We start from the raw sequence: 118,683 nt of genomic DNA, 5'->3' as shown, positions 1-118,683 counted from the left end.
AGGTGTCAAGGGTTACAGCACTTTTAATGCTGCCCTGTGTGTTCCTTACCTTAGGCTTGTCTTACACTTAGGGTTGTTAACTTTGTGACCTTTCTTGCCTTGCTGTACAGTGACTTTATAATAAAAGGCCCCATGTTTCTTCCTGAAGAGACCTTAAGCTTTACATTTCTATCAAGGATTAATCATGGATACACTACCTTAATGGCTTCTCACATAGCTGAAGATAAGGCCAGGGGGAACCATAATCCCACAGTGTTCTGGCTTATGCTGGCCTTAATCCATATTGTTTTGATTAAAATACTCATAGTTTATTAGTGTGGCCTTTTGACCCAGTTTTGCTTGATGGTATATGAAAGTGGCTAACCATAATGGGAATTGTTAATGTAGGAGCTGACATGAAGAAATATGAAGAAGCTGTATAATTTTTAGAGCAGCACAAGCATTTTCTTTCACCAGGCAAGAAATAAAATGCGCTGCTGGGTAATGTAGAAGTGCCAGGAAGGATTTAGTGCTTCCACAGGTCTGCACTTACCATGGAATCCTCTCTAGGTTTTGGTATTCTCACAGGTATGAAGAGGGATTTCTGTTTCTGAAACAAAAAAGGGGCTTTCTGTCTATCATTTGGGAAACTTAATTCTTCACCAGGAAGAATGGAATTTACCAAAGGTATTAATCTACATATTAGTCTTTCAAATTAGTGATCTTTCCTAAGGACTTCTATAAGAAATTTCTGATTATGAGCAATAGTGGTAAAGAACTGGGAATAAAGGATAACTCTAGTTAATCAAGCAAACTACTAGCGGCTTAAGAGGAAAAGTAACTTTAGGGGGAAAGCACAGTAATTTTTTTGTAAAACTGTTTTGTGCTCAGAATGGTTATTTTATGAGTAGGGATTTGATTATTTGGTCTTTAGTTTAAATCTTTCTGGAAATAAAGTCTAGGTTTTTAATAGTACTGCACCAAACTATTCCCACTACAGTATTCTTAATTTTCTGGCTTTTGCAAAGACGACACAATATTGAACAAAACATTCAGCTGCATTTATTAAGAAGAAAAATAAATGGAAATTATTGTTTGTTTTAGTTAGTAGATTCAATGAAGACCTACATGAAGATAATCTCTTTTGGTATTAGTCATTTTACTGCCTATCAGATCAGTTTCTGGGATGGCATGCTGTTTATTTTTCACAAAAGTTGCATTTCAACCTAGCTTTTATAGATGTACAAAGTGAGGGTATGTTTTAAGTGCAGAGGGAAGCAACAAGGGGAGGTAAGCAGGAAAGTTTTAAAGAATTGTTTAGGTAAGAAATTTAGATAGAAAGGTTACCACTGCCCTGCTGCCTTCCATAAGTCTTGGTGTTCATCTGCACACAGGGGCCAGCTGGTGCTCTTACATTCTTACAGTTAGATTCGCTATCAGGTGATGTACCTGACAATCTATAAATGAAACAGTTTTCACACTGTGACTTACAAACAGTTCTTTTCTCTGCGTCTAGAGATAACTTATTTTCATTGAATTACATTAATTTCACTTTCATCGTGCTGCTTGTGTTTAAGGCCCTTGGGCTGCCTCTTACCAAATCATAAATAATAGAAGAGCATCAACCTGCTCTTACTGCCTGGGATTGTGTGGCAGAACCCTGTGATGTCCGTTTCTCTCTACTTACATGATTCTTCAATTCATCTGCAAGTTTCTTAAGGGGAAAAGAAAAAGGGAACAAAGGGAAGTGCAGAGTCTTGTGCTGAGGCAGAAACAACGCCAGGTACCTGTACAGCCTGGAAAGAGCTTTGCAGTAAAGGACCCGGGAGTCCTGGTGGACAGCAAGTTGAACATGAATCAGCAATGTTCCCCTGTGGCAAAGGTGGCTGCCACCCTTCTGTACTCAGGAAAAACATACTCAGCAGGTCAAGGAAGGTGATTCTTCTCACTAGCACTGATGAAGCCACACCTGAAGCAATGCATCCTGGAGCACCCCACATATATTGAAAGGCTGGGACTTTTCAGCCTGAAGAAGGCTTGGGAGTAGCGCTTACCAAAGTGTAGAAAAGGATGTAAAGAGGACAGAGCCAAGCTCTTAGTGGTGCCCAGTGGTAGGTCTAGAAACATTAGGCACAAACTGAAATGCGAGAGGTTCTGGCTGAATATCAGGAAGCATTTTTTTTACTGTGAAAGTGACCGAGCACTGGCCCAGGTTGGTCAGAGAGGTGGTGGAGACATTAAAAAGCTGCCTGGGCATAGTCCTGGGCAATTGGCTCTAGATGGCCCTGCTTGAGCATGGCATTGGAGCAGGTGGTTTCCAGAGATCCCTTCACATCATCTGCAGAGGAGCTAAGTGAAAAGGGGCAGTGAAAACTTCCACATCCTGCAGCTTTCCCAAAGAGCCCAATTACAGCTCAAACCCCCAGACATCCATTGGTCTGTGATATTGTCCTGCATGTATACCATGTCCAACTGGATGCTTCCACAGTATCCAAGATTGAGATTGTGTTGATAATGAAAGACGGGTGCTTTTCTCTCTATTCAGGAAGAATCCTGGATTTTACTATAAATGTTCTGTGAGATGGGTTTGTGTCCCCAAGGCTCCAGAATGCTCATCATAGAATCACAGAATCATTAAAGCTGGAAAAGACCTGCAAGATCATCAAGTTCAACCTTTGACCTAATACCACCCTGCCCACTAAACCATATTGTGAAGTGCCAAGTCCAGTCATTTGTTCTGAACACTTCCAGGGATGGTGACTCCACCACTTGCTGGAGAGCCTGATTCTCTTCTTAACCTGGTCAGATCCCAACTAGGCCCCTTCCTCCTCACAGATAATTTGAGTTCACATCCCATTAAATATCATTCAGAATTACAGGGCAATGAAGTTTCTATTTTATGTCAATAAACAAGAAGCCTGATCACCCAAATTTGTCATGGAACAATTCAGCTGAGGGATGAGTCATCTGATCAGCCTTTTAGCATTGTGAGCTGACTTCTTCCATATGAACATGGAAACACAATCTGATTAATAATGTCATTTATTTCCACTAGTAATGTTTCTTAGGATTTCAAATATAAGGTTCCCAAGCAATGGTTGGCTAGTAAAACCAATTGCAAACCCATTTCCCTTTGCAGTTTCATGTTGATGATTCTGGTCACATCTCAGACAGCTTTCTGTGCTTTGGTTTTGTCTTTTCCCCTCCCAATGGCCATTACCTTCCTGAGCTGTTGTGTAACAAACTGGACTCCATCGTCTTGGTTTGAAGGACATTGTGGGTCCACAGAAAATTACAGTCTGTTTTAGTGATGCTGATTTTGGTGAATAGGGAGAATGTGTGATATTTACATTGTTTTAGGAATGCAGAATTCTTAACAAATTGCCTGTAATCAAGCCCATTTATGTTTATGGAGTTTCTCAGTTCTTGAAACTTGGCTTTCAGCTTCTGGCTAATAAAGTATTTTATTTCCTTGGTGCTGGGAGTCTCAAAAGGAAATAATATGAATAATTTTGCCAGATACTGTGTCATATTGGTGCATCTGAAAGATTTCAAAGGTAGTTTCTAAGTGAGTTGAATGTAAGCATCTATGCTTTGTATTTAGTTACAAGATAATAATTTTGTGGGTTATGTGTCCAGTGAAGAGACTGTTCATTGACTATCTCAACCTGCTTTATTTCACATATAAGATACACTAGTTAGATCTCTGTCTTTTAATGGGAGTGTAATTGTAGATGCTCCTAACTAGCTTAGATACAGTACGAAGAAAGATGTAACAGCACTGACTTCAAAAATTTTCAGCATCTTTCAAATCCTTTAGAAATTTGAACTAGGTTACTGATGTAGTTATAGTGAACAGAAATAGATTGAGCTGCACCTTGCCTGGGCAATCTGGACAGAAATCGGCAGGTGTCCTTACACAACCTGCCATTTCACCTGAGACTGGAGAGCATCCTACCATTGGTTTTAGGGAATGGTCAGGAGTGAGGTGAGAGTGGAAAAGGTTTGTTTTCCAGAACAGAGCAGGAGTGTTAGCTTATCTGTAGGATGGCCTAATGTTTGCAAGGAGCCCAAGATAAAAATTTGGCCTAAAAGAGGATATAAACGTTAACTGCTACTTTTTTATTGCATGCAACTATTTATTGTTGTCCTACCTGAGTAGCAGATAATAAAGCAAGAGTATGGCCTGTAACTGAAACTCAGCCTTGTAAAACTGTTGGCAATGAATTATCCATGTGTCTGTTTGCTTTCTGTTAATGGCAGCATAAAATGCAGCCATAAAGTTTGCAGTGCAGCACCTGGGGTACTGGCAGAAGTGACTGTATCATGGCTCAGTAAACTGTTGACAAAGAGTAAATGGGAAGAAGCCTTTCAATGCAGTCAGCAGGGCTTGATCTAGCAGAAAATAGCACAGAAAATATGGTGATGCTGTGATATAAGTGACTTGTCTCTAAGAGTCTGAGCTGGGAAAAAAATGTGTCTTTGAAAAACGGAATGATTTTTATATAATTTCTCACTGGTACCACAGCTTATGATGGCCACAGGTGATTTGTGAGGAACATTTGCTCTTTGAGATGATAATCTTCATTGATTTCTGTATCTTCTTTTTATTTTCATGACAGCTGTCAATCTGGCTCTCTACCTTAGAGGTAAGTCAGTCCTTTTTCTGGTCAGTTTGAGAAAACTGTGTGGCTGAGGAAAGGTGTTTGAGGAACTTGTAAGTATGGGTCTTGAGGGCAGCGGTTTCCTCCTGGATTGGCCAGAGTTGATACAACGTGAGAAGAAAGACAGAAGAACTGCTCCTACAAGCTTCCATAAGGAAGTTTTAGTTATGATTTTATGTAAAGCAGAAATAGCCCATATTTTTTCAGCATCTAACCCCTGTAATCTCATCAGCTCTCTCCTTTCCCTCCTGCGGTTTTCTTTTCCCTCTGTGTTGTGGTTTAACTCCAGTCAGTAATTAAGTACCATGCAGCCACTTGGTAATACTGCTCACTCCCCTGCTGGGATTGGGAGGAGAATGGGAAAGAAGGTAAAACCCATGAGTTAAGAACAGTTAAATAACAAAAAATAGTTCTGTTTTCTTCCCAAAAACTATTTTCTTAAAAACTTCTACTGCTATGTTGCCCCACATGATGGTATTACCGATATATTGTAGGTGTTCCAGAACTTCACCCTGTTCAGTGCAGTCTGGATCAGTCCATGGCAGATGGGAGGGCTGTGTTTCCACTGGGGCAGTCAATTCCAGATGTACTGGACATCCCTCTAAGTGAAAGCAAATTGTGGCCTTCCCAAGGGATTGAGAGAAATGCACTGGCAATCTCTCTTGTGGCAAACCATTTGGAGCCTTTGACTCCAGGTCGTATTGGAGTTCTAGCATGTCCAGTATGGCAGCACTCAGCCAAGGTGTGACTGGATCTGTAGGTGACTGTGCATTGTTTGGGCCAAACTAAATCATATCTAGCACAGCTAATTCCCCTCAGGTACTGGATACCTGTCTCTGTGGTAGCTCACTTCCCTGGGTGACATAAAATATCATTCCTGAAGGGATGCCTTTCCTTCATGCTCCACAGGAGTCACCTCTAGAGGCTGAGGACTTGTAGCCCTTTTCCAACTGCCTTGTCAATGCCTCCTTCTCTAGAAGATGATCCCAGCTGCTTGGTTTCCATACCCTTTAATTCCAGGCTACTAGCCCCTTACCCCAGAGTCAGAGCAGCCAGGTGGTAATGTGCTCACCTGGTCAACAGCTGAAATGTTTTTGCATATCCCACAGCTCACTCCGGGATAGGGATTAAGTGGTTCCCTCTTGTTCTGCCTCTTCTTCCTGTTCTTGTGATGGCCCTGCTTTGCCCTCCTTTACTAAACGAGCTCTTTTGTGTCCATTTCTTCTTGTGCAAAGGGGCCACTGATACCAGCACAGGCTGGTCCTCTGGTTCAGCTGCAGGGCCTTTCACCGGGGTTGGAAGAGCCACAGTGCCTACCACTGTCATCAGATCCAGGGAGATTCTTTTCCCTTTGAGGATACTGAACAGTGTTGAACAGGGCTCAGTAGGCATGGGCCAGGGCCCAACACATTGCAGTGATTTATGTCTATCTGGAATTACCAGGCTGATAACATCCTTTTCCCAAATATTTTACTAGTTTTATACTTCTTCAGGGGGGAAGTTCCAAAACACTGGGGGTGCCTCCTCTGGTAGGCACTTGCCCATACTATCGAACATACCCAGCCACTCAAAGCTGTCCAACCGCGGGGCAGATCTCTGGGTGCAAGAGCTATGGTAACTAGCCTGGAAGAGAAGAGGAAGGGAGGTGTCTCCCCCATGGAGTGGGTCTCTGAGGAGAAAAGGTAAAAGGTTTAGTTATTAATAGTTTCCAATAGATGGCTCACAAAGTACGCAGATGATGCCAATGCTAAGTACAAATACCAGGGTAGTTTCATGAGCAGCAATTCTCTCATATCATAAGCCAGCATTTAAGTACATGATACAACTCCAAAAACAAGTGCAACAGCTCTGAGAGCAAATAAAATCAACATTGTGACTAGTGACTACTAATAATGAATGTTTATAACAAATTTGTTCTAACTCATTCTAATCAGATTTGTCATTATTTAACCCTTCATTGCCCTACAGTGAACACCAAAAAAAAGAGAAGTGTCGCAGTTTAACACCAGCCAGCAACTCGGTACCACAGGTACCACACAGCTGCTCACTCACACCTCCTCCCTCCCTGGTGGGAAGGGGAGGAGAATCAGAAAGAAGGCAAAACCCATGGGTTGATGTAAAAAGAGTTTAATAATTTATAAATACACTAACGATAACAATGATATAATTGTAATGAAAAGGGAGAAAAAAAGAGAGAAATAACCCACTTCCCAAAAAAGCTCCACCCAAACTCCCAAGTGATGTCCAATGCAGTTGCTCACCACCTACTGATTGACACCCAGCCTGTCCCTGAACAGCGATCCCCCCCTCCTGGCCAATTACAGTTTTATTGTTCAGCATGATGCCATACAGGCTAGAATATCCCTTTGGCCAGTTTGGGTCAGCTGTCCTGGCTGACCAGGAGAAGCTGAAAAGTCCTTGACTTTGTATAAGCAATACTTGGCAACAACTAGAACACCAGTGAGTTAGCATTATTCTCACACTAAATCCAAAACACAATACTGTACCAGCTACTAAGAAGAAAATTAACTCTACCTCAGCCAAAACGAGGACTTTGAAACATTCTGCAAACTTCCTTTCTCTTCTAGAAGAGATGTTAAGGCACTTTTCTCTGCTGGGATAGACTGGATAGATTTCAGCAGGAAGGTTAACACCATGATCTGACTGTTCAGAACTCTGTACAGTCAAGAAAAGTCAAACTTTGTCTGCTATCTCTTGTTGGGGCATTCGTTACATGGCCATAGAGAGACAAAGAAGGCTGAAGCATGCTCTCTAAACTGTGCAGTTACAGGTATGATAACCATCATTTCTGGAAAGTGATTGAGAGAGGATCAACTACAAATCTCTCTACACAGAGGACAAACTCAGTTGTTAAAAAAATAATCACAGAAATCTTAAGATAACTGAGGCTATGTCTAAAGATAGCTGTGCAGGGTATGTTAAAGGTTTGATGATGGATGCAGGAAACGGTGCATAGCAAGACCAAGTCCTATGGTAGGTGCATACGACAGTGCTGTGTTGTCACAAGCCAAATGCAGGAGACTTGAACAAAGCCAAAGACTGATTTATGGGCAACAATCTTGTTCAGACTGCAAAGAACTTGTTTTTATAGTGGGGGTCTGTTTGCTCCCGCTGAGAAATGCCCAGGAGGACTGGCACATGGAACTTGTGCACCAGCTCTCAGTGGAATAGTTTTGACTCGTTAACTAGGAAGTCCTGCTTCCACATGCTTTCTGGTTGTAAAGCCCCAGCATAATCTGGTGGATTGTCTGGAGATTAGTGTGGAGAGAGAAAGATACCACATCATATATAATAAGTGGATTTATAATGGCATGATAAGAGAGAGGAAAATGACCAGTGGAATTAATTTGGAAAGCAAAAATCAATGTTTTCTGTCTGAAATCAGTACATGAGTGAGTCAGTGTCTGTAAAGTGCCAGTGAACATAAAGCATGTGCTTTTATCACTTGTTCAGCATAATCCTTCCAGAGTGCTATACTGAGTTGTTTTTGAAGGCCTTGTGCCAGGGCTTTATCAGATCAATCAAGATCAAAGGTTAGGCTTGATTATTATTTTTGTGTGTCTTTCTGCCTTTTTTTCTGCCCAATTCTACTAAGCACTCCAGAGGCTTTAAGTAATGAAAAGCATTTGTTGGAAATGGAGCAATGAAAACTGTTTCAGCCTGGCCTTCTCTCAACCAGCGTGTAAAGGGGTGCAGAACACGGAGGTACAACACCAGGGCCTGAGCTCACTCCGTGTATTGTTGTAAGACCCCAGGTTTTGAGCTACGAGCTCATCGAAGGGGTTTTACTTTAAAAATATACAAGGCACCAAAAATATCTGCCCTCCAGATTCATTAAAAGGGCCTTCAGTTCTTTAAATACCTTGAGAGAGCACACGGGAAAAGACACTATATGTTTTCTCAGGAGGTTAAATAACACACTTTTACTGGCAAACTTTACAAAATAAGGGAACGTGGCAAAAGTCTAAAGGGCATTATTTAACCAGAATAAAGCATTCCACAAGGCAATGACTTAGCACATGCTAGCCCATACCACTTAGCAAAATCCAACAGCTTTAGGTTACTGAAATATGAAGAAAGGAGACTGGGAGAAGAAGTAAAGAGAGAGAGAGAAAAAGAGATAATTAGCTACCACCCCAGGTCGAGTGTAGATCCAGCTACCAGGAGTCCAGGAGATGGCAGGACCACACCCACAGAACAGCCACACAATGCTTGTTTTATCTGCTCCGGCCCCCTGTGGCCACTCCCTCCTCCCCAGGTGGTACTTCGGTGTTCCAGCCAATCTGGGGCTGGATTGGGGCTCCAGGGGGTGGGGTGTGGGCAGTGATCCCGGTGTCCAGTGACTGATGGCTGCGCCAGGGCTGCCCAAAGAGGCTCCAAGGGGCTGACATTTGACCTGTCCCTTCACCCCCTCCACACGCACTTGAGTTGGTCCGAGCCAATAATTAATACAATGATCCAGTGTCTCACAACTGTACACTAATTTTTGATGTAGTGGAAGTCCTAAATTGTAATTTGTGCAAATGGCTGCACAGAGAATCATCTATAGAAACCTGGAGTCAAGAAGCCTTGATCCAGTCACAAAGCACCCACTGGTGAGGCTGGCTACTGCGCCATATCCAACACTGGGTTTTGTGTTTCCTAGGTCACAGCAACTGGACAATGGAGCAGATTGGAAAGTCTCTAAGCAAAGTCAAGAAATCCACCTAGTTGCCCTGGATACTGTGCATCCAAATCTGCTGGACACACTGATAGAATGTTAAGCCTACAGCCTGGACTCTATCCCTCTGAATCATTTGATTTGTGCCAGAAACTCCAAAACATTAGTTGTATTAGGCGGATTGGGCAAGATACAGACTTTATCTCAGGCTAATAGTTCAGTGTGTCAGGCTCCCTGACATGGTTTGGGCTCATGCAACATCTGTCCCAGTTTTATTCGGTGAATTAATGTAGATCAGACACTGTTCCCAAGATGTTTTATGGACAAGATAATTCTATTTTGAGGGAAAGAGGGATTGGAGGGAGTGTAAGTGTGCAGACTTGGATAATGCTTTGAGGGCGGACAATATCCCCAGATAGTTTAGTTCACAGTACAGAAGTAGCCACTGTGTCTAGAGGCATGTAGCAGGTTGTATGCTGGTACTCTAGAACCAGAGGAGCTCATAGAAACAAGCGCACTGACAGAATCCTCCTGGCTTTTTGCTGGACGGAACTGGGATCCTTGAAGTCCTGAGTGCCCAGAGTGTTGGAAGATGTCTTTTCCTGGAGGCAGCTGCTGGCCCGAGTGCTCTTCCAGCTGAAACCCTCCAGTACAGCTCACATCTCTTTTCCTTCAGTTCCCCTGAGCTAGCATGAAATGTCAAACTTCTCAGGACTGTAGTGATTAAAGAACAAGTATATAAACAGTTATGCAGGGTGAAAGAGGGGAAGCTTTCCTAATAAAATGATTATTTTTCCATATGGCTTATAGAAACTGTGGTGGTGATGATGGCAATGAAGATTCCAATTTGACTGAGCAGCCAAATGTATGAAGATTGTGGTACTTTCTAGGACATTTCTGCTTTTGAAGTGTGTATAAGACTCTTGTCATAAATACCTGCTGTAATTTGCCCACCTGCACGCTTGCTGGGCTGCAAATATTTAGGTTGTGCACATGGGTTCTTAAAGTGGGTTGCAGTATTGACCATTTTCTTGGCTTCTCCAACACACTTCCTATGTCCCACCTGCCTTAAGATTCTGGAATCGGGAACTGTAACAGTTAAACAGATTCAGGACGTCCCTCTCCCATCTCCAGCCTTCCAAATGCTCTGGATTTAAAGCCTATCTTTTTAGATAGCTGAAGCATACAGGAACATATTTGTTTTGTAGAATACCAAATGCATAGATATGAATAATAGTAACTGCCAATACACTTAGTTTCTTTGATTTCCTGACCATTCTTTTGTATGGACATGGGAGTCCTCTGTACATGTTTTCCTAGTCACTGTTTCCCCAGATCTTGCTTGTTTGGGGTCTGCTTTCTGTGCCTTTGGCTTTCCTGACATAATTTTCCTCATGTGGCTGATGAGATCCTTTTCTCTTATAATGCTGGAGCCCTTTGATCAGTTTCTCAGTTAATCTTTTCTTCAGTTGTTGCCCTTCTGCATATAAAAGGTTTTGCTGTGAGTGGCAACCATCTTGCTGATCAAGGATGCTGTGTTTCAGATGGAAAACCACTGAAGACTAAGGGCTCCCATTACCAGCCTTGAGTCCATCTCCACTACCACCAAGGTGGGAGAGGCTGCGAGCATACATTCTGCCAGAATTCCCCAAATTTGCACATGGAGTTCCCTCAAAGTGTCCTTCTGAGCCTTTCAGAAGGAGGACTTCTGGATGCATTCATAACTCCATTGCTACAAGGACTCACTGAACCAGAAACTGAAAAGGGAAGTGTTTCTCAGCAGCAGTGAGGCACACTTGGGCACATGATGCCACCAGGTGACTGGCAAAACAAGGCTGACTCTCCCTCTGGCCCTGACAGCTTGTGACCCCAAAGTTGCATCCCTGATGGAAGAGGCAAAAGGCTGAGTATTGCAGGGCAAGACAAAGTAAGAAATCTCAGTTTCCAAAAGGATGTCTGGGAATACTCTCTTAGCGTGTGTCTTCCTCTGTCTGTCATCTGCTGTATGAATTCTGCTTCTGGTCATATTACACCCTCAAATCCCTTGGGATAAGCTTTTCCTGGAGTGTCTTCTCATGTCTCCCTTGCAAATAAAACCAGGGCACATTTCTGCTATCTTATTAAAAGATCTGTGACATAGTTATTGCAAATCTTACTCATATTAAAAAAAATACTATTTTTAAAAAGTGAGGGCTTAGTCTGGGTCCTTCTTCTGAATCTTTTAATGGCTGGTTAATGTCACATTGGCAGCCTGAACTTCTGAGCCCCAAAACGCGAAACTTTAAAATTTTTTCCTTATAATGGAGGTATTTGGGGTAGAAAATCTGAGTGACACGAAAGGAGAAATTTGCCAGGGAGCTCTAAAGGGGAAATAGAGCTGAACAATCTTTTTCTAATTATCATAATAGAGTGCCATTATCAGAAATGCTCTGTGCTCTATTGGGATAGAAAGTTATGTTAAGAGAAAACAAAGATATTCGATCCTTCATAGATCAAAGCACTTTTATGATGCTGCTGTCATTATGAAAGGCTCTTGGTGTAAGAATGGTACTTGGTAGATAATGGCTCTAGTGTTTGTTACTTATTTAAAAAAAAATTAAAATCAGACCTAGTGTATCATTTATGATGAGAAATGCTTCACTCTACCAGAAAGCAACAGTTTTTAGGACTATGCTGTAGTTCACTGTCTCCATTGTGCTAACAGGAATATTTAGTACGGGAATAAACACTTGGTCAAATCCACTGGAGTGAAGGAGATCCTTGCAAAGCTTCTGAATTCTACATTGCAAAGGCCTGTGGGCTTTCTTATACCTTTTTCTCCTTTCTCCTAAAGTCTATTTGTGGTCAGAATAGAGCTCTGAGAGCTTCCAAGCAGCTTTTTTCCTTTTCTGTTTTTGTAGTGGTTAGAGCAGTCAGATGTTGGTCTGTGACCAAAGCTCCAAAGTGCTCTCCTAACACAGATAATAATAAAAATAGAGAGAAATTGATATTGAGAACAGTTCACCTCTGCCTCACAAAATGGATTTCTTACTGCTGTAAAACCCTCTGAGGGGTTGCTTAAAGACCTGGAAAGACCAACATACACCCATAGTGTTGTGTAAAGAATAGTTAAGAGAAGGGGAAAAGGACAGAATGTTATTTGAGGGAAAACCTACTCATTTTTGTAGGTAGAAAAGCAGTATTCAGGGATAGAACAAATTATAAATACTGATATTTTACTTATACCTGTATTTCAGTACAAGCCAGTATTGCCTATTCCTATTTAAGTCGAGTGAATAGAAGAAAAAAGCTATTTGAACTTTGAATAGTTTGTCAGTTTGCCAAACTTAGCAATGAACCCAATAAAACAAAATGATTTATTGTTTTGTTTGTTTCCTACTGACCCTTGTATACAGGTGGGTTTTAAAATGATTTTTCATGGAAATGCTTTGTTTTAGCCTATCTTTATTTGTGGACCATCAGTCAAAGGAAGAGGATAGTGTCATACTGGGGATGCACATTCATGTTCTTATTTAAGACTGGAGATATTCCTTTCCCCTTTTGCAATACCAATAAAGGGTATTGTACAATCCTCCCCTGTGCCCAGCACAGGGGGCCATACACAGTTTGCCCACTGCTATTTTGGTTTCTCTTTGCTGCTTTTTAAAATGAGGCACTTGGTGATCATAAGATTTTAAAAATGATTTTGCTCCAGCACCTCCAAAGGTTTTCTTGTGTTTCTTCCACAAGAAGAAACTCAAACTCTCTACAACCTCTCTCTGTTTCCTCTCTTAGAGATGAGTAAATTTCTGTTAAATGCTCTGCTTGTGGTACTTTTAAGCCCAGAGCAAGGAGGGCTCATGACTTTCTGTTGCAAAGTGGCTGGTTCAGGAAGCCATGAAGGCTGCCTTCAGTCCCAGGGCTGACATTTCCTGAGGCAGACATTCTGGCACCACTCACAGCATGGACAAAAGCCTCCAACTCAAGGGCTCAGGATGGAGAGCTGGAGCATGTTCTTTAAAGAAGTCAAGTCCAAAGGAATATTTTTCTGACACGTAGTCTTTTTTTTTTCCTAAGGTAATTGCACAACCTTTCCGGCCCATGGCTATCCTACAGTTTCCAGTCTGTCCTGACTTTACCTCCCCGACAAGAACTACAGTGAAATTGTATTTTTCCCTCACAGAGCACATTGACTCCTTGCCTTTGTGATATGGAACACTTGCCAAACTCTGCTGTCAGTGTTTCTAGCTTCCATCCTGTGTGCTTTATTGCCTTATTTCAGCTCGGTAAGAATGTCACTGTCCCTTAGAGACATACTGTCCCAACGTCTCAGGACTTGGTGTCTTTAGCTCTCTGCGTCCTTCCAAAATAGGATGGAGAAGCCCACCTGAGTGGCCAGGTTGATGACGACTGGGTATCCAGGGGAGCAGAACCTTTTCCAGAATATCTCCAGTTTCCTAAACCTACCAAAACCCCCACAAAAGACACAAATGCCAACAAAACCTCCCTAACAAAGAAACCCATGGAAAATTCCAACAATATGGAGGATTATCTGTATACTGGGACAACTATGTATCAAATAAAGCAAAACTGCTCATTCTTTGCATTCATAGTTGGGCATTCAATTACGTCAGGAAACTATTTTCCCACATCACACATTAAGATGCCAATGGCTGGCTCTTCACTTGGCTAGCGTGCCATGGTTTAGACACATTCTCATCAATCATCTCTTCTAAGTACTTCCCTGGAACAACATTTTTGTCTTCTCTTTCATTTGCTGACTGATGACAATGTTCAGGGAGAGAGGTGCTGAGGCATTTGTTAATGCTGCAGATTTAAGACCGATTTCATATTCTAGAATTCATTCTCTGGCCACACAAATCTCTCTGGAGTTCATTTTCAGAGTTAAACACAAAAGAGGCGTAGAAGGACTTCACAGAAGGCTGTGGTACTTCCTATGGGAAACAAGCCCCCTGCTTCGAGTAGAGCAATTTCCCCAATTACTTTTTTCTTAGAAGGCTGGGAGAGCTCCTTCCTCCAGGAAAAGGTTAGTTCATAAATGGGAAATGCTGATAATAACTGCAGTGACCTCTACAGATAGTCCTGAGAAGCTGTTGTTGTGCATGGAACCAAATTAATAACTGCAGACACCTGTCAAAACAGTGACTGCATATCAAGAATGACACCACATGAAAAAGGAGATGTTTGAAACTTCCTTCAAGAATTAGTTTTGGAGTCCTGAGACTTTCAAGGCCGGCTGCAGAAGACTCTTGGTATGTGCATGCATAATACTTAGTGGAAGTCTTTAGATTCACAGATGGACAGTTTTTCCCTTGTTAAGGAAGCGCATTTTTTGCTTGACAAGTGGAAAATGTTGCCACCTGTGAAAAGATTAGATAGGGATTTTGAGCGGACTCTTTGTCTGTGACTGAGGTTTTTAGAAATCCTGGCTGTAGGCCAGCTCTCAAGAGGAATATTCTTAATGTTTGTTTTTTCCTATGACTGAGATTGGATCTTCAGATAATTTTGACAATGCCACAACAAATTGTTTTATGGAGAGAACATACTCATGTTTCCTAAGTCTCTAGAGTCAATGGAGCACAAATCTGTGATTCTCATTATATGAACAAGATGTTCTTAATGTTGATACTGCCTTTTCTTTCCAGTATGCTTATAAGGGTTAGGTATAACACATGGAATCCCTTCTGCTTTATTTACTAGCATGGGTAAATTTGCATTTTTCTTTAAAATTTCTAATGACATGTAGGTGAGATTCTGTTCAAGCAAAGACAGATAGAGCGCTGAATCAATTTTCTAGGCTTAACTTTGAGAATATACAATAATATACACATTATTTTTTACAATACCACTGTTGAAGGACAGATTTGTCCCTTGGTTGGCACATGTTTATGAAAGAGAACATGAGGTGCTTATTGTGGCTGGTGGAGATACTGGTCCATCCCTCACTGGTGGAAGCAGTGCAGCTCTGCTGGAGTTTGAGAGCTGTGTTATCCCGCAGTACCTGAGAATCTGCACAATTACTGTTCTTCATGGATCTGGAAAGGATTTTCTAACACTGTTGTTGCTACTGTTGTGATCCTAATTCCATTTTTTGTTAGCTTTCCCATATCCATATCCTTATTCTTCTGTCTCCACTTCCTTGTCTTCCAGTGCTTTCCTGAAGGAAAACATTAATTCTGCTACATTTTTAATGATCTGAGCCTTTCTTAAGTGGTTGATCAATGAAACTTTCAGCATCTTAACTTTCATATAGCAACCTAAACTGATGACAGAGAAATTCTGATTATGATATTGTTGTTCCAGTGTTCCATGTAACAATCAGAGGAAATAAGTGGTGCCCCAGTTAAGCTGAAATTCCTATTACAGACAATATGGATGGGAGGTAGCTTGACACTTTGTATTGCAGCAGCTTTCTTGCTGTCTAGTGTATGTAGGTCACTAAGGCAGGAAGCAAACCTGGAGCAGCAGGAACAGCAAGGACTGTGCAAGTGGTTGGTCTCCATTTCAGATCAAGTATGACCACCAGATTAATCAGGGATGTTCTCCCCTCTTCTGGGAGTGGAGTCTGAAGCTGCACGCCTACCTGACACAGCACTGCTTTTGCAGCATCATTCTCTGTGCTTCTCTGCTAGTGTCTGCTTAGGCTTGGCCTTCAGCCCCATCCATTATTCTTACAGGTCGTCCCACCCTCTTTATGGCTTTCACTGTATCTCTGACTAGCTCTTTTTGCTTTTTCAGGCAACCTGAAACTTCTCTGAGGGCTGAGTTCCCAAATAAAACTCAGTAACGTATCTAGTGAGCTAGAGCAGCGAGCAGATGGCACGACCTGTCTGCTCTTCCTAAATAACCTGTCACACAAGCCTGCAATAAACTCTCTTTCGGTTGTTATTGCAGAGAACACTACATGTCTGCAGCACAAGTGCTTTAAGGGAGAAGTCACCTGTACACAAGTGTGATAGGACACTGGTCAGAACACTGAAGTTGTGACTTCAGGCAGTACTGCTCCCTATCTGGTACGTAAGTCTTTTCTCCACATATCAAGATGTTGATTGCTGCCTCTTTTTCCCTTCTGCACTTAGGCTTTAACTTCCCTTCTTCTTATTCCAGTTGTAGTATTTTCCTCCTAAAGTAACACATTTTCATTCTTCTTCCTTATGGCCTCTGGCTCTAATATCGCTTACACCGTCTGGTGCAAATTAGGTGCATGTGCAATCATCTTTTCTGCCTTTTTCCATCTTTTTACATCCATTCTGAGCTCTTCATCCTTCACAAAACTTCTTAATATCCCCATAAAACTCCACCCACGCTGTCTCTTGAAGCCCCCTCTCCTCCTTGAGTTATGCACTCCCCTATGAAATCTTTGTCATGCTTCTGTTTTTATCTCCTAAAGATAATTAATGACTTTCCTATTCCTGTTCACTGCTGCTCCTGTCCCACCTCAATAAGACTATTCTGAAACTCACCCACCAAAATTACTTCTTCTCCACTGGTCCTTCTGGCTGAAATGACCTTCCTCAACCTAGCCTCCTTATCTATTCTGAGAACCTGCACATTCCTTGCTAGAATCCATTTACATCTAGGATAATTTTACTTTCTTTTTTTAATCTTTGTAATTTGCTACTTGCCATATGGAATGAATTCCTGACTAAAAAATTGCTTTCTCAGAGTTTTTGCTTCATTGGTATTTTACCTCTTTCTTTCAAGTACTTCATAGAAATGATCTACAATCACCATCTCTGAAAAACCAAGCACATGTAACTGTCCCATGCTGCAGTCTCTCCTAACAGGAATGCATCCATTATCTCACCTGCCCTTGATGCCTAGATAATGATATGACTGCTTAGCTACTGCCTGCCTTTAATTCAACTGAGCTGGAAGTTCTAGTGCAGCCTGAGCAACCTGCGTCTTGCTAAGTCCCATGTTTCTGGCCCCACTTTTCATTTGCCCTTAGCACCTCCATTCACTTCATACCTCATAGTGCTACTGCCTCTCTGTCCTGTGTCAGATGAACTTTGCTAGCTGTTTGGTGATCCCCTGACCCACTTGACCTGCCACATAATGGGGCGGAGAGAAAATAAGGAAGCGTATGGGAGAATTTGCTGTCTCATCAGAAGCAGCAGCCCAGTGCAGCTCAACTTCACCTCTCATGTGGTCCAGTGTGGTCTGAAGCTTGGGGGTAACTTGTGCTCATTCATTGCCTGACCTCGTGCATATCCTTGTCCCACAGTTGGAGGTACCAGTCTTAGCTGTGGCAGTTGTGAGAGGTCATCACCGAGATACAAGAGCAAGCAAAGAGAGCAGGATCTGTTCATAAGGGTCTGTGAGTGAAGTTTTGATGAAAGATTCAGTCTGTGTTGAAACAAAACACTGTTACTTTTTTTTTTCTCCATGGGCAACTAATGAGAGCACACAACCCATAATTTCTACTTTGTCAAGAATTTCAGACATCTAGGGAGGTTTAGTGTAAATATTACAATAACATGGGAAGGATTAATTGAGCATGCACACCATTTTGTGCACACCATCATAGGTCATGATTAAATGCTCTTTACTGTGTAGTCACATTTTATTACAACTTACATATGTTTGAAACACTGATAGAAAAGAAAGCATGTCATCTATTTACAATCACTACACATTTACATTATATTATTTACAGATAATGAATTTAGTAATATATATGAGCAGAAAATATAGCAAATATCAATATGAAACTGTACAGGGCTTAATCTCATGTCCTTTACTGTTGTTGCATTTCACTGTAATAATAAATACAGTTCTATATTTACACATTTTACTTTAAAAATCTATTAAATGAATTTTAACAATTTCAAGTTTAAAACATCTGATCAAAATATTTCAAACACGCTTATAAAAATAAGACACAAAGCCTTTATGACTTTCTGCAAGCTAAAAAAGTTCTGATAAAAGAAGCTTTCTTTATCTAGTCTTTAGAATTATAACATTATTTTGCTTCTCAAATCTCTTTACAAACTTCTTAAATACAGCAAGCTGAAAGGAACTTCATTGACATTAAGCAGTGCAGCACAGATGGACCCCAGTTAAATTAAAGCTAAGTAAACATGGTAATACGTATTGTGCAATGGTTGACTGATTCTCTGTTTAATCCAAAGGGGTTTCAGGCATCGTTCTGCAGCTGTATGCTGCACTGCTTCAAAAGCCACAAAAGATAAAGGATTAAGATAAGTACTCAGCTGACTTTATCATATATAATTTTGAAATTGATTCATTTTTTTTCCTGAAGGATGAACACGTCAGCCAAAGTCAACTGACGCCATCTGTAACTGCAGAACTGAAAACATGCCAGTGTGAATGGACATGAAAATCAAGGCATACCCATTGCTGGCAACAAATTCTTCATTGTGAAAATCCATCCTTTAAGTCCCAGGAAGTTTTATACACAGAAACAGATGAACAACAGAGATCATAAGTAACTGATTACCTTAATTACTGGGCCTCGCCTAACCTTGGTAATGTTAAAAAATTAGTCCCATTCACCTGGAGGTTGAGTGGCCATTAACTGAGCAATGAGTACTGGGCTATTAAATGTTACTCCTCAGGGAGCTATTTTTAACAAAAAATCTTCCTGTGCATTTTCCTGTCTTAAATGATCAGCTCATTTAAGCAAAAGGTGCCAGCTCCAAAAAAAGAATACTGGAATATCCCCCGATGGCTTGGCCAAGGTCAAAGAATTATATTCTAGGTGACTCTGTTGTCTGAGATATTTCAACAGTAGACGTGGCAAGGACGTGACATCTCTTCTCTTTAACTGGGATGCTTCTGATGTGTAAACATACATGCCCTGGTTCAGCAAAGTAATAATAAAGCCAGAGAAGAACTGTTACTCTAATCTAGCCTTTTCCTAAACTAAAACCATCAGAAGTCCCTGAATTTCAACAGCTGCTCCAATTATCTTTTTTGGCAATAAATCCAATTTGAATTTAGAGACTTTTGGTGATGGATAGTTTCACTAGCTAATGACCATCTGTGTCAACAATTTGCACCTTTATTTCTATACTCCATACTCCTAATGCCAATTTCCAGTTTATCTTATCAGATTCTCCTCCTCTCAAATGAGTAGTCCTCTGCCTTCAAACTTGTTTCCCAGAAGCAGCTACTTATAAACTGTGCTCAAATCACTTATTTCTTAAGTTGCTTTAAGTTTATGATATTCATATCCTTTTCAATTTCACAATGTTCTTTACAGCACGTAAATGAAATAACTGAAATATCCCAGGAGTGCTTGCATCAGCACTAAGAACATAGATCACACCAACCTCTTCACTCCTACTTGATACCGCCTTAGCTCAGGATATTGGCTATCCTTAGTCAAAAGGTCACAGTGGCCTCTAAATCTTCAACTAACCAATGACCATGAACCAGCAGCTTTCTAGAATCACTGTTTCACAGGACAGAGATCACGCCGTGAGCAGGTCTATAGTTTTTGTTCCTGGACAAATTACCTTAAATGAACTCACTATGTGAGTGCCTTTGGTGTCCTTTAATAGCTCTCAGCATACCAATTTTTTTATATTGATGACTTTATATGTAGTATTTTCCACCCTCAAATTGTATGAGTCATCTGCCAATGTTATCATCAGTAATTCTGGGAGCAATTCTACCAGCACGGTAGCAATTCAAGATGAAACTGTAGAGAACCTCATTAGAAAAATATCCATGTGACAATGCCTTGCCATTTAAAATCACATTTTAAATGCTTAATAGGATTTTGATTAACTTCTTTCACATCGTGTTAATTTTTGTACCTTTAGCTGACAATTAAAAATGTTTTGTCAAGTTGGATGACTTCCAAAATCCAAACCCCATGCCAGTTAAACCATTTAATCAGCTTTATCAAACACGGAACTTCACCAAAGTGTATTCTGCAGAAACCTTTAGGACTTGAACAGACTGCTCTTCCATTTAGGTATCTTGCTGAATGAAGGCCATAAACAGATGCTTATAAACATAATCATGGCACTGAAAAACTATTATTAAAAACAAATTGCAATAAACAGGAAAAAAAAATAACACAACCCCTGAGAATATCAGGTGATGCTTTGAAAAAAGAAGGTTATAAGTTTAACATGCTATTTTTGCTCTTGATCAACTGATGCCCTTTCTGACTAGTGCTACTTTAAAAGAGAGCAGCTGATACAACTGCACAAACTTCAGCAGCTTTCAGTTTCTTTTTTCATCCCAGCATTTCGGAAGCAGGCTGAGAAGGTTCAAGTATTGGATTTTCAGCCTGCCACAAGTGTTGTCACTGTTTTCTGATGTGCGTAACTGTAATTCAGAAGCACTCTCTAAGACCGTATGCACACATCCACACTTACTTTCGGGATTAAAAATTTTGTAAACAGAGATATTTTCTGTACTGCCACTGAAACTAGCGACAGGGAACAAATGCGACTGATGAAAGATTGCAGCCTTCTGTCATTTGATAGGATGATGGCATTAATGAATTGCTGGTGGGCATATCATACGATATGCTGGCACTTGTGAAGGTCACCAATGCTTGTGTTGAGTCACAAGATTGTTTTTCTATGTCTTCTGAATTCACAGAGATCAGACTAGCGTGTTTTGATCTCCGCCATAACAAAGTTTGCTTTCGCAGACTTCCAAAATCCTCCTTAAAGTGTGGATTGAAAAGTATATAAAGCAGTGGGTTTAGACATGCTGGCAGTGGGACAATCACTAGGAGTATTGACTTAATCACTTCTGGGCTGATAAAGGTGAGGTTTAGTAAGGAGGAAAAAGATAAAAAGGCCACAGGGCAATAAAGAATGCAATTAGTAAAAAGTAGCAAGGCTATATGTTTGACCATAGAGCAATCCCAAATGTTGTCTAGTTCTCCCTTTTCTAAACTACAGTAGAGCTTTGTATAAGCAATAGTCATTACCAGAAAACAAAGGGAGTTCAGTAATACCAGTGCTACCATGTAGCCCATAGCAGTGGATTCTCCAAACGGTAGTGGTAAACAAAGCGGAGAAATCCCATACTCACTTCCAGTGAGGAGTGGTATCCCTGCAATGATCAGTGCCAACATAAAGCAAAAGCAAATGGCAATTTTTGCACTAGCAATGAAGGATTTTGTTTCAAACTTTGTAGCATGCTTTAAAGAGAATGCACGTTCAAGTGCAGCTAGGGTAAGGAGCAAAATGGAAGCCTCCGAAGCAAAAATGGAGAGAAGACCAGTTATTTGGCAACCAATTCCACTTTCCCACTGTGCTCCATACTGAGCAAAGCTACCAAAAGTTGATGCATCCACGCTAGCCAGTACTCCACTGGCCAGACCCATCAAGGCATTTACAACAGCTATTAAACCGATCAAAAGTTTTATGGAGGACATATCCAATGGAGATCCGAAAACCGTAGCAGACACCAGTGCATTGCAAATTAAAGTCAAACCCACTATGGTCCACACTCCAATTCTAATTAGCCAGCTACCAAACAGATGGTCACAGGGTTTAAAGGGACCTGAAATGACAAAATAAAAAGGGTAAGGAAAACCCACATAAACTAAAAATTTCTATGCTTTCTAAGACATTGAAGTTCACGCTTCTTGCAGATTCTCAGCATAGCCGAGCAGCAAATTTTAATTCCAAGAGGGGAGCTGGAAATTTGCTCTTCCTTTGGAGTAAACTGAGACCTTGATAACATGCTGCTAAATGTGCACTGCATGTTGCATTACTGGTGCACGAGTCTTTGTCCTTCAACATGAATATCTATAGGTTTCTTTTTGTGCCTAGCAGTACAAATGCAATGTGAATGTCAACTTTCGTGGTTTCAAGAAATGCTGTGATATTTGCCAGTGTGTGGAAAAAGCTGAAAACATTCTCTCTCACTAAATTAGGCCAGGTTGCTAATGAGTCCTAGTGAAGCGCAATGTAATGGATATGGACTAATGCACGCTGACTACCTTATAACATGTCATTACACAATCCAAGAAAATCGAGGCTCTCTTTGCATTTGGAAGTGCTGCCTTTTTGGATATCCTGTGGCTAAAGTCAGGTCATTATGACTGAAGCCTCTGTATATTCTCATAGAATTGAGGTGCATATGCTCTGCAGTCTGAGAAACATTACTTATCTCAGTACAAGTGACCAAAGCAAGTCCTTCACAGTGGTCTGTGCTTTTCCATGAAGACTTAAAATGCCGCAGCTGAATTGTGCTCCATATGACTATGGCTGTTGCCATCAAGCATAAGGATCTATTGTGTCAGTTTTTCTAAGATACTGTTTGAAAGATCAAAGCTAAACTTTTGGGTCTGGTGATAACTTGCCTTGAAGACAGCAATGTTTTCATGAACTGAGGAGTTATATTTAGGCCATCAGAGAATATGTGCCAGTCAAATGTCTCCATCCTTTGGCTTCCTACTTTTTCTATTCCTCTTTATGTAACTTCAAAAAATTTACTATTATTTGCTGTTGCAAATAAGAATCTTGGCTTGAAATTAATGCTGAAGTACAAGCTGTCACTTGTTTTTGTTTTTTTGTTCATGTTTCACAATCAAAGAATGACTAGGGAAAACATTTGCTGAATCAAGCAAGCAAAACTTATGACCATGTCTGCTACAGCTAGAAGTGACCTTCCAATCGCATGTTTCTTTCCTTTCCTTAAATGAAACTTCCAGTAGAATCGGTGGCTGGTAGCTTTGCTATTCCATTGGTATACTTCTTTTTCCTTTCTGTCACACTTTGAATCCAGGGATGCACTATTTTATAAAGAAAATGACAGTGCTGGGTGTCCTTCCTAAGGGATTGTGTACATCGATGCAGTAGTGTTTAGTATTTCCTAGACACTGAACTAAACTGTATGTTGTTCAAGTTGCTCACGTGTAAAATAAGTCAATGAAGTTCAGAAGAATTACTTTAGCTTTGCAAAAGGCTGAGTGAGCAAAGATTCTGTTGCCTTTCTCATCTGTTTCTTAGTAGAAGAGTCCTTTCCCATTCCCTTGATATGGGGATCAATTCTGGTGAAAAGGGGCCCAGAGTAAGTATCTGTTTGATGTCTGGGTAAAGCTTTTGTTACACTCATAGATGAATTTAGTAGCTGAATAGTTTTCTGGAGTTCAATGAAAAATTTTATATTATTGTGCAATGTATTCTATTAAACTCATCAAATTACTGCACAATGTCATGTTGTTGTCCTAGTATCAGATTCTGAATTTGTTCTGCATTTAGAATATCTGGTAACACTGTCCTTGGATTCCTATCTGTCTGACAGTTTCATACCTGGAGAAGGTGAGCATTGCACTGAATGATGAGATTTCAAATCTTCTTCAAAGTCAAGAAAAAAATCCTCAAAATCACGTTCATCTATGGGGGAGAAAAGACCCAGATTTGTAACTGCAATTTTCAGGAAAACTTCTTTTAGTAAAAGTTGCAAAAATTCCCATGGCATTTAAGGCCTGGTCTTGTCCCTTTGCCTGCCAAACTGTGAGCAGAAGCAGACGTATGCCTACTTGGTTTTGAATTACTGCACTTGGGATTATTTAAAAAGTAGACATCGTTACCTCTCTGAAAATAATCACTAAAAGATACATTCTCTTTTACCTACTTTGCAGTGTGATGACTGCCTAGGAATATTGCTATTGTGTCAGGCTACTAAGAATCAATCGAGTTTTTTGTGCTTCCTATGTCATCACTCTAGCACATATTCTTGTCTCTAATGTCTCTATTCTTGCTAAACTCTGAGACTTACTGGTTTGCAGGGGCAGAGACAGCACAGAAAGCAAATCTGTGCACCTACGTAACAGATAACCTGTCAAGTAACACACCTTGTGCTAGAGGGGAAAAGAAGTATAGTAGTCTTGTTTCTTGGAGAGCAGCTACACTCTCTGGCAACCCTGAATGTATGTACAGACTGCGGAATGAGAGGCTGGAAACCAGTGCTGCGGAAAGGGCCCTGGGGGTCCTGGTCGATGGCAAGTTGAATACGAGTCAGCAGTGCCCTGGCAGCCAGGAGGGCCAACTGTGTCCTGGGGGGCATCAGGCAAAGCATCGTCAGGCGGTCGAGGGAGGGGATTGTCCCGCTCTGCTCCGCACTGGGGTGGCCTCACCTTGAATATTGTGTGCAGTTTTGGGAGCCACAACAGAAGAAAGATATTAAGCTGCTAGAGAGTGTCCAAAGGAGGGCAATGAGGATGGGTGAAGTGTCTGAAGAGGAAGCCGTACGAAGAGTGGCTGAGGACATTTGGTCTGTTCAGCCTGGAGAAGAGGAGACTGAGGGGAGAACTCACTGTGGTCTTCAACATACTCCTGAGGGGAGGCAGAGGGGCAAGAACTGATCTCTTCACTCTCATGACCAGTGACAGGACTCGAGGAAATGACATGAAGCTGAGTTCAGGAGAGGTTTAGGTAAGATATCAGGAAAAGGTTTTTCACCAAAAAGGTGGCTGGACACTGGAAACAGGCTCCCCAGGGAACTGGTCACAGCACCAAGCCTGTCTGAGTTCAAGAAGCATTTGGACAATGCTCTCAGGCATATGGTGTGATTTTCGGGGTGTCCTGTGCAGGGCCAGGAGTCGGACTTGATGATCATAATGTGTCCTTTCCAACTCAGCATATTCTATGATTCTAGGGAAAAGCATGCCAAAGTAGCCACTTAAGCTGTAAATCACCCTGAAGCATGTGGGTAAGCCAAGTATGTGTTGCTACTTCTGAGGCTGACAAGAAACTAGATCTTTGCCAGCCTGTTCCTGTATGGAGTTACATACCAGCTGCACTTCCTGTCTCTAATATAAAGGGAAGATTTCATTTCCCACATTAATATAGCTACTGTTTGGAAAAAAAGGTGAGGGAGTGAGATTTTTGAATGGCAGACCTAAAACAATGACTTTGTTAAGCATAGAAATGCTTAATATAACACATTATTGGGCGAGAGAGGGTGAGCCTCTGTGACTGTAAAGAGTATTGGATTTGTTTAACATCACAGGTTGCTCACAGCCTGTGGGTAGATTTAAAAGCCTAAGATGGTTACCTTGAATTTGTAACAGCCCAGCATCCTTCCTGTGAAAATCATCAATGCTGCTATTCTCATCTTTGTTCCATTGGCTGGAGATTTTGTAGTGGCTCTCACAAGCTCCAAAGGCACAGCACTGATAAGCATAAGGCATTTCCATGACCCTGCAGAAGAATAAGGAAGCATGCCATGATACTGCTTTAACACCAGAATTATTGGATTGTACTGCTCCTTTACTGTCAGCACAAAGGAAATTGTTTAAATATCCATGACTGAAAGTAAAAACATCTGAGTAAAAATCAGTCATGATAATAGAAAATAACGACTTGCAAATCAAATTCCACTTCAGAAATGCAGATGATTTCTATGCTAATTTCAGTAAAGCAACAATGAAGTTTTTTTTATGTGTTTTCATAGGAGACATTAAAGTGGGAGATCTATGCCTTGTCACTGAGCGAATATTACTTAGAGTTATATTTCTGTTTTATGATTTTTAATGATTTTACTGTGTAACTTAATAGTTTCTCCAACAGTTACTTTCTTAATGGTTTCTTTTTAAAAAAGCAGATGCAAAGATCCCAACTGATCTACCAGCCTAACAGGTAAAACCGAAAAACTTCCAAAATGGAATTTCTCCAATTTTGGGAGAAAGTTCTTTTGGAATTCAAGCTTTATTCATCTCTTTCTATATCCAACCCTTTTCACAGTAAGATGGCAAAAAGGAGATTGTCTCTTGTGCACAGATCAAGAGAGCAGCGTTCCAAACCAAAAGGTGAGTGAATCAGAATTTTGCACTGTGTGTGAAAATATATGTCACTGAGAAAAAAGGTTTTACTTTATTAATTGTCTTAGGAGTGAGCACAGTCCTTGCAGGACACTGGATGCTCATTTATAACTCTTAAGATCGTTAGTATCCTTAACACATAACTGAATATATGTCAGTGAGTTCCAATGATTATGAGGGTTTCTTTTGTCAGAAAATTGCACATTTCTGGTATGCTGTGAATTTAATTCCTTTGGGGATGTGCAAATTCTGGGGTAGCACAGGAGAATTACACATATCTGAGTTCTATAGACTACTTCTTCAATTCTGTAGATATATTTTATGCTTTGGAAGCAGAGCTATTTAATTTGCACAGCTTGCCAATAGCACATAGTAAAACCTAGCAACTCACCTTAATTTTGAAAGCCCAATAAACCAAAAAATTCAAAGATAAATAGGTGATTAGAAGTTATTCTGACTTGATTTAAAAGGAATAAAGTAGAATTAGATCCTCCTATCAGATTACTTTCAAGAGGTTAATGGTGTAAATTAACATAATGAGCGTAATAAGCAACCTCTAACCCCTGGGAAATCTGCAAAGAAATCAGGCTGAATCAGGCCCAGTGCCAACAGGACTTAAACTTGTGCACTAGCCAAAAGCAGGTACAAAGGAGAATAAACAGAACCTTGAGCTCCAAAGTGATTTTTAAAGTAGTGCATTTTGGGGCATTTAGATTCTAATATACTGACACTTCTGATGAGAATTAACCACAATAATCTGTACCCTTGTACCCAAGACAAAATTTTTAGGGTACTCAATAAAAGTTCAAGATAACCAAGATCTAACTATCAAGCAACCTCATGCCAGCAGATTTAAATACTTCATTTTAACTCATTCTCGTCCACATGCCATCTTTTAAAATAAGGAGATTATCTTGATTAAACATTTTTGAACACTTTTCCCAGAAGCCCTTCTTAAATAACCTATTATTATACCCAGAGATTACTAGACTAACCCATAGCTAATCATCTGGGATAAAAACAATCCCAATCCCCAACAAGAAATGCCCCTTTTTGGAACAAAAAAAAAATTATCAAAAGAAACACTGACAGTTCTGTGAAGTGATGTCTGCAACTTGTGGCTTCAGACCTTTTGGAAGACAGATGTAGTTACAGGAATGAACAGTTAGTGGATATTTTTGGCTCAAAGGACTAACAGAAAAGTATTCTCTGGTTATTCAAGCAGCTCTATGTACTTAATAATTACAGATTTCCAGATGCTGTTGTGCTTCTACTAGCCTGCTGGCCTGTCATACACTGGAAATGCAGACCTCTCACGTTGTACTGGTCGACTACTTTGATGATGCAGCCAAAAACATCCATGGCTTTTAAATTATCTTTATAGAGCAAGACTCCCACTTTTATTCTCTCTGTAGGTATTTCTAGCATACTTTCTTAAACTGAACAGTTTTTGTTTGTTTGTTTTTCTCCCTCTCTGTTATTAAGATATACATATAATCCTCAAATTAGCAAATGCTGCTGAATCTACGTGCAAAGTACAATTGCACACAATGGCTGCAACCCAGAACACAGAGGACAAAACATACATTGCAATGCAGGGAAACAGGTATCAGTTCTTTCTTGCAAAAGGTACATTAAAAAAAAGACAAAAAAGGAAGGAACTCTCAGAACTCTCAGAGGTGTACAGTGCTGGAAGCAGTCCAGATAAGCTAGCGCTTATTTGATGTGGGTAATTAGATTTGGACTTTGTCAAATTAAACTCTTTTAGAAACACTGGCTGAATTTATTTTTATATACTGCTTATCTTACTAATGATATCAGTATCCTTGATAATTTTTTTCCTCTAGCAAGGAATGCCTCTTTTTTTTTCTCTTTTTAGATTAAGCAGCAGAGGACACAAGGTTGTTTTCTACCTCAAACAGGTGTGGGGTTGATGGTGAACAGGAAGGCACAGTTACGATGAATGGAGCAAAGCACTGAGTTCTTTACAGCGCTGAATCAAAGCATCAGATCAAGAAGGAAGGAGTGGCTGGCAGCCTGACTGCTTCCTCAAGGCTTGCCATAATAGGCTGGGCTCAGTTCTGTAGGGTGTACTAGTGCTATTGATGAAGATGGGGAAGAGGATGCTCAGCTCTTTGATGTGTCTGTATTGATCAATTTAGACGAGCAGGAAGTAACCACTGTCTATTTACAACAATTACAAAGGGAAAAATATAATTTTGTTTTAGATCTCTGTTCAGGTTTGGTGCTTCATGCATTATCTGTGCAGTGATCCTGTGTGAAGTCCTGATTTTCTTTCAAATTATGGCAAAAGTCATGCAGACTGTGGGTCAGGAATTTACCCTATTCTCTCTTGACTGGATATAATTTGTTTTTACAGATGTTAATCAACTCTAGATATATTAATCATACTTTGAATACTTTTTTCAAGACTTAAGTTAGTTGGACACATCCTTGTTAACAATTTACCCAGACTAAATACACTGTACTTTCATTTGAGCAATGTTCACAATTTTACCGATGGAAAAATCATATAAAGTATAATTTTGAGAAAAGAATTTAAAAAAATAGTTAATTCAGTTGAATAATGGATTATTCTAGGACTACTGCAGCACCTCTTATAGCTCTAGGTTATGGTATGTACATCACTATATACTTGGCAGGCTGGAGTAATGCATTTCCTTGTGTTCACATTCTTTTGAAGAAACTTCAATTATTTTAGAATTGTCACCTGCCTCAATTTCTGGGTAAAGTCTGTGAGAGAAGAAAAAGCATGGTATAAGCTCAGCCTCAACCATTCACAATTTCTTAGGGTACTTGCCTCTTGACCTGTTCGACCCATTTCAAGATCCCTAGTGTAAGAGAGATGTAAGGCCTCTAGTACTTTGAATGTTAATGTTATGAAGCGATTTCATGCACTGTGATGATGTCAGTGCCTGATCTCCTCTGTGACAAACTACAATTTTTGGATTTATTAAGACTTTTAAGGCATTATTTCCTAACCTTGGAAATGTTTTTTGCAGCTCTTATCTCAGTTCATATTAACATGCCATCATAGAAGTGTTCTAGGGTGGATTCCTTCAGAGCTGTATACAGAGGCTTAATCAGCTCCACACTTCCATTCATGATTCCCTTATTGATAACTCCAAACACTCCAGTCTTTTTCATTAGTGGTAACATCTTGAGCTGTTTGCCTGCTAAGACTCTTAGGACTTTTCCAGTGCAAAAGGCAAATCTAATGAAGACGTAAGGATGGAGCATCCATCTTTGGAGATACTCAGAAGCTGTCTGGACGTGGTCCTGGGCAAGTGACTCCAGGTGACCCTGCTTGAGCAGGTGGTTGGACAAGATGGCCTCTAAAGGTCCCTTCCAACCTTAACCACTCTGTGATTCTGTAACTATGTGCACACTGTTCAGCTGTTTAATATTGTATGATACTGAGCTTCTTACAGTAAAACATGATAAAATATACGTTGCACTTGGCATCCTCTAATTAAAATATAAAAATGAAGAGAGAGTCAGACACTTCCAAATACCCTGAATTCAGAGACAAAACTCTCTTTGCTGTGACCCTGAAATCAATTCAGTTGGTTAGAGCATGGTGCTAATAAAGCCAAGGTCATGGGTTCAATACCCATACAGGGCATGATCATCCAGTGGCTGGCAGAGCTGCAAATGATCTTTAGAGGACATTTCCTTCCTGTATCACAGAGGACCCACTAGAAATTATTAGTATCAAAGTGTGTTAGTAATAATGGCAAAGTATTATCTGAATCTTAATCAAAAGATCACAGAAAAATCATGTTCTAACCAGTAAACTCTTTAGGACCTTCAGGAGTATATTCTTCCCCTGTATTTTCTGAGTTCTCATTAAATATATAATGGAAGTTCTGTAAGCACAGTACAATAGAAGAAGGACATATCACTAAGCTGCCAGCGATATTGTTTTAACAGCTTTTGAAACATATCAACAGGAAGCAGATGTGGCTCGTACTAAGCAAGTATTGGGGTTAATATTTCAAAACCCTTCACAGTTTCTTCAGTTAAAAGTGAGCATAATAAAATAAGTCTATCATTTTTATCATATTTGCTTTGGTTTTAATGGCACAGATCAAAGACTGACAATACGAAGTAACATGCATTACACACTGACACACCTTCCATTGCACATGAACACAAATGTGGCTTATTAGTTTTAATCATATACTCACTTGAGTTCTGGAAAATTTTCAGATGTTATCAAACTTTGTAGGGCATGATTTCCTGTTAATTTTAAATGAGTTAAACCATGTAGCCCCGTCACAGGAAAAGAGGACAAAAGGTTGGATGACACATCCCTGTATAACAGCAAATAAAAATCAGCTTATGGTTTTCATTTTTTTTCTTCAGCAGTAGAAGTGTCACATTGGAAAAACAGGTTAAACTTTTCTAACTCAATAAAAATGCCTGCATTAAACAGAGGCCCCAGTCAGCAGAACAAACGTACAGCATGGCTCAGGAGTACACAACTATATATCCAGCACAAAGCTAACAGTAATATCTAGCAGTTAGTTGGGTCTCTGTTGCCAAATTTTGGCTCCAAATGTTCGCAGTGCCAGTTTTGAGACTAGCAAATGAATTTAAAATCTGCTCATTAGACTGTCTGAATTCAAAGGAGCCAGTGCCAGAACAGCTTCCCACAGTTTAGAAGATTCAGTGGAACGACAGAGGGCACGACTGCCCCGAAAGCTCCATAAGGAGGAGGTGAGGTGTATGGGGAAGATGTGAGTTTCAGGGTAGGACGGGTCTGGGCTGGAGCAGATGAAGATGACATTTCCAAGCTGAGGTTTGTCTGAGTAGCTGAGGGAAGACAGTGCCGATGAACACAGATATGTAACTTTAAGAAAGTAAAACAGATGAATGAAAAAGTGATAAGTGATCAAGGAGATATGGTAGACTAATGAAAGAGGGGGGAGTTCAGAAGAATTCTGTTCTCTACTTTGCCTTCTCTCTTCCATTGATTCTATGAGCCTTTTCAGTCCTCCTCACAATTATCTACACTGCAATACTTCAGATTTTCAACAGTCAAGGAGGAAGAAGGGGAACCTGATGCAGCTGAAATGCTTTTATGCCCAAGGCTGAACAGCAAAGTCCGGAATATATATTGAAATCTAAGGCATAGACTTAAAATAGGGTGCGTTGATGGACTGGTCTTCTACCTATCTGGTTTAATGCATCTTCTTGAGCACAGCACGGTTAAATACCAAAGGTAAAATTCGGGTCCTACTGCAATGGTAAAAATGACCACCGACTTCAGTCAGACCAAGGTTAGAGACTAGCATTTCAGGAAACTCTGGTACACTGTGTTATTGTCTCTGTGTTAAAGGACTTTTTTCTTTAACCCCTTCTATATGTTGTTGTCCAAAGCTGCAATTTACTGCTCACCTCACAAAGTAGGAATGGCCCCAAAAGGGATGTTACAGACAAAAATGTCTCTATGGACATTTTTCAGTGCACCATCAGAAGGCTTTGCACATCAACAGAAATGAATACCCCTTTCCAAATTTAGGGTTCCCAGCAGCTACTGAATTATCGGTGAGCAAATGCTCAGCAGCATATCTTTGTGACAACCATGCAGCAATATGACTCCAGAGGAATTGTTTTTCACGTCTTCCCCACACAGCCAATATCTCAGGGATTCACCTTAAAAAGGCATTACAATGACAGGTGGGAAGTAGGAAAAAAATGAGTAAGGACTGAGAACTCCTTGTGAACAAGGCCTGCAAATCTAGTTGCTTATGTTTTGACCACTAACTGCTCTGCCTGAACTCACTAAAGAAGAAAAACTGTTTTGTCAAATGAGGAACAATGAAATAAAAGCATATACTGAAAAAAGTTTCTTATTTAATTTTTAATCCAATTCTTTAGTCTTGAAACATAACTAACAGGAAATATTCCCCACTCCTACAACAAACTAAACTGCTAACAAACTGAATGAAGAAATGTAGATGCAGTGATAATCTTCATGGACCCCAAATCATGCTGATTACACAGGGTTGTATGCAGCTTTGCCATAATATCTATGGGAACTGGTGAAATACAAGAAAGCAGACATTTAGATATTTATTCAACAGACCAGATGATCAGAACAGAAAAAGCCTCCATTTCTGCTGGGGCACCAAACTATTAAATTTTTGTATGCTCTTGCAAGAAAAATGCAAAAATTTGAATGCAAAAGATATACAAATACTTACAGTTTGATCAGAGATGGTAAAGAGGAGAAGGCATTGGGGTGAATAATTTTAATTTTGTTCCAAGCTAAATCCCTACAAGAAAAGTGAGTAGAAAATGACATACCCACTGAATGAATATAGAAGTTTTCAAACACTTGATTAGGACGCTTAAATATAAAGAAGATATTAATTACAGGCAAATATTTTCAGTAAGTTTCTGCATATCTCATAGTGCAAAATGTTTTTTTCATTTTTAAGTTGTTAGTCAGTTGTGGTGTTCTGACAGTGTTCTTAAAACATCTTAATGCCTTCCAGTCTAAGGCTTTTCAGTCTGCTTCACAGCCTCCTAAGGCAGCAGAAAGAAGGATGGTTTATTTGGACTAAGTCTTCTAAGGTGTTCTCATGATATGACTAAGAACAGTAAATCCATGGTCAATAGACCTTCCTTCCTAATCTCAATTTTCATTGCCCCTGAAAAATCAAAAAGACTAAAAGCAACTCTTAAAAAATATATGCGTTCAATTATGCAAAAACTTATAACCATGAGTAATTTCTTGACAAAATTAGTCTGCTAGCACATATGTCTGTGCAAAAACTAGAAACCTGCATATGGCTGGACTCTATGTATTAAGACGCTGTTCTCTATAAAAAGACTTCATGCTCCCTAGAGCTGATTATAACGTGAACCTGTCAACAGATACCAACTTTGGCTTGGTATCTCTCTCTACCTCCAACAGAAACATCTAAAATAACAGTTTTTACAGCTATAATAATATAGCTACAATATACAGATGTGTGTATTTTAATTAATTGCTGCAGATGCTTCATCATGTTTGTTCTCCTTTCACAGTTATGATCTAATGGGTGAAAGATCAAAGTGTGGAAAAACTGAAACAAGGACCTTTCAGGGTACCTAGTGAGCAGACAGTATATTCCCCATGTTTTTGAGAATCTGTGTGAATGTCTGTTGGGGGAGTACTCACAGAGACCGAAGAGCAGCCAGCTGCCGAAATGTGTCTGCTTTGATTTCACCGATTTCATTGTGATGCAAGTCACTGAAAAAGCAGTAAGAATCTCCTCAGTTTCAAAGACACTTGTGGGGCACTTTGGGGTGTTTTAGATTGTGTTTACGATCCACATCAATATAGTGTATCTGGGGTGTGTCAAATCAGCCAGCAATAACTAAGTTAATTATGCTCAAACACACCTAGATGCCTCTTTTTAAACTTTTTAGGGTAGTTTGACACTTACATTTTTTGGAGTTTTTTACATGCAGTAAAACAGGGTAAATCTTCCAGCAGGTTATAAGACAGATCCCTGTATTATACAAGAAATGAACAGAATAATATCAAAGTAATGTTAGAAGAAAAATAGCTTTCGTTATCTACTTTCATGCTCAATTTAAAATAACTTGGTTTTATCCACAGAAGAATAAGTCTACAAACTCACTTATCTCTCATCTGTCAGATTTTGATTTCTAATTTGAGAGAGGAGGGGGAAATGCAAGATATATTAACTCCGTATCCTATATTTGCAAATTCCTTGCACTGAAGATTTCCTGCCTGAAGTATAGATTTCTGCTGAGTCTTTTACAGTAACAATATTGGCCATCTACTCATAGGGAATACTGGATTTATATCACAGACTTCATATTTATCAAGTTTAAATTCTGATATTTAAACCATTTAAAATAATCTATTAAATATATATACTCATGTATTTTTTAGAGAAGATCCTGTATTTTTCTGATAAGAATCAGAATCAGCTTTCCATTCTACACTTTTAATTAAGCACTATTGCCTCTGATCGTTAAGACTGCTGTAACTTATAACTGAGGGAAATGGTCAAAAAAAACTGGAACTAACTTTGAAATCAATCACTACATGGGGGAAAAAAACCCTTAAAAAAACTTGAGTCAAAACTCAACAAATTACAGAATAACTGAAACATCTGGACTGATTTATAGTATAATATAACTAATCAAAACCAAGCCCAGGCGATTTAAAGAAACTAGAGGGAAAAAAAAGGGAACCAAATACCAGTCTCCATCACCCAAGAGTCTCATCCTACACAGACAGATAGATAGATATATAGATAGGCAGATGTGTGTGTGTGTTGCTCAGGGAAAGCTGAATGCAAAATTTGCTTGTGAAAAGAATAGAGAAAAAAAGCCTATAATTATGAAAAAATATCTAGTATTATCACATGAAAGAGTAATCACTTTTCACTTCTGTGAAATTCTTCTTGCTTCTCAAATTCCTTAAAACTGGTTCATCTCCACCTATTTACTTCCTTGGTAAAATTGTATTTTCACTGGTATTTTTCCAACAGTGGCATTTAGACTGTTTTATATTTGATTTGTGGAAGTAGTGCAAGTAATGACAGTGTGTGTCTTTAAGGTATTCTACTCTGATTTTAAAATGTACAAAGGCAAACATTAATATGTTTGGGTTTTGGGGTTTTTTTTGTGTTCCAGCAAGTAAGATTATAGCCTCTGTTTTTGTATTTTTTACAGGTACTCTGTGGTCCAAATCAGACATTACAGGAGGGTATTCAATGAGCTAGAGGCTTTTAGGCCAAGGTAAAGGATGCTTTCTATGTCTGGCAGACAATGGCTATTTCGTCATGCACAGATTTGTGACTTAGGTCCTCTCAAAAATATGTTAATAGCTTGAATTTTGTACATACTGACACTCCCTCCTCACACACAGGAAAAAGCTCCAAACCAAACTTGAGACCCTTCTCAGTTTCTGTCAGTGCTCCAGGAAATATTTTACTTGTTTATTCTTAAGGTCTTTTTTCCCACTTTCTTAATATATGAGGCTCTTGGAAGCAGCAGAGGGCACGTGGTTTCGTTTCCCACATTGATGTGCACCCCAACCGTGCTGAGGGCAGTCTTTCGAGGACTGCTGTGATTGTGTTCTCACATACACCTTTACTGCAGGTGTGCAGACACCCAGGAAGCCTCTGCTCTACATTAATCCACACTTGGAAGTATTGGTGGCTAGGTAGGATGCACCAATTGCCTTTCAAAGCAGTGTGTGTTCTTGTAATGTTTGAGTGTATCTGAGACAGGGAGCCTCCCCAAGGGCATGGTCTCCAAGTCACTCGTGGTGTTCAGGGCACCATCACACTTCATGGAACAGGCAAAACTAATGTGCAAACCAAAGGGGGGACTTCGCAGGCTCATTCCCATCTCACAGGAATGAGGTCAGAGCAAGTCTTGAGTACTTGAAATTGATGCTAAATTGGTTCCCCACTCTTTTAAGTATCAGCTCTAATAATATAGGGTGATACTCAAAAACACTAAGTGTGAATTTCCAATGGACAGTCCTACTCTACTATGAATTGTACAAGTTATTAATTGCTGTAGTATTTGTTGCCTTCTGTTTTGACATCATTTATTGTTTTTGAGTAATATAGGACATATTTCAACTTAAGTCTGTGTGCAGACTTTCTTCTGGCAACAGACTTGTTTCTTTTATCATTCTGGAAATGATTATTTGGAGTCCGTTAACTTAAAATTAATTTTTTTCTGGAAATGATCTTGACAGCCATTCTGGTATTCAAATAATGCATTATAATTAGTGCTATTTCAATGTTGGCCAAAGAATTAATACCAAATACATTCCTAGTGATGTAATAGATGGAGGAAAGTGTTCTTGGCTCATTCTCAAAGAAGTGGGCACAATGATTACTTTCATTACTGATTAAGCACACTCCAAGGAAGTTTGCAAGCTAAAATAATATTGGATATTTAGTATATCAAATATAGCCCAACTATGCCAAGGAATAGTCTGTTAAAATTTCAGTCAGCTACTTATGTCTGGTTGAGAAAGAAACTAAAAGAGGAGCATAACAAGGACTCAAAACTACACCCCTCACCCACTGTCATTCACTTCACTGAAATATATGCCTTAGTAAGAAAAAAATCTCAAACTACTGTAGGAGAGACAGAATGAACGAAAATAAGGTAGTTCTGTGGTTTTTTAAACAAAATCAAGAACCATTTTACCCTTTCCTAAGAATATACTAAGTAACTGTCTTTCTCAGCAATGTATGGGAAATCCTGGCTGATAAGCAGATTGTAAACTTGTTGAGTAACACTGGGGCCTGCTCCCTGAGCTGAATTCCTAAGACGTAATGTGATACACAGAAATAGCAGTAACTGCATAATTTTGAAATCATAATAATTTCATTTGTCTATTAATCTCTTGTATTAATGGAACGTTAATAATGTTACTGAAACGTACAGCACTTGGAGATTAGGTAACTGGTCACAAGCTGATCTGGGGAGAGAGGTGATCTGTGCTCCTGTGAGTGTCCTATTGAAAGAATTTATGAAAAAAAAATTACTTTTTAAAGTATGAAAAACAAGAATTTTTTTTAGGATATTCTTTACAACAGGGCAGTATTCAAGATAATAAAACAAAGCAAAAATACTTCTCTAACACTTACAAACTCTCCAGACTTGTAGTCCCTGTCAGATCAGGAAACTCTGTTAACTGTGAAGCACCATTTAAAGCCCTAGAATTTCAAAAAATAATTTCAATAAAATTATGGTAAGGGAAGTGTGGGACAGCTCTCACATTGCAATATAAAAAGACAATTAAAATAAAAAGTAAACACATACAGAGTTCTGAGTTCTGGTAAGTGTTGAAAAGCAGATTTTCCAACAAGTTGGATAGGATTATCATAAAAATGTCTGAAAAAAGATGATAAAAGACATTTAATGAAAAATATTTTAAAATATTTTAAATATGTGTTTATACTATAAGAAAACAAGTAAACTTTTTATGATGAATCACATACTGTGCGCCTCTGGTTGTAGCAGAGGTGAACCTCTGGACTTTTCTCACCCTCTAATCTATATTCATCAATCACATTCCACATTTTTAATATTCAAGTAGTAGATGTTTTCCTGGTTTTAAAGCCAGAAGACAGTCAACAAAATATTCTCTCTTCCTTCCAGGTTTGCAAAGACAGAAATCCACATATGAAGAACTTTGTTATGACCTGAGACGTGAAAAAGTCAGAACTTCACCTATTCAGAAGAGGTTCCCTTGCCTTTTTGTAGTCATGCTGCTTTTGCAGACAGAATATTTCTCAAGACGAGTCGTTATTTTTCTTACATTTATTTCGCAGTTTCTTATTTTTAAGTTTGACCATTAAGTGCATTTTCATGTAAGAGAATGGGAACTCAGACTGGAATACATCAATAGTAATTTTTACTAGCTTCTGCATTGCCAGTAATGCTGAGAGACTTAAAAGAAACAGTTCAAATAAAAGGTCAAAGGCCAGAGACCACTACTTGCTTCCCTTAAACAGGGCATGCAAACTGCCATTCTTTCCATGAATTTGGAAAGCTATGACCTTGCTTGCCTGTATGATGATGTGCTACATAGTGTACTCACAAGAAAAGCTATTTGACAATTAGCCACAAATACAATACTTAGTTTCACATTCTCTAATACAAGGAGTCATTGAAAAGATTCTTATAACTTACATAGTAATAAGTGATGGGTTACCCACAAATGCACGCTCAGGTATTGACTTGATATTATTGCTATGAAATCCCCTACAAAAGGAAAAATGGTTTATATGGTAAGAAAAAAAAAAAGGGAAGACTCAGTCTGTATTCATTGTTTTTCATTTGTAATAAGAAATGTGTCTGTATGTAAAGTTATATTCTTGTTTTCTGGAATAAGACAGAACTGAAAAAAGCACAAGGGAATGGAAGGGAAGGGGAGAGAAGGGGAAGGAAGGGAGTAAAGGGGAGGGAAGGGGAAGGGATGGGGAAGGAAAATTGCTGAAATTCTGCACTCTTCTAAATGAACAAAGCGATTCAGATGAAGTAAACTGCAAAATGGCCTTTTAAAATTCAGAATATATGCAAATAGGTGTATAGATATAATGTAAATATACATACATATATGAACTAAGAACATTAATAGTTAGATACTAATAATTAATAACTAACAATATATTTCCCCCTGTGCTTGTTGAACTGCAACTATTTCTTTTGCTGGATGGCACAAGTTTATCAAGCAAATGATTTTATACATAATATTGTAATGTTGATCCTCCCAAAGACACCTCTTTGTTGAAACATTTTAAATGTGTACACAACCAAAATGTACTTGCGCCTGCTGGATAGAAAGCCAAATCTTTGTCTCATCATTAATTGCTGGATTTCATTCATATGAGTAATTTCCCATTGTGAAAAACAAAAGGAACAATTAAGATTTCAAAAGAACAATGATGATTTGTGTGGGAAACTCCCATTAGTTCAGTCGGGTATGAAGAAGGCTTCCTAGCTTAAATTTATGCATTACTAAGTGTCCAATTGTTCACTGATGCAAGCACACGGCCATTACTTGCACAGGTTCCACATTACTGGGTTACTTGTTTAGGCATTGTGCTACTGGTGATGAGTCACAGAGCAAGGCTTTACATCCCTACTTCCTCTGCATGCAATAAAAACATGCAGATGCAGACTCAAAGCAATATGAGCATCTCATTTAATCTAGAACCAGTAAACAGACTGGTTTTGAATGCAATTCCTTGCATGGCAGAAAAACCAAGGAAATTACATGACTAATTCCCACAGAAATATCTGCTACTAGCTGTAGACAAAAGGTGAGAGTTTGTGTTTTCAGCCCAGGCACAAATTCTGAGAGAGACATGAGGTCCCACCCAGAAGCACCCTTACTAAGGTGGCCCTGCAATGAGCTGAACTTCTGTGGGCCTGGGCTCCCACGTGGGTGAGAACAGCAGGGCATGGACAACTGTGTGCGAGACATCCTTACAAGATCAGCTTCCAGGTCCCAAAGCACTGAACCACGTGGTTTCATGATCTGTGCTGGATTTGGGATGTCAGGTTACAATTTCAAACTCCAAATATTTCTTGCACATAGGAGCTTAGGTGCAATCATAAGTTTGATACTTAGAGGTGCAGTCCTGTGGTGGCCATCAGGCACTTTGTTGGACTGGACAAGGCGCATTTCCTGCAAACCTGAGTTATCCATTTTTGGCTACTGACTCCAGGGATCATCAAAAAGGCAATCCTTTGAGGTCACTGGATTTCATATCAATTATTTTATGACATAAACAGCAGCTGAGAACAGTTGGGCTGAGAAACTCAGCCCTGCTGCCTTTTCCAGAGCTGCATTCTGCCAACACTGAAGGTGCTGAGCAGGAATCAAAAGTGTCTGGGGATCCCTGCTTTGGAAAAAATCTCAGTTAGCTACTTAGAAGTATTTTTTAGATCAGTTTGTGATGTAGCAGCGGTCCAGTCATGTCCAACTAGTATGTGATTACCTAGTTTTGTCAAAAATCTGTGCTGATGGTACCAGTAACATGGTAAATAATTCAAATGGGAATAATTCTGAACATATGCATTGATGTGTACATTGTGTGTATGATGTGTACATTGTGTGTATAATGTGTGAATATAATTTAATTATTTTTATTTTTTAATAATACAACTGTTTCTTAAAATAGATTTGAATAATTTATTTTCATTGTTGATTTCTTTTAAATGCAAACTATGGCTGTGCATCCAAAAGCAGCATTACAAAGGACTATATATATTGAAAAGAAATTGCTTTAATTTAATGGAGAAGAGGGAGGAAGTTGGTCAAGACATTTAAACCTGATGGACTAATAAGGATACCATGCCTTCTTCTTCTTAGGCTAGAAGACTGATATACTGCGTTGTTCGCAAAATCTAACTGTTTGGGAGTGTGTTTGGGACTAAAAGTGAATAAATTGTGTTTATTATTTACAGTATTCCAAGGATGAAGTTCCTGGAGAAAACCCACTGCACAATACAGTTTAAAAGTAAAAGTTGTCAGCACTTGAGTGTCCTAAACTGAATGTTGAAAATGATTTTTTATGTATGTTGGCATATTTATTAGTTTTTCCTAGAGTATCAGCTTGTAAGGACTACTGATAAAATCACCAGCACTAAAAAAATTAATCACACACGAGACAAAACATCCTCCTTCCTAATATGAGCTCTGTACTTACAGTTCTTTTAGGTTTGTTAGTGTCCTGATAGCAGTGGGGAAGTCATCCAGACTGTTGTAATTTAAATCTCTGTGTAAAAAAAGATTTTATTATTTAGGTTATGCACTGCATAACAGATAACACAGCATTGTTGGCACTTGTAATAAACTATCATCTTCCATGCACTGAAAGATACATACAGCAAAGAGCAAGGAAATCCTCAAAAGTGTATGGATGTTTTCCAACAAACTCTATTTAGGGCACATTATCATTCCTATTTTTTATCAGCACACATAAAAATGTAACTATTTTTAGTTACATCTAAGGTATTCTGCAATAAAGAGAAGGTAAGTGAATTTGGATACTACTACAGGATTGCTGTTTTGTAAATTGCCTATCCTTTTCACTGCTTTAAAGTATTACCAAGGGAAAAAAATCTTTCAAACAGAATATTCAACAACTTTGTTTGGTGAGCTACATTTTACATGGCTAATACATCTCACTATAAATATTTCTAACTGTATTGTTAATTCTAAGACTTGACAACAGTCATACAAATAATATTTCTAACCACAAAAATTGTAAAAATGATAGTTTAGCTAGGGTAGTGACCTCTGCTTTAAGAACTGCTCATGCTGCAGCAGTAATTAGATTTTATTCTGGTAGGCTGAATGGATTATAATCCTGCTTCTGCTCTCAGCATGACGTGTATCCTTTAGCATTTAGGAGATACCTGAAACTAAAATTGAGATATGCCAGTTTACTGTGATGCTCTCTGGCAATGCTTTGTGATGAAAGTAGTCTGAAAAACTGGACCAAAAGCCTTTTTAAACAGGCAAAACACAAGCCACAGTTTACAACAGATTGAAATTGAAATAGCATCAGGCTGAAGTAATGCAGGCAGGAAACTGCTGTCTGAATTCAACAAGGCTTTCCTTCCTGCTTGTAAATCTCTCCTGCTTATTGACAAAAAGAGATTACAGGCATGTACGGTTTGGTTTTGCCCTCCAGTTATATGTGATTTCCAGACCTATGCAGTCAATGCAAAAAAATGATCTTAAAGCCAGTGTCTGTCATTTACACCAAGATCTTTAGATTATCTTAAAACTATCTGGAAACCAGTCTACAAAGTATGCAATTACTGTGCTTGAGGCAAGTGCTACACTGTCCTATTGCAGTGAAGTGGCTGCACCTACACTTATTCCTAGCTTCCTGACTGTCCTCTGTGTTTTCATCTCTCTCATGTCAGATGGTTGGGACTGGGTTTGCAATTACTTACTCCATTGTTCTGTTTTCCCCCATTTTTGACCAAGTGCCATGTGAATATCACTTAAAAAACCAAAACAGTTATATTTTCCTTCTTCCTTTCCCATCTCCCTTTCCAGTGCTACACTAAGGGATTTCCTCTCAACTCGTAGCCAGCTAAAAGTCTAAATTGTAAAACTGCAATTCAGTGGCAAGGGATCAATGTAATCAAAACTGGTGATAAAAAAACCAACAAACCCAAAACATCTTGCTTCCTGATCTTAATGAAATATGAAAGTGGGCAGAATGCAGTTCTGTGGATAAGAAAGCAAACAGAAACTTTCAGACTAACATTATTCATGTCTGAAACTATTTCTTCCTTATAACAGGCTTTTTAGCCTCTGTCTTGGTTTGGTAGAACATCTAAAATCTCTGAAAATGATGCAGCTGACTGTGGCAGGTGCTGTAGGAAGGATATGCAAGGGTTTACTGTCCCTGTAGCATTTTTTGAGTCTGTGGGTGACTCTAGAAGACACCTTTATTTGACTAACTGTAGTGGCATACTTTGCACTAACCACCAGCACTGCATTCCTGTTTGGCACTTTTTGTAGAACAATTTTTTGCTAGACAACTCAAGAAAATTTGAATTGGTCTGAACAGAACTACAGTGAAAACTTAAGGAAATTTCAATCTTTACTAGTGCTATTATTTATAAGAGTTCTTTAAAGACAAAAACTTGGCTACAACTGACACATTTGTCTTCCTCTGCTTGTAAAGCCCTTGTAATTTGACTACCTGGAACTTTTGCTTTTTCCAGGTATAAAAAAACCCCCACCATCTAATTTTTTAATGCTCCTCTATGGCAAGACAGTTTCTTAATGTTAAAGCTTTTCATTGTTACAGTTTCCCAATCTAGATATTAGCTTTACTGATTAAACAAGACAAATAAATAGTACTAAACTACGCAAACATAACTTCATGAACAGTCACTTCATTTTCAATGCTCAATACAGTTTTCAACTGTCTTTCAAACAATTATCAATTGACAATGCTTATTAAAAAAGGCAAACTAATTTTATAGTCAAAAGTAGGATTTGCTACACAGAGTCATTGTGAACTATCACTTAGATCCTGTAATGATTAGGCAAGCCAAACCCCACATTTGGCTTTTAGGCTATTTTTATTCTTTCAGAATATTAATGAAAACACTCTAAAAAAAAAAAAAGGAAACAAATAAGAGGTCAACTCACAATGTCTCTAGGCTGTGGAGCCCATCAAAGCATTTCTTTCCCAGGGAATAGATTCTATTGTTATGGAGATGTCTGCAGGGGAACATTAAGCACGCAGTCAGGAAAGCACACAGTGGACTTAAGCAAAACATTTTGATGGTTAAATCAAAAGAAACTTATTTTGGCATGCATTGATTATATGCAAGTCATGCTTTTGCAAGTGCATGTATAGGAGGCACCTCCACCACCCTCTACCCTTTCTCCCGATACCTCTCCACCCACACAGGCTTCCATTTGGTTTCATAGAGGGGATCTGTTTTAAAACCACCTAGATTGTTTAAAAATATTATATCCTTTGTTTCAGATTGGGGTCTGCATATCAAATAGACATATTCTCAGTGATGGTTAATTGGTTAATTAACATGTTGTCTTAAAAACTGTGTGTGGGGTGTGAGGTGTATATTTGGAAGATGTATATTCAGATGGTGTTAGAGGGGATGGCACAAACCAGCAGCAGATGAGGAGATGGATAGCATGGCAGACAGGTAAGGGGCTTACAGAATGCAAGCAGATACAGAGCTATAAGACAAAAAGTTGCAGCTTTGCTGAGATGAGCAAATTAACTTATCTTAAAAGTGCTGCAACTTGCCTTCCTTTGAAATTATGAAAATCAATAGCTACTTCCTGAAATACTTAGCAATTGAAAATAATTTTTATATATTTTAACCAATGCCCCCCCACAAAGACTATGAGTTCTGCCTATTTCTAAGTCTTTAAAACAACAGGGAGAAAACCCGCTCTGAGTCAAGCTCATTAATATGAGTAGATACAACTTGTAGGCACTTCAGGTCATTTAATTTAAAAAGGATGCCTTTTCCCCAACAGATTTTTCCTGTTATTTCATCCTCAAAACTTCATCCCTATAGGGATGAAACCAGAGGAGGGAAACTAGAGGAGTACTTCTTTAAAAGAAAATACAGGCTGTGAATGAGGGCTGCCAGGCCCCTTCAATACTTCACTCTGCTCTGAAAATATCGTTAAAGATCAGAGGCTCTCCGAATTTTCAGCAAAACCTACAGAAATTGAGTCTACCTGTCTGTTAAAGGCAGGCATTCTGATGGCAAAATAAAATGTTCTGTAGGTTTTTCCTTTCCTAGGAAGAAACCTAGTCAACTCTATTTTTAATGACTACACTGACCTTTAGTGCTTTAGTTAACATGAAGACTGCATCTCCAAATTCCAATTATGCCTGGATCTTTAATTATAAAGGTTTTGATATGCTCCAATTGACCATGCATTTTTGCACTGAGTTCAAAATTTGCCAGACTGTAAAGAGTAGTAAACAAATGAAAGCAGAACCACACACAAAGATTTTGATGAGCCAAAAATATCAAATGTTGCATGTTAATGAGGAATGATTAAATTATTAATCACTATATAGCCCAGAAGATTAGAATTAAGGAAGGCAGATCTTAAATAAGGAAACCTAACTGAGCAGAAGCAATCAGGGAATGAAATGATTTTCTCCTGAATTTCTTAACTGTCCTCCTATCACTACATTTCTGGTAGGGATCTAGAGAACAACGTTCAAGACAGCCTCTTGTCTTTACCATCACTGATATAAGCCTAGAAGCCTAATCAAATGACAAGTCCATCCACTCTTTAACTTGAATGTGATTGATACTTAATGTAAAGAGAAGGTAAAGGTTTTGAAGCACGAGGCAGATGTTAATCCCCATTTTTGGGGCCCAATGTACTTATATGAGTATATTAAGCACTAGGGAGAGATAGTGACTAAACAAAGAATGCTGATGTATGCCAGGTTCAGTGGTTACACTGGGGCTGGAATATGCTAAAACATGCTAAGTGTCTGACAAACTATTGTTTCAGACAGCTTGTAAAGCTTGAATGCATCACTCTCTCTTTAATAATGCTAACGTTTTCCAAAGCATCCCGAAATACCTTCTCCACCTCAGTTTCTCCAGCCAGTTTAGTTTTTTTTCTACTTGGTACATTCCCAGAAGATAAAAAGCTGAAATCATGCTCTCTAGTATACCTTCCAGATTTTGGTGCCAGCCATGCATGTTTCAATTAGTTGAACTGGTATGCAAACATAACCAAATACATATACTTTCTATGAAGGGAAATGCATATTTTTTTCGACTAGATAGCATTCTTTCCAAGTCCCTCAGAAAGATTTCAGTTCATTTCCTGTTTCTAATCTTCCCTCAGTCAGTCTTATGGAGCACACAATTCCTCCTTTCCTGTTTGTTTTGCTGACCAGATAGGGTGATTTTTAATTCCCTTACATACTTTTTAATTGAGATGGAAACTTTTGAGCTAGTTCAAAACAAATGGTTTAGGAAATATTACTCAAATTGTAGGAAGATGCAAAAAAATTATTTTCTCCAAGATAATTTGTAAAAATTTTGGGTCGTATTACATATGCATCACAGAAAACTGCAGTTATATTTCAAAACCACCATTTCTGAACAAATGACATTGATCTTTTGACCTCAGGAATATCACTAAGCCTAGAGCAATTGCAGAAAGGAAACTGCAGATTTGTAGCCCCAAGATATTAATTTAATATTAAGACTATAAGACAAACCAGACTCATGCCTATACATATTTACCTATAATTTGCCAACTGGACATGGACTAGGGGAATATTTAATTATTAAGGGTTGTCTCAAGTAACATCTAAATTAAAAATTGCATCCTCAAGTAATTCATCACAAAGAGGCCAAAGACCTGTAAGAAAAGATTGTGTCTAAAATGCAATCAATGAAACTTACAGAACTACCAAACTAGAGAGGTTTCCAAAGGCATAGTCTGGTATGTAATGAATTTTATTCAGTGCCAATGTCATTGCCTGAAGTGCTGGTAAACTCCTAAAAGCTTGGACAGGAATTTCTGTCAAAGAATTATCGTCTAGCCACAGGTGTCTAAGGGAGACCAAGCCATTGAAGCAGTTGGGGGGCACATAGTTGATGTGGTTGGCATCCAGACGCCTAGGAAAAAAAGAAATAGAGAAAAGTGACTTCAAGAAAAGAACAGTGGCTTTGCACAATGGCTATCAGAAGTTATCACCAAGCACACAACCCCAAAGGATGGACATGGGTTCCCACATCCAGTTTTCATTTCCTGGAAATCCTTTCCATCTTGCTTGCAGCCTCACCCTTGAGACTCAAATCATGTTTACAAGTCTCCTTGTCAGCTCACTCTGAGCAGACAGCTCTCCTTTGGAACCATCAATTCACTGAGAGTACACACTGATCATTTTTGAGCGGAGTCTCTCTAAACACTGGGTATGAATTTGTTTCCTTTCCCAGTTATTTGAAAGTATGGAACAAAAAAGTGCAAGAAACTCATCCCCAGATTCTCTTTCAGAACATATAAATCATTGAGCTGCAAGATAATTTGGAATTCCGTATGCAAGACATATTGTTTATTCCAATGATTCTAATGAGAACTGAACTTCACATTTTTTAGTAGTGCAACATGATGATTTTTACATAGAGATTAGTGTTGCCAATGTGATGTTTTTATGTTGAAAAAGAAGTTACTAAATGCACTTCAGCTGCTGCAGAGCCAACAGAGGGAGCTCAATTGCAAGTCATACCTCTGAAGAATCTGCAGGTTTGCTCTCACACTTCTGTAAATAAGGATTAAATCTACTGAACCTTTTGTAGACGTGGTGATACAAATATAGCACCATTTATTCACTAGCTTTTGCTGTGTTTTGCTTTTTCACTGTGATTCTTTCAAGGAAAGATTTAAAAGTGTGATGCAGATTTCCGAAACTTTGTGAAACATCCAGTTGGGGATTTGTACTCCGATACATGTTTTCTACTTTTAATGCATTGCAGTGACTTGTACCTTTTTCAGAACATGAAAGCCATGCTCTGAAACTTTTTTTTGAAATGTGTAGGAAGGAGTAATTAAGTGAATGGTGAAGGAGAAATAAATTTAAATAGATGTTTGAAAATGCTACAGAGCAAACAGCCACACTCACGGTACAAAGCAGTAATTCTGTACAACCTAAATTCGGTCTGTTTGAGAGAAATGCAACACTCTTTGTGGTGGGCATAATAATCTCTTTATTTAAAGCTTCTTCCTCATTTAAAGTCATGTAAAACGTCAGGACCATTCTATCTCCTGCTCCATGCTGCTCCTACCTACTGCATGAGAACAAATAATGACTGCTAAGTCTCCGTTCCAGGCTAGCAAATAACTGAGACAAGGTCAGTTGGAACAAATTTATAAGGTTCAGTGTCAAAGCCCTTGTACAATTAAATTTTCAGTATAATAACTGACATGGCAGGCAGCAGAGAGAGAGCTTCCAAAATAACTCAAGGGTCTGTCAACAAATGGGTAAGGCTGGAAATGTTTAGAAATACTCACATTGTTCCTCCCCTGTTCCCCAGGCAAGAACCACGCTATGCCTGTGTTTTCAAATAAGGTATAATTTGAATGAGTAGATGAGGTTTCTTTGTGTTCAGTCAGAAGTACATTTCTTCCCTGGGTGATGCTGGTATGTAAACTAAGAAGTTACAGTTGCCTTAGTTTGACAGTTACACTGATTAAAGAATGGAGGCTTTATTCAAACTAAACGTGTTGCAGTGTTGCAGTTAACATCTTGTTCAATAGGAAGCCTGCATGTACGGCTCCGATGTCCCTGTTGACTCCACAGGAGTTACTCACAGGATGCCTGGCTGTGTGGCCAAGCCAACAGTCAGTTGTTTGAATGGGACCCTGTGGCTGAAATGGCAGTATTTCTGCTGTTGTCAGTGAGACCAGGATTTTTATCTTACCAATATTTTGTAGCAAATCAAGGAACTGATTCTTTTATAGCTGAAGTTTCCAAATAGAAAGCCACCACCGGCTACGTAAACAAAACACACAGCATAAAAAGAAAAACAAGACTGCTGTACTATAAATGAAATTCTAAATAGTTGAATTATTGTTTAGATAAAGCTTGGAAAAAATAAGAAAGCTGCAATGATTTGTGCTTCAGGTTCTGTAACTGGATTACATATCCTGCAAGTACTCATAAGAGGTACTGCCTCAAGTGCTCTTTTATTATCTAATCTTTTTTAAATTTCCAAGTACCATTTTCCCTCTTGCAGATATTAAAAGGTTTCTGTAGTGGTTATGCTTCCTGTCATACTGTAGGTAATGAACACTGATGTATAAAGCATTGATCAAAATCACCCTTTTCAGCCAATTGTTTTACATGTGTTGATCAAAGTTTTGGCACTTTCAGAACTAAACCCATTAACTCACAAGCATGACCCTATTTATAACTGAAAATATATAGATAACATGTGGTGAGTTTGAAAGCTGCTATTATATTCCAGAGAGGGCTAATTTAGGGAAACAGAAATACTTGATCTCTTCTGATAGGCAGCATGTAAATAAAGCAGCCACTATGAAATTCAACATGAGCTTACTTAAAATGTCTACACCTTTTAAAGCAAATGATTGAGCTATGTGGACTGTAACCCACTAGTGTTTCCTGTGACATAGCGTGAATGCTATGACCATGTTCACAATTTATGAAAAGATATTGTTCATATAGAATTGTAAACAGGATTCATTTACTGGTACAGGCAAAGGTAGATGTTTGAAAAAGATCCGATTTGCATTTTTTAATCAATTCAATATGAATGGATACTAAGTTTTATGCCAGTAGTAGGTTTCTAAGGGAATATATATTTTTTTCCTTTTTCTGCATCTTCTCTCAAAACCAACTACAACATGGGTGTATCTAGCAATCAAGAAATTCCTTAATGTCTTTTTAGAGTGTCTTGCTCATTCATTCAGGTTTAAATCAAATACTAAATATGGCATCAGGAAGGAGGTTTCTCCCAGGTCATCTCTCCCTCTGAAATAAACAGCTATTACATGGATTGTCTCTTCTTGCAATGGATGAGGGCCAGAATACACCGAAAGGTCTGGAGAAGAGGGAAACCCCAAAGACAGATAAAGAAGTCAAGAATAAAACGCTTCTTCTGACATTGAAGTAGGGGAGGTAAAACTAAATGAAAAGGGACTGTACGTAACAGGGAGGGGAGGCAGAGAAGTGAGAGCAAACAAGGACTGATTTTAGGCAGAGTGGATTAAAGAAGGTGTGCACTTGATGATCTCAGAGGTCTTTTCCAACCCGGTTGATTCTATGATTCCTCTTCTCCTGACCTGGTTCTACTATGCAGGGAGCCTCAGTCAAGTCTCGCCACAAAGTACAGAGCAATGAAAGGGTTGTGGACAGGCCCTGCCTGAGGAGGGTATCCCAGGCAGGAGAGGGCCACTTGCAGCCCCACCATCTTTGTTGGTGTGTGGGGACACAGACCCTTTCAAGGGTTTGTTCACAGGAGTTTGACTAAAGTCTCATTTAAGTAATGGCAAGTAACATCTAAACTGGCTCTGAAAAGTGGATGTAATGAAAATATAACCGGCTATTGTAAGCCATGTTTTTCAAACATGGTCTTTTATGCAGGATATCCCCTTCAGTCCACAGGGGAAAATGCTAGGACTATTGTAAAAAGCTTATTACAACACACCAGACCAGCAGTTCTCATAGCTCACTTCTACAGAACTGATACTCATACTGTGTGGCAACAGCAAAACCAAAAAAGACAAGTAATAAGTCACAGTCTACATGCACTTGTTTCTATCCCACTGCTCAGTTTTACATGAGGAGGTCTCTGCAGCTCTGGGAGTTTCAATCCTTAGTGTTTCTCCTAATCCAAATGTGCTGTCAGGTGTTTGGTAAACTTGTATTCAAGACGACGGTACAGGATGCCAGCGCACTGCATACAGCAAAACAGCCAACTGCAATGCTATGTTTGTACAAAGACTGGCTCTGATACTGGGTACCTTCAATCCCCACATGGGGGAAAAAGTGGGTGCTAACAGGGGTTGTCGGGTTATCCTAGGAATCTGACTGCAGACTCAGATCAGGACCCCACAGCTAGATGGGCATGTTTGGTGAGGCTGGAAACACTCACAGGTCCTCAGCCAACTGGCTTGGAGTGACCTCTCCAAGCGTCCCAAGGAAGTAGGCTGTATGCACAGCACCTCCTGGGGACATTCCCAGGGGCATGCGAACTGCCAGATGGACCCAAGGAACAGTTCAGGCAATTGCTGGTTGGCACAGGTCAAAAGTGTGCCAAGGACCCTGTTACCAGCGCAACAGGATGGATGGTCATGGCCAGAGCCTGGGAGCACTCTGAAGCATTGCTTGCTTTTCTAGGCTGGCTGTGACTACCACAGTATGCCACTACAGGGCACCCAGGAGGACCTCCTTGGGAATCTAGTGTAAGCCCCCTACTGCTAACTACTCCAACAGCAGCTTCTTGTCCTCCTTCCACGTGGTGTATGTCCTGGTGGTTTCAGCCATGCGAGATGATTTCTGGCTAGCATTTCTGAGGTTGAGAAATTTGTCTGTCTCTAAGACATACAATACAAACCCCCTTTTTTGAGATGAGTCATAAGACAGAAAAGTCAGATGCCTAGTATCTTCTACTGGATGCAAGAAAACATCACCCAGTGTCCTGGAATTGCTGATCTAATACAGTCTACTTACAACCCACTTTGAAAGCAACTGGCTGGTTGTGTTAGAGACTGCATCTAAAAAAAAAAAATAGTAGCAAAAGCATTTTAGGGAACCTTGCACCTCTACCTTCCTCCCCTTGATTATCAATCAAGAAAAGTGTCTGTGATTGAGAGGGGCGGTCTGACATTGTACTACTGCTTGATGTTTCAGTCACCCTTCAGTTGCCTAGATGATGAAGATGTGCAATAAAATGAGGAGACCACAACAGTGAGTTTTGAGACATCTTTGTATATGTGTACAGACACCTTCATAGGTACAAACAACCTTGATTTAAAATGTGGGAAATTCCTCCTCTGGGAGTTTGTGGGTACCTATTAAGGTACCAGGTTTCCTAAGAATCATGCCTTCTGTAGCCTTCATTATCATGGGGTGTGACATGGAAAACCACAACTAAGGTTCCTGTCTTTTCATGAAAACAGTTCTCTTGGGAGAATGTAATTTCATCAAAGTTGTTTGGTTTTTCAACTAAAAATTAGGATTATTAAGCATCAAACTGGAAAAAAATTGTTTCAAGTTAACACTTCTGGGGGGGAAAAAGCAGCTTTCTAATTTCAATCCTGAACTGGAAGCATTTCAGAATTCTGTGCCCTCAAAGTCTTCAACTCTTCATTCAGGTTAAGAATGGAAATTTCTCTTCAAATGTCAAACATTTGTGGGAGTAGAAAGATGACAAAAAATCAATTTGCTGATCTGTTCCAGCCAGGTAACTATTGAGGACATCTGAGATGTTTCTAGATAATATTTTGTGTAAAACTTTGTGTCACCATCAGGTGCTCTAAAAATACTGAAACATCTTAAAATAAAATTTAAGCAATCTACAAATTCTGTTATGAAATTCTAAAACATTTCATTGATGCTATTTTTTTGTTACTTGTAAAGTCCAATTAATGTGCTTACCTAAATTTCAACTTTGCAGGTTGTCAACAGAGAAAAGATGGTTTATTTTTTCCCACTATCAACTCTTCAAAGTGCTTTGGAAAACAGGCTATGTTGCATTCTGCCCTATTTTCTACAATTAAAGTAAAAGTCCTCTTAAATTTCACAGGAATGAAAGCAGGTCATACAGTAAATAATGCTTGCTTTTAAATGTCCTTGATGACTGGTTTGACATGAGCAGTGAGACATCACATGATCTGTTCTTTATTTTGACTATTTCTGTGTCTTACAGTGCAGCGGTAAAAGCTGCTTATTAACAATGATGTCAAAACAAGAAAGTAAACAGGAAATGAAGTTTTGTCTGTAGTATTCACTGCAAAGGGTTGTTACAATAGTCCCAATAAAAGATCTGCAACTTTTCAGATGCTAGTAATATAAAATTTATATTGAAATGTTCAGGAAAACAGTAAAAGAAATTACTGATATGTCACCAATCCCTGCTTGTTCAAAAATACTGAAATTATATGTCAGTTCTGGTACATAAGGGGTGTAATGACAAGATGATCACTCTAGAGAAACAAAGATACCTATTTAAACAAATACACGTATTAAATGAAAAAAATTGGACAGAAAATAAGCTATTAATTAAGAACAACACTTGACGAAAAAATCAATATACATATGTAAAAAGTTTTGGACTATATACTGATATTCAAAATCACTAAAAGGTTTCATGATTTAAACGCAGAATGGAGATACTGATGATGTGTGAAACGCAAAACCTAGAGATCAGCTGCTTATATTCTGTCCTAAAGAAATACACTTACTCAAGGTGAGTAATAGGGATGGCAGCATTCAAGTGACATTTCAAACCATGCTGCCAACTACTAAGTTGTAACACATCAGTGATCGTGTGTTCTTCCCTTTCAGTCATGGTATCTGCAAACTCTTTTGCGCTTGACAGAAATAAAAGCCATTTGAATTGTTAGGACTAGTAATCCAGATAATTTGTGTTCACACTAGGTTTCAGAGGAAAATTATAGCCTATATAAGAAGTTGAAGATATCCTTCTGCTCAAAACCACATCTCGAAATCAGCATGGTCTGGATACTTCCTTAAATCCTACTGCCACAAAGGGAATTGGAGTCCTATCCACACATTGTCCAAGCTCTGGTAGCTGAAGTCATTTACTGATCAAAGTAGAACATCTCTGGTTTTGACTACTGAACTACAAAGACTTTTATAGAACTGGAGAAGATTTTAACATCGTTTAATCTTATTTTTTTGTTTCAGTGAAAGAAAAAAATTGTTCATTTGTTTTGAGGAAACAATATAAAGGTTTTCTCATAGATTTTTGCTGTCAAAGGAAAGTTCACAAATCTTATGGGGTATTGATTAATTTTTCTGCCCATTTCTCATTTTACAGTATTTATTAGGTAATGTCTGCTGTCTGAAGAAGACTGATCTGTTCTAGAGGTATGTTCGAGCCTTAAGAAATGTATGAATATTTATCACTCAGACTTGTCATACCAGCAATATTAAAACTTGGACAATAAAGTGGAAAAAACTGTTGCTTGTTCCTGCAATACATCAGTTCTTATTCTCGATACCATAGGCCATTTAATATCAATTAATGAATCTATCAATATTGATACCTATACTGTCCTCTTTTAGCCTGGAACTAGATAATAAGGAGTGCATAACACCCAGAAATACCTTCTTGTGCAAAAATTTGGGATGATTTTGCATTATGAGGGAATGTGTAAAATTTGCATGTGCATATATATATATACACACACACACATATATTGTGCACACATGCATGATCACATATGTATACTTCCATACAAAGGATTTTAACATAATCCTTCACACTGATCAAGGTAGCAAGGCAGTTGCAATGGCTTGCCCCTCTGCATGACTGCCTTTCTTGAGTAAAACCACAAAGGGCAGAGATTTGAGTCCAGTCACTGGTTTTGTTTTTCACATCTATACTAACCTAAAGCAAAGGGTTAATGAGGCTTTCAGAAATCATGCCACCTGCATACTTAAACACAATAAATACAAGAAGTTGCTATCTTATAGAAACTGCTTTTGTGAAGGCTTTTAACCTCTTAATTAAAGTCTTGAAAAGACTCCTGCTATTTCAAAGGTTTCAAGAAAGAATTCCTATTGTAAATCAGAAACCAATACAAAACAACCTTGTGAACAGAAAATTCCTAGACTATACGAAACAAGAAATTGAATCTGTGCACACCTTTATCTGACAGGCACAACCCCTTTTAAGCAAACAAAAGAATAATAGTTTTCCTCAAAGAGGTCTCTTTCGCCAGTGATCGTTTTTCAGGTGATAGTAGTTTTTCTGTACAAACTCATATCACTCCATCTGGGGTCTGCTAGACAGCTGTTTAAATGCTTCTACTGACCATTCCTATTCTCTCTCTGTTTTAATTCAGTCACAAACTAACAGTCCTTTACATAGACTGCACAGACTGTGGTTTACTTCTTCAACTTCTTCACTCAAAGAAAAAAAATATTTACAACAAAGCCTGAGTGAAACTGTCATTTTGTTTAGAAACTGTACCAAAAACTCTTTCAGAGCAACAAAGGAACTCTTGTTGGCTTGGCTTATCTTGTTTTGGTTCAGAATGTGTATAGAGTGATGTGATCTCAGCAAGGTTTTTTTTGTTTGTTTAGCAGAAAGAAAACCTAGTATAGTCACTAGACCAGCATTTTCTCATGACTTTTCCAAAGATCAAAGGAAAGAACTGTAACCTCAAAAGTATACGGCTGAGATATTTGTGTCTGTGTCTGGTCAATAAAGAAAAAAGGCACTTGACCAAATAACAATTATAAGATAATTAATTCTTAGGGCTGTTTCACCTTTAGAAACCTTAACAAATGCTTATATATTATGGAGGTAAATTTTGTTCAAGACATAAGAACCTGGGAGCTAATACAGAATAATGTGTGTCTGTACAGTGGTAAGTTATACACAGGTGACATAATTTTGCTGAAAATCCAAAAATCCATTAATTTCATTCATTCTGTTCTCCAGAACTTGGCTGAACTGAATGTATGCAAAATATGTTAGCCTTCTTGTGGAACTTCTTTATACACACAAAAAAGAAGAGTATGTTCATCACAGTACAATTCCCAACCAACACATCTTAAATCTAACTAGACTGGTACAGATGCACCAGCTTTGTACAGATGCTCACTCTATCCTTGTCTTACTAGTGATGTTGGTGATCAGTGCACACTGTAGCAATATTTTCTGTAATAGCTATTTGAACTTAAAGACTGAATTCCCCATTTGCATCTTGGAACTTTTTAGGATAATAATTTTATTTGAGAGTAATTCTGTGACATTATAACGTGATCAACTAAGGCAGAGAGAAGAGGCAGCTGACATCTTCTTCTGACCAAAGAACTGCTTCTCTGTTTCCAATCACCCAGATATTTTATACTGCATATTCAAAATCAGTAGATCCTTTGGAAAATCTAGTATTTTTTTTATTTATCAGGTGACAATGCAAGTCTGTAGATAATTCAGAAACTAACTCTATTTACTGCATCCTGCATTGAGACAGCACAAGGGTCTTTGTGGTTTCAAAATGTGAATTGCAAGTGCAGCAGAAGGAACTCATGATACCCAATTGACTGAACAAGAACATGGCAGAGGAAGTTCAGTATAGATAGGTGTCAAGAGAGGCACTTAGGGAAAAGGCAATTCAAACTTTACAGGACAAGCTCTTGAGTAGCTACTAATATGCTAGAAAGAGGTCCTGCAGTTGTAATAAGTATGAAAATAACAACTTGGCATTCAGTAAAGGTTAAAAAATTTAAAAAACCAAAGTTTTGAGAGTTAGTAGGAAAGCAATCAAAAAAGCATCCATAATTGCCCTCTATAAATCCACGGTATGCAAGCACTTTAAACATTCTATGCAGGGCTTATCTCTCCTTCACTTCTCTCAGATCAAATACATGAGAACTGAAAGAAATTTCAGTAAAGTGACAAGGATTAACAGAGGAATGGAAGAGCTTCCACATGAGAAACAATCCTAACAGCCTATGCCTGAAAAATTGACTAATGGAGATACAACAGAGGTGTATAACTCTGGTGTACATCAATAGAGAACTACTGTTTCCACTTTCTTCTGCTGCTGCACTTAGAGAACATCAAATGTGGTGAAGATCCAAGGAAATAACAGGAGGTACTTCACCATGCTACACTGGCTAGCTGATCAGCAGACATGCTGCCACAAAAAATCATGAATGTTTCACTGGCTCAAAAAGCAACTCTACCAACTCATAAAAGAAAACTCTGAGGAGTTACCAAAGCCGCAATAGGCTCAGTGAGTGCAAATTTCTGGCAGCTGGGACAGTTTACCAAAGCAGTATTACTATATTCTTTGCTGGACTTTCTAGTTTTCCTTTAGTATCTGTTCTTGAAGGCTCGATGCTGGGCTAGCTCAGCTTTTAGCACAACCTGATACAACCATCCTTATATTACGGAGTAGAAGCATATCAGAAATAATTTCATTAATACCACAAAGCAGCCAATCTTCACTCCTGGTCTAGCAGTTTTGGCAGGAGTTCTGTTAAAACTGAAGCTCATGGACTGAGTCAGCACACACAGTCAAGAACTATAAATACAGAGACCTGCCAGAAGGACAGAGTATAATTAAGCATCTTCTAGCACACTTAGTTTCATGAGCTAATAGTGTTTTCCATACTGTTTAAAAAGAAAAAAATTACACCAAATGAAAAAAAACCAAGGGAGTTATTTGGGATTCTTTCTCTTCCCTGGCAAAGAATCTTAACAAGAAATCGTGTTCTTGACAAAAAGCATTGCAGGCCAAAGAGTGTCTTTTCAGACGGTGAGCCAGTTTATAATGCTGCAAAGAAGCTGCCAGTGTCATGAAATCAGTCACTTTTGATGCTTAATTGAGAGTACAATTCTCTTGAAAAGCAGCTCACAGAGAGTTAAAAGAAAAAGTTGATTCAGCACATTATTAAGTGATATTAACAGATAATTAATAGGTAACCATATATTACTGTTCATGCAAGGTTGCAAGTTGATTTATCAGGTATACTCACAGAGACTGCAGGCTGCGCAAGTTCTGGAGTGCTTCAGTAGGAACCTGGCGTAGCTGGTTATTCTGCAGCATCCTACATTTTGAGTAGCACAAAACCCAGAATCAACACAATAAAGACAATTTCTTTCTATTGCAAATTTTCTTCCAAGCTTACCTCTTTTGTAGTAGTTCTACTTTCAGATTACAAACAAAGGAAAGCTACACAAATACTCCAGTTCCCTGACCCTGTCAAAAGCCTGCTCTCTTCAAAGCAAAAATACCTGTAGCATATTCGCTTTGTTAACAGCTAGACAACAGCTTTGAGCAGAATTTTCAAAGCAACTGAGAAAGTTAAAAGAATAAATCCGATTTTCTTTCAACAGGGCTTAAGCTCCTAATTGCCTCCAGTGACTCCGAAATTTTCATTCTCATGTACCGATTTTGTTTTCCTTCTGAAGTGATTCTATTCTGATAAAGCTGTGAAGGACTGACTCTTGAAATCCTTACTCAGGAAAATGCTACTATGGCAAATGTAACTTTTAATTGTATGAGGAATTTATGATTTGGTCTGAAGAAAATTTGATCTCTATAAAAACTGCTTTATTTTTTTCAATGAAATAGATTTTCTCAAATTGAAGTTTGCTAGCAATGACCTGACAAAACTGCTTTCTGAAATATCACATCATTTAGCTTGCAAAGATTGAAAAATCACTTTTCATTCCTAAATAATCTTTTTCTCCCTTTGAATATGGTTTCATTCACACTATCTAATATCCTTGTTTGGACCAACTCCTACACATATAAAAGAATTCTATGTGGATAAATCTGAAGCAGTACATGCTGCCTTCAAAATGAGGCATACTCAGTGGGAGACTAGAAAAGAAATAATTTTTGGCAGATCTAAAGTTCCTTGGGCCAACAAGAGCTAGAGCTCACCAACTGAAAAGAAGATGGAATAGCAATCTCTTCATACTTCTTTTCCAGTTGTGTATTTTTTCAGTAGAGCTTTGTATACTCTTACAGTAGCATCAGGCTTGGCTTGACACTGGCTAGGAGGTTGGTGTTCTTGCTAATAATACAATTTCTGTGAATTTTACATAGGCAAAGATCCCCTCTAGTGTAAACACTGTGAGATGTGGCCTGCTAATAATTTTAGTAACTGTATGTACTGACTTATTACTCCAAATAATACAGAGTTTTGTAATATTTTTTTATAATTCAGCCAATAGTCATTACATTGTAAAGAGCAAGATATGAAATACAGACTGCATTGTAAATTACATTGTGTTCTACAATAATGTTTTTTATCCCCCCTGGCTCTCAAGAAAAGGAAAAGGCAATTTAATCCTAGTTTTGCGTGATCATGAAAAGTTCACTTGAAATCAGAACTTTGAGACAATTGAAGAAACTATTAACTGAACCAATTTTTACCTTTGATATTGTACAGAGACATCTACTTGATGAGCAAGTTGTTTTTAGAATGCCATTAATGTTTTCCAACCTTTGTTTAGGATATTTTCTATATGAAAAAACAAAGATTTAATGATGTTCATATGTATCTTCACTTCAACTGAATTGTTCAAAGTGAGCTGATCGAAATATGTAATTTACTTGATCAAAACTTCACTGGTTAATTAGTTCCCTGGAGTATTTAGGAAATCAGAAATATATCAAACAACACACAGTTTACTTACAGCACTTTAAGACTGAAAAGGCCAGCAAATGCTCCCTTAGGAATGTATGTCAAGCCATTTCCTGCAAGACGTCTGCAAAGTTTGAAAAAGGAAAGGAAAAAGAGTGAATACTTTTTTTTCCTCTTCATGTGGAATTAATTTGGTTGTTAAAAAGTGCAACACAGCTATGTTTGAGCAACCGATGCCAGAGACAGTAGTTTAAGAGCCTAGTTTTGTCATTAATACACTTTTTAAAGAAAAAAAAAGAGAATTCTTTAACTGCACAGTTGATCTACTGACAGATGGACTGCGGAGAAAAAGAACAATTTCATGGCAAATTGTCCTTATGGTTTAGAATGCACATTGAATGAATTCTTCATATTGTTTTTAGGGGTTAGAGCAATCCCAGCAACTGAAATACATACTAACAACAATTAGCATCATAAGATTTACAGACATGCACTTTGTGTAATTGTGCATGTATGATGTCCATCCACATTTAACTCATCTGCACTAATATAAAAATAGATCCACATAGTAATGACCACAGTTCATTTTAAAATAACTACACATAAAACTGGTGTACCAGTGGAATAATAGTTTTCCTGTGAGCAGTTGTGTAATAAGCTGGCAAAAAGTATTTGCTGAAATTTGCAGGGCTTTTTTCCCTACTTCTATTGCATCCTCCTCTCAGAATGCCTGAAAGTATTTTACAAATACCTCTGTAAAGCATGTTACTCTTACAAAAAAAGGCTGCATTCTGTAAGGTTTTCGTCCAGGAAAGGGATAATCTATTTGATACAAAATAATGGCATTTCCATGTTCTGGCCCTCAGGAAAGAACACAGGACTAGTTCCAGGAAATGCCTTAGGTACCAAGCTGCCAGAGAGGAACCTACAGGACTGAAGTAGAATCATAGAATCAGCCGAGTTGGAAAAGATTTCTGAGATCATCAAGTCCAACCCCTGATCCAACACCGGCATGGTTACTAGACCATGGCACTAAGTGCCACATCCAGCCTCATCTTAAAAACCTCCAGGGATGGAGAATCCACCACTTCCCTGGGCACCCCATTCCAATGCCTGATTACCCTCTCTGTGAAGAATTTCTTCCTAATATCCAACTTAAACCTTCCCTGGCAGAGCTTAAGACCATGCCCTCTTGTCTTACTGATAGCTGCCTGCTGTGAATATTTTTCAATTTGGAAAGACCTTTCACTAATTTTGCAGATGGTGATTAATTCTATCTTATATGGTATTTCTCTGCTAATGCAGCAGCAGATGATGCTCACCATGTACAGCCCTACATATTTCAGTAGAGGGTTACATTAAGTATATCCCAAATGCACGTATATCCTTGTAGTTCTCTCACAAAGCAAACTGACATTGTCAGAAAAGGCAGACACCTGGCAACAATTATTTTAGATGTAGTGATGCCGTCTGACCTTCGTTTACCATAGTAAATGCTTTCTCATGATGGCTATTTCACGATTTGCTGTGGAACAAATTCTGGAAAAGCACCTATCTATTCCCAAGATGTTTCTCAAAACCACTTCTGAACACTGGCACAATAGTAGCATCTTTCCAGCCCACTGGACTTCCCCAGCATTGTAGTATTCTGCAAAAATCAGGAAAAATTATTCATTTGCATAATTGTCTAATTCTTTCAATATTCTTGGATGAAATTTAGCAAATCAGTTCTTTAAGGCATGCTGCAAAGCTCATTAAGTTCAGGTTATTTGTTCCTGATAATTTTTAATGTCTTCCTTGCAGCATTTTCTATTCTCAGCTTTGGTATAGGGGAAAATGAATCCCTTTGTTGACATTGCATTATATATCAAGTATCTACCAGTGTCCATTTTTCTCCACCTCAGGGATTTTGTTTTCTATTAACCTAAATTATTTGAACGAAGCTTCCCAATATTTTTCTGAACTTTGGATATACTTTGGGTAGTAATTTTAGTCTGAATGGGTAAATATAATTTCCCTGAACAAATGAGAACAAATCTGTCTCTATAGTTGAGTATTTAGTTAATGATTGCGGAGAGCAGGAATGAAATAGTTTGTTTATAGCATTTATGTAACCAAATGTCTGGCTTTTATTATTTGAACAACTTTGAATTCCCATTTTTGAAAATTAATTCTTTTATTTCAAGCATTTCTGACATTATTTTACAAATGTCTTGTTATTTTAAAAATATCTCATTACATACATTCAGGCTTATATGTATCACATCTCTTTAATGAAAAAGTAATAAAAAAGGATCATATTTTCTGAGCTATATTATTTTAGATTTAGATTTTACTTGCAGTGCTTTGAATAATCTTGCAAATTAATGGAGGCTGGAAAAGTTTACAGAGAAGTGACACGTTTTCTTCAGTACCTGCCACAACTGGAGTCAAGATACTAGGATACCTTTAGCTTAGGAATTGGCTATGTTTTTATACTATTGCATACTTCTTCATAAGAGATGTGAGACACCCATAGAAAGCTCCAAAAATTATCAGAAACTATTTTTGTTTTCCTTTCGTTGTCTGAAAAGAAAAACTTCATCAGATTGAAGCAAATAAATACGAGGTTGTAACTGAGAACAGTCAACTATTTCCTTTATATTTCTAATACAATAATTTTTCTTTGACAACTAAAAAGAGCTTTATGTGTGGATGTTTTCTGCATCATGACAAGCCCTTCCTGGCACCAAACATCTCCTCATTACCTGATGGGAAGGAAGGTGAACTTGAAACACTAAAAAGTCTTCTCCGTACAGTTATAAAACCGTGGCCTTTAACAAAGCAAGCACCTTTCCACTGACTGTGGAAAGAACCTGTGGCAAATCTAACCCAGCTACTTCTCACTGTCTGCAGCAGACAGTGCTAGTACAATATGAGTAGTGGCTGCTTTTCTTCTTTGCCTAAGTAAAATCTAGTCCAGTAAATGCTGAACAAGCATTTGTGAAGCGTATTTCAAAATCTAGTAGTATCAAACCTATAGCCAGGGCATGAAAGGAAGGTAATTGTCTCCTTGAGAAAAAGTATATGTTTACACTGATTAATATTCATGTTGTGTTCTAACAGGATTAGCACAATGGAATTTTCTGGAACAAGTTACTGATCAACTCTTTCAAGGTGCTGAAATGCAGGAGAACAGTTGACACTCTGGATAGTGATCAGCTCAACGTATGATGGGAATAAACAGTGTGAAAGGAGACAAGCTCCACTGTTAAGAAGAGAAAATGCAGTGAAATCTCTTGTAATTCTATTTCAGAACAGATACAGTTAAGTAGAAATTCATTACACTCAAATTTCTAATAAATATATTGGATTCTTATTATTATCCCAGTAAATTATAATATGAATATCAAACTGACTCAATGTTGCTAGACTAGTGCCAGTGCATGTTCTTTCATATAGATTAGATTATATATCATTGCATCACTTGTGTTGCATTATACTTAATCAGTTCTCACATAGTGCAATATCCTATATAGAATGTAATGATGAGTGCAATATGAAATCATTCTTCAACTATGCAAAGATAGAGGGATTTCTACAAAAATAATTCTGTGAACTACTATCCTGCCTTGATGTCTCTTTGACTCTGCATTTTACTTCTGTTCACTAACTAGTTTGCTGATTTTACTTAAGGAATGTGAGCAAAGCCTGTACATGCTAAGAGAATGCTATCATGAATATGTTTATATATATGTGTGTGTAAAAATTTATATTTTTGAGTAGGTTAACATCAACAGAGTCACAATTCAGTCAGTTTTATATTTGCCTGTTTTCTTGGAAAACAGAGGTTCTATTTATAATTTGCTACATTGTATACTACAGCTAAAAAACTCTCCAGACAGAAAACTGAACAGGGGTCATATGGAAGAACCTAAAAACTGTTGAAAAAAAAAAATCTTTGCTTTTCTGAATAGAAATTGGAACTATATAAGGCCTGAGACAGTGAAAAACCGCAACAGATGGGACAGTTCTGCTGCTATGTGTTACCTTCCTGAATTTGGTGCTAAAACACTAGCATGTGATGTAGAAAATTCCATTAAAATTCATGTAATCATGACCGTGTCTTTTTTATCTTGTGTACAGATAAGAAACTCTCTTTTGTAATTTGAAACTTCTTTCTTAAAAGCCTGATCTGCCTCTCCAACTGCCATAATACTTCTGAATAACTGATAAAGATCCACGGTGAAATACCAGTCTCACTGATGTCTGTGGAAAAATTTGTGCTGACACAAGTAGAAATAGGACTCTCATTTGCATCCTACCACAGCATCATACTTGCCAGTACTTGTCTCTGAGGAGCTGCACCAATAGCACTACTACCAATCCTAAAACTATTATCCCAATTTCTAAGGAAGGAAATGGCTGCCTGGGGAGGAACATGGAAGTATAACAAGAAAACATAAATTTCCAAATCTTTTTCTAAAACAACTTGTTCTGGTATAAAAAACTGTCTTTGTTCAAGGAAGAATTACCAATCCTGAATCTTGCTTCAATTTTTTTTACTGAGAAACTATATCAAAGATACATAAACACATAACTACATATATATTTAGTCCACCTATATAAAAGTATAGCCACTATGTAATTTATATATTTCTATGACCATAATTTTCTTCGGCTTACATATACATCAATAAATAGGTAACATGAAATGTTCCTTCTTCTTACATTTAAAAAAGCTCTGACAAAATGGACATTCATCCAGCACTTACTCAAAGTCAACTAAAATTTTGAGATGAGTTTAATTTTATATTTATTAATGACTATTCTCAGACCAATGCAATAGGAATGCATGAATTAATGGGTGATTAATTACAGTGTTAATAACTAATGGGTGACATCAACATATATTCTAACATTTAAGAATTACTATGTTAGACTTGGAATTTAAATGTTAGTCTGTATTTCAATTATCTTTTTATATTTCAATCTGTTGCATTAATTAAAACTAATTATAGCAATATAAAAAGAAATGCAGGTCAAATGATATATTAAAAAATCTGATGCTCAGAGAGATCAAAGAAGAAAATGTAAAGATATTCTCCTTTCTTTAAAAAAGGGGAGAGGAGTGTGCAAGTCATAATTGTGCTGTATATGATATTTATTGCTACTTACAATTTAGTTGGAAATTCAAATATAACACAGTCTGCTCTTGCTTTAGGGCCTAATTGCCTTTTAAAATGCATGTGCCAAATTCTCATAGGGTGTAAACTGGAATAACTCCAACTGACCTAAAGCAGTTGGAATTAAATCAGCGTGTATTTGATCTTGAGCTGGCTTTGATAAAACAGATTTTTGCCAGTTAAGGATATGGTCTAAAACATGCTATTTCTTTCTCCATGTATAAAAGGCAGAGACTCTTTCTGCACCTGGCATGAGTGTGATCCAGTAAACGCTAGAGACAACTGATCTCTCCATTTGTGAAGCTGTCCCTAGCCAGCGCTAAAAACAAGATGGTTTGTTCTTCTACAGGACTCCCACAGGGCCCTTCTGCTCAACAGGTATCCAAGAAACTGCCTTCCAATTGCAGCAAGGCCAACTGTCTGGAGGGAGCCTAACATCAGCCAGGAAATCCCACACTGATTCCCAGCAGTGGACCCCATGGATACAACTAATAAAAGGCATTCCTTCTGTGTTTGGAGAATACTGTCACCAAATCACTACTCTCAGAACAACCTTAAAATTGTTAAAATTTCTTTCTCACTGTTTAAATGTTACAGCAAGATGGAGCATTAAATGGCGGATCATACATATCTCATTTCCTAAGCTGGGTCTTCCAAGTGTCATTTACACTTCTGATGCTGCTTTTCAGTTTATCCCAGTAGTGTCAGTATCACTGGAAAGGTTAGGAATTAATAACAATAATCATTAATAGCAGGAACTGGCTGAAGTGTACTGCAGTACAACACACCATGATCACACTGTCAATAATGAAAAATGTGTTAGCTGTTTAGTCATTTCAGTGTGACAGACAAAGAACACAAATAGTGTAGATCCGAGTTTTGAGGTTGCTGCTGTTATCCTGAGTGGTACAATGAGGCAGCACCAATGAATTACTGGAGAAGTTACTGCTACTCCTGCTTGGAAATTCAGAAAAACAACTTAGAAGTTGATTTTACTGTGCTTGTGAACCTGTTAGATATAAATGTCATATGGGCTGAATTCTTTAGCCATAATCCTAAGCAAGTGAAAAATTGACCCATGTAGGTACCAAAAGTGGTCACTGCACTGAAGTCAAGCAGTCTACAAACAGGCTGAACTTCCACTGATAAAAAAAGGAAATTATTTCTGCATACTTGCTACTGCAGCACACACAGAATGTGTAAGAATTAAATTAAAATCCCGCCTCAAGATCTATACATATATAGCATGCTTCACCTTAGTCTAATTAAGTATAATGTCACTATCTGTATTGATCGCAAAACACAAAATGCTCTTCCAATGACCCTGTTTGATGTTCTAAACTAGTTCTTAATGAATATTGCTGGATAATAAATTACAAGTTCCAGAAAGCACTTATAAGCTACAAGCCAAAAATAATCTTCAACAGATGCTCAATAAGAGTAACGCAGCAGTGCCTACAGGATTTCTTGGATATCAACCTAGAACATTTATTATTTCTGCTTTCATGCATATCTGACTCTTTTCACTTCTATTTTCTTCCTTCCCCATCGCCTCCCCTTCTTTATACCACAGATGCACAGCAGCTCCAGTGTCAAGGCTGCTCCATGCAATTTGCACTAACATTTCCAGAATAACTGTCTGTCAGCACAAGCTATTCAACAAGCAATGCAAGCAATTCTGATTTAGCATTTACTGTGTGTTGTTCTTTTTTTCTGTTTTTTGTTTTTGGTTTTTTTTTTTTTTTGTTCCTCATCTTGTCATTCTTGGTAAGACAGCAAAAAGGGCAGTTTGGAGGATGTCAGGCTGACACATCCACATGGGCGACTTCTTTGTCGTTACTCGCTTTGGTGGCATCAAAGGGACAGCAACAAAGGCAGTGACAGCTCCAGAACATGAGGGCCCTTTTTTGTGGGTGTGAAGGCTACAAGTTGCTAGTTCATACAGCAGGATCTTCTGTGCTTAGGTTTGTTCTTTCCTAAACTAAAACTCTGCAAGCAAACACTAGGGGAGAAAGCTATTGTCATTGTTTCCTGCTGATTAATTAGGTAAACATCTTCTTACTGTTTTTACCAGCGTACAGGTAATTTCAAGAAAACTGGTGCACATTCCTCTGTCAGGATTTAGAGTGCAGTTCTGTATTAAAGCAAAGTTGGGAAACTACAGTCCTGAGGCATCAACAAAGTTTGTTACAGCAACAGAATTTACAATGCACCAATTGCTGGGCTGGTGACAGGTACCTCTTTTACTGAAAAACACCACATACTGAACACAGTGCCATTGTCTGATCTACACGTATGCACACATGAAGTGAAGAAACCGAATTCATAATTTATAAGAAGAACTGAATTCACAACTTGTGTTAAATTTTGCACAGCTCTGATATAATCTATGGGATCATGCCATTTAGCAGTGAAAGTTCTTGAAGGTTTAGTCGATGGAGGTGACACAAGTCAATTTCCACCTGGAACAGCTCTGCTAAACCCTGCTGTGCAAGAACTGTAACACTGGTATTGAAGTGACGTTGGAATGTGGGGACAGTTTGAGACCAATAGATGACACTCTATTTTTACTTCAGTTCTGCAGCTGCAGGCATTTCTACTTTTTTTGTCTTGGAGGTTTTCAAATTTATGCAGCTTAATCTTTGGGAAAGATTGTAGTATTTAACCATATTGTACCAAGGCTGTTGAAGTAAATACAAGATTCCTCACTTGCTCAAAAAATTTTTGGACTATGGCTGCACCATTTTCATGTTTTACACCAGCTTACTTAACAGTAAAAAGTACAGAATTTGTTTTCAGTGCTAGTCACAATGTGCCTGCACCAGCACAAAAATAAAGACTGTACAGGACCCCCAGGGGCAAACGCTCTCAGTTTTCAAAGACCAGAGATCTCAGTCCCAGTGCTCAGAGTCTGTGGGGAAAAGAATACCTAATTCTCATTAACAGCTTTGAAAACCTCTTTGTAGGAAGAAAGAGCAAACAGAGAGAAGTGAAAGGGAAAAAATAAGTAAGATCAGATGGCAATGGATCATGCCTGGTAATGTAGGACTTCATTTATACAGAGGCCTCTTAACCAATTCTGCAGTGTAAAGGTATTTCAACATGAATAATGGTAATATTCACAGAATACATCTATTATATATTTTATCTGTAATTCTGCACTTCTATATTACAGTAAAATGTACTTTTAAAGGCACTTCTGCCTGACTTCCGTAATAATGCCAAGATCAATCTGAAAAACTTTGTAGATATATATTAAATTCCTTTTAAGATTATTTTAAAATAATCACATGGGTGTCCAAAAATGCTCTTGCACCTGTATGTAGATTGCAATTAATTTAGGGTGACTTCATTGCTTGATTTTGTGAAAAAGAAGTTATTTGGGACTGTCCTGCTCTGTAGTAAAGTAATTGTAATATAACAGTCTTTTGCTGTTGCTTTACTAAAACACTTATATTAAGTTCCTGAAAAACAGCAATTTACTAAAAATCACTTGGAGCTTTGCTTATCTGTGGAATGTTCCTGCATTTAAAATTAAAGTAAAAGCCTTATATATGTGCATGTGTGGGTGTCTGCACATATATTTATGCATATGTATGTGTATGTGGATATATATATAACTGGAGAGATTTTACAGTTAGGTCTGATTCAAATAGCTTTAAATTTTTATTGGCTTTCTTCCTCACTTTTGAGACATTAATTTATAAAATAAAACAGTTTCAGGCACTGCTTTGAAGTGTTACTAATCACAAAATGTTAGGCCTACGCTCAGATGTAGTAGACTAAAATTTTTAAGAGTCTCACCCTGGGTAAGTCTTTACATTTTTTAAAAACCTCTTTTCCATGTATTACTCTCATTCCCTGCTCTATTAGTAAAGGCATTCTACACATATTGTACAATGACATATGTCATATGTCTAGAAATAATCCTCATGAGACTGAATCTTGGACTTGGTCAGACTGATAAATATCTGCAGTTATTTTGAATTTATAATGAAGAATTTAACTTAATGGCATTGTACAAGTTCATGCAGAGCAACTTGCGGATAATCAAGCAGCTGAAGCATATTTCTTTCTTGGTGGGAGCTCCATCATACATGCTTTAAGAGAAAATTAGGCCTGAAAGGTCCAACATTTTCACAAATAAAAGATCTTGCTCAGAACTAAACTTTTTGGGAGTTAGAAAGTTCAATGTTTTCCAAAATTTTCGGAGAAATGTGCACCTCAGAAATACAGCATACTTTTAATATGTTGTACTTCAGTGATCATAGTCTTTGGTTAAGAATAAATATCAGGTATGATCATCAGATTTGCAAGAATGCTGTGTGCAGAGATGTCTAACCTTGATTGTAAATGTAGATCAGATTCAGCGTGGAAGTTCAGAACTGGCTGAACAGACCTGGCTTATATATCACTGCTTTGGAGGTGAAACAACTGGTCTAACTGTCTTAATAAAATCTTAGTTCTTTTGGGATAATGACTTATTAGTATGGCCAAACCAGGCATCCAGGATATAACATCTAAGCTGAAATTTAGGTGGATCATTCATTGGCTTTTATCAGATATTCGAACCAGATCTCTAATAGAGGTACTAGTAATACTTTTTTCAACACTAAAAAACCCTAAAAAATGCATTTTAAGCTCCTGCTGTTTTTGTATTTCGAAGAGCGGACAGACATTGCTAAAACGCATTTTAATTTTATGGAACATTGCTTTGGTAAAGATCTCATAAAATCTTATTTTAACAATGTCTGTGTTACGGGCCAAGTTATATTTTTCAATAGCACCTTTTAAGTGAGCCACATAAACAAAACACAGAATTCCCAGTTAAGCTAGAAAAAAACCATCATATGGCAATGCCTGGATGGGAAAAATAATTTTCATATGCACAATCACTGCTCAGAAATTAACACAGGGGAGCATGAGAACAACAATGGCTGTTACCCCCTACTTCAAAGTTGAATATCCAGTTCCCTTTCCATTGCCTATAATTTTTTTCCAAGTAATACTAGGCTGAATTGTACTGCATGTCTCTGAACACCAAAGAATCTCTCAGCACAACAAGAGGAGGTAATCAATTGCCTCACATCTCCAAAGGCTTCAGTTTTCCATGCTTATTTTAAAAGGGAATACAAACGGGAAGGGTTTCACAAAACAGCATTAAATTAATGAGAAATGGAAATTATTCGCTTGTGCAAAACAAATAGAAAGGCTGACTATGTATATGTAAAACAAAACACAGTAAAGACATAAACACCTTTCTGGTATTACCAGCAGTGAAGGACTGGCATTACTTGATTTGGAACAGAGGGTTCTAAGGATAAAGGGTTAATATTTCCAGCGGAAAAAGTAGGCCCAGCACAAGAAGAAGGTAAGAACACTTTCAAAGGTCTGGATCAGGAAGATGACACAGACTACAGAACAGCTTCTCAGGCACTGACTTAAGTCTTGCTATTTGAGTCATCTAACTTTGGACCATAAAATGAAACAGTGAAGGTAATTTGGCTTCATGTATTAGAATTTCCTTCCAGGAAAAGTCCAAACTTTTAATTCTTTTCTTTAATGACTAGAGACCAATCATTGGGTTGGATGGTTTTAATAGGGTTATTAAAATTGACAGGAAATTGGACAAGCAAGCATGAACACTATGCAGAAGTCCACAAGCAGGGGCTTTGTGGCACGATTCGCTTCATACACACTTGGTGTGTGACATCTCTCCCTGTTATGTTCATATCTGTTACAATATTCTAAAGTTGCACTAACAGCAAGAAAGATACTGACAATCAAAGAAATAAGTAAAGAAAGAGAGACTGAAAAGAAGTAAAGCTTTCTAAATACAAGTGCTGACTAATAAAAATAAGTCATGAAAGGAAAATCTGTTTGCAAATAGGGTATTCTCCAAAGTTAGCACTACAAAATGGTTTCAATATTTTATTTTTTTCATAGATGCATAGATGCCATCTGGAAAGACCAGCTGGCAAAATTCAAATAAGCATTAGCAAGGACACCAAAATTGTCACAGCAATACCCACCTAAATTGCAGAAGATTGTACACATTTCTGCAGACCTGTCTTTGCAAGAAAGGTAGCACGATGATTCTGCATTTCTTACATGGATTTTATGGTGTGTTAGCAGCTAAACATGCTATAAAACAGAAGACTTTCACTTTAAAACTTATAAACCATGTTTCATAAAAGGCTTTTAATCAACATTTAAAGGTACTCACACAAATACAGGCGCCAGCTTTTTTCCACAAGATCTATGGTGCACCAGTTATAGAGTTTCAATCACTCCTCAGAAACCTAAATTTTCTTTTAAGCCTGGGCCATTATAACTAGAGTCACTGCCAAATCCAGGTCTCATGAATGCACAATACTTTTCACTTTTGGTTAGTCACCATCACTTCAAGCGAGCATTCCTCTTTTGATGTTGTGCTTGATCAGCTAGTTTTTGTAATGTACTTTTTTCCCTCAGTGAACGTCCTAGATAGCGTAACTAAGCTTTTTGCAGGATCCCGCATTCTACAGTCAGCCTTCAGGGACATTAAGTTTAAAAGTAAGGAAAGAGTAATTAAAAGTGATTAGGACAAGAAGCCTCAATACTATGAAATGTGGACTCAATTGTCCTTGACACTGGCAGAATGAGGCAGCAGGTTTTGGTTTTGATTACAGCTTTACTTGTGATTTTAATAAACATGAGCCAGTATTCAAACTTTTAATATCCTGCTGCTTAACTATTTCCAAAAAGCAATCCAGCTCTTTTAAACAGCCCTTGTCTAAAAATTTTAATTTGTTTGGCTCTGTCTCTGCTTAGAGAAGTTGTAGCCTCATGGTAACTCTTTCATAAGTTCATTTCCAGAATCACAGCAATTGGGTTTTTTTCAACTAAGTGTTTCCGCATGTGTCAAAAGTATCAGGCTGACAGCTTTCCTGCACCATTTTATCTGGTTCCCACAGTAAGTATGAGAGACAAACACAGGAATGTGTCTAGTGCTGACTATGCCCATCAAGAATACAATGATACTTACAGCTCTTCCAGGAAGCGGAGATTGTGCACAGGGTTTGAGGGCAGCTTAGTAATGTTGTTCATACTGAGATCACTGTAGGGAAAAACAGACACAGATTTAATATGGCATGCCACAACTGTGGCATCCAGCTGTTCATTCCACACATTTTTAAGTACTACATTAACAAAAATCAGTTCCTCTGCCAGTACTGATGAATCATTATCTAGTTAGCACATTAAACATTCTTCTTTCGTATGAACACAGGGTTGTGAAATCAAATACAGTCTATAGCATGTTCTTCATTTCCAGAGATTTTGGAATGTTTTATCACACCCTATAAATCATTTGGAACACTAAACAACCCTTTTAGTCAACATAATTTTAATAAACCACTGTATTGTATTAAAATCTACTTGGAGTAGTAAAGAAAAACTACTATGATTTTTGTTGTTTTTGTTGTAGCACCATAGTACACCTGGTTTACTAAAGTAGACAGGCAAAAGCATACCAATACAGACTATCTGCAACATCCTTTATATTTCATGACTATGGAATCACTTTGCCTTTGCTGTACAACCTGCTGTATGGTCACACTGATTTGCCTTGCCCCACATTAGGTACATCAGGTGTCCCCAAACCCCAACTTGACTCAAAGAAATGATATATTTTCAAATAATAAACATGCAATTTTTGAGTGCTCTTTTGTTACAGGTACTCAAATTGCATTAAATAAGTGAAATGAACCATAAAACAAGGGTGTAATGTGATCCCACTCTGTAGCACACTTCCTGCTGGGGTTCCACAGTAGTTCCTGGAACAGGAAACTACTAGCCATATCAGCTCTGTCAGAGCTCATTCAAGCTATGTTTTAGACTAAATTTCATATAATACCTTTTTATTCTTAACTTGCTTTTTCATTGTTTTCCATTGTCTTCCCCATGCCCCACAGTACCATTATAATTGCTTTTCATTAAGTACAAAACCTGTAAACAGATTGCATAATAAAATTCTGTGTGGAAGATCCAACTTACATGACTATAACAAAATTCCTGTAGATTCTTAAAATAAAATTAAGAATGACCAGCATATTTTATGCAAACGTTATATAGTAATTTAAAACTCCCCACTATTTAAACATATCTATGCATTTGTAGCAGTGCTTATAGTTTCCAGCTACTTCGGGTACTATTTAGATAACTTGATTTCTTCCAGCTGTTGAGAGTTTACAAGGTAAATAAGTTATCTGTACTTTGGTAGGTAGGCATCCTATGCCTACTCCATCTAGTTCTTATTCACAGTCTGTTTCACATTACAGAATATATGCTTGATATATGTTTGATCTTTTGCTGAATTTTAAAATGTATAATTTAAAAACATACTTCACATAGAGATTCTGAAGTAAAGGAAATGTGTTAATACTTTACAACAATTATCAAATCACTGTTGAGTAAGGTCTCTGCATTCACTTCAAAATCGAAGTATAATTTGAGAAATGTGTACTTATTAAATTCATTCTTTACTGTAATACTTTATCACCTAATTCTTTCATACTGTTTAGCAGGTTATTGCCCTTTTACTTTGATAAAGGCTCAAAGGGTTTATTCTGGCAAAGGAACAAAAACATGGATTTATTTGGCAAAAAAAACCCCTCATCAAGGTAGTGAAGTATATACTACTGAATATTAAGATAAACCCAATATTTTAACAAGATCATTTTGACTGTGATATTTTCAACACATGTCTTAATGGGGTTTTGGAAACATCCCAAATCACATTTTGGACTTAAAAAACAGCCCTGCTGGAAGATGGGAATGATTAATCTTCAGATACACACATATTTAGAACATTCTACAAAACCAGCATTAACCAGTGCTCTGGCTGACCAAGAAAAACTGGTTTTCTAGCATATTAATTTCTGTTACTAGCAAGCAATATTTGTCTGCTTGTATCACCCACAGGACCCCATGATGAACCAGTCAGAAGCAATCTACTGACCAGACCTTAATATCTTAAGAGGATTAGAATAAAAGGAGGTGGCTTTCATTATGTGCTTTGATGCACAAGGAGAAAATCAACAATATGTGCATTTTTCTTAATAACATCTTTAGACCCCAGAGCTGGATTTGCCAGCAGTGAACTCCTATGTCCTAGTCTCCTTTTTGGGCTCAGTCATGTGGTAAAGTATGTGCTCCACATCATGTGATGGAGGAGAACCTCTTTCCCAGTGTACACTGCAGCAAATGCTAACTCTTTTTAGTTAAATAATTTCCTTCTGCTACTTTTTTTCTGGTTACTTCTTTTCCAGATTATTCTTTTGTTGGAACATAGCATACAAAGATGTTTTTGTAAAACAAAACTCCTAAACATTACCTATGCCTATTTCATAGAATCAGAATCATTTAGGTTGGAAAAGATCCTTAAGATCTTTCCAGTCCAGCTGTTCACCCAGCACTGCCATGTTCATCACTAAACCATGTCCCTAAGTGCCACACCTATGCATCTTTTAAATATTTCCAGAGATGGATGTAACAGAAATTATTTCCCAATTTTGATCAACAATGTCTTTTTAAACTAGTTTTTAACACACTTGGAACTAATACACAGGCCATTCCAGTCTATTTTGGCAATGTGCTATTCTTTTAGCTATAAAGGTTTAAGAATATAAGGGCAACTACTGTAGGGAGAAGTAATATATTTGATGAGCCTAGCTGATACAGTTGGAAAAACTGAGAAACTTTCAGGTACAAAAATAAAAAACCTCTACTTTTTCCAACTGTACCACTTGGCTAAACAGGTGACATTATTTCTCCCTAAAAAAACACACATCCCTTACCTTGGAAAGCAGTAGTTCATTTTTTAGATTCAGAATATTCTTTTGGATCAGAATCACCATAGATTTATTCCAATTTAATCCAATTTTTGCTCACTGAAAGGGAGAGAAGAACCATGACCCAGAGCTACTGCTGGGGGGATGTTTGGAGATGTGAGACAAACAAAAAGGGTTAATGCAAGGCAATCAGTCACTGGGTCTCATATGACCAACACTGAAAAATTTGGGCTTCTGAGTAGGAATTCCTCACAGTGCTCTAGAGACAAATACAGGAAGTTTTCAGCGTTTTGGTTTGCCAGCATTTTGGACCTTACTGCCAAGAAGACATAGCTCGGATGAGATTTACAGCCATTAGCTAGATAAAGCACAGTTAACAGCCAGAAAGAGCTAGTTGGTAAATTACAGGATTACACATTATTACTATGAAAACCAGTAACACTTGCAAAGGGTATGTCTTATGTCCTGCACCTGCAATGGTTTCTTTTCAAGAAGTGCATCAAACAGGTTTTCTGATTTCTGCTTTCACTGCTAGCCTGCCAAAATCAGCAATTTCCTCTCTCTAGGAAACAGAAGGGGATGAAAGATGGCTTACATGTCAGCATTTGCATTGTAATGCTTAAAAACATTAAAATCAAGGTACTGGATCTTTAACTATCCCCAGTGGAATTGTTCTGGTTTTATATTGGATTTTGGTAAACTCTTACAAACTACAGCAATGAAAAACACAGAATTATTACATTACTGAAAACCTTTAAATAATTCTGTGTAACAGAACTACTCCTATCTCCCACCATCAAAGCACATACAAACCCCGATGATGTCAGTAGGAGCAACACAGTAAGAGTATACTCTGTTTTAAAACGCTCCTAATATAACCAGCATTAGTACTAGATCTACCTTTATGAAAACTACCTGCACCGCAAATTGTCATATTCTACTGAAAAGGCAATACACTGTTTTGAACAGTCAGATTGACATATCGTGTGTTCTCCCATCAGCATTCCTGCAGCCTGTTTCCAACTGCTGACTATAAAAGCAACATACAAGCAAATGCAACTTCATCTTTTCAAAAGATTAGAAGTTTTGTTTCAATGACTGCATTGGCAACATGGCTCACTATAATGATATCTTAACTACACCTTGTGCCAATCAATCACCATGCTGTGCCTCTGGTGACTTGCTAAGGGAATCCTATCTATGATGAAATCTTTGACAAACAGAAAATATTGCAAACTCCACCATGCATCTATCTGTTTTTTCTTTGTGAGTAGATTGGTAAATTCTGAGCATTTGCAAAACAGCACCCAAGAAGGCAAATACAACATATCTTCCCCCTCCACCCCCCAGTTTTGTTGTCCATGCATATATGTGCTGAAAAAAAATCCAGTTACCATCTTAATAGTGAGCTCAAAATGAATTCCAGAAAGCCAGTAAAACAAGTTAAGTGAACCAGTTCTTAACACTTAATAGATGAGTTTGGAGGCTGAGTTACTAACCTGCTATTAGCTGTTATTACAAGAAATGGTTCAGTGACTATTCATCTTGGAAGATCAGTTTTTACGTTATACTCACGTCTTTTAAAGGAGAACAAAAATCTCTCCAGGGATACACACAAAACTACTGGCTTTCATCAACCTGCCAGTCTACTATTAGGCTCAACATCTATTATACCGAATGGTACAAACCTGTCTACCCATTGCAGGTCTAATACAATTTTGTAGCCTATTTTCTTAACCATTGCAACCTGCTTGATTTTTAGAAAATGATCAAGACTTATTATTAGGATTATTAATTTTGATTCTTCTAAGCCTGCCTTATCCCAACAAGATGTATTAACAATTATTTTTATGGAAGTCTTTGAAAGATAAAGCACTTTCATAAAATACTGACAATAGACTGAATGTACTCCCTTAGTTACTACCAGCTGACAACGGTTTCTAAACTATGACAATTTCCTTAATTAATTTACAGCACAATTTGACACCAGCTTACATGTAGTAATACAAAATAATGAAAACAGGTGCGTATTACTTCTGTTCTTCCCTTGCTGTGCCCATCTTTTTAACAAAGCACTCTTGTTTCTACTGTTGGCAGAACACTAGCTCCACTGTACAATGGAAGAATATGTTAGCTATTAACTACATGCCATCTACTAATGCAAATGCTTCATTAGCTTTCATGAAAAATATCTTCATCTGCTACAGCTACTTAAATCTATTTGTCAACACTGTAGTAGTAGTACCTATTTCTTACAAGTAAATTGCTATAGATGCTTTTGTTTGAGGGTCTCAATAAATAAATAGAATTATCATCAATTTACAGAAGGGAAATCAAGACACCTAATGGCAGTGTGACATGTTCACAGTCAAACAGATGTTTATACACCAACATCTGAAAAGGAAACCGACACTGATGATGATTTGTCCAGTGCCCTTTTTATTAGATCATGGATCACGCTGTCCAACCATGGCATTTACACCAGTGCAATGCATAAGCTGTCAACAGACTCAGAAAACCATGATAATATTTTTATTTTTAATGCTCCTAAATTACACAATCTTTCAAAGTCATCATGAAAACTCCTAGTCATGTATTTGCATGTTTAATACACACATGCAGAGCAGCACAGGGCAGAGTACGAGCACACAAAAATAAGCACTGTAAGCGCTTTCTGCAAATTAAACCATAGCATTCCTTCTCATAAGTAGCTTCAAACTTCATCTGTGGTTCTTTAAAGGACTTTGTAGTAAACTATGACTAAGATGTGAATTTCCACTAAATGATTCACATTTGAAGAGTACATATTTATATTTGGAAAAATCTTCTGGAAGAAAAAGTGGTACATTTGAAGGAAGCAGAAGTAGGGAGAGAGTTATAATAGACATTACACAAAACAGAAAATCTCACTATCAAGGTTTTCATGGTAAATAACACGTGGCAATAGCATGGATATTTCTGCCCTTCTGCACATTGATAATTACAAATGCTAAAATTAAGTATTTAAAAATTCATTATCTCATGTAATAGCGAATTAACAGCAACTGATCCCATGCTATACTTTTACACAGAAGTGATGCAAGGCTAAAAGAGGATTGCTTGTTACACATTTTTTACAGAAAATTTCTGTTACTTGACATTGAAGTTCACTGTTTTCAGAGATCCAACACCTTTGTATTAAAACACACCCTGCAAAAAGCAGATGATGTGTGGTCACTGCAGAATAGACCCAGCAGTGAGAATATGTGTGCCTGTGCACCTCACAAAGAGCTTTTATGCCAGTACGTGGACAGTGCTCCTGCTGCCTGCCTCACTCTCCTTCCTTTCCTTGGCACACCAGTGCTGCTTGTTCTAGCAGTACATTTTGCTTACAGAAGACACAACCATTGCAACTGTAAATCATCATCATGGCTAGGCTTTGCGAACGAAGATTTAGGAAGGCTCCATCCACGTTTGTTACAAGCACGCTGGTGGCTTATGAGGCCAATACGAGATAGACATATCCGATTGCAAAAGGCACAGCAGAAAGACTCCATAAGTGGTATATTCTGCAAGGCACGATTCTTTCTGCATTGTCTTTTCTCCTCAAGAGTGATCCTGCGTGCGTTCTCAAAGGAAGGAGCAGTGTTATAGGTGGTGTGTCTCCAGGCCTCCCAATTTGAGGCCAGAGTAGACCAGTTATGATGATCAATATGGTCAAGGCTGAGATGTTGTTTCAGGGAGTCCTGGTATCTTTTCTTCGGGGCTCCTCTCTTGCAGCAGCTGGTGGAAAGTTCACCATAAAGCAGGATCTTAGGGAGGCGGTAATCTTTCATCCTTGAGACGTTCCCTGCCCAGCGCAGCTGTGTTCTCAGCAACATGGCCTCAATGCTTGTGACTGCTGCTTGTTCTAGAACAGACGTGTTAGTCACATAATCTGACCAGTGGATGTTTAGGATTTTACGGAGGCAGCGTTGATGGAAGCGTTCTAGGAGACGCAGGTGGTGGCGGTAGACGACCCACGATTCAGATCCATATAAGAGAGTAGACAGCACTATGGTTTTGTAAACACTGATCTTTGTACTTAAAATAAGTGTTTATTACGCCATACTCTTTTATGAAGCTTTCCAAAAGCACTGTATGCCTTTGATAACCTGTTGTCTATCTCTCCGTCAATCTCACCCTCTGAGGAGATGAGGCTGCCTAGGTAATTAAACTGCTGGACTGATTTGAGCTCTGATTGGCCGATGGTGATATGGGGATGATGGGGGGACTTTGTGAGGTGCAGGTTGATGGAGAACTTCTGTCTTCTTTAAGCTGACTTCCAGCCCAAAGAGCTCAGCAGCATCTGCAAAGCAGGATGTTAAATGCTGCAGAGTTGCTTCTGTCTGAGCCACAAGGGCGGCGTCATCAGCATAAACAGACATATATGAGAAGGACCAGGCACCTTGAACTCAGGGAAGCCTCAAAGGTGATCCAGTAACACCAAGAGGGTTCTGTCCACATCTCCTCTCTATTGTTGTGTATTGGCCCATAACATCGGATCCTGGCAAATTAGGCTGTTAGGTCACATCTGGATTCAACACAAAGTAAAAAATATGCTCTGGCCAGAATTCTGCACTCTCAACACCTGTCAGTGGGTTCCTCTGATGTCACAGGCAGCAGAGTGGCTTATTACTGCAGAAGCTCTGTAACAGAGTCATTTTAAACAGCACATATTATTCCTGAACATAGGCAATTCTATCATATAAACAGCCATCAAAGCCTTACTTATGTCTAGGTTGCAGAACATTTGTAAAGCAAACAGTATGTGCATGATTAATCTTTTCAGGAAATGATTTTGCCATTCAGTTTATCCAACACTCCAGCAGAGGGAGCAGGGCAGAGCAAACAATTTGGGTCAAAACAGAAAGTAAAAATCAAAGATCACATCAAACACACCCAGTGCTGAATTAATCTGACAAGTACCCAACATTTCACTTTAGGTAGAAAGATTCTGGTGCTCTGCTTTTTTTTGTATATCAAATTCATAATGCTTCCTAGATGAAACTAGCCATTTACTTTTAAAGCTGATTCATGGCTGTTCATTTGATGCTGAAGACTCAGTTTGCTAAGTAATAGTTACCAGAGTAAGTTATAAAAACATTAAAACATGTCAGTCATTTACTGTACTTTACTAATATATTAAAAAACTTAACTAAAAAGGAGTATTTTATAATATAAAAGCCAGTAAGAGCAATTAAAAGAGGACTGAATGGAATTCCTCTTCCTCCCATGCCCACAGATTGTATTAGCACTATTTTACTTTATGAGTTATTACCTATTTCTGCTGAAGAAATTCAAATATTAAATGAGTACTGCATACATGATTTTTGTTCTAATACTGAACAATACAAACAAAAAATATCAGTTTTTATTGTAATTTATGAAGACAACTACTAGCGTGTTTGTTGTGTTTTTCATCATTACCTGTTTATCAGGTACTGTTTATTTGATTTTGATGAAGAACAGTACAGTTAAATTGAGAAACAATATTTATTAGAAGTGACCAAGTCTGGAGAAAAAAACTCTTGGCCTCTCTCAGTTTCAGAATATTTTCTGCCCCTCCAGAAGTTGCTTATTTTTATAACTATTTGCTACAAAAATGACAAAAATATAGGAAAAAAATCCTTTCTTTTCCCTTTTTTTTTTTTCTTGAATGAGTGGACACATTCATCCATTTTAGAAATTTGGGGTCCAACTTCCTTCTAATTCCCAGTCTGTAATTTCATACCTCTGAAGCTGTTCCTAAATTACGACTATCTATATGAGAGGAGAGTATCTACAAAAAGCACAGCACAGTTTATAAGAGTACTACACCTTGTCCACAGCAGAAATTAATTCAAAATATATGTGAGTGTAGACAAAGACTGAAAATACATACTGTCATAAAGTACACACTTCTTAAATCAAGTATTATGAACCATACAGCCAAATGAGCTGAATACTCAACTGCAAGTTATGTACATCATAGATTATATGTTACATAAGCCAATTTTAAAACTCATCTTCACCAAAATATCCAATATTACTTCAGTGAGTCTGCTGAGAGTGGAAATTATTTATGACTAGCCTGATTTCATTCTTAACAAGATATATTGTAAGTCACTGATTTTGTTGGTCTTATTTTGTCTCAAGTCAATTCCACACCATGGATTTTAAGGATTAAAAAACAAACGGCTGTGAGAGCATCTGCTACAAACACAGTTCAATAGTGATGGTGTGAACATGAGTTTCCAGAAATCTGCGCACCACAGCCCTGTATGCAGGGCAGGAAAATGATGCCACGCTGTATCACACCTACTACAGTTCTTCTCTGAAGTATGAATTTGATCATTTTTGTGTTGTTGCTTAGCTGAAATAATTATTTACAGAATCTTCTCTGAATTGCACGGACAACCCAAGGGATGTCATATTACCAACACACTCAATTTCATTCAATGCTGCTACCAAAAGAATTACTCCTGATCTCCCCCCCCAGCCCATCACTGCTCATTCCTTGTGAGGATGCTGTTGAACCAGAGTTGGCAACCGGCCTGGATTTAAAAAAAAATCCAGCAGGAAAAAAAACTGGTTTTAATTCAAATCAGTCCCTGAACTAGTTCACTCATTGCTGTTTGTACCTCCACAAACCCAAATAAGAAAGGTGAAGCAGAATTGTTTTATTTCAGTTGGCAGTTTTGGCTTAGAGTAATGCTGGGTGATCCTGTGCCTAGAACGTAAATATTGGAAACATTTTTCAGATATAGGAAGTTGAGGATTTTTTTTACACACATATCTTACCTTTATGTCTGACAGAGCCTGTTCACTAAAATACAATAGGCCTCCAGATCTGCCAGCTCCGGATGGCTGACAGCCTCTTCCAACACCTCCTGCAGAGCTCAGAGGAATGACAAAGCTGTCAGATCTCTCCCTGACAGACTGAACACCCAAATTTCTGCAATAGTAAGTGCCAAAAAATATGCATAGCTCGATTCTTACAGAGATAATGTACTTAAAACCATTAAGATTATTTCTCCATCAGGTCATTATTTTTTTCCTTAAGTAATCAAAAGTCACCTTCATCATAATGTACCTTCACAAGGGCTAGTCTAAAACAGCCTTAATATACATAAATACCAGGTCATTAATCTTATACTGACATGACTTATACCTAGTCTTCACACAGTTTGTTTGCTTGTAATTGATCAGCTGCTCTTCAGATAGGCAGAGTACCAAAACACCTGAGCTAGTTTTAAACAATTCAGGTCAAGGAGCAGGGCTGAGATGCACTAAGTGACCCTACCAAGGAGAAATCTTCGGTAGAGACACCTTATGTGTTGGATCGGGCTGGCACGTGTTTTCCAGGTGGTTACACCAGCACAATCTTCAGGGAAAAGGGCTGTGCTCCCTCTAGTATATAAAAGTCATCTCTTTAGATAAATTATTTTCCTTTACAATAACTGAAATTACTGGGATCAGAGCTGTACAATTAATATGCGGAGGTAAAATACTTCAGAACTCTTTCTACTGAGATCAGTTGGGCTGTTCAGATGATAAACTAATATTTAGTAAGAGTGGGGGCAGTATACTCTGATCCAGAATAAATGATGCCTGCTTCCTTCTTTTACTCAGAGAGTTTACGTAGTCCACTGTTTGGCAACCTCATTTTGAGGCCCGTGACCCACCACTTCTTGTGACTGTTATGATGATCCACAGAAAATCCCTTCAGGGCAAGCAATTAACTGGTGCTTTTCAGCTAAATCTGCTGCACTGTCCCTGTTTCAGGCTTCAAGTATCAGTTTTGGATCTTCCTGGAGATAATACTGAACCATACCACAAAACATCAGTAGCCAAAACAAACCTTTACCAAATATAAACTGTTGCTGCCAACTCTATTGCACCTGTGTGCATATGTGAAATAAATGTGTCCCTTATCCTGCACGTCTGGTCTGCTTTTTTCGCATACAAAATGAACTTTCCAAGATGTCTTTCATGTAGCTATTCCAAATGCTATAAAAATGCTGGAAACAGTTTTCCTATTATTTACATATCTTAAAACTTCTACTACAGTAAGTCAATGTCAGCACATGTGGGTAAACACCTGGCTCCACTGATGCTGGTGGCAAAACTTCCAGGCCTACAAGTTCCTAATGTCAGGTTCTACCCAACAGGCAGCACTTCACAGTTGTGGAAATTATGCAACAGCACACTGATTTGTCTGCAGTAGTGCATGTAGTCCTGATGGGTTCACTGGAAAGATTTCTACATATTATTTTCAGCTCTTTTATAATTTCCAAAATCTGTTGAGTTAAAGGCAGGATGTTGTTGGCTTGGGCCAGTAAGGAAAGTGTGACATTTTCTGCTGTTACAGCCTCTCTTTGTTTCCTGTTTGGTTGCCATGCCTGCTTCAATTATTTGGGTACTTAATTTTCATTCCTGATGTTTTTTCAAAGTGACAAGCTGATTCTGTTCAATTTTCCTTCCTCACCCTCTCTTTTCCATAGCTTTTGCTCAATTTTTCTTTCACATCAAGTTCTGTTTTCCAGTTAGCTCCATCAGGAAACCAGAAGGATTACTCAGAATAACCTGCATTGTGATGGTGTAAGAGACTGAAATGTTAATGGTTAATAGCTCAAACAATCAGCCATTTGCAAAAGCAGTGAGTGCATTGCTGATGATGTGCAAGGCAACAGCCCAGCTGCAGAGGGCACGAGAACCAGAGGATGACCATGACAAATCAATCTTCCTTTAGCAAGAAGTTAAGGGAAGAGGCTGATAATAAGCAGATCCTGTGAGGTGGTATAGTGTTTTTTACCATGCTAATGTCCTCCTTTACTGGCTGAGTTGGAAAACTCCCTGTGGGGGAGATATTGTGACATTCACATGTAGGTCTGAAGGTATTCATCCCTTCTGATGGGACATAATGGCTAAACTACACTGACATCAAACACAACTCTCATGTCTTAGAAGGTGTCATAAACCATCAAAGACACTTGAACCACCCCCAGACTCATTTCTGGTGCCTTCCACAAGAGGACTGCGCATGATCCACAGAGTTTCAACAGTCAGTGTAAAAGTCCACCCCCAGGGGAGGTACCTGGGCATTCCCACCAAGCCCGAGTTTATATTAACCCATTGAACTTCGTGCTTCATGGGCTTCCCCCACCCCTGACGGATCAAGTCTGTGGTGGACATCTAAATTGCAACAATCAACTCTCATCGCTGTATCTGTAGGTGGTAATATTTTCCGCTCTTATCCTTTCTCTTTCTCTCTCTCTCTCTTCTCCTAACTTCTTTTCGAAATATATCTTAAGCCAGCCTAAAAAAATTCTAGTCAATGCCTCAGTAAGTGCCATGTTATGTCTGAATAAGTTAAAATTGGCTAAGTTTGCTAAGTTAAAGTTTGTGAAGTACCTTACTTTGTCTGAATGTTGTTATAAAATTTGCCAAGTACCTTATTCTACCTTAATGTTCTAAAGTTTGCAAGTAAAAGTTTGTTATTGAACCTCCTGAGAATCTTTTTTTTCTCTCATGCACCGCCCAGAGGGAATCAAACGACCTTCCCCTAAACCCACCAAGTGGACTGGGGCATGACAGATGGTTCTTTCTGTGTGAACATGCACCAACATTTTGGAACTAGAAGCCTTAGACAATCTGGGAGATCTCTTGTAGGCTTCATTTGCTTTGCAATGAACAAGTAGCACAAATGAACACCACAACACCCACCTCCTACATGATAGTGGCTGCTGATGACCACCCGTCAGGTTGCACAAGACAGTACCTGCCACATATCATTACTGCTGCACTCCTCGCTCAAATGGTGGCAAAATGGACGCCAGTACGAAAATGGTGCAGATACAAATGAAATATCGGACAGGAATAAAGTCAAGGCACTCACTAAGCAGAAGTAGGTCTTCTGCTGAGAGGTGTTGTACTGTTTTCCACACTCTGCAGAATCCAGTCAGCTTTTGCCTTCCCTTCATGAGGAGTTTAGCGTTGGTGGGATGCACAGTGGTATTCTTCTTCACACCACACACTGGGTATAAGGAGACTACTGCAGTCCACATCCTGGTTTTGTTCTCTCATCCCATGTGGGGAGTGGTGTGAAGATTAGAGGTAAAAGATGTCCCCCTCAGTCATGGTCTTGGCATTTGAATCTCAACTTTCATGTGCTTGTGACAGACTGAAGAAGACATCACCACATCTTTCTCCATGCATAAATACTGTTGCTGTTAAAAGGACCACAGAGGGGGGTTTGTGCACATTTGTTCTGACTGAAAACCACAAATTTATCACGAACTTCATGAATAAAGCCACAGTATATCCTTGTATAATCCACCAGAGATTCCAGAGACCCTTTCTCCAGAATTGCGCAGAGGGTTCTGCCACTTTCTCATTTGCACAATCTTACTAAGCTCTTCAGAATTTTTGTCTTGAATCCTGCAGACTCAGAACAGCACAGGAAAAAGCAAGGACTTCAAGCCATCCTGATCTTAAATTAAAACCCCTTCAACAAAAGTGTGATCATCTAAGGGGTCTTTTTTTCCTAACCAAATCCCATAATGAACATTTTTTAATAAAAGCATATGGTTTCAAAATGAGTTTTTAAATAATGAAAAGAAACAGGTTTTAAAATGCCTGTGGAAAAAAGGACATTATTTAAAAAAATTAAATTCAATGCTCAGGTGACTTATCTTGTCACATGACAACGTATGAGGTTACTTTTCTTTGAGAGATAGTTTTAGAGAAGGAAATGGTAGCAACAATAACAGATGCTATAGGGCAGAGAGTCTTTCTTGGGCAATTTTTCAATTCAATAAAATTTTCAAACTTGTATTTTGCCATTTCCAGCTCCCATATTAAAAATCTATTAGCAGAAAGCCCATTGAAAAGCTGACCATGAGCACAAGAGACTTTTTCTGGAAACACTTCTATTCAGTTCTCATGCCTGAACAAAAGCAGATTGGCACATTCAGTGATATACAAACGCCTTTGAAAGGGGCATCCCCCCCCTTTCCCATAGCCACGCGTTTCAGGGCTCTATATGCTGAAGCAAGCCAGTGAAAGGTTTGAAGGGGTGGAGAGACCAAGGGCTTCCACTGAGATCCTTCAAAGTCCTCATCTTCTATAGTGGGAGGATTTCCCTCTAAATCCCTTTCAATAGCATATTGATGGCTTTGAAAGCTTAAATGGCATTTGTCAACCATCAGTAAATCTTGAAAACTGTTTCTGCAAATAGCCCAACTCCAAGTCTCAGATTTTCTCATTAATCTGTACGTAAGGCCACTGAAGACTTTTTCAGAGTCTAGATAATGCCTGGATTAAAAGGTCCATTCAGAAGGGAAAACTTTAGCATTCACCTTGTGTACATAGCCATTTCACCAGTGGTATTCATGGGTTGTTATTTCAACTCTGCATTTGTCCTGCAAACAAGACATTTTGCCACAAAGACTTGGTAGAGACATTCTTCAGTGAATTACTGAAACCTAGCCCTGCTATTTGTCATGGTTTGTTATTTTTATCAAGTGTAATCAGTTCAAATAGAAACCCGAGACTGACAACTTTACAATTATGTTACTATTTTAAGACTGGAAGGTATCTAATTCAACAATGACACTAATTAAAGCACAACCTGATTGCTTTATCTAATGAAACAGTCTAAAATTTCACTTAATCAGATGTTAGAAGACTTTTTGTTTGTTTTATTTAGAAAGTACAGACAAGAAACCGATAAAAATCCTTATTCAACATTTTAAATTTATGATATTTTATAAAAACTTTATAAGGTGTAACAATTTATGTTACATACTGCTTTGTGCTTGTCTTTTAGGACAATACTGTTTTAATTTACCTTTCTCCAAATAAAGCTAATGGACAGGCTTTAAACCCTCAAAACCTGTGCCCCTTACACACATAAACTTTTTTCTTACATCCCAAGGATGCCATTATTCTCTGCTTTCTAATTTCTTTTTCTATTTTGTATCCAATAAGCTACACCAGGGCCAAGGGATGACCTATTTTGATGGGCACAAGGCATTTACTATTATTGTTGTTGTTGAAATGATCAGGTCAAAATATTTATGCATCACAAAAAAGAAGAAAAACAGAACAAGTTCACACATTGGAGACCAAGAAGATGTTTCAATATTAGAAAAAAAAAATCAGACCCCTGTCAAAGTTCCTGTAATTCAGATTGATCTCATTGTTTGAACAAACTGACTTTTTCACCATATTGGACAATTTACTGTTAATGTCAAGAACACACAGCCTGGGGATCAAGGAAGTTTACTGGACATCCCTCTCAAGGACACACAAAGATTATCCTTCCCTCCAATGCTGTTGAAAGTGAAAAGCTTAGTTAAGGATTTGTATATGTGAAATCACATCAACTATGGCTGAGGGCCACACCTGGCATCTGCTTCTTTTATTTGCCTTATTGTCCACTTACGTGTATGTCTCAAACACCAAAAGCCAGGTAGTCATGGTGCCAATCAAGGACTGTTGGAAAGAACATGCTGTGAGAAAGAACAGGATGTGGCTGGAGAAGAGGGCCATACAGAGACAGGGCAGCACTTTTTTGGGACAAATGTCCTTGTTCTGGTTATCTGGAGATAAGTACAACATAGAAAGCGCAGGCACAGGAATGAGGTTGAGAAACAGGCAGGGACTGTCAACCAAAGGCTGACCCAGTCAGGGGGATCAAGACCACCAAAGTCCCCCAAAGCCCTCTCACTCACTTCCAGAAAAACCTACAAGAACAAAGCGTGAGTGATAACTAATTTGCATGGAAAGTGACAAACCTAGCTCCAGGATGGGAAAACTTATCTACAAAAAGATAGCCCAAAAGATAAGCCTGGGCAGTACCCAGGACTGCCTCAGGACCCTTGACACTCCACCAGCTAGGACTGGACTCCCTCTCTCCCTCTTCTCTTCCTTCCTTCCTTTCTTCCTTCCCTCCTCTCTTTAATCTCTTTCTCTTCTCTTCTCTTTACCCCTTACTCAAAATCCACCACCATGTGGATTATACCGTAAGGGCCTAACATACACCAATTTCCCTGCCAAATGTATAATTTACTAATAAACCTGTAAGTTTTTGTGGACTCTCTGTGTTTTGTTGTTCCTTCTCAGTGATGGGCATTTAGGAATACTGGGGTGCTTCCTTTCTCTCAGGGTGGGATGTCACAACATGTCCCACATGTTTTTTGCTATCAATGGAAGAAACCTCATAATTTAAATGTGAAAACTCTCTGCAGTGTGAATATGGCATAAGAGATCATCCACACTCAGTCCAACTCACTGCAAAACTAATATGAAGCCTGTAACACAAGTTTAAACAGAAGGGGTTTTCTACTCCAAACCTCCCCCCTCATGCAGGTTACTAGGTTTATAGTACTGCAATTCTCTGTGTGTCTTTAAGATTTCTAGGGGAACTATGCCACAGCTTTTAAAAGAAACTAAACTGCCAGATTTTTTTAGCTGTGGGTCATCATTTCTTTAGATTACTTGCCTTGCTCCCAACCAACACTATTCACACAGTAGAGGATGCACTTCCTTTAGAGCCCATATCATATGCATCCCATGGAGACAAGTCAGATAGCCTGGAGCACCTTAAATGGCACAAGGCAGATATGGGTGAGCATTGAAAGGAAGCTCCAGTCTTTGAAATGTTACCTGATGCATCCACATCAGCCTGGCAAATAGGACATTATGACCTATGACATGACTCGTTGCCTTGTGAAGGAACAACTGAAGGCCCGCTACAACACCCTCAGGCAAACTGAATGCACCTTTGCTTAGTCAATCTCACTGACCTCTGAGACAGTGATTTGGCTCCTAACACTCTGAAGTGAGCGGTCTGCATGTGGAACAAGCTCCTGGGCTCCTAATGTAGTCAGTTAAAGGTAGAAAGATTTATCTCATCTTCAGATAAACGACTTTTTTCTGGTCAATGCTCTCTAACAACTGGGACTATACTATCTGGAGAACGAGGCACTGCCTACCCTAGACAGCTGCATTTTAGATCAGCATGTGAATCTGGAGCTGAATTCCACTTGACTCCAGGAGCAACTAAATTAAAAGATAAAATGTATGCACCATATTCATGCTAGTGGTGATGCAAGGATGAAGAAAGAAATCTGCTTCCTTGATTCCTTATCTGCACCAGTGCAAGTTTTCTGACATCAGAAGCATACTGTAATGCCTTGTTGGTTATTCAAGCTTTTCTTTGGATGAGAGAAACTAATTTTCTTTACATGGAAAAGTGAGAAGTTGTCTTTGCTTTCATCAGTATATGTTAAGACTTGTGACTTCCTTGTTGGGCTTTCTTTTATAAAAATATAAATAGGTAGATCTTCCTAGAAATACAGAAAACTTAGTAAGGAGGATTTAATAAAAATTACTAAAACCCTACGAAAAGTGAATACAATTTAGGCTGTAACAACACTTAAAGACTTTTGAACTCTCAGTTCAAACTTTCAGTTTCCTGAAAGTAGAGCTTAGCAGGACCCGTTTCACGTGGGTTGCAATCTTGTAGTCAGACTCCTCTAGGTTCAACAAGGTGGAGCAGGTTTCGCCCCATGCAGTTTCTTAGGTGTTTCCAGATAAACACCATCCTTTTTGGTAAGGCTAGTGCTCAGGTAAGGTCAGGCTCAGTACTTTGCTGATAGTTTCCAGATGACTCAGAACAAGGGCAGAGCTTACATATATCTTCCTAAAAAACTCTACACAGATGTGACTTCATATGTGTATTGAATTCTTTGGACCTAGAAATGAGTGAAGTATTCCTTGTAACACTATTTTGCTGCACCATTTTGAGAATGGTGTATTTCCATATTACCATAAGAATGTTATGTCAAAACCTCTCAGCCTTGCAATGAACAGAATGCTATGGAAGAAGGACAACATTCATAATCAGGGTCAGTGTTTTCCTCCTGTAAGAGTTACAGATCATCCAATTTCCTCATGGTTTTCATTTGGAAAAACTCTAAGGATTTAGGAAACTAATTTCTGTGCAACTCAAAGAGAAGTACGAAAGCAATTCCCTGTTCTTCTGCAGGTTTGTGAGTAACAGCTGTAGGAATCTACACTTTAGCTCACATTCTATGGAAAATGTGATGTAATACAAAGGTCTGAGACAGAATCGCTACATCTTCTCTTCAGAGAGCTAGGGGAGCAACTTCTGCCCACCCATACCAAAGAAGGTTGTATATTGGCAGAGGGTGGGGGGAGAACTTTCTGGGCTGAAGGAATTATGTGCTTGCTGGCTTTGCCCTCCTGCACTTTTTGTACAGCCATATTCAATTATGCAATACTTTTCAAAGCACAGCATAAAGAAAAAGTAAACTACTAAGTAGGAGTTAAGGAGACTGTAGAGCGGTAAACAAACTAATTTTGCTGTGGCACTAAGCAATGCAATAAGGAAATGAAGAAAATATAGGTCTGAATCTCAAATCAATGCTTCATCTATGAGGTTGTGCTGCCTACATAAGAAAAATGAATAAATATTCCCAGGCTAAACAAAACTCTCTGCAGTATTTCAATGAATGCTTCTACTTTGTTTTATAATTCTTACATCAATTTTTATTTCTGTGACTCTGTTCTCACATTCAAAGTAACAAAGCTTTTGCAGCTGACATCACATGGGTTGGAAAACAAACACTGCAGATGATCACAAAGCCAACATATTTTAGAGTGTAGAAAGACAACTCAAAAATTTGTTATATACTTTTTAAGACCACTATCATACAGGAACATAGCTTTTTTTTCCCTCCAAACACTATTCAAGGCATATTGCTGGCAGGGGAAATTAATTTTCCAAACTCCGTCTTTGAAGGATATTATTTTTTTAATAGGAGCGTCTTTGAGATAGAACACATGCCCCTGTTTCTCTATCCACGCCATAAAATGTTTTTCTCATTCATCACAAATACGTGCTTTTTTTTTCCTATGAAAGCTTTTATAGGTCCTGCCTCTGTATTTTAGCTGTTCCTGACAGCTGATGGCTGTGGATTGCAATACAACTGTAACATAAATGATAAATAGAGTCCTTAAGCTTATCTGATGTCTTAAATATAAGTTTCAAAGTACAACGAGTTAAGTGGACAGAATTATTAAACAAGCTGTCTGTAAGTGCCTGCTGAACTACTCAATTCATATAAAGATGGGGAAACCTAGGGGAAGACAGGTATTAAAACTAAGGTATTCTGCAGCCTATGGAATTTGGTAAGATTATCTGAACGAGTACTGTCCACCTGGGTAAAGATGGTGTTCTGTGTGCTGGCATTCCATTATGTCTGCATATTAAGCATTTTACTGTGAAACTTAGTATCTTTCAAGACATCTTGATTTATACTTAAATAGAATGGCCAATGCCAAGGAGGAGTAACAGCTACCAGAAAACTTAGCCGAGGCATATTACACCATAGCAAGTGTGTCAGGCTAGCAGTCACACTTCAGGCCCACAGAACCACACAGTTCTTACCTAACAGAATCAGGAGAATGGGATATTCAGTAATTTGGCTTTGGCGATGGCTATAGAGTTTTTGATTTCCCTATGTGGTCTTAGAAACCCTCATCTTGAAGCCTTATGGAAGCAGCAGATCCAAACTTTAATTAACCACTGAATTATTCTAATGCAATTGTGGAATAAGATATTAAAAGGCCTTGGGAAATCAAACAGCATCCTTACAGAATGTCAGACATATTGTTTACATGAAATATGTTTTTTTCACAAAAGAGACCAGAAGCTAAATATACTAAAACTCAAGTGAAATTAATCTTCAGAAACATTTAGCTGGGTAACATTATAGATCACAGAGCACAAAGATATCCTAGCCCAAAAAAGCACCTTAATCAGGGCCTCTCTCCTATGGCACCATCCTATTTTCAATTAACAATGCTTTCAGATGAGCCGAAAAGGGGTACTTTGCTCCCACCATTACAATTTCTGCTATTCTTTTCTTTACCCTTTTCAAAAGCATGAAAGCATTGGATTGCTAATTACTTTTATCCAGCCTATAGGAAAATTAGTTTATCTTCCTGATCAAAGCAAATTAGGCAGATCATGGCTGATTAGAATGCAACAGTAAAATCTCCATACTTTCTATTCCACCCCCTTTTCTCTCAGAAATGGGGCCTGTGTCAAATATGTAGGTATTTCCCACGGCCAGTCTGGACTCGGTTTCCAACGGGCTCTGGGGCTGGGACAATGGTTCTTACACAGACACTGAAGTTCTTTAGTTCAGTCATTATGCAAGGAAAGAACTGGTAACCCCTTAGGTAGCATTTGATGAAACATCTAGATTTACATATTTCCCTAATTGCATTTTTTGAGTGTGAGTGAGATTTATCTGACCAGAGTTAAATGCCTCCTTTATTCTACTACCCAAAATACAAACCTATGCTCTCCAGGCAGAGTTGCACTTGGTTCGGATCCCAGCATTAAAACACTGGTTTTCACTACAGGGGGACAAAGCAATGTCTACCTTTATTTCTCAGAGCACGATCTAAAGAAGGCTTGACTAGTTGCTTCCAAGGTGGTTGTTGCATTACATTGCAAAACTGAATAGCACTACTCCTTCTAAGTAACTGCATTTTCTGTCACTCTAGTATTTTACCCTTCACTTTTTACCCTTCATAACTCATTTCCCTTCAGTTTGTGTTCTATGGCATTAATACATGAAAGCCAAGCTATACTGCTACTTTATAACCAATTACTATAAATTAACAGTAAATCTCACATTTAGCTCCATTTAAACATCACTATGCAGCTGCCCATTTGAAAATAAAATGGTTGCCTTCTTTCACTTCAGTGGACACAATACAAAACATCCATTGAGTTTTTCCTTTATTGCAGCTGCCAATGCCCAGCTGACTTTTAACAAACCAACCAAGCGGAATAACAATGCAGCTGCAACATTTTATGGTATTTCTGTTAGTTCTCTTTTGAGACTGAAGGTCATAATTAGGAATCAAAGAATACAACCCTGCCAGCTTTCTTTCACAAACTATACTCTGGCTACTGCAGTTTTCAGAAGGAAAATAAATCTAATAAAGGGACAAAAATGTTGTTTGTCACACCAGTAACGTGTATTTAAGATCCTTTGATCACAAGCTTTTCATGTAGTCTTGTCAGACAGGCTGAAAATATTTTTTCCTCTCTTTTCTCCTTTCTTTAGGCTTTTCTAAATACTGATTCTAATGTTGTCTGGAAAGGTGAAAAACCCGATAGTAACTGGAATGCTTTACAGGTTAAAATAGCTTTGCTGAGCAAGCCAGCTTTAAATCAAATCAAATAATAATTGCTCACTTTTTTGATTCAAGTGTAAGTTATTTTGAAATACAAATGATCTGTTCCTGTTATATAGAGTTTAATAATTCTGTGTCATTTAATATTTCAAGTGTTTAAATTTATGCAGCTGTTTTAGTATCAGTAGATCAATTGCTTTTTGGAATCTCATTTTAAACCACAAAAATGATGTTTTACAGGATGTTGCAAAATATCCGTAACATACATATTTTCACATGTGTACCATGCACTATATATTTAATAATTTACTTACACTTATTAACCATAATCATGTAAGATATATTCAAAGGTAACAGCATAAGTCACTACCTTTAATCCTTAGTCAAGTTAAGACCTTAAAATAGGTTTATAAAGTTAACACAACTGAGAATTAGTCAAGCTTGCTAGCTTACCCAGCAAGAGCTTTCACTGTTAATTGCACAAATCATGGCAAATTCCATTAATCCTGCCAGGGAACGGCAGAAAGAAGATCTGGTTGTTGATTTAATGATAATGAATTGAGCAGACTCTTAAGGCTACCTGCAGAGTTTGCTAAAGTATAAAACAAATAAAGTCAATTTTAATAAACACTTTTAATAAGAAGTATATATACGTTTTCTTTGCCTTAAATACTATGTTAGAGAAGCAAGGGTCTAAAATACAACTCTACTGACCTTGTTATATATTTAATATAGTTCCTTATAATGTCAAATATATACAGAAGGTGATTATAAAACATATCTGAGAGTTTCTATATTTGATGATGGAGAAATACAGAACAGCCTTCAAAATGCTAAAATACTGATCTTAGCAACAAAAAAATGTTCTGATGAGTGTTGCCATGCTGTATGTCTCATGTAAAGTGCAGTCTCTGGCTACTGAGGGAGACACACAATGAGATGATTCAGTTTTAAAGGTACATTTTCTTTTGTGCCCCAAATGTACCATTTCTCACATTCCTGAATTTTAGAAAAGTGAAACATCAAATTGGAAAATTGTTTTAGGTTTTTTAGAAACACAAACATGAACATGTCTACTTTTTTTTTGTAAAATGATAATATGAGATGATAACCTATTAATTGTGATTGCTTTATTTTTATCTGTTTTACTCACTGAACATTAGTTGTGAATGCAGAATTGGGCTTGATTTTCAAGCAGAGAATGGCAGCTGGGAGACAGAAGAGAATATTTCCTTTCTGCATATGAAATAAGGTAAAACCAGCAAATATATTTGAAATTGGCAGCTGTAATCACTTCTTACAATGCTTTTGTTCTGTTATTGTATCATAATAGTGCCACAGTATCTAAAAGGAATGAAGTTATTTTTGTATAAAGATGTCAATTATATACAAACAAGCCATACTGCTCTCCATAGGGTTAATAATCATCATTAGAGTAATGTTGTTAATAATTTAAGTTCTGCTCTGGATGATATATTTCATAGCTATTTCAGAGCAAGGTGGCACTTCCAAGTGTAAGCTCATATCTGATGAATCTTCTTTCACTCTCTTAAATGTGGTCTTGTGTAGTCTATAGGCTAAGGATATATACATCTGGGGTGAAGTTTGCCATTAGGCAGACAAAACATTTTACCTGTGGGTAATTTAATATGGAGTGAAAAGAATTCTTTTTTCTAATTTTGGAAAAGTTTTTTACTCAGTCATTATTTTGAAATTATGTGTATATAGACATATATATAAAATTTTGTGTATATACTTCATATTTATTAGACTTACAAATTCAAGAATTGTGACTTATAGAGGTATGTCTGGGTGAAAAATTTTCTCTCAGTTGATTACTAAATTGAACTACTGTAAATGCACTCAAATTCTCAAAGAATGTTTAGCTGCTCAGTTTCGCTGAATCCTAGATTCATCTGGAACACCTGAAAAAACTTATAATGTGTCTATTATAAACACTTCCAATGGAATTTTTACGAAATATTGTTTATCAACCACAGCAAATCAATCAAGGCAAAAGATTTTTGCTTATGAGCATAAGACTATAACTAAATCAAAGATAAGAAAACCCATCCCTTTGGTTTTCTGTAGAGTTTATTTTTACCTAGGAATCCGCAGTGGTGCAAGAGCACTTGAAAAGTTTTCCACTCCTTTCATTTGCTCACTAAACTCCCAATCAGTTGTCCCTGTCCCTTCAGCTGTGCTAGTTTGGCTGTTTCTGTGACTACATTCTAAAACAAAGCAGTGAATCTATATACATACTTTTCAACCAGAAATGTGTTTCTTTTTAAACAAACAGTTGACTCAGCACAGCTGAAAGAGACTGAGCCTAGAACAGGAGGGTGGGAACAACTGGCTCTAAGGGGAGGAAGACCAATATGAACATCTAAAACTGTCTGTTTGAGAGTGACTCTTAATATGGAAGCACATTTTTTCTGAGTTTCCTATTCTAATTCCAGTCTTCCAGAAAACTTTGAGCGCTATCATCTTCCAATTCTGTGAATTCAGAAACTTAACTGGCAAAGACAAGCTGCTCCTACACAGGGAATTCTGCTACAGAAAGCAAGTTATTCTCCCAGTGCCCTGCCCTGCTAAGCTAAATCGTCAACTGTGCTTGAGCCAAAACTACCAGGAGTCAGCACAGATGCTGACACATCAGAAGTTCACTTTTGGTGGTCTACTTTTCCTAAATTGTTTTTTCTTATAGATCTAGCAAGTCCTAAATCTGCATCCTTTCACAACTTGGGAGAAAAAGCCCATTTTGGTTTCTTATTCTTTTGTATGATGAAATTCTGTGGTTACGGAACCAGAAGTGGAAGTATATAGATAAAACATATCAGAAAATGAAGCATATAAATCAAGCTTTTCCTGCCCTCTTTCTCATCTTTTTCACTAAACCACTAATGTTGTAAGATTTCATGGCATACCCTCAAGTACTATCTCTGGACTGAACCCTACGTGTCCACCTCAACTTCATTCTGTTGTCCTTTCAGGCACAATAATGATAGCAAAGAATGGCTCTCAAAGGTGGCTTCTGCAATGGTGGCACTGATTTTTGATTACTTCATAATTTTTTTCACTTTGGGAAGTAAATAATTGAAAAAAAAAAAGAAAGAAATTGTGTTTACTGAACATTCCCTATTTAAGAACTCTAATTTAAAGGAATTGATAAAAACCTTACCATAAGAGCATACAACAAAAATTATTCTAAAAATAAATATTATAAGACTCAAATTTGCCAGAACCTCTTTCCCAGCCTGTATACAGGCACACACAATGTCTGTATGTATTGTACCGACTGCAACTTAGAAAAGAAGTAGTCTTCATCTTATCAGTTAATGTCTTAAAAAGTGAGGTGTATAATTCAGATTCAATAGCTAGAAGAAACTTAGGGAAAACCTCTTCCTAGGTCTGGAATAGTAATCTGAGAAGCTTGAAAAAGCTTTGTTTTCCTGTGTAAGGCATTAAAGATGATAAGGACAGAAGTCTTAAAAGTTGTATAGGTACTTAGCATTGCAGATGGCAAACACAGACATACAAGGAAGGACCAGGCACTGAGTGGAGGATACGGAAGTAATAGTCTCCACAGCTGATTGCATAATGTCATCCCTGTAACAGCACAATCTGTCTTTCCTTCCAAACACAAAACAGCTAGATCTGCAGATACTGAGAAAAAATACACTAATTTCTAGATCTTAACATATTTTACACTTAAAAGGCAGGACTTCATGAGTGTATGAGGTACTGCACTATACAGAAGCACTGCAGCTGAAATCACTAGCCAGAAGATGCACATATTTGCATTAGTCTGCATTTTTTTTATGTCTCCAGAAAACATAATATGTATAATAAATCCAATCATTTACTGGAGAGCTTTACTTAGAACTAGCAAAACTTGTAGTTATATTGTCATGTCTTTGGCATGTGAAACTTAAAAGCATAGATATGTGTTTTTTTTAAGATCCAAGAAAAGCTAATGACTTGAATTACTGAGGCAGTGGTGTATAGCAACCTCCTCAGAAGCCAGACAAAGGCATTTTACATTCTATGCTTGACAGTTCTCACTAGTTGAACAGTACCCAAGATATATGTAAGCTGACTGCTTTTCTAGGAAGCAGCTGTAGGCCTTTTCTACTTTCTTTCTGTGCTGTGTTGATGTCTTAAGTAACCTACAGAGGAAAACATTTTAAAATGGCAAAAGATACCTCTAGACACCCCTGCCCCTGAATTTTAGGAGCAGCATAAACTCTACTCCAGTATCCTTTACTGAATTCTTCTTACCTAGTAAGTAGTGCAGTCAACTGCATCACAAGCTTTGTGAAATACCGAAAAAGTAGCATGAGGGACAGAACTGGTATTCAAACTGCTAATCAATCTTTTCGTTTTAGTATCACTCAGACTTACGTATATACTTACACTGTATCATCTCAAACTTGTTTCTCTTATTAATTTATTCATGGAAAACTGCTGGTCTATTTCATGTCATAGGTCTGAAGATATTATTCCATGGTCTAATGTGCACTTTCATTTATCCAGTTTGAATTTTTATCCATCAATATCAAGTATCATGATAATACTCAAGATATTATGTTAATGCAATCTGTTCTCCAAGTGCACAATAATAACTTTTACCTTATTTATAATCTTCTGCCTTCAATAAATCTAACCATCATCTTGCCTACAAAACATTTAATTACGTATTTTTACAAAATCTGGCAGTCAGAGACAACCCCGTGAACAAGACTATTATGAAAAAGAAATAAATAAAAACAATATTGATAGGAAATAAATCTCTTGTTTTTACAAGAGCTGCATTATCTATTCTGGTGGATGATGACATAAAAAGAAAATAAATATCTTGAATATTATTGGGGTTTTTTCTCTAGATTTAAAACCCTGTGCCCCAAAATCAATCTCTGTTCACATTTCTTTTTTTATACTTGCCCAGACATAGAAAAATATTCAAAATCTGTCTTTATTTAACTAGAACTGAAAACATACTTATTACATCATACTCAAGAATTATATGAAGCAAAACTGTAGAATCATCATACGATGCAACTTCAAAGCCTCTATCTCGTACTGTAAATACTGAGAAATTTTGCCTCCTATTTTACCTTCATCAATAATTGTGCCATAGTGTATAAGGAAAAATTGACAGCATAGAGGAATACTAAGGTTAATGTCTAAACCTTCCAATAAATGTTAAATTACCAAATCTTTAAATTGCTAGAATTATTTCTGATAAACAACACCAGTTTACAGATAGAGAACAAACAGTAGGCTTATTTCATGTCTGATTTTGTTTTGCTGTTATAGCAAGACATGTATTTCATTTATCTTTAATACTAGTACTGTTACTACTGACTGAAAGAACATAATGCTTTGGCACTAAGGTATGTTTTTTTTCCCCTTGTGTCCTTCTGTTATAATTCTCCTGTGGCCGGGACATCCAACCATTTACCAAAATCATATTATTAAATGATTATTAAATGCTTACGTAAAATGCCTCCGTAAAATCCTAAACATCCACTGGTCAGATTACGTGACCAATACATCTGTTCTTGAACAGGCAGCAATCACAAGTATTGAGGCCATGCTACTGAGAACGCAACTGCGATGGGCAGGGTACGTCTCCAGGATGAAGGACCACCGCCTCCCTAAGATCCTATCCTGCTTTATGGTGAACTTGCCACCGGCTGCCACAAGAGAGGAGCTCCGAAGAAAAGATACAAGGACTCCCTGAAGCAACAACTCAGCCTCGGGCATATTGATCACCATAACTGGTCTACTCTGGCCTCCAATCGGGAGGCCTGGAGACAGATCATTTATAACGCTGCTGATGCTTTTGAGAAAGCATGCAGGATCACTCTTGAGGAGAAAAGACAACGCAGAAAGAATCGAGCCTTGCAGAATATACCATCTAAGGAGTCTTTCTGCTGTGTCTTTTGCAACTGGACTTGCCTTTCTCGTATTGGCCTTTGTAGCCACCAGCCCTCTTGCAAGAAAAGTGGGTAGAGCCCTTCCCAAATCTTCGTTCGCGAAGGCTAGCCATGATTCTTAAATGATTATTAAATGCTTACGTTGTCCCCACAAGTTCCTTAAAATGATCATCTCACTCCATGAGGATCAGCACGGCCAAGTCAGATATGGCAACACACTTTCTGAGCCCTTTCTAATAAAGAATGGTGTGAAACAAGGCTGTGTTCTCGCACCAACCCTATTCACAGTCTTTTTCAGCATGATGCTCCAAAGGGCCACGGCAGACCTTGAGGATCAGGATGGTATCTACGTTCGACATCACACTGATGGAAGCCTTTTCAACCTAAGGTGACTGAAGGCCCATACTAAGACCTTAAACCATCTTGTCCGGGAGCTGCTTTATGCTGATGACGCCGCCCTTGTGGCCCACACAGAAGCAGCTCTGCAGCGTTTAACATCCTGCTTTGCAGATGCTGCTGAGCTCTTTGGGCTGGAAGTCAGCTTAAAGAAGACAGAAGTTCTCCATCAACCTGCACCTCACAAAGTCCCCCCATCATCCCCACATCACCATCGGCCACTCAGAGCTCAAATCAGTCCAACAGTTTAACTACCTAGGTAGCCTCATCTCCTCGGACGGTAAGATTGACGGAGAGATAGACAACAGGTTAGAGAAGGCATACAGTGCCTTCAGAAAGCTTCATGAAAAGAGTCTGGCGAAATAAACACTTGAAGAAAAGTACAAAGATCAGTGTTTACAGAGCCATAGTGTTGTCTACTCTCTTATATGGATCTGAATCATGGGTCATCTACCGCCACCACCTGTGACTCCTAGAACGCTTCCATCAACGCTGCCTCCGTAAAATCCTAAACATCCACTGGTCAGATTATGTGACTAACACGTCTGTTCTAGAACAAGCAGCCGTCACAAGCATTGAGGCCATGTTGCTGAGAACACAGCTGCGCTGGGCAGGGCACGTCTCAAGGATGAAGGACCACCGCCTCCCTAAGATCCTGCTTTATGGTGAACTTACCACTGGCTGTCCCATGAGAGGAGCCCTGAAGAGAAGATACAAGGACTCCCTGAAACAACATCTCAGCCTTGGCCATATTGATCATCATAACTGGTCTACTCTGGCCTCCAATCGGGAGGTCTGGAGACACACTACCTTTAATGCTGCTCCTTCCTTTGAGAACGCACACAGGATCACTCTTGAGGAGAAAAGACAATGCAGAAAGAATCGTGCCTTGCGGAATATACCACTTAAGGAGTCTTTCTGCTGTGCCTTTTGCAACTGGACGTGCCTGTCTCGTATTGGCCTTTTTAGCCACCAGCGCGCTTGTAACAATCGTGGGTAGAGCCCTCCCCAAATCTTCGTTTGCGAAGCCTAGCCATGATTATGATGATTATTAAATGATGACACACAGATTTCTTATTGTCATTTGGTCATTATAGAACAACCACCTTAATACTGCTTTATAAAAGCTGTGAACTGAAGCCCTCCCTGCTAAGATAATCAAAACCACTAATGAATGTCACTAACTGTGACATACCAGGAGCTCAATTCACATCATTAAAAGTAGTTTCAGTTCTAGCTTCATTGGGAACCAAACTGGCTCATAATTAGTTTTCACAAAACCTTATCAGAAGAGATTAAACTAGCAGCACGTTGAGAGCATGCAGCACTTCCTTATATACTTCCCACACAGAGATATGACACTGCAAATGATAATATCCAGTGAATCTGGATATTAGAAATTCCTTGTGAAATCTGATGCTCTTATAGCACTACTCTATGGTCAGGAACACAAAGCTGCATTACTACAAGAGGCTCTATTCACGATTGATGACAAATGTAGAAAACAGACCACATCCGGCTTCAGGTTTACGGGATTCTTCACAGATGGACCAGGGACAGCCATTGAAGGCAAAACAACTGAGGCACCGATGCATACAGAAATGTGATTTTGATAACTATATTTGTATGATGGTTCTTTCTGTCTATGATAAATGGAATGAATGTATCACAGCACTCAAAAAAAAAAAGTGTTGCTCCTTTCAATGAATGCTATCAACAGCAAGCACAAAAAGACTGAAAACAAAAAAAAATTCCCTCCTTCCTCAAACCACTGGAAAATCTGTACACAACACAACACAACTCACCTGCCAGTCTATATCGTGATGCAATCACGGCAATAATGATGATCACTTGGCTGTATGATTAAAATTTTTTAGAAAAACAACCCTGACTTTTATTTATTCCAGAAGAACAGACACTATGCATGGTAATGACAGAAGCTTTTCTGTTGAGTAGGCACATTAAAACTGAAGCAAATGCTTAATTTTACTTATATTAATGCTTTTCCAAAATCTTCACATTTTTCAAATTCCGTTTATTTTACCAGTACCAATTCCACAAAATTAAGTTAGTTCCATTAGCATAAGCAGAGCAGAAACTATGTGAAGTCTTCCTTGGCATAACTCTATTGATTTACACACAGGGAATGACATGCAGAGATGGATCTATGTCGTGTGCGGGTGTCTTAGGTTGCTCAAAGAATTACTGGCAAAACCATCAGCAAAAGCAGGTTAAATATTAAAGTGAAAGTGCAACAAAGCTCACTGGGAAAGTTCACTCTACTACTTACTAGATGGTTTAAGCACACAAGAGAAAAACTGCACTGAAATCTAAAATCAACCAAAAACTATCTCCATGGAGATTGGGGATGAAAAAAGGATAAGGATAAAAATGAATAAAAGAGACCCTTCTGCTTAATCACAAGGTTTAAAGTGGACTCGCTTGCCAAACTTAGCCCTAGACTTGACCAACAGTTTAGGCCTAAAGATTTTAACCACACTTAAACTTAGCAGCATTTAATCAACAGCCTAATTTAAACACTTTAACAAAAGATTCTACAGAATTTACTATAAGCACAATAGTAACTCATTTATAGAGCAACCTTACAGATCTAAACTACTTAAGAATCTAAGAGAGAAACATTCACAGTACATTTGCTATAGCATATTCATACTCGCACATGCAAACACCTGAAGGAGTATGTACAAGGTACATACCTGTGAAAAATTCCCCTCTAATTCAGTGAGTACTCACATCGAATGTTTTCGCATCTTGTCTATGGGCAAAGGCTTGAGCCTCAAGGAGTGGGGGCATTGACCCAGGCTCTATTGGTGGTGTTTGGCAGTGATCCTCCAAGTACAGCAAACCTGAGAGTTATCTGGCTCTGAGAGGCATCCAACTCAGGGGGACATTGCTGGCTGCAGCCCCCTGCGGTCCAGGAGAGCTCCAAGGGACTCACTTAGGACAGCTGTTTATAGGGTTGCAAGAGAGTTGGCTTTAGTCACAGTAATTTTCCATCCTGGCCACAATTTGGGTTGGTAATGTTCTTTGAAAGTTCGACAACAAAAATGTTGTTCCACTTGGGTTGTTATTCAGGCAAGAAAAGTAAGTTTCCAAAGCTGTTCATTAAAGAACTGGAGTTTATTAGACAGAACTAGTTCCTGGGAGCAGACAGAGTTTCTGGTTAGCTGAAGAGGAGCTAGTCCAGGTGCTGTTTGTCAAGACTGAGGGGGGTTAACAAGCATTTCTGAGATGATAGTGCAGCCCCAGGAATGGGGGATGCACCACCACAATCTGGCACTGGTTCTTTTTCTGCCATTCCCTGTAATGATTTATCTTATATTTCCATCCAAATAACCTATGAAATATTTCTATAATACGCTTCCACATATATCTGTTTCAACACAATTTTTTTTCTATTCCAGATGAAAGGTTTTCCCCTTATAAATATTTAGTAAGTGTTTGTTTTATTCCAAAAACATGTACTTCAAGATTTCAAGAATGTGTTCAGCTATGTTCTGTACTGCCTCTGGCCTTCAGGCAGTTAGGATGTTCCAAGGTGCTTGCCCTGGTCTTTCTTTTCACATATTCTGTCTTGGCCAGAAGGAAATAAAGTTCTGGCACTTGGCAGTTCACACTACTCTACATATGTATAGGAAACAGATACAAGGCAGTGTGAAGCCTCTATATGCTGAGGAACGTACAGTCTTCCCAGATGCCATTCTCTGATCAAGAACTGTCACATTGTCCCTTTTCAGTGCTAGGTCTAAATAACACCACATGAACCCCTTTTCCAGCTACCAATTACTCTTCCACAGTGCCTCACGCTCAACTTTTAAAAACACTTAGCAGTAGTACTGCATACTGTTACTCTTCACCCCATCATAACTACATACTCAGATGTTAACTCCACGAGAGCCAGTTACTCACAAAGGTTTCTCATAATAACTGTACCCTACAAAGTCTTATTGCAGACACATGGCACAAATGTGAACTGTGATCTGCATTACTGCCACTTCTCCTGAGGGTTTAAAATTGGTTTATCTGCCTGATAAGAGCCACATTTCACTACTCTATGGCACTTTCACAGGCAGATTCCCAAACTACCTGCCATCTCTTTCTTCTCAATGGGCTTTTTGCTTCTCTGTTATCTTCCTGTAACTGTGTGTTCCTGTTGCAGTTTACAGTCAATATAGTGAGGCTCTATGCAGGGACACTCTAGGACTGGAATGTACTCCCTGAGACCTTTGTCAAGTCATAAAGCTGAACCTACATCTCTTTTGGCCTGCTTCCAAATCCTTGTCTTCGCACAACTGTAGCACAAGTGCAGGCAATACTTCCATATTGCACCAAGCACATGGATCCTGTATTTTCTCATCAGCAGGTCAGATATTGCTCTCAAATGCCTGCATAGACTTCACTTGTTCCAGTGAGTAAGAATCTTATATATCACAGAGGTTCAGCTCAAATAGACAGTCATGAGCAAATTGGAAAGGCAGACATATATCCTTATGAAGAGAAGAATATTCCTTGTGATTCCCCTGTTTTACCATGTCATACTCACAATTAGCACCTCATTAAGTGTTTTTAATCTACAGATCTCCAGCTTTTTTTCAGCCACTACTAAGTCAGTCAAATTCAGATGTATGTAGTTGTCAGCCTATATACAGTTGTCACATATATACAGTAAGACTAGAGAAAAGTTACATGATTTACTTGAATGTGTAAACTACTTCATTACTGTATCCAAGAACAGAACTGAAAGGTCTCTCTACCTGAATCCCAGATATGGCTAACTGATTGTAGTCCCTGTTCCCAGGAGCAGTTTCCACCCTTTACTTATGCTTCCAAAACAGCAACCTCTGTGAATCAGGGTGTTTAAAAAACTCTGATTTCTATGCCTTCATAAGGATGAATCCTGTTTCTGGACCCTGGACAACTCGGTCTGCCCCCCCCAAACATAAATGCAACCTCATCATATGCAAGACCAACAGGAGAAAGATTTAATTTCTGAGGTAGCCTCCACACCAAGCTGATTAAGGATCAAGCTCAAAGGCAAGTTACTCATCAAGGTGGTTCAGAACAGGTAACTTTCAATGATGAGTGAGAGCGAGCTTTGTCTTATTTTACTTGCTTCCCTTGCCAGCTATGACCTACTTCTCCCCTCAGGATACACAGAGACTCATTTACAAACTCAGCGAATGTCAAATCAGTGCAATTACACTTCCCTCACTGCTGACATCACCGCACATCTGTTCTCTCATTCACTTACACTAGCATTTTTATTATCACAGGATCCAGAAGACATGGTATAACTGGCATCAAAAGATGCCTATTGCAACAGAAAAGAGGGCTAGGAAAGTTCTATTTCTGTGTAATATCAGTGCTTTAACTATTCCATCCTCAAACAAAGCAAGCTGAAATGTTAGGTGAAGGAACTAACAGAAAAAAAAAGAAAATAGAGAAGTAGTATTACTTTCTACCTCCTACCTCCCCTTCATAAATATCAGTATCAAATTATTGTACACTTTTCATGTGGAAGTTCGTATGACACAAGCACCCAAAAAATTGTAAGATTTAAAGGGTTTATTCACAATCACTATAAAAATTAAGTCCCAACCCAGAAAATACTTCCGCATTACTTAATTAATGCTTAAGTTTAGTAATTTCACTAAGCACAATTACTTGCTCTCAATAAAAAGGAAAGCATTTAATTAAGTGTCATCAAAAGGGGGGAGAGATTTTGTGTGGAAGGAGTTATAGCTGCTTGTACTACTTTCGACTGATACTTTTTTTAAATTTGCCCAAAGTCTGTCTAAACACACACATCTCCATGCACACAGTAGCATACCACCTGTATATGAAGGACTACACTTTTACACTATAATGCAAAAAAGTTTTAACAATTTTTAATGAAAAATACGTCCTTCAAATTATTTCATTGCAACTACATAACAATACTGTTGAAAGACAGTGCATTCTAGATTAAGCTAAATATTCAAATCAATGTAAGATTTTGAGAATTTTTGAAAGAAATGGTCTTAGAAGATTTATGATATACATAATCATTTAGTCTGTGTAATGAGACAGTGGAGCAGAACAGCTTAATGAAACTATTACCCAAAAACGAGTTGATATTTGGGGAAGAGATAATTGTTTTAGAATTATTAAAGGACTTGATCTGACAGACATTTGCACATGTGATTTTAGTGGAACCATTCCTGACACTAAAGTATAGTATCTGGATAAGTATTTGCAGGACTGGAGCCAAATCATACAACTGGACCCAACTAAGAGCCCATTTGTTACCAATAAAATCCTAGTTTGTGAGTGGCTGATTATTATAATTATCATTGTTGGACACTTCAGATTAATTATTTTTTGTAGCAGTGTCCAGTCATGAAAATATAACTTGTCTTTTCATGGATTGACCTCATTGCTGTGGCCACAGTCCCCCAAATCCAAAGCTCATAGCTAAGAATTAGTAAAACACAGCAAAATAATAAAAATGAAAGGTGATACAGAAAGTGCTGTCTGAGCAAAGGTCTCATAAAATTGCACCAGTTCCTAGGGATCTGCATTGTGATCCCATTTCATTCCTGCTTAGTGTTCCAGGTATTGCTGGTGCCTAGCATAATACGAGTTGGCTGGGTTTTTTTTTCATCTAAATGGCAAAGACATTCCAGGACGGTATTTCTATTTGAGTGCTGCTGCTTTAATACTCGTTCTAAGGTCTCTAATTCAAAAATTACAACTTGTTGCCTATAGACTCTTAGAAAAAAAAGCGCTAGGACGAAATCAGGGGTACTATGAATTGCTGTCATATACAGTTGAAGCTGTGGACTGTCTTAGTTTTGTACATTTAAACCTCAATTCTAAGAGATAAAAGAGGGTAACACTCCTTTAACAAGTGACAGCAACATCATTTCAGGCCCTACCCCTCCCCAGCTACATATATTTCTTTTATAATTCTCCACTCATTAAATTTCTCACATCTGATCAGTAAAATTGTACAGACATTTGTCAGGTCTTCTCAGCAAACAGTGCAGATCATGTAGCATAAGGATTTGCCACATGAATTGCCAAACCTCTGAGGAGTAATCATGCTTTGATCACATCTTATTCTTTTTAAAGATGTTAAGGTATTTTCTTCTGACTGAAGTCTAAAGCTGTTTTGGTATGTCAAAACCACCAAATCATATTCTGCTCTCAATCAGTTTACTTGGAGTCAAAGGAATCACACTTTATTTACCATGATTTTTACTGGGAAAAGAATCAGATCTGCTGGACAGTTCAAGTAAGGAAGTCAAGGAAAATACCATAAATTGTATTAATCATGACCATTTAAATAGCCAACAGAGAATTAAGAAAGCAGTGCATGCAGATGAAATATTATCTTGGCCAACAAACAGAATAAAAGAAAGCAATCTGGACTACTGCAAAATTGGTAGCAGTTTTAAGCATTTGAAAGACAAATGACATCGAAGAAAAGACTGGGTTAACAAGGGAGCACTTTAGGAAAGTCTAATCTCCGCTGGCATGCTGACTGGGAAGGTCGGCCCAGTGCACCCGTTCTCAGCTGGAGTCAGGCTCCCTCTGCCTGGCCAATTGTCCTATGCACTTCAGATAGCAACCAAATTGAAGGTGCCTTCACTCTGCCAGCGCCTTATATTCTACCAGCTTAAAGACAGTTTCCTTTTCCTTGTCAATTTATGCAGCGTTTCTACAGAGTAAACGCTACAAAGGAGAAAGGTAGTGTTGTCAGACCTTTTTTTTTTCCTTTCTGAGCAGCAAAAGGCACTTTAGGAAGCAGTCTAAAGAGTTATTTTTAGCACTGCATGCATTCTCAAAAATGAAGAGTGAAATTCCTAAGTACGTTTTTAATCCAACTTTTTTCTCAAAGAAACTATCTTTGACTTGACACACTATGTTTTGAAATTTAAAGCAAACCTCTTGAAAACTGGTCAACATGAACTTCATATAGTTTACTACTTCAGTTTTCATTTACCTCTAATTTATCTACAGATACATTTTACCTTTAAAAGCATACTATAGCCATGAGTAGAGAGCAAATACTCGGTTTCCTTTTCAAAACAGAAATTTAGCACGAAATTCTAAATTCAGAACCTGGATTCACCCTCATCCTCAACCAGGACAAGACTCAAATTATTAACTGAAAATGCATGACAATCATTTAATTTAAGGCACAAAAACGACTTATAAAGTTTGTACCTATGTAAACAAGTACTTTCTAAAAAAGACACAAATATTTTATGAAATACCTAACTTCTAAATCTTGCCAAGGGATCTGGAAGGTGTAAGAGACTTTATAAATCTCATTTCTTCATAAGAAGATGTCTTGCTATTTGATCTCTTTAAGAGGTCATTCCCAAGATACCTTAGGTGAAGACACAAGACCTGAGTTTGACTGAGATCAGAATGACTAAAATGCTGCAAATTTATCCCAAAGGGTTGGTTTTAATTTTGACACAGAAATTTCTATCTTTCTGATTTCAGAAGCATCGTTAATTTTTGGGAACATACTTCTTAACCTTCAGAAAAGTAAGTAATTTTTTCTGTCAATTTCTTTATTTTTAATTTTTATGTTTAGTAGTCTTAAACACTTGCAGATACGCTACAGAGTGTGCTCTACAGGGCTATTTATCAACAAACAAAATATTATGGCAGTGAATGAAGCAGTAGGTCAAAACTTACTCAAGCACTAATATGTTAGGAACCTTATAATATGCACTGATTTCTTCTCCATAGGTTCTACTGTAATAATATTAATGTTATCAAAGTTTTGAAAAATAACTTTTCTTAGTAATTTTTATGAACAATTAAATATTATATGAACCATATTTCCCCAAGCATTACTATACATATTTATAATTTACTCAAATTTAAACTTTTAAAGTAAACTATAATGTAAAATGCAAATGCCGCAATATTTATACATGTATGCATGCATGTCTATGTCAACCTAAGACAGTAACATTATGCAAACATTCTGCTCATCATTGACGCATTTTGATCACAAACACAGCAACTGAATTGTTAAACAGCCCTGGTATTTATAATAAATTTAGTTTTCTGTGCTATCCAGGCCCTTAACAGAGAACTTCAAAATCTTTAAGACGTGTCTTCCATATTGTCATCACATGAGATACTTTTCATACTAAATAACCTTGAACAGGAGTTGTCAGATTTTACACGATTTTTAATGAGTAATTAAGTAGGATGAGCTTGTGGTTAAACAACAGAGTTAGGATAAGGCATTTTGTCTTTAATTACTGGCTTTGCAATAAACTTTAACTTTGAGCAAGTCCTTCTTTACCTCAGTTTTCCACATCACAGCAAATGGTAACAATACTTCACTAACTCATGGGTTTGGCTTCAGAATTCTTCTTTTCACTGTGTACTGATAGGAAAGCAACCTGTTTTTAATTTGAAACAGACTCAGTGCTGCCCTTCATCAGCACATGGAATTCTCATTTATGTCAACAGCAGTTGCATTAAATACAGTGAGCCTAAAAGTAAATTAATATACTTAGCCTAAAAGTAAATGAAAAAAAAAAGGAATGGAAAAAAAATCATGGTTTCTCCTTGCCTACTCTTAAAAAATCTAACAGTTTATGGCAGCAAACACAAAACCATAAATAAAAATATTTTTGACAGAAGGCAAGAATTGCAGCCTGGGATAAATGAGAATGGAGAAAAGTGTACCAGGTCCATCTGTAGAGTACATTTAGCTCTGCTGCAAGAGCACCATCATAAAAAAATGGTTGCACATGCAAAATTCACTCACCATAGTATATCATGCTCTGTACACATTTGTCTCAACATAAACCAAACTTTAATGGCCTCACTATTTCAACTTTTCACACAATTTCCACTGCACACCAAGAAAAATTCTACTTTCTTCTCCTATGCAAGTGTTCAGCTAAAATAAAAATGTCAGAAATTTAGGAACAAAACCCTTTAAAAGTTCAAAATTAATACAAGGTTGGTTTTGCTCAGATATGTCTACGATGCAAGAAGAGAATCTACTAGAGAAGTTTTTTTTTTTTTTTCTGGAGAGAGATTAAATGTGAATACGCAGTTTTAGACTTCTACTTTGACCTGAAGGAAAAATTGTCACAGCACAAAAAGACAATTCTGGGGTTTTTTGGGAAAAAAACCCCAAACAAACAGAAAAGAAAATAATCAAGGAGCAGCTAGTTGGTCACTGCCAAGCTCAGGGAGGCAAACATCCCTATAACAAGCAGGCACATTTTAAAATTTGCCATTGCTTAGCCATCTACAGATAATGAGACTTGACAGTTCTTTATGGAAGGCAAGCAGGAGCTACAATTCTCCATAATTAGGCAATAATTAATCAATCCAATGATAGCAGCCTTGTAAATTTGGAAAACAGCAAGTGTAGCTGCCTATGTTTATGAAGTGGTCTTTTATACTGTTATACTGCCTGTATGCAGTCTCGGTCATTTAAAGGTCTGCCTGTCCAAGTGATGTTTTTTCACTTCAGTGTGTCTGTTACTGAACAGCAAAGAATTCTTGACTGGAGAAAGACATTCCTTCTGAAGGACAGGAGAATTTAAAAATAAAAGTGCAGACTAGATCACAATCCTACCAAGAAGCAGATTACCAGAGGCATAAGAACCACAGCAGAAGACAGTAACAGTGGCATTTTGACATCATCATGCATATGCTCTCTTTTTCTTCATAAAATAGTCAAACAGTGAGTTCTCTCATGCTTTTCCGGCTTTAGCATTCTTCCAAGCAACAAAGAATTCAGGGCCTCTACTTCTTGACACAGGATATGTACATCTGAAGTCTGACTTTATACCTTCACCTTTTTGCTTATGGTTTTCCAAAGCACCAGAAAACATTGTATCTTATGCATACTCAAAATTCTGACCTGCTATTTTTTGAACCAATAGCAGACTTTGTATGTCTTTTAAAGGTTGTATCTTTACTATACATAGCCAAAGTTTTCCTCTACTTTAAGCAGTTGTTCAGTAATGCTGACTCCTGCCTCTTAACATTACTAATAGCTTCGACTGTGAAATGTTTATGAAAAAATAAACTAAAGCTGATCTTAAGACAAGTTGTAGAACAGTATTTACATGCATATTTAGAAAAGTCTTTCAGCTCCACATCCTCTTCATAAATTGATGCTACTTCCACTAAATCAAGCTTTCCCCTAACATACATATACTTACTACTTAGATTTTATTGGTTGCACTTAATTTCTACCTTGTGTATGTTGGCACGTTTGTACTTCTCTTAGCCATTTCTAATTTACTTTATTTTTTCAGATGCAACATATATTTTATGTCTTTTGAAGTGTGGTATTAACAGAGAAGCGAGTTCAGGATGATTTAGTACCCCAAACACACAATGCTGTGAAAGCATCTTCACAGTGACTATAGCAGCAAGCACGCCATCAGCATGTCAAAATAGAGATGGACAAACACATTTAGAAACAGGCATACTTTATGCTGAATATGAAGGATATTACATTAACAACCTCTTGGTCATGCAACCATCAACCGTTAAAAACTATAGAATCAGCAAGGAGGGCACTAAAGGAACACTTCCAATGCACCAACACTTTCAACACACGAAACCAAGAGAAGGTAAACGACGACCACTGAGCCAAAAATAAGGAAACAGAGAAAGTTTTACCAGTTTTGGGTGGTTTGGGATTTTTTTTGTGTTTGTGTTTTTTCTGTTAATACAAATTTTCTCCGTTCTCGCCGGCTCTGTCCCTACGCTGTAACTCAGAGCGCCTGAGATGCAGCGGAGTTTCCAAGCAGCCCGTGCCGATGGGGATGCCAAGCCAAGCGGGCACTGCGAGGCGCCGGGGGGCTCCGGCGGTGCGGGGTGCGCCGGCTCGGGACCGGATCGTGACACAGGCACCTGAGTCAGGACACAGACGCTCCAGTCCCCGAGCGCTGCCGCCTCCTGGGAGCGCGACTGATTTACTGCCTTTCCTCCACCCGAGGGGAGATCTGTTAACGATTAAATCAGCAGCGACCGCACATCAAAGCCTTGTCCCCGGAAGCAAAGGTGAAGATTAACGTCCCTGCGGATCGCACTGAGCTTCTGCTCTTGCAATCGCTTTTAACTACCCCCAAACAGCGCATCACACAGCGACCCTCCCGGCGATGGCCAGGCACCTATAAACGCTTTACAACCCGCCCGCTGATTAAATAGCGATTAGAAACGTATTTGAAGTTGGGTGTTCTCTGCGGGCAGCGGCACCACACCGACCCTGCAAGCCCCGTCAGCGCCAGTGTCGGCCCGAGCCCTCCCGCCGGTGCCCCCTCCCCGCCCGCCCGCACTCACAGGTAGGAGGTGAAGAGGCTGAGGTTGGCGGGCACGGCGGTGAGCCCGCGATCGGAGCAGTCGGCGCGGAGCAGTACGCCGTCCTGCTCGCAGCGGCACGGAGCGGGGCAGCCTCGCGGGCGCTGCCCGCCGCCCCGCGCCCCTCGCCGCAGCGCGGGCAGGCAGAGCAGGAGCAGAAGGAGGAAGGCGCGGGCAGCGCGAGACGTCGCCATGGGGCCCCGGGGGTACCTAGAGCCGCGGGGCGGCCGCTCTCATGCCCCGCGGCGCGGCGGGGGCGAAAGTCGGGCGCCCGTCTGGGCTCGGGGAGCTCCTGCGGCCGCCGCCGCCGCGCTGCTGTCTGTGGTAGCATCTCAGCTTACACGCTGCTTTAAAGCCCTGGAGCCGGCACCGCGCGCCCGCTGACGCCGCCCCAGCCTTGCCCGCCGCAGCGCGCCGGGCCCTGCCCGCGCCGCCGTGCGAGCGGGCGGGCGGGGGCGGCCGCGGGCCCGCCGGGCAGGCGGGAAGGAGGGAGGGGGGGAACCCTCTTCTGCCGACCTGCCCTCCGTGCGAGCGGCCACAGCGCCTCGGGGCTCGCCTCAGGGCGGTGATCTCACAGAATCACGGAATGGGTCAGGTTGGAAGGGATCACAGTGGGTCATCTGGTCCAACCTCCCTGATGAAGCAGAGTAGTCCTAGAGCACGTGGCACAGGATTGCGTCCAGACAGTTCTGGAATATCTCCGGTGAGGGAGACTCCACAACAGCTCTGGGCAATCTGTTGTAGTGTATGATCACCCGCTCTACTCATATTCAGGTGGAACTTCCTGTGCATGATACAATCATAGAATCATAGAATACGCTGAGTCGCAAGGGACCTATCAGGATCATATAACTTCTGGCCCTGCACAGGACACCCCAAGAATCTTACCATGTGCCTGAGAGCGTTGTCCAGGCACATGGACAACTACCCATTGCCTCGTGTCCTAGTGGTTGGCACCACCAAGAAAAGCCTGACTCCATCTTCTTGGCATCTCCCTCACCCTTTAGATATTTATACACATTATTGAGATCCCCTCTCAGTTGTGTCTTCTTGAGGGGGAATCTCCCTTGAGGGCAGGTGAGATGTTTCAGTGGATGTTTCAAGAAGGTGGGAGAACAGGCAGCTATGGAGGTGGGGGTATGGTTCCAAGGCAGTGGAGTTAGCAGTGTGTCTCTGAGTTGGTGGGACAAAGGCTTGGGTGTTCCTGTGGGCTGGAAGAGAGGTCGAACCTGTAAGGCCTTATTTAGTCTGTCAGTGCAGACCCAGCTGCAGACTGAACCATGGTCCTGGTCAACAATGGGAATCCACTCGCTTGCCTCATGACCACTCAGTTAAATCTCATGCTTACCAACATGCAACGATTTTCTAAAGGAGATCAGCTGCCGAGGGAAACCGAGTTCTCAGTGAGGCTGCCACTGAAAGTTCTTGAGCTGTCCGTCAGCTTCTTGCCAGAGGTTTCTACTCCTCAGGTAGTGGCCTTTGTGCTAAGCTTCTGTGATTGACTATGCCAAAGTCATTAGTGAAGGAAAGTAATGATGGCATTTTTTTAAAGCTTTTTTTTCTTCCAAGTCAGTTTTCAGTGTGAACAAAGTTGACCACAAAGTCCAGATTTGAGACTAGCTACCAGTTTAAGAACCCAGTCCCAGCCCAATTCTTGTTTAGACTGGTGACTAAATTGTTGGTCAGGCTACTCAGTATGCGTTGGAGAGCATTAGTTAAAGGTATTCTGCTACACTGTCTTTGAATCTACAATTAAGTCTGAAATGAGAGCCTAATGAAAGGGCCAGCAAAAGACATGCTTTTATATTCCACTCAGTTTATAATACCCATTCTCGCCTCTGGACCATCATTTGGTATAATCTGAACTGCAGAAGGATCTTGTACTGGAGTTCAAGTGCTTTATTTAAAATAATAAAAAAGGAATCTGCTGTCTGGCTGGTTAGACAAGCCAGAATGTTTTGTAAATCTAGGCCTGTGAGGCAGCTTGGAAGCTTTTCACCAAGCATCACCTTGTCCTAAGCTCATAACAACAATGGTTAAAAGCATAGAATTTTCGTGAGAAAGGTCTGAGCAGAAAAATTCTTCAGGAAGTGGATTTTTCATTCTGTCCTGTCATATGTGTCCAGGAGACCTGTTACCCCAAAACCTCTATCTGTCCTTTGCTCATGGCTAATATCTCTGCAAAGCAACCATACTTTTGTTACTGTATTTAGTAGGTTTAAAAGAGTTTCTCACTGTGCTGAATAGGTACATGGTAATGGTTCAATACATTGAGAAAAGTTTACTTTCTCCTAGGACAAAGTAGTTTCTATTAGGCATCTGTACTGCATGATATTTTAGTCCTTGAGGTGCCAAAAGACTTTGGAATAGTTGTGCTCAACAAATAAGTAAATATTTTTTGTGAATGTGGTAAAATAGTGTTTATATAATCTGAGGCTTTTGCATACTTCTTTTGTTTGTTCTAGAAAGCAAAGAGTATACTGTTTCTTCATCTTCTGTTGAGGATTTATCAGCTTGCACAAGATATCTGAAGTTAGACAGACATAGATTAATTAGTAGTGAGGGTTCAACTGTAAAAATTCTCCTTTGAATGTTGTTTATTTTGCATTAATACACTTAGTGACTTCCTTTAAAACATTTAATGTACTTCTCTACAATTTTACTGAAAGATTTTTTGAAAGAAAAGTAGCTTGAAGATTAAAAAAAGGATTTGATAGGAGTGGATATGGATAATCTCTGCTTTTGTGCATTTAAATTAGGCTGTACAGTTATTTCCTTTTCGTGTTTCTCATAGGTCTCTGGTTCTCCATAAAGTGAAAAGGAAAATCATCTGTCAGTTTGGTAACATCTCTGGGAGATGCTGTTACTGTTTCAAAAGGCCATTGGGACTGTTAAGATTTCCTACAGGTTCCAACATCTCACCATAATGTCCCAGTCATTTGGAGTGACACCCATGGTACAGCCATCGGTGGTCTTCAGTTTTCATCATGGCAATGAACAAATCCCTTAGGGGTCTCAGCAGAGTGCTGTCTTGAATCTGTCTTTCTGATACTCGAGCAAAAACCCTTACCTTTTGAATATGACATATGATGTGACGATGCTCCATCCTAAGGTTTATCGGTAAAAAGGATATCTTTATGGAATGTTATGTACAAATAAGCAAAATTATATGTTGTGTTATGTATTGTTATCACACAAAAAGCATAACAATTCATATTTCAAGAATGCACAATGTGTATATATATGTATTTTTATATAATGTGTATATATGTATTTAACATGAATCTTTTAGATCGTTACTTACAGTATGACAGAGTTTAGTGTTTATGTGAAATTTGGGTTTAAAATATAGGACTGTAAAAAGAAAACTGGGTATCTAAAATATTCACTGCTATATAGATTTTGTAAACTTAAACTGGATAAAATTATTTTAAAAAAGAGTGTGGCTAAAACATTTGACAATGGAAAATTATGCTTAATCCTAAAATGATCAGTTGTCCCAGCTAAAATGGATTTCAAAGCAGAAATGTTAACAGATCAGCACTAACAAAGGTAGCTGCTATTTTTTAAATATTAAAGCAAATCCAATACAGAGACAAAATAAAAAGCACTGCAGCAAAGGACAAGATAGTTTCCAGTTGATTGTAACATGTTTTTTCCTTTCCTGCCTATGGATGATGCGTAGGTTCTTAGAAGGCAGTAAGTACAACTGTGTGTTTAGACTGTGGAGAAAATAAATCTTGTGCAGAGTGGGATTTCTTTTTCTGCCTATTGGGATAAGAAATTCTTCACTGCATGTGTTGAAGCCATTACACTGAAAGGGTTCAGTAGGCATGTGTGCAGCTCCACAGCCCTTAGGCTCTTCTACTGTAGAGCAGTACGGCAACTGCTCAGGGATCTGAGCAGAAGGATCCTTTCCTCCTTGCAGAACACCTGATTAGTCCTCTTATTTCAGCTAGCCTTGAAGAATGGTGCATGTCTTTCAAGGTTTATCACTATATAGGCTTTTTATACATACAGCAGAAGGCTATTTATATGTTGTGTTCATTTGATTCCATATTTTCCTATCAGTGTGTGTTCACGGCCATTTGCATCATGTTAACTATCATGTTTCACTGAGGATCTTAAACATGTACATATATCTACATCCCTTAATTGAACCATGCAATGTTCTTCAGACCAAGACAGATTACACTGTTTCTGTTTTACATAGTGGTAAAAGCTGGTACACAAAATATAGGATGGTTAGGGCAGAGTCACTCCTTGAACCAGAATGAAATACAGGACTTTTAATTGCTGTGGCTCAATTTATCACCTGTCTACAGCTTTTCAGTCACAATAATATTATGGGTGATTTTATTTTTTTATTATGGATTATTTTTGTTTAGGTTTTCATGCTATGTAAGGCATGCTATGTCACGCATCTTTAGAAATCAACTTTTTATATTGATTTTTTAGTTTGGCAAACTGCCACCTAGCTGCACATTTCCCTGAGCAGTTCCGTAGTCAGTGTGATGATAGGACAGAGGTGAAACATCTGCCAGCTAAGATTTATTTGGATTCACCTGAAATATGCTTCAATAGTTAAGTTTCTGATAGGAAGAAGGGACAAAAATAGAAAACAAGTATTATTACAGCTACAATTTATACAGTGACAGTTGACTTATATATATAACTTTGAAGCAAATACTGTCATGAACATTATTTTTAGTCTGAAAATATCTGATGCTAAAGCTTGCAACATTAGTGGGAAAATGAGGATTACCCAGGCACATTTTAATAGCTAGAAATTTGGGAAAAGAAACAAGGGGAAAATGTAAAGGCATAGGATGCAGATTTACTGAATGTTTGTTTGGAGGGAGTGAGAGCTGATTGTTATAGTAATTCTCTGCTTAGGAAATAAAATCTGCATATTAGAGTGAAGATGTGGAAATAAGGTATATGAAGAGAACCTTCTATTATTTTGGGTTGAAGTGGATGTGACATCATTTGGAGAATTACAGCCAGGCTGCAAAAGCATTAAGTGGGTATTTCACCAGCACAGAAACTATGTGCTTTAAACAATACTTTAAATGATGCTTTTTATATCTAACATTTACTGGTCTGTTACCTTATCCTTGTATATCTCATGTAGAACTAGAAGAAAAAAGAGGAGAATGTAAGCTACGTCTAAAGATACATGAAGAATGGTAAGGCATTAAGTGAGGAGCAATACTTTTTATGAGAACAACTAATATTTGAAAACAGGTAAGAGCTCTCTTTTTGGCTCATTAAGTCTTATTTTATCAAGCATTGTCTAACTGCCCATTCAAAGCTTGTCTCACTTGTAGCCCCAGACAATCACATCAACAGCTATGATATGGTTTCTTCAGAAAGGTGCAGAACTGGGAGTGTGGCAGCCAAATCAACTGCTGCCCAAATGGCAAATGGGCTCAAATGTTTCTCTGAAAGGACTGAAAGAAGGATGTGAATTTTGGGAGTATGTTGGGATGGATGAATCCCTTTGACTGTTTCCTGATTTGAATAGTCTTGAGTCTCTACTTTCTCACCCCACAAAAGTAGTCAATAGCTACTTGTTCTATGTAATAGCAGGTGTCAGAGCCAAACATTTAAAAATGCACTAGTGTGCATTTTAGCACTGTAGTTAAGTCCAGAGACCACTGCATTCTGTGGGGCTTGTCAATGGGACTTTGAGGAAGGTCTCCAAAATATTGTTCACTTAATGCAACAAAAGTTCATCACTCCCGTGGAAAGTCAATACTTCCACATCTGCGAGGAAGTTAACTCCAGTTCACAAAGGCTTGCAGAGTTGTTTTTGTTTTCCTAAACACTTGTAAAACATAAAACTTCTGAATATGTGTGCGTGTGGAGAGACATGTATTTCTGTGCCCTATATGTGCTGTGGTGATCTGCATTCTTCTCTGGGTAAAAGACAAGAGTTGACACATACTATGTGCATGAATAGAGTAATTTCTTAATTTAGCAGCTCCTACTGAAATGCTGTCCAATTCTTTTCATCCTTCTCTCACTGTGTCTGTGTGGCAAACACCCTGGGGTTCCTGTGGTTTTTGAAGTGTATTTGCATGATATTGTATAATGAGTGATTACATTGTTTTGTAGTTGTTTGAAGGAGGTCACAATAATATTTTTTTTACTACTTTTTTTTTTGTGATGGTTGTAATAGCTTTAGTCATTTTAGGATCAACTGTCATGCAAAAGGAAGAAATGTATGTAAGAATCACCTGATTGTGGCAAATTATCAGAAGACTTTAGATGTGGTGTAATACCTTGTTTTCCTGCAAATTACCCTCTAGAAGGGGGGAGGGGCCTGTATTTTTTTTTCTGTTTCTGTGTGTTTGACTTCTGAGGTGTAAACATAGAAATAGCAAATTTCTTTGCAGAGAGTGAAGTCAAGATTTTTTTGTTAGGGAGTAAGACCAAAACAATTCAAACATCTCTATCCTCTTGATATCTTAGCTTTTCCTATTATGGACTAGGACTTTGGAAAAATCAGATGGGAAATACCTTATGGAACTTAATTTTTCAAGACGTTTTTGAAAACTATTTGCATATTCTCCAGTGCAAAATCAATTCCCAAAGCTTTATAGCACATACAGCACAGATGTTTAAGTGTCCATGTTTCTGTGGCTCACATGCTTCGTCTGCACTTTGTACCATGGCGATAAACTGTCAGGGTACATTACCCACCTCTCTTGACTCTCTTAAGTTGATGCAGTCCTATCTGCAGTAATGCAAAATGACACAAGGGGAGAGGGGAGCAAAATATAGGTCTGTGACCTTCAACGTATGCACAAAGCCTCCACCAGTGCCCGCCAGTGACACATGCATATACAAGAAATGCTAGTTCTTCTGCATGGTTGACAGTCATTCAGGGTTATTGCTGTAGGTGGAGGAAGGGACCTGGTCGAGAACTTGGACAGATCAACCATCAGGAAGGAAAAGTGGAATTGTGTGTCTACGTTGGCCAAGGAGATGAAGAGAGAAGGAACCTTATGCAGGGGAGCAAAGGGAGGAAGAATGATTGCAGCACAGATGTTTATAGGAAGATGAGAGAGTGAGTTGGAGGAGCCCTTGTATTTGAAAAAAGAGAATGGGGACATTCAGAGCTAATAAAAGTTTAGAGCAGGGGAATGACAAAGGAGTCTTTAAAGAGAAGAGGAGAAAAGATGATCCACAAAAAACTTGCAGGAGAAGAAGGCAAGAGGTCTTGGTACATGCAATGAAGTCAGTTGGTTGAAATACGGAACTCTGAAGTTTCTGTACTCATTCTTCTACACTGCCCCTGATAGTGTTAATACTCTGTGAATTGCTATGTATTTGTATTAAATGTTTTTGAAAGATATAGAGATGTAGTTCTGGACTGAATGTCAGAATCAGGGCCTTACAAAACATTGCCATGTTCATAATATGCATTGCGTTACTTCTCTGTTCTTTGGCAAGGCTGGTTATCTGACTTTAGGGCAGGCACATTTATTTTGGCCCTTGAAGCAATCAACTTATTTGAAAGAGTTTTATGTTTATAAATCCCATCTTAACAGAGTGTCAGCAAAGACCCATTACATGTAACAAAAGCAGGGAGCAGGGTGTTGCTTCGTTTAGCTTCATCTGCCATCATTGAAGAAAAAGAGGTACCTACAGAAGGGAGTTGCTGGCTCCTGGCTTCAAGCTGAGAGAACTCTTTTCTCTGTCCATTGAGATCCCACAGAGAACCTTAGAACCTCTTCAAGTCTAATACCGTTTCCCATGCTGGATGGTTTGGATATCCTTGCAATTGCTGTCATGACAACTGAAATTTCTAAAGTTGTGGTTGCCGCAGGAGTTTCTTTCTAAAAGAGTATCTGAAAGAAATCCAAATTTATATAAAAATGGACCATGGAAGCCAATGTATTTATTTCTTTTAACAACTTGGGCCTCTGAGGGTTTGACTATTTTTCTTTAGTAATTAATAGAGACAGTAGGAGATGAACAGACAGTGTTTATACCACCCAAATTTAATCTTACAGGGATCTTTCTGAAGCTGATTAAGAGTAATAGACTCCTCCAGAAAGTGGTTCAAAGTACCTACATTAATTGTTTAATGTATTTGTGGATAGTTAAATCATGGTTGCTATGCAAAAGTATTGATTGCAACTAGTGTTGCTGCTGCAATAAAGCGCAGCCCTGAGAAGTTACATGCAGGAAAGAGGAAACACTAGCAAACAAGGACTAATATGAAAAGCACAGGGTTAGTATATTCTGTTTATGTACAGTTTTTTGTCTGCATTTGGCTCAATATATGAGCCCCTGAGACAGGTGAAACAGAAGATTGAAAGTAAATCGGTACTAATCATTTTGGTCTAATGCCATTTGGAATCTGGCAAAAGCGGCAGTGGTATAGAAAGAAGCATTTGGTCAAGTTCAATTTTTCTCGGAAATGTTTCTGTGAACTATGGTAAAAACAGATGGAATTGAAAAAATAAAAAAGAGAAAGAAAATGACAAAAGGAGAAAGCAATTCATTGTATTGGAAAATAATTACTTTTCAGTTTGGCCCCTTGGAATGGATTTCAAAAGCCCCAAGTCAAAAGTAATGTTTTTGTATGTTTTCACTTCCATTTCCATTAGAGATTTTCTTTTTCATGGAACACATCTTCATCTGTAAAACAAATACACACTTAATGCATTTAATGTGAAGAATAATAATGATTCATCCAGAATT

General features: G+C 38.4%; 1 protein-coding gene across 8 annotated transcripts; it reads right to left on the bottom strand.

Moving 5' to 3' along the window:
• Positions 1-20,359: 20,359 nt before the first annotated feature.
• On the bottom strand, positions 20,360-110,159 carry LGR5 (leucine rich repeat containing G protein-coupled receptor 5). 8 transcript variants are annotated; one of them, XM_027680057.1, is made up of 19 exons: positions 109,948-110,010; positions 79,811-79,899; positions 70,204-70,275; positions 58,064-58,135; positions 56,392-56,463; positions 45,590-45,805; positions 42,813-42,884; positions 40,339-40,407; positions 37,814-37,885; positions 36,941-37,012; positions 36,766-36,834; positions 36,561-36,632; positions 33,559-33,624; positions 33,291-33,362; positions 32,329-32,400; positions 30,307-30,432; positions 25,330-25,475; positions 23,583-23,666; positions 20,360-21,825 (listed from the first exon to the last, which is right to left on the bottom strand). In XM_027680057.1, exons 3-19 carry the CDS (start codon positions 70,263-70,265, stop codon positions 20,735-20,737), a joined length of 2,505 nt encoding a protein of 834 aa, XP_027535858.1. In that variant the 5' UTR covers positions 70,266-70,275; positions 79,811-79,899; positions 109,948-110,010; the 3' UTR covers positions 20,360-20,734. The 8 variants fall into 8 exon arrangements, with proteins under 8 accessions (XP_027535858.1, XP_027535856.1, XP_027535857.1 ...); XM_027680055.1 differs by lacking the exon at positions 79,811-79,899 and having other exon boundaries at positions 109,948-110,159; XM_027680056.1 differs by lacking the exons at positions 79,811-79,899; positions 109,948-110,010 and adding an exon at positions 73,481-73,573.
• Between the last annotated feature and the right edge of the window lie 8,524 nt (positions 110,160-118,683).

The sequence above is a fragment of the Neopelma chrysocephalum genome, unplaced genomic scaffold, assembly GCF_003984885.1.
Source record: "Neopelma chrysocephalum unplaced genomic scaffold, ASM398488v2 Primary Assembly neopelma1_59, whole genome shotgun sequence".
Lineage (NCBI taxonomy): Eukaryota > Metazoa > Chordata > Aves > Passeriformes > Pipridae > Neopelma > Neopelma chrysocephalum.
This window is presented reverse-complemented; position numbering and strand designations above follow the sequence as displayed.

What these genes read in the sequence shown, in the direction of transcription:
- LGR5 (XM_027680055.1), bottom strand. Translation starts at nt 110,159, where the DNA reads ATGGCGACGTCTCGCGCTGCCCGCGCCTTCCTCCTTCTGCTCCTGCTC. An exon ending in TTACCAGAACTCAGAACTCT is followed by an intron (nt 36,835 to 36,940) that starts GTATGTGTTTAC and finishes TTGAAATTCTAG; the next exon opens with GGCTTTAAATGGTGCTTCAC. An exon ending in TGGGCTGTTACAAATTCAAG is followed by an intron (nt 23,667 to 25,329) that starts GTAACCATCTTA and finishes TCTCCCCCATAG; the next exon opens with ATGAACGTGATTTTGAGGAT.